The following is a 127768-nucleotide window of genomic DNA, read 5'->3' as shown; positions in this document are numbered from 1 at the left end:
CAATTCCTCTTACTTCCCTTACTCCCTTCTATTCTTCCATTGTGAAACAGCACAAGGGGAAATTTACACTAACTAACTAACCTACCAGTTATTGGGATGCTGCAGGAAGCTGGACAACCGGAGGTAAGGGAGAAATGCAAACTCCACACAGACAGCACCGGAGCTTAGGATTGAATCTGGGTCTCCCTGCTTTCCTTTATTAAGAATGCCAGTCAGATTTTCATTTTCTTTTCAACATGATGTTGTCAATTGGCTGCTCCTTGCAGATCCAGTCTGATTGTTAACTTGAGATCATCTCAGTGTAAATTAAATTTTGACTGTTTCTACCAATCTGCCATAACAGATACTCCAGATAGCCAGGATAAATGTAACCCGACAAACCTTTGCGGGGTCTTATTGAAAATACTCAGCGGGCTGGGAACTCATCTGAAACATTATCTCTGTTTCCGTCCCCACACATACAGCACAACCAGCAGAGAATTTTGAATGCTCTCTAACTTTTTTTCAGCTATCCAGCATCTGCACTATTTTGCTTTTGAACTCTTACTCAGTATTGTTTAAGGGGTGGCAGGCATTCTTCAGCAAAGGCATTCAGTTACCGTTTGTGAGGTGGGCATCTAGGGAATTAACTTTAGCAGGAACTTGCACCTCAGATACTATCAGATTTTAACTCAATCTAGTCCATTCTGATGTTTACAAGTCGGCTCTTTCTCTCATGGGTTGGAACATTCAAGTGGTATCAGGTAGTAATTGAATACTTCAGCACAGCTTTGAACTTTGTAACTAAAGGAATCATGGGCTATTTTGGACTGGTACAGAAGAGTTGAATCAGCCATGAATGAAGAAGCGGGCGCAAGAGGCCAGTTAGACAATGATGCAATGGTCTGACTGTTCAGATGAGGGGTCTCAGCTCGAAATGTTGACTGTTTATTTCCCTCCATAGATGCTGCCTGACCTGTTGAGTTCAAAGTAAGTTTATCATCAAAGTACATATATGACACCACAGACAACCCTGAGATTTGTTTTCTTGTGGGCATACTCAATAAATCCAATAACTATAATAGAATCAATGAAAGACCACACCAACGGGGTGGGCAACCAGTGTGCAAAATACAGTAAACTTGTGCAAATACAAAAATAAAGAAGGAAAAAGGGAAAGAACATGAAATGAAGAGTCTTTGAAGGTGAGTCCATAGGTTGTGGGAGCATTTCAGTGATGGGGCAAATGAAGTTGAGTGAAGTTATCCTCTTTGGTTCAAGAGTCTGATGGTTGAGGGGAATAACTGTCCTTGAACCTGGTGGTGTGAATCCCGAGGCTCCTGCACCTTCTTCCTGATGGCAGCAGTGAGAAGAGAGCATGGCCTAGGTGGTGGGGGTCCCTGGATGCTGCTTTGTTGTGACAACGCTCCGTGTTGATGTGCTCAATGGTGGGGAGGGCTTTACCCATGATGGACTGGGCTGTATCCAATACCTTTTGTAGGATTTTCCATTCAAGGACATTGGTGTTTCCACACCAGGCTGTGATGCAGCCAGTCAATATACTCTCCACCACACATCTATAGAAATTTGTCAACCTTTTAGATGTCATGCTGAATTTTTGCATTAAGGTCCTAAGGAAGTATAGGCACTGATCTACTTTCTTCGTGATTCCACTTGCGTGCTGGGCCCAGGACAGTTCCTCTCAAATGGATAACACCAAGGAATTTAAAGTTGCTGACCCTCTCCACCTTTGATCCCCCCATGAAAACTGGGTCATTGACCTCTGATTTCCACCTCATGAATTCAATAATCAGCTCCTTGGTCTTGCTGACATTGAGTGAGTGACAGGTTATTGTTGTGGCACCACTCAGCCAGAATTTCAATCTCCCTTCTACATGCTCCCTTCGTCACCACCTTTGATTCGGCTGATGGTGGTGGTGTCATCAGCAAACTTGAATATGACATTGGAGCTGTACTTAGCCACACAGTCATAAGTGTAAAGCGAGTAGAACAGGGGGTTAAGCACACAGTCTTGTGGTGCACGTGCTGATGGAGATTGTGAAGGAGTTCCTCCAGCATTTTTGCGTATTGTTCTTGATCCCCAGCATTTACAGAACTTCTTGTGTTTTAGACTGATGCCTGTGAGCTGTTGCAGACGGTTTAGTGCACTTTATATAGTCCTGTGTAGGTCTGTAGTTTAGTGTAGTTTTTGTGTTGATTTACGTAGTCTGGTGTAGCCTTGTGTTGTCTCACTTAGTCTAGTGTAGTTTTGTGTTGTTTCATGTAGCACCATGGTCCTGGAAGAACGTTGTTTCATTTTTACTGTGCACTGCACCAGCAGTTTATGGTCAAAATGACAATAAAAAGCGACTTGACTTGAGAATGAGTTCAAGTAAAGCCCAAATCTTCTGTGCCTTTACTGCGGACATATATCATCAGAAGTTTATGCAAATGCTTTGCCTGTCTGCAGCTTTCTCCCAAGCTGAGATCAAACCTGGCAAATGGGATTTGCCTTCAGAAATCCTGCCTATTCTGTCTTCTTACTAAATGTTGTTCACTCAGTAGCCATCTTGCCCCTGATAGTTGTGCATTCAAGGTCCTCCCTGGAGAGCCGAACATGTTTTTCAAGCTGACACTTCAATGTAGTACTGAGGGGGTGCTGCACAGTTGTCCTTCAATGAGATGTTAAACTAGAATTCTGACACACCTCTCATGTGGGTGGATAGAATGCCTTGGCCTTAGGTAATACAGGCTTTCCTCTGCCAACATTTATTTCTCTAGCATCTCTAATTGAAAAGCAAAAAGCTGCAGATGCTGAAAATGGAAACCAAAAATGTTGGAAATACTTAGCAGATCAGGCTACATCTGGGAAAGGAAAAACAGTTTCAGGTTGATAATCTTTTCCCAAGTCTGGCGAAAGATCATTGACCTATCGCATTTACTCTACTTCTCTCTTCATTGCGACTGCATGGCCAGCTGAGTGTCTCTAGCATTCTCTGTTTTTTTTTACAAACATATTTCAATCTTCTTGGCTAGCTATCTGTGCACTTTTACGAGGGCTTTTTACATCTTTCCGAACAGTCCGCAGTCCTCCAGCTAATTAATGCTTTACAACAATTTGGTATCGTCCCTTTGCTTTTTACTGTCAAAACAGAATATCTTTTCTATTTTTGACCCATCTTTTTGTTTAAATGAAAATTAAGTTCCTTTTGTGTGTCTATGCTTTTCAAAATAATCTGATTTACTATATATTAATCTAGAAATGCCATTGTGTTGCACATTTTTAATGGACTACTCAATGGATTGGAAGCAACAATCTAATGTGATTAGCATCTCTGCAGTTCTTCATACGGTTAAAGGATACTGAGTATCAGCAGAAACATTAATAAAAGTGCAATCTCACAGCTGCAATGATTGAGATCACACACAATGTTTGAAAATCACATGGACCTTGACTGAATGTGCATCATAAGGAGTTGGGGGGGGGGTGTATGCACACTCGAGCATAAGTTAGAGGGCTCCCTTATCTGAAACATTGTTGGGGCATTTGCCAACAAGGTAACTATCCAATTTTGCAAAAGATCCAAATGTCCATGATGTATAATGTAAGACTTACTTCCTGCAATGGGGAATACATTCCAATTAGCATTTCAATCCCAGCATCCATCAAAGACACTTGGTGCTTCAATCCTCAATTTACCATTCCAAACAAGAACTGAAATGAATTCAAACCACAACTTGGAGCAGTTGCTTTCAGTGAGGACAGCCACTTTAAATGCTTCTGTCACAGGAGGACATTGCTATTTTAAGTTTGCAATTCTTGCTCAACTACATATAACTACATGGAAGGGTTAAGATTCACACCTGAAGAAATTGCTCCCAGTTGATGGAGAGAGTTACCTGTGTTGTGCTGGCATGTGTTTAAATGATCATTAGAACCTATAGCTCTATTCCTTTCTATAATCGTCTGCTCATAGAGCTTCACTTCACATTTTGCATATTAAGCGCCTACATGTTTCTGTCCCCTTAACCACTCTGGTTTGTCCTCAATAATATTGAGTCCATGCTTACTCAATGTCTGTGGTGTCTGAATATTTATCACAAAACTTGTTAGGTAATTACGCAAACAACAGGAATTTTGCAGATGCTGGAAATTCAAGCAACACACATCAAAGTTGCTGGTGAACGCAGCAGGCCAGGCAGCATCTGTAGGAAGAGGTACAGTCGACATTTCAGGCTGAGACCCTTCGTCAGGACTAACTGAAGGAAGAGTGAGTAAGGGATTTGAAAGTGGGAGGGGGAGGGGGAGATCCAAAATGATAGGAGAAGACAGGACGGGGAGGGATGGAGCCAAGAGCTGGACAGGTGATTGGCAAAAGGGGATATGAGAGGATCATGGGACAGGAGGTCCGGGGAGAAAGACAAGGGGGGGGGGACCCAGAGGATGGGCAAGGGGTAAAGTCAGAGGGACAGAGGGAGAAAAAGGAGAGTGAGAGAAAGAATGTGTGTATAAAAATAAATAACAGATGGGGTACGAGGGGGAGGTGGGGTATTAGCGGAAGTTAGAGAAGTCGATGTATGTCCAGATTGTGAAAGTTACAGTGGAACGTTACACTCCTGCCTGAACTCCTCCTCTTGAAGGGGCCCTATCTTGTTGGAGGTGCCAAACGGAAATTCTTACCTTCACCACTCTGCCCCCCCCCCCCCGCCTCAATCTGCTCATACAGGCTCTGCATGCATACTCCCTCATGATGATTAAAATAATCGGATACAGGGAATTTTGACAGGGTTTGTGAGCACAGTAGAGTTCTTGCTTTCCTTTCATCTCCACTATGAAGTATGTCATGTGCCCTTTGTCAAGCTGAGTAATGTCTGGAGAAAGCTATTTGCGCTGTTTGCATTGGTGGTGGTGGCAACTTTGTATGAAAAATAAACAGGCCTTACCTGTTGATATAATATTAAATACACTTTTATACATATATTGAATTTCTTAATTCCCATAATCAGTTGTTATTCATCTCTATATTCTCTAGAGACAATACTTTTGCTGTTTTTGAAAATAAAGAAATCTAGCTTCAAAAATAATTAATATGGAAAAAACAAGTTATTACTTTATGTGAATTAATACAGCAACGAGGCAACTTATTACATTATAGAAAGGTCATCTGCAGTATTTGTGTGTTTACTGCTCGTGAATGTAGAACAGTAATTATGTTTGCTCATGATCACTATGTGAATAATAAATTTCTGACAGCTGTTGAGTAAAAAAATGAAAAAAAAATACTATTTTATGATTTTATCTTTTAGACTAGTATGTTTATGAAAATGGCTCCACCACTACTGTTGCTTGTATGACTTGGAAATAATTCGCAATATTCTTGCCCATCTCCTCAGAGTTATTAAATGAAGTATTTATAATAATAAGGAAGATAAATTGTACAGAGCTTTGAAATACTGAACTATAAAACTGTGTTAAATTGGAAAAGAGTAACATCTATCTGATTGGTGGTGGTATCCAATAAATATCATATTCCACATATATGTTGCAACTCTCCTTCAGATTTTCCTAGGTACTTGTCTAGTACACTGCAATTGTTTACTCTGATTATTTACTGAAAAGGAAATTGAAATGCTTCAGTAATGAACACCAGTGCCTTACTTTACCAGTCTTATAGTGTTGTCGGCCTTTAGTTTCGGGTGACTACTGCTCTGTAGTACATGTGGGCAAAATAAAAAATATGGGGCACACATGTGTTGAATGATCCCTGTTGGCAAGGCCAGTACCTACCCCCCCACCCAACTGAATCCGAAGATCTGATTGATATTATATTACGTGGTTCACCACGTGCAAATGTGCAAAACAAATCAAAACTATCTTTAGGAGGTGGTGCCTCAAGAGGGTAGGATCCATTACTAAGGACATTCACCATCCAAGGCATGCCCTCTTTTCGTTACTACCATCAGGGAGGAGGTACGGGAGCCTGAAGACCCACACTCAATTACTTTTTCCCCTCTGCCACCAAATTTCTGATTGGTCCATGACCCCATGAACATGATTTTATTATTTCTTTCTTTTGCATTGTTTCTTTAATGATTCTGATTTATAGATTTTTAAAAATGTTTTTGTATTGCACTCCTGCCATCAAACAACTAATTTCACGTCATATGTCAGAGATAATAAATCATATTCTGATTCTAATTTCTGGTGTGGTTTTTTTCATCAGAATAGTAATTACATTTCCAATGTACTTCACTATTTGGAAATAGCTCTGGGATATCCTCTGGTTGTTAACAAAAGTAATTAAAAGCAAGGCTTTTCTGTTGTATCTAGATACAAAGTCCACTGTTAATACTTCCCTGGGTGCCAATCCCATTTATCCACACCCCTCCATGAAGAGAGCTGAATCTAAAATATATTAACTTTTAAATGCACAATATGTAGGAACTTTCTGAAGTCAGCCAAGAAGGAGTTAGATATTGTTCTCAGGATTAGAAGGGTCAAGGGATACCAACAGAAACAGCCTTTCCTCATCCCCCTCTATTCAGGCCTTTACTTCAGTATCTGATAGGCTTCAATGAGATCCCCACCCCCACCTCATCCTTCTGAACTCCATTGAGTACAGGCCCAGACTCATTAAATACATTAAATCCTCATACATTAAGCCTTTCATTGTTGGGATCATTCTTGTGAACTTCTTCTGGACCCTCCCTGGGTTCAGCACATCTTTCCTTACTCACGGGACCCAAACTTCTCACAATATTCCAAACCCCACTTTGAAAAGTTAAACTGGAGCTGCCAAGCATGTCAGACTTGATTCGCTGATGCAATTTCCACTTCCTGGTTACAGCAAAGTCATTATTTTCCGTGAATTACTCTTGGAGATTAGCAAAAGAACCTGAACACTGAATCTATGACTCCACCCCAATGAAAGAGGCTGTCTCCAGAAGCAGAACTTAACAGAAGTCTTCTCCTTCCCTCTCCAGTCTCTCAATCTATTCCACAACTGCCAATGGAACACCCCTTCTTCCCCCTGAAACCCTGGATGCCTTCATTCTCTGGACCTTCTGCAGGTTTGATTGGGGCTACTCCCAATGACCCTGGATCCTCTCTGCCAAAAGAATACTGATGTACACATTTTCAGGGCTAAACATGCACAATTGTGCAATGTCTGATTCCATGAGCTTGAGACCCTGAGACATGCACACAAATGAAGTTTTCAGCAAAGGACCAATAACCAGATTGGTGACTAGCAGCCTGGTCAAGTTACCTTTGCTTCTCCATATCAGACCAAGCATGGATCTGGATCTGCTAACTTTAACACATGAATGTTAATTAATTTGGTGTGGCTTCGCACTGACGCTATGGATATGATTTAATTACAAAACAAACTAACAAGATAATTCAGTCACAAACACAAGAGTTTCTGCAGATGCTGGAAACCCGGAGCAACACACACACACAAAATGCTGGAGGAACTCTGCAGGTCAGGCAGCATCTATGGAAATGAATAAATCATTGATGCCTTGGGCCGAAACTTTGACTGAAAATTCAGTCAGTCAAGCAGTATCTATAGGGGAAAAAAGACCAATTTGGTTCAAGGATCTTTGAAAGTTGAGTTCATACAACATTTTATTTTCAGATTCCAGCATCTGCAATTTCATTTGTTGCCCACAATTTTGGGACCAACTATTGGATCAATTGTTGGCATCTGTAAGTACCAGGGTGGATCTTCTAGACTCTAAAGTTCCCCCAGCTTTAAAAGGAAAAGACAGACTGGATGCCAATGGGATGAAGGGTGCAGGCGAAGGTGCACAACATGGGTGTGAGGTACTGATGAATTATTCTACAAACTACGTTGGATTCTGTTTCTTATCTATAATTTTCATTACTCTCGTTGGTGATCTGTTACAGAGCTGTAATGCCACCTGGCATTGCACCTCGTCTTGATTTTGCTTCCCTCACACCTAATCTCTCACTAGTCGGTGTCTAGCAGCAGATTCAGACACTATTCTAAGGTTATCTGCTGGCACAGCCTCCCTCGGCCGTGCCTCCTCACCTCCACTTTCTGCCTCCTGCAAGGCGTTCTGCACGAAATCTAGGAGAGCTCAGTTAATCTTTGTGTTATTAGAAGTCCAGGAAAAACAGGAAAGGCGTTCACACATTCTGGTATAGCCAGGTGCTTCCAATTAACACACTTATACCAGTCTGAGCTGGGCTGCCAACGGTGGAGATGAAAAAAACTGATTAATGTGGTCTTGAAACAAGATAATGAGATATTGGAACAGAACTAACATCATAAAGCATGTCTCCTAATCAAAGCTTAAGTGATTAGGAGGAAGAAATAGAAAAAAAAATGCTTAAGATCAGAATCTCCTGTTCATTATACTAATTAAAATGTGGCAATTATCGGCCTAGTAATATGATTGTTTATCTCAGTCCCTTGTAGTTGAAACTGTATCCTTCCTGAGTGAAATGCAGTCGTGACCTTTTCTGGGTTGTTTCATATGACTCTGAAATTTTGATCAGTCACTTGCTGGCACATATCATGATAGCTAATTGACATCTTTTCCTGTGTGGTGCTTCATTTGGAACGCTGTGGGGAATATTAGCCCAGGTTGTCTTCTGAATGATCATCACCAGGACAATTGTGTTTTCCTAGAACAGCACTAGATTGGGACTCCACTTAAATCATTCTGGTACCTATCGTCTACACTTCATGATTTGAACTTCTTCCCAAAACATTGATCTTAACCTACCATCTTCCTCAGAGTCTATCCATTCTACTGCCTGATTACTCAGTGTCCCAGTTTTCCACACTAACAAATACCATAATGGCCCAATTTTCCCAACACTCTGTCCCATGGAGGTCCAAATCTCCACTTTCCATCTCCTCTCTTTCAAGTCATTCACCCTTCAATGGCCCTCTCACTGACTTCCCTCCAGGTGCCTACTAGGTCTCCAGTCTGTGATCCTTCCTTCTGCCCACTGCCTTGGATCTAACCTGCTGCAGTTTCCTTCTCATGCTCCAAATCTGTCCACTTCAGTGCTGTTCTAAACAAAATCATAAATGACCATTATAATTGATCATGTACTTTAATTGAGTTTACTGTGCTGATATTTTAGGATAGTTTAAGTGATGCAGTGACCTAATTCAGAAATCTTTCAGCATGGCTAGAATGTTTTGATATATGGTGGTAGAATTATGGTATGAAGAATGGTTGTAGAACCAAGTCATAAAAAGATCAGAAGGCATTTCACAGCACACACCTGAACATTATCAGTTAAATGGTTGGTTGAAATGACATGCAGAGATCTGCGGGTGCACTGTAACATTTTGTTCATTGGCCTCAGTTTCAAATTGGAAGAGTGTACATGCAACAGTGCAGGAAAAGGATGCACAGTGAAAGCTAAGAAGATGAAGAAACGAGAGAAGAAAGAAAGCAATAATCACACATAGCAACGTGTAACTGGAGTTTGCCTGGATAAGCATCCCAGAGGGAAGTAGAGCTGTCTGGTGCTATGGCAACCGGCCTACGTCAAGGGAAAGGTTGATTAAGTGCTCGTAAATGGCAAGTTTTAAGACTAAGAAATATCTGATATATCTTTAAAGCAAACCATTTAAAATCTATACTGCAATCTCTGTGTACTGCAATGACTGTGTTAAATGGAACTTTCATATACAGTTAAAGGATAGTTGTATTCACAAATTACAAACTAGCTGTGGGAATGAACTGTGGGCTAACTGTTCTTTATTTATGGAATGTGGGTGCCATTCTAAAGCCAACAATTCTTGTCCAAGTCTATTTCCCTCCAAAATAAGGTACCTGCTTGAACTGCTGGGTCATGGTGAATATACTCAAAGTTCAAAGTTCAAAGTACATTTTATTATCAAAGTATGTATAAATTATGCATACCTTGAGATTCTTCTGCTCACAGGCAGCCACAAAACAAGAAACCCGAAATAGCCCTATTTTGAAAAAAGAGCCACACCTAATGCGTGTAGAGAGAGAGAAAAAAACAAATCAAGTCAAATCGTGCAAACAGTAAAGCAAGCATCTGCTTTCAGGATGAATTGAGTCCATAAACCTGAAGCCGGTACTCGACCTTTCCAAATCGACGCAGTGCTTAGATGGATCAAACCTCGCTCCCGGTTTAGGTAGACGGGCTCTGAAACAGCTCTACTTCGGCTTTTCCCCACTCTGCTCGTTCCAACTACATCTTCAATTCTGAGTCTGACTTGATCTTCTGGAACATGCCTTGATCTCGCTCTGGTTCTGTCTTGTACCTGAACACCTCGAGCCTTGGATCAGCCTTGCCTTCGCTCACCTCTTTATTGTTTGCGGTGATCATTCACCACAATTTTCCACGTAAAAAGTGTTATCAATAGAGCACTTAGTCAAACTTTTGGCTTTGAGGTCCACCAGTAAGCTGTCACCCATGTTCAGTAGTGCCAGCTTAAACTGTTGGGTAAGGAGTCCAATATTTAAATCCAATGGCAATAAAGAAAAAAAATGACATTTTTCTGAACCGAGACAGTATGTAAATTCTAAGAAAATTTGAAGATGGAGGTGTTCCAATACCTCTGTGTCTTTAGACTTCCAGTTAGTAAAAGTGTATTTGGAAGATGTTATTCAGGATGCTGTAACAAGTGACTATTGTGCATTGTGTAGGTAGGAAACCCTGGAGATATAGTATGCTGGTGGTGGACAGGGTATTGCTTAGCTTGGAGAACTGAGTGTGAATCTAACATAGTGCTTCATTCTAAGTGATGTCAAGTTTATCCAATACTGTTGAAGATGAACTATAGTCGATGGCCACTTTACTGGGTACACATGCTCATTAATGCAAATATCTAATCAGCTAATCATTGCATAACTCAATGCATAAAAGCATGCAGACATGGTCAAGAGGTTCCGTTGTTGTTCAGACCAAATTTTGGAATGGAGGAGAAATACGATCCAAGTGACTTTGACCGTGGAATGATTGTTGGTGCCAAACGGGGTAGTTTGAGTATCTCAGAAACTGCTGATCTCCTGGGATTTTCACACACAGCAGTCTCTAGAGTTTACAGAGAATGTTGTAATAAACAAAAAAACATCCAGCGAGCGGCAGTTCTGTGGGTGAAAATGCCTTGTTAATGAGAGAGGTGGAAGGAGAATGGCCAGACTGGTTCAAGCTGACAGGAAGGTGACAGTAACTCAAATAACCACACGTTACAACAGTGATGTGCAGAAGAGCATCTCTGAATGCACAAAACATCCAACATTGAAGTGGATGGGCTACAGCAGCAGAGGACCATGAACATAGACTCAGTGGCCACTTTATTAGGTAGAGGAGGCACTGAATAAGGCGGCCACTGAGTGTATGTCAAACAAGAGAAGACCGTTCCACTGGACTTGTGAATCTGGTAGAAGTGAGTCCTAACCAGATCCTGATCTTCTCTTGTAGGCATAGTATGTTTAAACCAGGGGTTACCAACCTGGGGTCCACAGCCCCTTGCTTAATGGTAGGGGTCCATGGTTGGGAACTCCTGATTTAAATGGCTAGTTGGTTAAGTATCTTCTCAATGATGGTGGTTAGAATGTGTTTTAATAGATACATAAGGACATTCCTGTTAAGGAAAGATAGTAGAGCAAGGACCATTTGGTAGTGTAGCAGCTAGTAGTAGAAACAGGACATGGTCTGAATGGGGGGGGACGGTCTTTGATGATGGATTTGCATTACTTGCAGAGCATGATTGGGCCTTCCTTGTATATCAGTACTGTGCAAAAGTCTTAGGCACATATATATAGCTATATATATAAGACTTCTGCAGTAATTTTATGTACTGCACTGTACTGCTGCCACACAAAAAAAAAACAAATTTCATGACATATGTGAGTGATGGTAAACCTGATTCTGATAGGGGTCTCTATTGTGGACTGAGAGTAGAAAGGGGGCAGGGAGAGCGGAATCACAGCTGGTAAAAGAGGAAGGGAGAGGGGAAGGATTGGGCAGCACAAGAAGTGTTTGGAATCAAATCACCTTGCCTGATGTCTCAGGGCTGAATGTGTCTGCATCCATGGCCACCACCCACCCCCCCCCCCCACCCGATCCCTGGCACTCCTTCTCTGCCACCTGTCCCACACCCCTCTCATGGCACTCCACCCTCGCCATTCCCAACATTCTTTGCTCCCAAACAAGAGAAAATCTGCAGATGCTGTAAATCCAAGCAACACACACAATACGCTAGAGGAACTCAGCAGGCCAGGCAGCATCAATGGAGAAAAGTACAGTCAACGTTTCGGGCCGAGACCCTTCATCAGGACTTCATATATTTTCTTGCATACTGTTCATACAAACCAAATCATTACACAGTACATTGAGGTAGAATAAGGTAAATCAAAAACGATTATTTTACCTTATTCTAGCTTAGTGCAGTTTACTTTGCACAACATGTTTGTGTTATTAAACAGTTCAGTACTAGTGCACTCTAGTTCATTTCTACTGTAAATACATCAATTCCATTGTAAACCATCATATCTTTCATCTCCATAGAATCCATTCATCAGCATGGAAGTAGAATCTTCGACATGATTTATATCATTTTTATTTCTCAGTTGTCACGCTATATAGGCCATCACTCACTACCAATTAACCATGTAACATCTGTAGAAAGAGAGTAAATGTTTCAGATCGAAGATCCTTTGTCACTATTGAGAAAGGGAGAAAATAAGTAGTTTTAAGTGGTGGAAAGGATGGGACCCATTATTCACCTCAGGACCCAGAGAACGGGACTCGTCCTTTATTTGTGTGTGTGTGTGTGTGTGTGTGTGTGTGTGTGTGTGTGTGTGTGTGTTGATGCATCTACATTTGTCATTGTAACTTTGTAGAAGTATTTGTCTATGGGCTTCCTGCCTCTGTTGTGATTAAAAATGCCATTTGCCATTTGCCATCTTCCTTTGTAGCTCTCTGCAGAACTCAGTGAAGTAAAAGAAAACTAAAGCAAGATCAGGTTATGAAGCAGCTGCAGGGACATATGAATGAGTTAGGGAGGAGGCAATCATGTCTCCAGGGGCACGAGATTTGACAGCGCAATTGCATCTCCTTTTAAACAGGCAATGTAGTCCCAAACTCCAGGTTGCTTTAATGATTTTGGCATCAGTTTGCTTTATTTTTACTGTTATCATCACCCATATGGTACCTCCCAGTGCAGATGGCATCAGACAGCGCAAAGCAAACAAACTCGACGCCTGTGAGATAATCCAGCACATGAATTTTCATGTCTGCTGAGAATTGCCCTCAAACTACTGAGTTTATTGGTCCTGCAGAGGGACGGCTGCATAATGTGAGCAAAACCGGTGATAGGCCAGGATTTCCATTTGAGAAGCAGCAACCACCGCACAGAAGCAAATTAAATCATTCAGACGAAGCACAGTGGTTAGGATCAGGTTGTTTAGAATTCAAAAGGATGTTTGATCCAGCAGATTAACATATGAATCTGATTGTCTTTTGGAATAATAAATGAACTGTTGGCTTCTTTAAATTGGCCTTTTGTGCAAACGGGCCAATACACTCCCGCTGCTCTTCTCTGCACGCTCCCAATGCATATAATGGCTAACATCAGCTCCATTAGTGATGTGCTTTCCACCCATAGATTTCCAGCACTTGAATTTCAGCTCTGAACATAAACGGAGAGGGAAGTTGTATTTACTGCAAATGTGATTGCCTAACTAATTTATTTTTACCATCGCATTTAAAGTTCAAGCCTATTAACTTTTAAATCATCAGGCAAAAGCAAGGAAATTAGTGAACGGTTATAAATAGATTGCAAGCTATTAGTCGGGAATAGGACAGTTACATTTTATAGAGCTGTTACGAAAATAGGTGGAAAGTGCCTGCTTCAGGCAAAATCAAGAAATTGCACCCAAGAAGCATCCAGAATCGCTGCCGCCTTGGATCCAATTCCACTTTCTGCTGAGAAACAGATTTGCATAATAATTAACATAAGTAAATAGAAATTGGGTTTATTAGCACAAGTCTTTATGCATAAATCACACACTAAAGCTGTCTGTGTATATTAAGTTGTGCTAGCAATCATTTCTGAGTCAATTAGAGTCCACTGAGCCATTAGGCTAGGCACCTCTGGTCTGTGTGTAGTGTTAGAAGCGTGTCTAATGGCTTCATTGGTGCATTTATTCCTGCCCTTTCCCATACACACCTACAGGAATTATAAAATGTAACCTAACAACTTGCATTCATAAGACACAACAAACCATGGAGTAAGTGTGCAATGGATCAGCAAGGAGATGTGATATAAAGGATTCCCAGAGTGTGTCACAGCTTCCTTTCCACATTATTTGCTGCACAGATTCGAGCTGTGACTCTGCCAGCCTGACGGGCACATGCTTCGCAGGTGGTACCAGCCATGCTTGGCACAGCACTCAGTGTACACAATCATGTGGCGGGGGAGAGGCTCGGCCAGACACACTGAAGTCACGTATAGCACCTTCCCGTTGGTTTTCCTCGCCTCCTTCTTGGCACCTCTTTTGTGCTTGTCACGGGAAGAGGTTCTTTCTGGCTCTGATCTCCTGTCATTGCAGCGTTATGGCAGCTGTAACCCCAGTTTATAGCTGCTCTTCAGAACCAAGCAGGTAAACATTTTGTCCATTAAATTTGGTCAAAAAAAACACTCCTATGATTTTATATCCTGTTTTATTGTCAATGTAGAATGAACTCCAGATTCTAGGCTAATAGCACACACACGTTCTGATTTAACCAGATCGGAGAGAGTGGAGAAACTAATTACATAGAGACATAGAAAATAGGTGCAGGATTAGGCCATTCGGCCCTTTGAGCCTGCACCGCCATTCAGTATGATCATGGCTGATCATCCAACTCAGAACCCTGTACCAGCCTTCCCTCCATACCCCCTGATTCCTTTAGCCACAAGGGCCACATCTAACTCCCTTTTAAGTATAGCCAATGAACTGGCCTCAACTGTTTCCTGTGGCAGAGAATTCCACAGATTCACCACTCTCTGTGTGAAGAAGTTTTTCCTCATCTCGGTCCTAAAAGGCTTCCCCTTTATCCTCAAACTGTGACCCCTTGTTCTGGACTTCCCCAACATCGGGAACAATCTTCCTGCATCTAGCCTGTCCAATCCCTTTAGGATTTTATACGTTTCAATAAGATCCCCCCTCAATCTTCTAAATTCCAGAGAGTATAAGCCTAGTCGATCCAGTCTTTCATCATATGAAAGTCCTGCCATCTCAGGAATCAATCTGGTGAACCTTCTTTGTACTTCCTCTATGGCAAGAATGTCTTTCCTCAGATTAGGGGACCAAAATTGCACACAATACTCCATGTGTGGTCTCACAAGGCCTTGTACAACTGCAGTAGTACCTCCCTGCTCCCATTTGTGGGAAGGAATATATGTATGTATGTTGGACCTTTGAACTTAATGTTATGGGAGCTCATCTACATGTAGATGTGTGCATAAGTCACACATTGTTAACCTGGGGATGACCTGTAATGAGAAAATAATGTGATCTAATTATTTTTGCCTTGTTTTAAAACGTTTTCCGTAGAGGATGTTTCCTATAGTGGGTGAGTCTAGGACCAGAGGACATGACCTCAGAGTAGAAGGATGTCCATTTTGAACAGAGATGAGAAGGAATTTCTTTAGCCAGAGGGTGGTGAATCTGTGGAATTCATTGCCACAGACTGCTGTGGAGGCCAAGTCAATGGGTATATTTGAAGTGGAGGTTGATAGGTTCTTGATTAATCAGGGCATCAAAGGTTACAGGGAGAAGGCAGGAGAAGGGGGTTGAGCGGGATAATAAATCAGCCATGATGGAATGGTGGAGCAGACTTGATGGGCCAAATGGCCTAATTCTGCTTCTATATCTTATGGTCTTATTTTAAACCAGTCTACTTGTGTCCATGCAAAGAGGAAATCAGTGTTTCAATGAATTTTTCTGAACTGACACAATCTCACAATTTCAGTCTTTACATATTCAGATTCAGATTTCTTTATCACATGTACACCTAAACATACAGTGAAATATGTTGTTTTTGTAAACAACCAAATCACTCAAGGATGTGCTGGGGGGGGGCAGCCCACAAATGTCACCATGCGTTCTGACGCCAACAGCATGCCCACAATGTTCAGCAAAGCAACACAAGTGACAACAACAATAACAACAAAAACAAAACAAGCCCCTTTCCCATCCCTATGGTTAGTTTGGCTGTAGGCTTAAACAGTATAAAAAAATTCACAAAACATAGATAGTTTTAGCCATGTCTTGCATTTAAATTCCTCAATCTTGTGCACTTGTTCGGCCGACTGACCTGTATTCACTAGCGTAAGGACTATAGCAGTGAGACTCTGCCTTTTACTGGTCCTCCCTGCAGTGCAATATTAGTCTTACAGGCGCTGTGCCTGTTTTATTACAGCACCCTCTGCAGCAGAAGTGCAAAGTTGCTATTTTCTATCAATATCAGTTCCTCTGGCCAAGTGGCATTAAACTAAGAGCCCTGAGAATTTCTAACGGTAAGAAAATACTAACATTACTTAAACTGGCATTGGAGTCAATAGTAATAATTAGAGATTATTTTCCAAAGTTCAAAGTCAATATATTATCGAAGTACATATTGTATATGCCACCAGAAATGACCCTGAGATTTGTTTTCTTCCATTTCATAGTAAATACAAGAATCAATGAAAGACAGGACAGATAAATAACTAACATGCAAAAGAAAGCAAATATGCAAATTCAAAAAAGTTAAAATATTAAACTATCTCCTGTTACTTGTTTACAAGCTATATATAAGATGGATAACCCAAGCAAGAAAGTTAAGAGAAAAGATAAGGAAATATTAAAGAAACATAAGGTCCATACAAAATACAATCGACTAAACCAAAGTATTGTAGAATTTATAGATACACTAAAACAAAAGCTTGATGCATCCAAAGCCAGACTAAATAGAGATAGAAAATGCACCAGACAAAAAAAAGCAGAATTATCTGTTCTGAAACAATGAAAAAGGTTTATACAGGACATTGAAACTAAATTCGACACACCAAAATGTCACCAAACCCAGCACAGAATTCCCAACAAACACAGAGATAATGAACTTTTGGTCCAATATCTGGTCAAATAGGGTGACGCACAATCAAGAAGCAAGCTGGATTAGGGAGGGAAAAGAACACACACACACGATTGAAAAAATGCATTACCTGAATTTACAATGGATATGCTGAAAGAAGTTGTAAAAAATACCCATAACTGGAAAAGTACTGGCACTGATAATATTCATAATTATTGGGGTAAGAATTAACTTGCCTTCATCTGTACCTATTAATGCATATCAACAATTTCCATAAAGATCCTGAAAAAGTGCCTGAATTTTTGACAGAAGGTAAAACATATCTGTTGCCGAAAGGGGAAATCACAAAAGATCCATCAAAATGCTATCCTATTGCTTGTTTACAAATTATATATAAAATTGTAACTCACGTATCTCGCAACTAATCACCACTCACTTCGATAGCACAGACATCCCACCTCTCCCGGAAGATCCGGGAGTCTCCCTCATATTGATAGTGGCTCCCTGATGCCCGGAAATTATATACAATATCCCGGAATTGATTTTTTTGAGAAAGAGAGGGGGAGGGAGAGGGAGAGCGAGCATCCTGATTGGTCTCCCTTCGTGCTAAGAGTGGTCCCCAACCACCGGGCCGCGAGGAAACAATATGATTTGGTGATATGAAACGATATGAGTTAGCTGCACTTTTCCTCATTCCCTGTCACGCCCACTTTTGAACTTGAACGCACGCGAGGTCACTATGCGCGCGTTGTCCATGTCAGCGCGGGAAGGAGATCAACTCCTCGAGCTTGCAAATGACGTCGGGCTGAAAAGTATGTTTGACATCTCTGCTGGCATTCTGGATCAAAGTCAAGGCTGAATATCCTGAGATAGCCATGGAAGCACCGAAAACGTGGCTTCCATTTTCAACATATCTCTGCGAAGCGGGATTTTCTGCAATGAATGTAACGAAAACTAAATTGCGGAATAGACTGGACATAAGGAACCCCCTTCGAGTATCGCTGTCTCCCGTCACCCCTCGATGGGACCATCTTGTTGCAGGAAAACAAGCCCAGGGCTCCCACTGATTCAGCGATATTGGTGTGTTGCAATGATTTTATATGTTCATACGGGGAAAATATGTGCTGTGTGTTTAATATCCAAATGTTACTTAAAATGTTATGATGCTATTGACTTATAATTGAATTATCACTATATTCATGCGAGGAAAATATGCACTGTGTGTTTAATATTAAATTCGTTAGATAAACCCTTTTAGAAACAAAATTGAGTGTATTAACCACTTACAAGTGACTTATAGTTGACTTATCACCTATATTCCAGTCGTGATTAATAACCCCGTCCCCCGTTGGGTTGGCCGGTCCGCAAGAATATTGTTAATATTAAACCAGCCCGCAGTGCAAAAAAGGTTGGGACCTCTGCTAAGTAGACCTATGAGTTTTCTCTGTGGGTGGGCTTTACAGTCGACCTCAAAAATAATGGCAGTGTTGCTCGCTGCACTGTTTGCAACAGTGACTTTTCTATTGCTCATGGTGGGTTAAGACTGTAAAAGACATGTTGAGGTGAGTTTAACAGGTGTCATTTGTTCATTAGCATAGCTAACGTTATTTAAACTAGCTGGCTAGCTGCTAAGGAGCTACACTTTTGATGTCCTATGTGATGAGGCCAATCTCCCTGGAGACTTGCTTAAAGTTGTAATAGAATAAACATGATAATATAATATAATATAAGTACATATTTTAATGTCACATTTTCTGCATATAACCAACTTGGTTTACAGATTAGACAAAATCACGAAACAAGGTGCAAGGGGTTTCTACTTTTATGTTACTGCGTAGTCTAATTAAAATGGCTTCTTCGTTATGTAATAATTGAAATGGCTTCATTTAATCGTATCTGGTGTATTGTCTGTTATTTGGGCGGGGTGGGGTACATCACACAGCATCCACACAAACTTTTATCCAGTTTGGCGGGGCCGAGGGTGGCTTCCCTAGACGACAGTGAGCTGAGCAACCCTGAGGCTGGCTGGGGGGGCTACAAAGGTATTACACACACCATACACGCTTGGAGGTCAACCGTGGGGGGGGGGGTGCTACCTCCTTGAAATGAGTTTTTGCAGGGTGGGATGTCTGATAACCACAATATATTTTCAGAAGAGCAGAAGAAACAACCACCGGTATCAAAATAAACCGAGGCATTTTCCACGGTAATTCTCTAAGCCCACTGTGATTTTGTCTAGCTTTAAACCTGCTCTCAAATGTACTGAATTGGACAAAAATAAGGTCTCAAAATCAGAGAAAACCAAATTAATTGTACCTTGACGCACCTTCTATACATGGACAATTTGAAATTATATGTTCCTTCACTGGTAAAGCTAAATTAATTAATTCAAATAATAGAACTATTTTCTAAAGATATAAACATGAATTTTGGATTAGATAAGTGCAGAACATTAAGCATAAAGAAAGGTGCAATAGAGCAGCAGGATACAATGCGATCAATAGACAAATATGAAACATATAAATATCTGGAATATCAACAAGCAAAGAAAATAGATCAGAGTGCGATAAAGGGAAAATGTTCAACATCATTTTCTTCAAGGCTTAAGAAAACCTTCCAAACAGGGCTCGATAGTAAACATATAACAGAGACACCAAACACCTTCACTGTACCTATATTAACATATTCTTTTGGCATAATATCTTGGTCTGAAACCAATCTGGGAAATTTACAAAGAAATTTGAAATTTTCAATTTCAATTTCAATTGAAGATAGGAATTGAATTGACAAATTTTAGGAAACACTAGTACACTTGAATGCACATAAATTAACACTAGCTAGGACAGAAGGAGGTAAAGGAATAACAGACATAAAAATTTACTCAACATTCAGTTAAAAAATTTTCATTGATATCTCTTCATCAACAAAAACACGATTCAGCACTACATGTGAGCATTTGCAATTCTGATAGGAAGTACACACTTAGTGAACTTAAATGAAAGCATGACCCAGAAAAAAAAAGACATTTATCACTACAGAAGAGAAGGTTAACCAGTGGAAGAGCATGATCCTCCATGGAAGATATCCCCGCAATCTGAGCAGACTAGATGTCAACAAGGAAGCTCAAAGTTGGAGACCTCTTCCCAGAAACATAAGGGGTTACTTGAGGCAATACAGGACCAGTTTTTTAACACAAAAATTTCAAAAATACATCATAAGATACCAACAAATTCAAGACAATAAATGTAGAAAATGTTAAGAGAAACCAGAAGTAATTCAACACATCACAGGATCCTGCAGCAGTTTAACTCAATCTGATCACTTACACAGGCATAATCAAGTGGCAAAAATCATTCACCAAAATCTTGCTTTAAGATGCAAACTCATAAAATACACTATACTTCACTATAAATACAAGCCTGATCAAGTTTTAGAATCAGAGTCCTACAAATTATATTATGATCAATCCATTATTACAGATAGAGCAATCCATAATGACTGTCTGGATATAATATTACAGGATAAACAAGCAAGAACAACTTACTTAATAGATGTAGCCACTCCAAACACACATAACATACAGAAATCAATAAGTGAAAATCAGCAGGAATATATTGAATTAAAAGAGGAAATTGAAAGACTAAGGAACATGATCAGGGCACATATTGTCCCAATAGTGATATCTACAACTGGTAACATCCCAAAGTCACTACATGATAGCATTGAACAATTAGGTCTACACAGCCAAGATGCCACTGTGGCAAACTCTGTAAGAATCTCAGGGGACTCAGGATCCACCAAGCGAAATCCAAGTGTCGGACTGTTGAGAGGCAGGAGGAACGCACAGCAGTGGCTGGTGAGACGGTGGAGGACCACAGTCAGGAACAACCCCATAGTACTGAGTTTCTTCAACCCAGGAACACAGGAGGGGATCAACTTATGGGTCGAGGGAAACCCCTGTGAGACTTGCAGAGGAGAGGAAGGAGAGGATAAACTGGCCCCCCAATGAACTGTGGTGAGTGGGAGAAATTCGATGAGGACATGGACAGGCTTCTTGAGATGATACTCATAGGAGAAGAAGCTTGAGAATATGTGCAGATTGGTGTACCCCATCAGAGAAGACCGATTTGGTGTGGTGGAGAAGATAAAGGAGAAGAGAGTTTACCAGCCTAGCAGACGAGAGGGAGATAACCAGCATAAGACGGGAAATTAGAGCACTCTCCAACAGGTACAGAAGAAGCATTGTAGAAGAGAGAGAAGGACTGAGGCAGTTGGGACGAGACCTGAGAAGGAGGCTTAAAGAACTTCGGAATGCGGAAAGGATAAGGAATAACAAGCGCGAGAAGAATAGGAAAAGGGCTGCTTTCATCAGGAACCCTTATTGTTTTTCTGCAAGTGTGTTAGGAGGGGAAAGATCAGGCAAACTGGGCAAACCAAGACAGGAAGTGAAGGCATACCTGCAGGAAACACACTCAGATGAAAGATGAGACCTGCCACTGGGGGAGAACAGCAGGACTGAGCCAGTGGAACAGCCGCAGAAACCTCTAGGTGAGAAAGAGTCAACACTGAAGGAAGTAAGAGAAGCCGCCAAGAAGGCGAGGGCAGGTTCAGCACCCGAGCCCAATGGGGTCACATATAAAGTCTACAAGAGGTGCTGAAAGCTTCTCAAGAGGATGTGGAGGCTGATGAGAGCCATCTGGAGGAAGGGCCAGATACCACCTTGCTGGCAAGTGGCTGAAGGATGCTTTGTGCCAAAAGAGGAAAACTCAACTGAGATCAAGCAGTTCAGAACCATTTCCCTCCTCAACGTCAAAGGAAAAATATTCTTCGCTGTTCTAGCAAGAAGGATGACATCATACATGGTAGAAAACCAATACATAGATACGGCAGTGCAAAAGGGAGGGATTCCTGGATTCCCGGGATGTTCGGAACACACAAGTGTTATATCCCAGCTGTTAAAGGAGGCCAAGGCAACCAAAGGGAACCTGACGGTTGTGTGGTTGGATTTAGCCAATGCCTATGGTACAGTGCCGCACAAGCTCATCGAGACAGTACTGAAACACTACTACCATATCCCGGAGAAGGTCACCAAGATCCTGGCAAGCTGTTTCGAGGGGATTCACCTAAGGTTCAGTGTGCAGGACTACGTAACATCATGGCAGCGAGTAGAGAAGGGTATTGTGACTGGCTGCACTATATCTTCTTCGTCATGGCCATGAATCTACTTATAGAGGCTGGGAAAAGAGACAAGCTCTAATATCAGATAGCTGCCAAACAGAGGATTTATGGATGACCTTACAATTAAAACCACAACACATATCCAGGCCAGATGGGTAGTCCAGGCAATGGACAAGACAGCCACATGGGCGTGAATGAAATTTAAACCTGCCAAGTCAAGGTGCTTGGTGAAGAAAGGCCAACTTACCCAGAAGTTCACCTTGAAGATCCAGGATGAAGAAATCCCGTCTATCCTAGGAAACCCCATCAAGTGCCTAGGGAAATGGTATGATGACAGCCTGAAGGATGTCAACAACAGCAGATGCCTGGAGCAACAAACAACAGAAAGGCTGGTAAAGATCAACAAATGGGGTTTACCAGGAAAGTTTAAGGCATGGATCTTCCAACATGGGCTCCTACCCAGACTAATGTGGCCAATGATGCTGTATACCATCGCCCTGTCAATGATCGAGGGCATGGAGAGGAGGATAAACCGGTATCTGAGAAGGTGGTTTGGAGTACCGCAGTGCTTCTCTTCAACAGGGCTATACAGCAAGTCAGCCAAGCTCCGGCTGCCCCACTCCTCAGTTGTAGAGGAATTTAAGGCAGGGAAAGCATGCCCCATTGTGACCCTCAAAGACTCCAAGGATGACAAGGTCAGTGAAGCAGGAGTCAAGGTACAGACAGGGAGCAAATGGAAGGCGGCAGAGGCGGTAGAGGAAGCAGAGTCCCGATTTCGCCACAGAAACGTTGTCGGAATAGTGTGTAAGGGCAGACAAGGCCTAGGGTGTGAGTCAACAATCAGGTGGAGGGAGGCCAACCCTAAGGACAGACAGCACTTGGTCCAGCGGGAGATAAGGAAGAAAGAGGAGGAGGCTAGGTATGTGTGAGCAGTGGAGATGGCGAGTCAAGGGACCTGGACAAAGTGGGAAACAGAACAGAGAGTGTTGACATGGGATGACATATGGAAATACACATCTTTCCAACTCCAGTTCTTACTGAGGGCTGTGTACGATGTATTACCAACTCCAACAAACCTGTGGAACTGGGGAATAACAGAAGACCCAACGTACCATCTGTACCAGAAACCAGCCAAACCTAGAGCATATCCTTTCTTCATGCCAGGTTGCCCTTTCCCAGGGACGGTACGGATGGAGACACGACCAGGTTTTGAGAGCACTCGCCGACACTTTGGAGACAGAGAGGAAAAAGGGCCACAGAAAGGACAGCCCAGCCAACCAAACTTCATCAGGACCAGGGAACATGCTGCAGCAACAAACAGGTGTAGAGACAGTATCCTGAGCATGGGAGATGAAGGTGGATCTTGGAAAGAAGCTGGTGTTCCCACCAATAGTAGAGACCATACTTCAACCAGACGTTCTACTATTGTCAGTGGGTGCAAAGAAGCTCATGGTGATAGAGCTGACAGTACCATGGGAGACCCGATGCCAAGAGGCTCACGAGGGGAAGCTTGCGAGGTACGAAGACCTGGTGGCGGGCTGCAGACAGCAAGGCCGGCAGACGTAGAACTTCCCTGTCGAAGTGGGGCAAGAGGATTTCCCACCATGTCATGCTGGAAGATGATGGCAGCTTTAGGGATACACGGGAGAACCAGGAAGAGAATCGTTAACAGCATGGCCCAAGCAGTAGAGAGAGTGTCCAGTTGGCTTTGGCTGCAAAGGGACGACAGTAGCTGGATGTCTGACCGTCGGGGGTAGAAGACTGATCACCTTCTGCTGTCCCACCATCCCGAGGATGTTCCAGATTAGGGGATGAAACGTCTGAAGACAGATGAACTCGGCTGATGACTTGACGGTCCAGCAGCAGAAACATTAGATTACATTAGATTATGAGGACACTCAGTCCTCGTTTGTTGTCATTTAGAAATGCATGCATTAAAAAATGATACAATGTTCCTCCAGAAAGATATCACAGAAACACAGGACAAGCCAAGACTAAAAACTGACAAAACTACATAATTATAACATATAGTTACAACAGTGCAAAGCAATACCGTAATTTGATAAAGAGCAGACCATGGGCACGGTAAAAAAAAAGTCTCAAATCCCGATAGCCCCATCATCTCACGCAGATGGAAGCACTGCAAACTTGCCGATGCATTGGAAGCACCTGACTGCAGCCAACTCTGAGTCCGTCCGAAAAATTCGAGCCTCCGACACCGAGCACCGAGTGCCATCTCTGCTGAGCGCTTCGACCCCGCCCCGGCTGCCGAACAACAAGCAAAGCCGAGGACTCGGGGCCTTCCCCTCCGGAGATTCTGGATCACACAGTAGCAGCGGCAGCGAAACAGGCATTTCAGAAGTTTCACCAGATGTTCCTCCGTGCTCTCACGTCTGTCTCCATCAGATCAGGATTGTGCACGGCACCCTACTTGACAGGTAACAGATATCATTCACCGGAGTGGCCACTGCAAGCTGCGTCGCGTCGCCATCTTCTCCTCTCTCCCACGTCACAGCTGTTTAAGGTAATAAAGCCATTCCAAACACACATAACATACAGAAATCAATAAGGGAAAAACAGCAGGAATATACTGAATTAAAAGAGGAAATTGAAAGACTAAGGAACATGATCAGGGCACATATTGTCCCAATAGTGGTATCTACAACTGGTAAAGTCACTACACGATAGCATTGAACAATTAGGCCTACATAGCAATATCTATCTGAGTCTCCAGAAAGCCACAATACTAAATACCACTAGAACAGTCCGAAAGTTCCTAGCAATTGAGAAGTTGTCTCTGCCCGTACCTCAGCTTTTCCCAGCTTGAGCTGAAAGAATAAATATTGAGAACATGAGATGAAGAGTCCTTGAAAGCGAGTCTGTAGGTAGTGGGAACAGTTCAGTGACGGGGTGATTTAAGTTGAGTGAAGTTATCCCCCCTGATGGCTGAGGAGTAATAACAATTTCTGAACCTGGTGATGCGGGTCCTGAGGCTCTAGTACCTCCTTCTTGATGGCAGCAGTGAGAAGAGAGCATGGCCTGGATGGTCAGGGTCCTTGATGATGGATGCTGTTCTCCTGTGATGGTGCTCCATGTAAGTGTGCTTAATGGTGGGGAGCACTTTACCTGTGATGGGCTGGTCCATATCTAGAACTTTTTGCAGGCTTTTCTGTTCAAGGGCTTTGGCATTTCCATACCAGGCCATGATACTCTCCACCACACATCTCTAGAAGTTTGTCAAAGTTTTAGATGACATGCCAAATCTTTGAAAACTTCTAGGGAAGCTGAGGCGTTGTCGTACTTCCTTTAAATGAAGAAAGCATCTTTAAGTCACCTTTCATGACATATCAAAACACCTTAGAGACAATGGAGTAATTTGGAAAAGTAGTCACTAGTATAAATGCAAGAAAGACAACAGCCAATCCACACACAGCAAGATCCCACAAAAAATGATCAGGCTCACTGTTAATATTGAGGGATAACATTGAGTAGTTTATTGGGGATATGTCCCCTGCCCTTCTTTGAAATAATGTGGAGGATCTTTTATTTTCATTTTGAAAGGGTAATGAGGCTTCAGTTTAACATGAGCACATACAGGAGCAGGAATACCCATTTTGTCTCTTGAGCCTGCTCTCTTGTTTAATAAGGTGATGGTAATTGGACCATCTTATGTCATAATTACATAAGATATAGGAGCAGAATTAGACCATTTGGCCCATTGAGTCTGATCCACCACTCCATCATGGTTGATTTAGTATTCCTCTCAACTCCATTATCCTGCCTTCTACCCGTGACCTTTGATGCCCTGACTAATCAATAACCTATCAACCTCCACTTTAAATATACCAAATGACTTGGCCTCCACAGTTGGCTGTGGCAATGAATTCCACAGTTCACCGCCCTCTGGCTAAAGAAATTCCTTGACATCTCTATTCTAAAGGGACATCCTTGTATTCTGAGGCTGTGCCATCTAGTCCTAGACTTCCCCCACTATAGGAAGCATCTTCTCCATATCCACTCTACCTAGGCCTTTCAATATTTGATATTTAGATCGATGACCTCAGTTTTATCCTTTTGAATAAAGCCCTGACCCTTGATTCACCTGCAGTATCTTTAATAGCATGGTACTTTTCTTCAGTACTGCACTGCAGGGTTAGGCAAGATTCTTGGGTTTATAAGAGTCATGGAGCTGTTCAGCACAGCAACAGATCCTTTGGTCCAGCGTGTTCATGAGGACAGTTTTGCCCATTAACAGTAATCTGCATTGCCCACATTAAGTCTGCATCCTCCTATGCTTTGCTTGTTTACCTGCCAGTCTAAATGTCTAACTGGACTCCAGAGTTTCACAATTCACCAACTAAAAAAGCTACTGGTTCTGCTGTAAATCCACTGCAGTTCTTGTTCTTTGGCAGTCCCCTATGTTTTATTATTATTACATCTTTCTTTTTGTAATTGCACATTCTGTTGCCTTTTGCACTCTGGTGTGGTCTTTCATTGATCCTGTTGTGGTTACTATTCCGTTATGGATTTTTTGAGTATGCCTGCAAGAAAATGAATCTCAGAGTCGTATATGGTGACATATATGTACTTTGATAATAAATTTACTCTGAACTTTGCACCTCAGAACCGAGAGTGACGTTTCCAGGCTCTGAGGAGTGGAAAATGCCCACGCGTGAATTCTTTGAACACAAAGTTCAAAGTTCGAAGTAAAATTTATTATCAGAGTACATACATGTCACCACATACAACCCTAAGGTTCCTTTTCCCGTGGGCATACTCAGCAAATCTATAGAACACTAACTGTAAACAGGATCAATGGACAAAAACTGCGCAAATGCATTTATAATAAATAGCAATAAACAACGAGCATGAAATAACAAGATAAAGAGTCCTTAAATGAGTGTAGTTATTCCCTTTTGTTCAAGAACCTGATGGTTGAAAGGTAGTAACTGTCCTTGAAGCTGGTGGTGTCAATCCTGAGGCACCTCTATCTCTCACAAGGTGGCTGTTGCACACCAATCACTTGTTGACAGAGCCAAATCTTGGTCCAAAGACAAGGGGGCCCAAGTCACATGGAGGCCGAACTTTGGTTCACACATGTTCACGCATTTTTAATATACAATGATCACTCTGACCAAACACACACAAGTACGTAGTACAAGCAATCTAACCTACACACTTTTCCTTGAAACCTTCCCTTGCCTTTTCCTTTTTTCGCAGTCTCCCCCACCTCTGACTCTCATTCCCAAACTACCTACCTCAGTTTCCCTCTCCCTTTTAAGCTGAGCTTATTATCATGTGTCCCAACCTTCTTCACTCATGTCCTTCCCTCCTAGACCTTACCCTTATTCCATTGTTCACTGCGGTCCCACTTTCATATCATATTTATTGGCAGCCTTAGCTATGTTTCACCCATTTCAACTGAAATGGGCCCCGCCCTCCCAGCGGCCCCCGACTGACATGCAAAAATTTAATACACAGCTCCGAGACGCCACAATATTCTCCTGCTATTGCCAACCGAACCACCAGTGGGCGCTCGCTGACTGACATCTGAGAAAATACATTAAAATATTTACTTCACTTGTAAGCATTGCTCCTAGCAAAGAAGGCTACTTTTCAATGAGACGAAAATGAAATGCTCCTAACCTAGTGGTGCTGAAAAGCGGAAAATGTTAGACAACAAAACAAAACGTCTAAATAGTCTCCCAAAAGTTACATCTTTCTTTGGTCCAGCATCTGTAAAAGGCCCACCGACTGCAGTTGCTGCTGCACCATCGTCACAGCGTGGGGCTGCAGTGCCAAGTGACAGTGCGAGCGGTACAGGAGATGTCGATAATCAGAGCAATGAAAATGAGAAGAACAATTCTACTCAAACAGATGGTGATAATGATGACCAAACTTTGTTTGATGAACAAGCACCACAGCACGATGACAGTCCTACAACTGAGACAGGTAAGGGAGATGCCACCACCAGCATACCAGACAGAGAGAAAGCCCCACTAACACTCACAGAGACCGATCCGGCACGTTGGCCAACGCATATTACCAGTGACCAACGGATCGACATTGTTAGGAGAGGTCCCGTTCAGTTAGAGGACATTAACTTTCCACAGAGCCAATCACGCCGTCATTTTACCAAGGACAGATTTCTTATGAAGATGAAAAATGGAGAAACCATTCGTAGGTCATGTTTAGTGTACTCAGAATCATCTGATTCAATCTTCTGTTTCTGCTGTACCCTATTTGGCAAGCAAAATCACAGTCTCGCTTGCGGAGGTTTCAGAGTGTGGGAGCGACTCACTCTCATACTCCAAGATCATGAGAAGTCAAATGCGCACCGTGCCAACATGGATAGCTGGCGCGAGCTGGAAACACGCTTAAGAACACACAGTGCCATTGACAGCATGTACCAAGGAATGCAAATGCTGAAAAAAACACTGGAATGATGTCATGAAGAGGTTCATTGCCATAGTCTGTCACCTTGCAGAACGAAACCTTGCTTTCTGTGGCCATAATTCCACCCTAAATGACCCAAGTAATGGGAACTTTCTAGGTCTGGTGGAGCTGCTTGCCGAGCTCAACCCAGCGATGAGCGAACATGTCAGACGAGCAGAGAAAAAAGAGATTGCTGACCACTACATGGGGAAAACCATACAAAATGAGTTAATCACACTTATTGGAGACAAGACACTGTAAGCGATAACAGAGAGAGTAAAACAATCACGTTACTACTTGGTGATAATGGACTGCACCATTGACGCAGCAAACATAGAGCAGCTCTCTGTGACACTGTGCATTGTCACATGCCAAGCAAATGTTGGAGCTACTGTTAGCGAGCATTTTGTCGGTTTCCTACCAGTGCTTGACACAACAGGTGCATGCCTAACCGATGTTTTCTTAATGCATATGGAGAAGTTAGGATTAGATATCTCAAAATGCAGGGGGCAATATGCGGGGTGCAGAAGAGGGTGCTAGATATTAATAAAAAAGCACTGTTCATGCCATGCGCCAGCCACAGCCTAAACCTAGTCATTGTCAATGCTGCAAAATCAACAGTGGAGTCTGTGAGCTTCTTTGGAGTGCTGCAACATCTATACACACTATTCAGCTTATCGACACAGAGATGGGAGCTTTTCAAGGAGAACGTGCCACAGATGACCCTCAAGGCCATATCCAACACGCGATGGGAGTGACGCATGGAAAGTGTGAAAGTCCTGCGCTACCAGCTTCCCAATGTTGGCAATGCGCTCCTGTCACTGATTGAACATATCACACAGAAAGGTGACAGCGAAATCACATCTGCAGCTAGAAGCCTAGAACAGGAGATCACGTCATGGAAATTCCTGCTGACTGTTATCATCTGGTACAACGTTTTACATGAGATGAATCGTGTCAGCAAGCTGCTCCAGAGCCCACAAGTGGGAATCGATGTGCTACAGCGCAAGGTGGAATATGTTCTGAAATTTCTCAAGGAATACAGAGAGAACGGCCTTTCATCCGCCCAAACAGATGCCAGAGACATAGCTGAAGAGATAGGGATGTCAATGGTCTTTCCTACTGCACGAATCAGAAAACCAAAACGCCAGTTCCAGTACGAGCCCCAAAGTGCAGATCCTTCCTTGACAGTGGTACCCAAGGAATGGTACAAGAGAGTTTTCCTTCCACTAGTGGACTCTGCCATCACAGGCATTAGTGAGCGCTTCAAGCTGATGGAGTCATTCTACAGTCTGTTTGGCTTCATTTATGGAAGAGAGGAAATGAAAAAAGCCATCCAAAGTCGCACACTGAAAAACAGCTGCGTAAACATGGAGAGGACACTTGGTGATGCGGATGCTGAGGACCTTTTTGCGCGAGGTGTCGGCTGCTGTCAGTGCCGTGCCTGCAAAAGAAAGCACTCGCCTGCAGATTCTGAGCTACATTTACAGCAACAATCTGGTTGAACTGTATCCTAACTTCACCATTGCTCTAAGACTCATGCTGACAGTGCCTGTGACTGTAACGAGTGGAGAGAGAAGTTTTTCGAGGCTAAAGCTCATCAAAACGCATCTGAGGACAACCATGCTCCAGAAGCGTCTGTCAGCTCTTGCTCAGATATCACTTGAGCATGAAATAACAAGATCGCTGGACAAAGATGAGCTCATTAAAGCACAGGAGGGTGGTGAGGTTCTAGTGGTAAGTCTTTTAACACATTTTTAGCAGAAATAAAGTTTATAATTAAAATAATAAAATAAACCACGTATTTCACTCAAAATGTGTATAGGCGATTAGGCGGCGTTTCCACAAATAGTAATTTTTCTCTCCCGCTTGTGTCCCCTCTCTCTCTCACTCTCCTCCTGTTCACTCTCCAGGCCTTACGTGAGCTGTCCCTGGTGCTGAAAGAGCGCGAGACGCAGTTTGTTGTAAACTTCCGGTAGTTGACTTTCAGACACTGTTCATTGAATAAATAAAGTGTGAATTTTCATTAAATATGACATTGCTTTTGTTATTAATTTAAGTAGAGGGAAATTGTTTAATCTGTTCTTATTGCAGCTGATACCTAACACATAGTGCCATTCAATGCAGACTAGCTGCTGAAAAGGGCGAGGCTTCTCACTCCAAAGCAAAAAATGTCATTGTTTCAGTTTTTAATTAAGAGGATTGTTTGGATTATGTTGAGCTGTCTGTCCATTATGCTGAAAGTGCATATAATGCATCAATGTTTAAATCTGAAATTATACCATTATTGATGCAAACCAACTTGAATATTTGCTTTTTTTCTTTCTTTTTTTTTGGGAAGCAGGGGTAGGGCCCCACATTAACTCTTGAAATGGGCCCCCAGATGCTTAAGGCCGCCTATGATCATATTAATACATTTTTAGGTCAGTCTTTTCCCGAAGCTTCAAAACATTACAAACAACCCTGGCTTATTACAGTAGACTACAAGATGTCCCGTTGCAGAGTAATCAAGCCTATCATATTTCATTGTAACCTTGGTTCAGGTCACTTGGTTTCCAGTCAAAAGGAATTGCCAGGATTCCGCAAATGTCAGCATCTGATATTTCCACTTTTTAAGCTCTCTATATGGTCCAAGTGAGATGGAGATCGCCTTGTGCACTAACAGTGACATTTTCATAAAGATATGGATAGATAACACACAGAAAGAAAGCTCATTGAGTCTACCCCATTTTTTACTCTAATACTCCGCAGCCATTTCACTCATGACACACAAGGAGCATCTACAATAACTAAGTAACCTTCCAGCCCTACATTTTTGACTGGTGGGAGTAAACCGGATCACCCAAAGGAAACACATATGGTCACAGGGAGAATATTCAAATTTTAAATTGTAGTGCATGCATTTGACATGGGGCTTATGCTAACTAGATGGATCTCAATTGGACAATTGCAATATGAGATGAACAGAAAATGGCCAATTCCCATTAAGCAAATCATGTAATTTGTTACTATGGATTGCTTATCCTAACATCACAGGAGCTACTTAGTCCCTGTCACCTACCACCTTATAAATAGCGGTGTGCCATCTAGAAACAAAGATGTTGTATTTACAGCTCCTTATTCTGGACATCTCAACAGTTGGAAACAGTTTGTTTCTATTTAAAATAAATAGGGAAAAGACTTGAAACACTCAGTAGGTTAGGCATTATCCATAGAAAGAGAAACAGGATTAACATTTCCAGCTATACCAATTGTTTTGATCTTCAGTTATTGCTTCTAATTAACCTGTCATAAACATTCAATATTTTAAACAATTCTAAAGGATCACACCATGTTTGCACTTTTCAAAAACAATAAATCTTCCAAATCTTTCCCATGTTATTTCTTCTGTTACACCAGAGGGTACATTGGAAAATCTGTAACATTTCACCCACAAGGGGTAATTTCAACCTGGCTCCATGTGGAGATAATGCAAGTCACAGAGAGAATGGTAATTCCTCTATCAATTAATGGATGGTGGCTGCAGTGCTGTGCCTGAAATTGACGTTCTGCATATCACTTGCATGTTGCTATCCAGAGATTTTCTTATCAGCTTGTGTGCTATCTTTAATGTCCTGTGAACAAATTATGATGAACAGTGGTATCATATTCCTATCTCTGATATAAGGACAAGCTTGAAGGCAGATCTGCTTGGTTAAAACAGTTACTACTTCACAGTTTAGAAATAATTTAAGTACTGTTATTCAGACCATAAGACATAGGAGCTGAATGAGGCCATTCAGCCCATCAAACATGCTCTGTTATTCAATCATGGTTGATTTTTTTATGTCTCTCAACCCCATTCTCCTGCCTTACCCCAGTAACCTTTGGCACCCTTACAGATATAAGATTAATAATAAGATCATTAAGATTATGACTGTATTTAGTTATGCTGATCAAACTATGGGGACAACTTTAGGATGAAAAAATAACCCCCATGATTGCAGATTTACTCCAATGTCATTATAATGTGGCTTTAGCACTGAAACATTAAATGGATTTTCTGACATAGAATCTAAAAGAATAAAGAATAATGTGAAAAATTGAAAGCTAAATGATAACATAACAGTTGTTTAATGTAGCACACAAAATTCTGGAGGAACTCAGCAGGTCAGGAAACGAATAAAGAGTTGATGTTTCAGGCCAGGACCCTTCATCAGGACTCAGCCCGAAACGTCGACTCTTCATTTCTTTTCTGATCTGCTGAGTACCTTCAGCATTTTGTGTGGGTTACTCTGGATTGCCAGCATCTGCAGAATCTCTTGTGTTTATCCATTGTTTAATGCTGATTACTATGTGGGCCATTAATTACTCCAAAACATGAAAACTGACAAAGAAGGACAATGAAGGATTTGTGTGTCCATAGAATCATCTTGTTTATTCTTGCCGATATAAACTTACTCACACTCCATTCAGGCAAAGCCGAGATAAAGAAAACACGGGGAAAGTATGGTCCACAAGAAGGGTGGGTAGAAAGCATACGGAATATAGGAACAAACACTGGACAGTTAAGAGGCAATTAAGCAGATTCTAAGTGACTTCAGCCATTTATATATTAATCATACCTAGCTTCTACTTTTATCTTCATATAGCTGTTGCTGGCAAGTCCATCTCTATTTGCCTTTGATGTTAAGTGGTTGCTCCATGGTATACCGACTGTCTTGGCCATAGAAATTCAATAGCAGCAAGGGGTAGTTTGCCTCTAAACTGACTTTACATAAAGGCAAAGCGTTTCTCGTACAGTCTGTCCCATTTCAATGTAAGTGAAGGATACCAAGTGAGATTGTGTAAAGTGGTGGGGTGTGGGTCAGGGATAAGAAGTGGAGAGAGGCTCAATTGTCAGTGAGCAATAGTGATGGGGGTCTGTGTTCGATAGTGGGAGATGTGTGTGTGTTGGGTGAGAGGTTAGATGGGGATGGTTCATCGGTGCATGAGTGTTGGATCATTGATAAGAGGTACAGAAGATCAACATCTCATATCTGGGGCTGGGAGTCTACTACCAAAACATTGGAGCCACTAAGTACTTTGAAGGGAAGCTACCCGAGTTGGGCTCCCAGTGCTGGGCTAGGGTCTATTCGAGGAAGTCTTCCTTAAGTCACCTAGAAACGTGCCTGAACATGTCAGAAGCCTGATCCTGCAGGTATTACCTTGGATGGTATGAGTCATTCCAGCAAGAATAAAAATCCCCAAAGCGATAATGATGTGTGATCCCATTCTAGTGATTTAGTTATTCATTTTGAGATACAGCACGGTAACAAGCCCTTCCGGCCCAATGAGTCCACACTGCCCAATTACACCCATGTGACCAATTAACCTACTAGCCCATCAGTCTTTGGACTGTGGGAGGAAACCGGAGCACCTGGAGGAAATCCACACGGTCACAGGGAGGACGCACAGACAGCGGCGGAATTGGATCCAGGTGGCTGCCATTGCAATAGTGTTATGCTAGCCTCTACAATACTCTGTCACCTTGCAGTGTATTGACTCAGGCAAATGTAAACATGTTCAGTGTTCTTCAGACTTTTGACACGGAGCAACAAGCCGTGGGAAATGTAGAGCATTCACAATTTCTTGTGGTGGGTATGGACTCACAACAGGCCAGACTGATTAACGATGGTAGAATTCCATTCCTGAGGACCATTCCATAGCTCAAAGTCCTCTTCTTGTGTAAAGCCATAAAGCCATCAAGATGGCAGAGCCTGTATTTGCTAAGAGGTCCTTATAGGTCTGCATTGTTCTAGCGTCTTTCAACATTTCAGTATATCTCAATGTACCTTACAGCTAATGAAGTACTTAGTGATAAATGGTTGATGTTTGGGCAAACATAACAACCACATTGTATAGGACAAGTTCCAACAGGTTACAATGTTTTTATGAGCCAATAGTTTGAGCCAATAATTCATTAATTTGACTGTGGGATGAACATTAACGAGAAGACCAGGATAACTAACCTCTATTTTGGGACAGCACCATGGAATCACATGCACTCAATAACAAAGTCAATGGTTTAATCTCTCTTTCAGAACATTAGTACAAACAACCTAGGTCATTATGATAACCTGGATTTTTATCCTAAAGTCTCTTAGATACTTAATCTAGTCAATTAAGACAAGACTGTAGCCAACTGAGTCATAGCTGAAATCAGGGCAACTGAAGTGTCCCTCCAGCCCAAACTTAAGACCATCTAAGGCTAGTAGAAACAAGAAATGTCGTCATAATACAAACACCTAAAAACTTGAGAATATACAATGTCTGGCATAAAAACTCAATTCATTTTAAACAGTCTCAGCAAGGGCTAATTTTGCTCTCATTTTGACATCAATCATATCTATCAGTTTCAAAAAATTCAGCAGTGAAAACAGATGTAAAGTAACCGCTCAACAATAACACCAGATGTTGGGACTCTGTGCAAGTATTGCCTGCAGAGTCACTCCAAGACCTTTCTGTGGTCTTTGATTTTCTCCTGATTCCTGACAAAACAACAAAAAGAGCAAAATAATAATTTTTGTAAACTCTTTGCCAAATACTCTTTGGACTGACCTGACAGCAGAATTTGTTAGTCAGCCAACATCTATACCCCTATTAGTTTGAATATATAAAAAAAATTCTTGAATCTTATAGAATATATTCAGTGATTTATTTTAGAATATCCCCCTTAGAATGCATTAATTTAATCTTTTCAATTTCATCCTTTTAATCTGAAGGATCTGCTTGGATCTATTGACAATATGTGTGATTTTAAAAGCCACATACACAAAATGTTGGAGGAACTCAACAGGTCAGGCAGCCTCTATGGAAATTAACTCATAGTCGATGTTTTGGGCTGAGACCCTTCATTGGGATTGGAAAGGAAGGAAGAAGAAGCCAGAATAAGAAGGTGGGGGGAGGGAAAGGAGCACAAACTGGAAGGTGATAGGTGAAGCCATGGTTAAAATAAGGTGATCAGGGTCAGGGAATTGAGCATTGTGGAGGAGATCAAGAGGTGTTGCGGATGTAGATGGGAAGGGACTGAACAAAGGGGGATAAAATGGAATCAAGGTATGCAGACAGAAGTTTAGTGTGGCAGGAACAGGCAGAAACAGTGGGCCTATCTGGACAGTCAGGTTTGTGGATCTTGGGTAGGAGATAGAAACAAGCAGTGCAGAGTAAGGGAACCTACTCTGTAAGGGAGCTTGGTGGCTGTGGATGGGAGAGTTGATAAGGTCCCAGTTGCCAACCATTTTAATTCCAATCCTCATTCCCGTTGTAACATGCCAGTCCATGGCCTCCTCTGCTGCCACGATGAGGCTATTCTCAGATTGGAGGAGCAACACCTCATATTCCATCTGGGTAGCCTCCAACCTGAAGGCATGAACTTCGATTTCTCCAATTTCAGATCATTTTATCTCCTCTCATTTCCTCTTCTTCATTTCCCCATTCTAGCCCCTACTTAACTCTTCTCTTGACCTCATCTGCTTATCAACTCCCACTGGTGCCCCTCCTCCTTCCCTTTCTCTTATGGTCCACTCTCTACTCCCATCAGACTCATTCTTCTTCAGTCATTTACCTTTTCCCCCAATCACCTCCCAGCTTATTACTTTATCACCCCCTCTCCCACCCACCTGGCTTTACCTAACACCTTCTAGCTTGTACTCCTTTCCCTTCCCCCACCTTCTTATTCTGGATTCTTCACCCTTTCTTTCCATTCCTGACGTAGGGTCTCGGCCCAAAAATGTGGACTATTTCTTCATTTCCATAGATGCTTCCTAACCTATTGAGTTCTTTCAGCATTTTGTGTGTATTGCACTGGATTTCCAGTATTTACAGAATCTCTTGTGTTTATGGCCTTAAGAGCCCTTATTGTATCTCCTGCACCAAAATTATTGATAGCTGTTCGTCATGTTCTTTCCAATATCACCTTTGGGATATCTATTGACCAATATCTGCTGACAAATATTCATTGGAATTTGTAAGTTAAATGAGATGAACTATGCATTTTAGAAAATGGCACATATTAGAGAGTCATAGAAAAGTACAGCACAGAAACAGGCTCTTTGGCCCATCTAGTCCATGCCAAACCATTTAAACTATCTAGTCCCATCAACCTGCACCAGGACCCTAGCCCTCCATATCCCTACTATCCATGTACCCATCCAAACTTCTCTTAAATGTTGAAATCAAGCTCACATGCACCACTTGTGCAGACAGCTCATTCCACACTCTCACAACGCTCTGAGTGAAGAATTATCCCCTCATGTTCCCCTTAAACTTTTCATCTTTCACCCTTGCACCCATGACCTCTGGTTGTAGTCCCACCCAACCTCAGAGAAAAAAACTCACTTGTATTATCCCTCATAATTTTGGATACCTCCATTAGATTTCTCCTCAATTTTCTACGTTCCAAAGAATAAAGTCCTAACCTATTCAATATTTCATTATAACTCAGGTGCTCCAGACCTGGTAACATCCTTGTAAATTTTCTCTGAATTCTTTCAACCTTGCTTACATGTTTCCTGTAGGTAGGTGACCAAAAATGCACACAATACTCCAAATTAGCTCTCACCAATGTCTTACACAAACTATTATAGCCAACTTCCTGTAACTTTATAGAAAAATTCTCATTTTCTTTTGTTTGACCAATAACTAATTAGATCAACCTACAAATAAGTAAATGTAGAGTGTGAATAAGATTAACAAACTGAAACCATTTTTATATTTGCCATTGTTATAAACATTCTATCCAATTATCTCTTGCTAATTGACTGCTTTGTTGAGGGTCCGGTTTTTAATTGAGACCATGTAACACATCAAATTACACAAATGGCTTTCTCTTCATGCACTATACACACAAACTCACTTCTCACTTTTGAAATTAGGCCAAGTACCCAGGATAACATGAAACTATAATTGAGTGCAGAAATTGTTTCATTCTATCTATTGCTGCACTGGAAGAACTTTCCATTGTATCTAAAAACAGAAAGAAATTGTACTTCATAAAATTCCAGGAATTCTTCCGTCACATTTTGAATGAAAAGGAATTTCACTAATCACAGGAAGTGTATTATAATGACAATATAACTTTTTGGTTGAAGGACAGGGTACTGTGTTTTACCTCCTGGAATCCATTCCACATTCTCACAGAAGTTAAAGCCAAGAAATGAAAAGGAATTTTTGGACTAAAATGTTATGTGCTCAAAACAAATAATTTAACATTGGCTCTTCCTCAAACATTTAAATTATGTTTACAGCGACAAGCCACTTCCGGAAAGCTATACAGATGACTTACTTACCGCCCATTACGCCACTGGCGTCTAGGGCAGCGATGAAAGTCCTCCATCTCTGGCAGTGTTCAGGGCTTCCTTCATCATGTCAGCAGCCTCCCCTCGGTTTTCACTACTGTCAGTCACTCAAGTCGTGAATGCAGACTCAGAAATACTGGCACACTCAGATGTAGAAGGATTCATAGAACATAGAACACAGAACATAGAAATCTACAGCACATTACAGGCCCTTCGGCCCACAATGTTGTGCTGACCATGTAACCTACTCTAGAGACTGCCTAGAATTTCCCTACCTCGTAGCCCTCTATTTTTCTAAGCTCCATGTACCTGTCTAAGAGGCTCTTAAAAGACCCTATTGTATCCACCTCCACCAGCGCTGCTGGCAGTGCATTCCACGCACCCACTACTCTGTGTGAAAAACTTACCTCTGACATCCCCTCAGTACCTATTTCCAAGCACCTTAAAACTATGTCCCCTCATGTTAGCCATTTCAGCCCTGGGAAAAAGCCTCTGGCTATCCACACAATCAATGCTTCTCATCATCTTATACACACCTCTATCAGGTCACTTCTCATCTTCCGTCGCACCAAGGAGAAAAGGCCGAGTTCACTCGACCTATTCATATAAGGTATGCTCTCCAATTCAGGCAACATCCTTGTAAATCTCCTCTGCACTCTCTCTATAGTATCCACATCCTTCCTGTAGTGAGGTGACCAGAACTGAACACAGATTCTTCATTGCTATTTCCGTAACAATTTTGCTTTACCAGTCAGAGTTGTTAGCCCTGAGCTGAACCCCTGAACCTGGAGGACCGGTGGACCACTCTTAGTCTGGCCTCTACCCTTTGACCTGTTTAGCATGGGTGGCCCTACCCAGAGCCAAAGCACAAGGCCTTGATTCCAGCCAACATAAGATGTAACGTAAAGATTTTTACTCCTCATGTATATGAAGGATGTAAATAATAAAGTCAATTAAATTAATTTCTCTGGGTCATTGAGGCTCATAAACCTCCAAACTCAATGACAAGGTTGTGGTCCTCTTGGAGGTACACAGATGACCTTATTGCTAAATTGAAACACATTGTACCAATTTTATGAAGCGAGTAGTGGAATGTCTACCACAGTATTCCTGAACTAAGTCATTCTCCAAGGGAATTGTACCTCATGATGCAATATTTATGAGAGTCAGGTTTCTGGAACAGGACATGAGTGCAAATATATTAGTAAAGCACTGAGGGAGTGCGGGAGAATTTAAAGTGCTACTGTTCAATTGAGACCCTTATATTTAACTAAAGGAATACATAATTTTTTTTAAAGTAAAGGAAGTTCTATGCCCCATCCAAAACAAATTTTGCAAGAGGACATGAGCACATAGACCTAGGCGGGTTAGTAAAATTAGAGATGGCACAAACAATGGTGGAGTTGTTGATAGCCAAGAAGGTTGTCAAGGATTCAGCAGGATATTAGTCACTTGGATATTTGGGTGGAGAAATGACAGATGGAGTTAAATCTGGACAAGTGGGAGGTGATGCATTTTGAGAGGTCAAATGCAAGAGGAAGGTATATAGTAAATCGAGGGACCCTTGGGACCATTGATGTACAGTACAGAGGGACCTTGGGGTGTAAATTCATAGTTCCATGAAAGTGACAATGCGGGAAAACTTCACTCACCTCAACACTGACCTGATCGTTGAACACAACCTATGGACTCACTTTCAAGAACTCGACAACTTGTGCTCTCAGTATTATCTATTTATCTGTTTGTTTGTTTATTCATGTTATTTGTTGGTTGCTTGCCAGTGTTTGTTTGTGTGTAGTTGTTCATTGATTCCATTGTATTTCTTTGTTCCACTGTGAATGCCTGTAAGAAAATGAATCTCAGGGTAGCGCATAGTGACATGCATGTATTTGATAAGAAGTTTACTTGAACCTTAGTGTGGCAAAAAAGGCACATAATGTGGTTGCCTTCATTGGTCAGGATGCTCAGAATAAAAGTTGGGAAGTCACATTGAAGCTGTACAAAACTTTGGAGTATTGTGAAAAGTTCTGATTGCCATACTAGAGCAAGGGTGTGGAGGCTTTGGAGGGGTGCAGATAAAGTTCACCAGGATGTTAACTGGATTGGAGTGTATTAGCTATAAGGAGAGTTTAAACAAAGAAACATAGAAACATAGAAAACCTACAGCACAATAAAGGCCCTTTGGCCCACAAAGCTGCGTCAAACATGTCCTTACCTTAGAAATTATCTAGGGTTACCCATAGCCCTCTATTTTTCTGAGTTCCACCTACCTGTCCAGGAGTCTCTTAAAAAACCCTATCGTATCTGCCTCCACCACTGTCGCCGGCAGCCCATTCCATGCACTCACCACTCTCTGCGTAAAAAACTTAGCCCTGACATCTCCTCTGTACCTACTTCTAAGCACCTTAAAACTGTGCGTTCTCGTACTAGCCATTTCAGCACTGGGAAAAAGCTTCTGACTATCCACACGATCAATGCCTCTCATCATCTTATACACCTCTATCAGGTCACCTCTCATCCTCCGTCACTCCAAGGAAAAATGGCTGAGTTCACTCAACCTATTCTCATAAGGCATGCTCCCCAATCCAGGCAACATCCTTGTAAATCTCCTCTGCACCCTTTCTATGGTTTCCACGTCCTTCCTGTAGTGAGGTGACCAGAACTGAGCACAGTACTCCAAGTGGGGTCTGACCAGGGTCCTATATAGCTGCAACATTACCTCTGGGCTCTTAAACTCAATCCCACAATTGATGAAGGCCAATGCACCATATGCCTTCTTCACCACAGAGTCAACCTGCGTAGCAGCTTTGAGTGTCCTATGGACTTGGACCCCAAGATCCCTCTGATCCTCCACACTGCCAAGAGTCTTGCCATTAATACTATATTCTGCCATCATATTTGACCTATCAAAAGGAACTACCTCACACTTATCTGAGTTGAACTCCATCTGCCACTTCTCAGCCCCGTTTTGCATCCTATCAATGTCCTGCTGTAACCTCGGGTTGAACTCCATCTGCCACTTACTTCTCAGCCCCGTTTTGCATCCTATCAATGTCCCGCTGTAACCTCTGACAGCCCTCCACACTATCCACAACACCTCCAACCTTTGTGTCATCAGCAAATTTACTAACCCATCCCTCCACTCCCTCATCCAGGTCATTTATAAAAATCACAAAGAGTATGGGTCCCAGAACAGATCCCTGAGGCACACCACTGGTCACCGACCTCCATGCAGAATATGACCTGTCTACAACCACTTTTTGCCTTCTGTGGGCAAGCCAGTTCTGGATCCACAAAGTAATGTTCCCTTGGATCCCATGCCTCCTTACTTTCTCAATAAGCCTTGCATGGGGTACCTTATCAAATGCTTTGTTATAATCCATATACACTACATCTACGGCTCTACCTTCATCAATGTGTTTAGCCACATCCTCAAAAAATTCAATCAGGTTCGTAAGGCACGACCTGCCTTTGACAAAGCCATGCTGACTATTCCTAATCATATTATGCCTCTCCAAATGTTCATAAATCCTGCCTCTCAGGATCTTCTCCATCAACTTACCAACCACTGAAGTAAGACTCACTGGTCTATAATTTCCTGGGCTATCCCTACTCCCTTTCTTGAATAAGGGAACAACATCCACAACTCTCCAATCCTCTGGAACCTCTCCCGTCCTCATTGATGATGCAAAGATCATTGCCAGAGGCTCAGCAATTTCCTCCCTTGCTTCCCACAGTAGCCTGGGTTACATCTCGTCCGGTCCCAGTGACTTATCCAACTTGATGCTTTCCAAAAGCTCCAGCACATCCTCTTCCTTAATAACTACATGCTCAAGCTTTTCTCTGTAAGTCATCCCTACAATCACCAAGATCCTTTTCCGTAGTGAATACTGAAACAAAGTATTCATTAAGTACCTCTGCTACCTCCTCCGCTTCCATACACACTTTTCCACTGTCACACTTGATTGGTCCTATTCTCTCATGTCTTATCCTCTTGTTCTTCACATACTTGTAGAACGCCTTGGGGTATTCCTTAATCCTGTCTGCCAAGGCCTTCTCATGGCCCCTTCTGGCTCTCCTAATTTCATTCTTAAACTCCATCCTGCTAGCCTTACAATCTTCTAAATCTCTATCATTACCTCAGAAAGGATGTGCAGAGCCTTTACGTTTACAAAACAGAATTTCTTTGAATTTGGTGAGAGACCGCACAAATTGCTGTCAAGACAACTACGCAAATTGGAAAGTGATCATAAAATTAAATCAGACTCGGGCGCTCCGTTGATGTCACACAAAGACATTAATCAAAGATTCCATCAGTATTATGAAAAATTATATGCACCTCAATCTGATGTACCGACGGGGAGCGTGCCTACATTTCTGGACACCTGTAGGCTACCTTCACTCGATCTGACGGAGCGTCGGGCTTTGGAAGCAGAGATTACAAATGACAAAATAGTAAGAACAATAAGATCCCTGAAAAATGGCAAGAGTCCAGGTTTGGATGGAATAGGTAATAAGTTTTATAAGAAGTTTAGTGACTTATTAACACCTTATATGGTAAGGATGCATAGAAAGTTGTTTGAAACTGGCAGGTTACGCCAAACCCTGAACGAGGCCATTATCACGCTTATTCCGAAGAAGGATAAAGACCCAGAATTATATGCACCTCAATCTGATAAGACCCAGGATCTTATAGGCTGATTTCACTGCTAAATTCGGGTCATAAAATTTTGGCTAAAATGCTGGCAAGGAGACTCAGTCAGCAGATAAATAAATTGGTACACTCAGATCAAACAGGGTTTATCCCTAAATGGAATTCTTTCCAGAACATCAGGCACCTTCTTAATATAATGCATTCCCCAAGACATCCTAAGGAAGACCTTATAATATTAAGTTTAGATGCTGAGAAAGCATTCGACCAAGTGGAATGGCAATATTTCTATGAGGTTTTGAAAAAATTTGGAATGGGAGACAAATTTATAACTTGGATTAAGCTAACACAGTAACCCTAGTGCTAAAATACTAACTAATCAGACCCTCTCAGAACCATTCAGTTTGCACAGGGGCACAAGACAGGGCTGTGCATTAAGTCCATTATTGTTTACGTTGGCCCTGGAACCACTGGCCCTGAAATTTATGGGTACAATACAGAATATACTATCAACAAAATTTCCCTTTATGTGGACGATGTTTTGTTGTTTGTAACAAAACCATATATTACTATTCCAGTTTCGCTGGAAATAGTCAATTTATTTGGCATTTTCTCGGGGTATAAAATTAATTGGGGGAAAAGTGAATTTTTCCCGGTCTGAGTAGAAGAACAGTAGAGGCTTAAGCAATTTCCATTCAAAATAACCCTTGAGAAGTTTAATTACTTTGGAATTGTAATAACCAAAAAGTATAGTTCTCTATTTGAAGCAAATTTTATCCCTCTAATTGAAAAGGTTAAAAAGAAAATAGAATTTTGGAAGACACTCCCAATTTCTTTAGTGGGTAGAGTAAATGCAGTCAAGATGATCTTTCTTCCCCAACTGCTCTATCTATTTCAGAACCTGCCCCTCTATCTTACCAAAACCTTTTTTAAAGGATTAGATTTGATAATTCTACCTTTTAAATGGAATTGTAAACCCCATTGAATTACGAAAGAGCATCTCTGCAAGAATATGACTAGTGGAGGGGCTGGCACTACCCAGCTTTATTTTTCATTACCGGGCTGCTAACGTTAGCCATATAGCATACTGGATAGATGATACAGTTGCACTTCCCGGATGGTTGGAGATGGAGCCTGAGGATTGCCTACCATATTCCATAGGGGCAATCATTATGTCCCCTATTCGGTTAAATAAAGCCTGTTATAGAGGCAATCCCATTATCCGTAGCACCATACAGATATGGAGACAAATGGGGAAGCATTTGAAACTCAGAACATTATCTTTTCTTGTACCTATATCAGCGAAACCTTCTTTTATCCCCTCATGTACAGATGGGGCCTTTGATGCATGGCGATAATTAGGGATACGCAGCGTTGGAGACTTATACATACAAGGAATTTTTGCATCACTTCGGCAGCTCCAGTACAAATTCGGATTGCAAAAGAGTCATTTTTTCAGGTATCTCCAGCTAAGACACTATATAAGATCACATCTTTCTGGTTTTAGAGGGCAGGAGCTGATAAATTAGATAATCATTTAAGATCATGTTTAAGGACAGAACATATCATCGCCTATCTGTATGATGCCATACAAAACAAGCGTCATACAACAATGGATAATATTAAAAAAGAGTGGGAAGAGGTGTTGGGTACAGAGATAGAGGAGATTATATGGAATGAGGCTTTGGAGTATGTTAATGCCAGGCATTGTTTAATACAGTTTAAAATCCTACATAGACTACATTACTCAAAAGTGAGGATTCATAAAATATTCCCAGAGGTGTCCCCAATGTGTGAGAAATGCAAGTCCTCAGAGGCAAATTTGTTACATAGTTATGCTTTTTGCCCCAGGATACAAGAGTATTGGAGGCAAATATTTGAGGTCCTATCGAAGGTAAAGGTTCAGATAATACCAGACCCCATTTTAATCATTTTTGGAACTTCTGCGAGGTCAAATAAATTCCAGGCTACCCAGCAACAACTCCTGACCTATAGCATACTTAATGGAAAGAAACTCATACTGATATTCTGGAAAAGGGAGGAAACTCCATCACTCAAACAATGGCTGGCTGCATTAATGGATACTCTGCATCTAGAGAGGATGATACATTATCAAGGACAGTCTCAAGGAATTTGAAAAAATCTGGCAACCATTACTGTTGTATTTAGAAGAGACGGACAGCTGAACTAAGTGTGGGGGGGGTAGGACCTAAACAGCACATACGGGAGGGGCGAGGGGAGGGGAGGGCTGGGAAGGGGAAAGGAGACGGGGTGGTAGGGTTTCCTTTGTTTTTTGCTTTTTTACTATACATACATTCATTTGACTTTCATTGTGTTGTTATAAGAAAGAAAAGAAAAAGAAGCATTATACTTTCGGACATTGTAGGTTATGGTTAAACTGATGTTGCTTCACAATAAAAACATCTGAAAACAAAAAAAAAAGAAGTGAGTGTCATGCAACCAGTGTTAATCTAAAGCAAGTGTAAAAAAAAAGATTGATCAAATAAGTTTTATTCCTGTCAAAAAAAACCTTCCTGAACGCACCTAACAAACTCCACCCCATCTAAACCTCTCACTCGAGGGAAATGCCAATCAATATTTGGGAAATTAAAATCTCCCACCACAACAACCCTGTTATTCTTACACCTTTCCAGAATCTGTCTCCCTATCTGCACCCCGATGTCCCTGTTACTATTGGGTGGTCTATAAGAAACGCCCAGTAGAGTTATTGACCCTTCCTATTCCTAACTTCCACCCACAGAGACTCCGTAGACAACCCCTCCATGACTTCCTCCTTTTCTGCAGCCGTGACACTATCCCTGATCAACAGTGCCACGCCCCCACCTCTTTTGCCTCCCTCCTTGTCCTTTCTGAAACATCTAGAGCCTGGCACTCTAAGTAACCATTCCTGCCCATGAGCCATCCAAGTCTCTGTAATGGCCACCACGTCATAGCTCCAAGTGCTGATCCACGCTCTAAGCTCATCCACTTTATTCATAATACTCCTCACATTAAAATAGACACATCTCAAACCATCGGTCTGAGTGTGTCCCTTCTCTATCACCTGCCTATCCTCCCTCACGCACCGTCTCCAAGCTTTCTCTATTTGTGAGCCAACCGCCCCTTCCTACGTCTCTTCAGTTCAGTTCCGACTCCCCCAGCAATTCTAGTTTAAACTCTCCCCAATAGCCTTTGCAAACCTCCCCACCAGGATATTGTTCCCCCTCAGATTCAAGTGCAACTCGTCCTTTTTGTACAGGTCACACCTGCCCCAGAAGAGGTCCCAATGATCCAGAATTCTGAATCCCTGCCCCCTGCTCCAATCCCTCAGCCATGCATTTATCCTCCACCCCATTCTATTCCTATACTCACTGTCACGTGGCACAGGCGGTAATCCCGAGATTACTACCTTTGAGGTCAGTTTGGTAGCAGTATACATTCTACCTCAGGCTAATGTCAGTCAGGCTTTAGATGATCCGAGCAATGGGATCAACATGCACAAAAGAGCGCACCCTAACGCCTTCACCATTGCTTTGGGGGATTTTAACCAGGCCAGTCTGAAAAACTCACTAAGCAATTACCATCAACAGATCACTTGCAATACCAGAAGAAACAACACACTGGACCATTGCTACACCACCATCAAGAATGCCTACCGTGCTATTCCACACCCTCACTTCTGGAAGTCTGATCACCGAACTGTACTTCTACTCCCTGAGTATAGGCAGAGACTGAAGACTGCAGCACCAGTAAGTGAGGACCAAGAAGGTATGGACAAGGGAAGCACAGGAGTGCCCACAGGACTGCTTTGAATCGGTGGACTAGACTGTACTCAGGGACTCATCTTTGAATCCGGATGAGTATGCTGCAGTTGTTACCGAATTCATTAGAACCTGTGTGGATGAGTGTGTGCAAACAAAGACTTACTGTACATTCCCAAACCAAAAGCCGTGGATGAACCAGGAGGTACGTCATCTGCTGAAGGCTAGGTCTGTGGCATTCAAGTTTGGTAACCCAGACCTGTACCAGAAAACCAGGTATGATTTGCAGAGGGCTATTTCAAGGGCGAAACAATTTCTAATGAGGTTGGAGGAGACATCAGATGTTCGGCGACTCTGGCAGGGTCCGCAAGACATTACTTCCTACAAAGTGAAACCCAATAGTATGTACGGCAGCGATGCTTCATTACCAGATGAACTCAATGCCTTCTACACCTGCTTTGAAAGGGAGAACATAACTACAGCTGTGAAGATCCCTGCTGCACCTGATGACCCTGTGATCTCTGTCCCAGAGGTCGATGTTAGACTGTCTTTAAAGAGAGTGAACCCTCGCAAGGCGGAAGGTCCCGATGGAGTACCTGGTAAGGCTCTGAAAACCTGTGCCAACCAACTAGTGGAACACTTTCAAGGACATTTTCAACGTCTCACTGCTACAGGCAGAAGTTCCCACTTGCTTCAAAAAGGCAACAATTGTAACCGTGCCTAAGAAGAATAATGTGGGCTGCCTTAATGACTATCGCCTGGTAGCACTCACATCAACAGTAACGAAATGCTTTGAGAGGTTGGTTATGGCTAGACTGAACTCCTGCCTCAGCAAGGACCTGGACCCATTGCAATTTGCCTATCGTCACAATAGGTCAACGGCAGACGCAATCTCCATGGCTCTTCACATGGCTTTAGACCACCTGGACAACACAAACACCGATGTCAGGATGCTGTTCATCGACTATAGCTCAGCATTTAATACCATTATTCCCACAATCCTGATTGAGAAGTTGCAGAACCTGGGCCTCTGTACCTCCCTCTGCAACTGGATCCTCGAATTCCTAACCAGAAGACCACAGTCTGTGCGGATTGGTGATAACGTCTCCTCCTCGTTAATGATTAGCACTGGTGCACCTCAGACGTGTGTGCTTAGCCCACTGTTCTACTCTCTGTATACACATGACTGTGTGGCTGGGCATAGCTCGAATACCATCTACAAATTTGCTGATGATACAACCATTGTTGGTAGAATCTCAGGTGGTGACGAGAGGGTGTACAGGAGTGAGATATGCCAACTAGTGGAATGGTGCCACAGCAACAACCTGGCACTCAACGTCAGTAAGATGAAAGAGCTGATTGTGGACTTCAGGAAGGGTAAGATGAAGGAACACATACCAATCCTCATAGAGGGATCAGAAGTGGAGAGAGTGAGCAGCTTCAAGTTCCTGGGTGTCAAGATCTCTGAGGATCTAACCTGGTCCCAACATATCGATGTAGTTATAAAGAAGGCAAGACAGCGGCTATACTTTATTAGGAGTTTGAAGAGATTTGGCATGTCAACAAATACACTCAAAAACATCTATAGTTGTACTGTGGAGAGCATTCTGACAGGCTGCATCGCTGTCTGGTATGGAGGGGCTACTGCAAAGGACCGAAAGAAGCTGCAGAAGGTTGTAAATCTAGTCAGCTCCATCTTGTGTACTAGCCTACAAAGTACCCAGGACATCTTTAGGGAGCAGTGTCTCAGAAAGGCAGCGTCCATCATTAAAGACCTTCAGCACCCAGGGCATGCCCTTTTCTCACTGTTACCATCAGGTAGGAGATACAGAAGCCTGAAGGCACACACTCAGTGATTCAGGAACAGCTTCTTCCCCTCTGCCATCTGATTCCTAAATGGACATTGAAGCTTTGGACAAGACCACACTTTTTAAAAAATATACAGTATTTCTGTTTTTGCACATTTTTAAATAATCCATTCAATATACATAATTGATTTACTTGTTTATTTATTATGTTTTATTTTATTTAAAATTATTATTTTCTCTCTCTGCTAGATTATATATTGCATTGAACTGCTGCTGCTAAGTTAACAAATTTCATGTCACATGCCAGTGATAATAAACCTGATTCTGATTCTGATTCTCAGTTTCCTTTCTAACTCCCTGTAGTCTGTCTTCGGGACCTCTTCCCTTTTCCTACCTATGTTGTGGTTCCAATATGTACCACGACCTCTGGCCGTTCTCCTTCCCACTTCAAGATATCGTGGATGCGATCAGAAACATCCCGGACCCTGGCACCTGGGAGGCAAACTACCATCCATTTCTTTCTTGTGTCCACAGAATCGCCTGTCTGACCCCCTTACTATCGAGTCCCCTATCACTACTGCCCTCCTCTTCCTTTCCCTACCCTTCTGAGCCACAGGGCCAGACTCCGTGCCAGAGGCGCGACCACTGTTGCTTCCCCCAGGTAGGTCGTCCCCCCAACAGTACTCAAGCAGGAATACTTATTGTTAAGGGGGACAACCACTGGGGTACTCTCTAGTACTTGCTTCTTACCCTTCCCTCTCCTGACTGTTACCCACTTCTCTGTCTCCTGTGGTCCCGGGGTGACTACCTGTCTATAGCTCCTCTCTATCACCTCCTCACTCTCCCTGACCAGACGAAGGTCATCGAGCTGCATTTCCAGTTCCCTAACCTGGTCAAAAGGTTGGATTATTTTCTCTGGAGTGTCAGGCTGAGGGGACAGCTGATAGTAGTATATAAAGTTATGAGAGGCATAGCTAAGGTAGATAGTCAGAGTCTTTTTCCCAGAGTTGAAAATGTCAAAAATACTAAAGAGCATAGGTGAAGCTTAAAGGAGATACGTAAGGCAACATTTTGTGTCACAGAGGTGTCAGGGGAGGTGGTGGATGTTGATATGATAGTAACATTTAAGAGGCAGTCAGAGAAGCACACAAATAAGCAGAAAATGGAGGTATATTAACCATGAACAGGCAGAGTGGATTAGTTTGGATTGGTATCATAGTCGGTACAGGTACTGCAGACTGAAGGACCTGTTCCTGTGCTCAACCTTTCCGTATTCTGTGTTATATGTCTTCTCACAGAAAGCTGGCATTGAACATGGACCCCAGACCATGGCAACTGATCTGCAATTGGCTGCCTAGAGGCCCTGATCAGGCAGGTCAGTGATGTTGGTGGTTGCTTGAGAGTGCTACAGCTGCACCCAAATTCTTGTCTTCAGAATCTTACCACAGGGCAGGCAACAAAGTGATCAGGGGCTCGGGCAGGGAATTCAGCTGCTCCCAATCTGGAGATCTGAAATGCAGCACTAGAAATCTGAAATAAAAATAGAGAATGCTGGAAACATTCAGCATATCAAGTGGCATCTAGGAAGTCAGAAAATCAGAGTGTAGTGCCTCTGTTTGCTGACTGGGTGGAAGAAGCCCAAGAAGTTAACTTATTACCTAATTGCTCATTTCAATGACCATTTTCAGAAAATTGCCCTAAATTGACTGTGTTTCAAAGTTATGTAATTGGCTGCAAAGTACTTTGAGGATTCCTTAGGGTACAATAAAAATAGAACGCCTCCCTTTCTAGCTTTTCACTCAGCAAGTGATTAACAAATAAAACATTCTGTGTTGAATTGCTCTGCCACCAGCTTTTGAAGTGTCTTTAAAGAACATAGAATTAAGTAGTAAATTGCATTCTGTCTGCTATATATTCTAACTGAAATAACATCACCTAACTCCTAATATTCCAAGCAAACAAATGTACTTCTCAAATGTAGGGGTCAAGATGAAAGGTATTCAAACTGACATGTTAACTCTGCTTCATATCTTCGAAACTGCTGCCTGACCTGCTGGATATTTTCAATGTTTAGGTTCTGGTTATTGCAGACTAACCAGTTAATCAGATCTGAATTCCTGTCAATCTGAAATATATTGTTACTAGACTCTATAGAAGTAACAAATGTTCTCATTTTATTTTTTTTCCCTTCTAGATTAAGCTGACTGATTTAATTTACAACTTCGCATTTGTAATTATCTTCATTGCAGGAACATCTCTTATAGGCTTTCATATTTTTTGGCATGTCTAATTACAGTTGTCAGTTTCATTTCTTGTTGTCAGCAATGTGTTTTTTTTCTGTCATTGTGTACTGTATATCTGAATCATTCCTGGTATAACAGAAAAGAGAAGAAGCTATTCTCTCATTCTTTTTAACAGTTACTGATTAACCATGCCTACATGACAGAAGTCCTGTTTTCTGTTTTCTACCTCTGACACCTCTGTACCAGGATGTGTTGGTTGTTAACACAAACAACACACTTCATTGTGTGTTTCGATATACATATGACAAATAAATTTGAATCCTAAATTTTGAATTTTAAATCTTGAATCTTAAATCTTATTGTACAATCCTCTTGAACTCTTAATTACTTACGTTCCCCTTTATGTCATTGCATTCATCTTTCTCTTCATTTCTCTTTTTAATTCTATTTCCCATTTCCATTCCAACAGGCTGGTCCATGGCCTTGTCTACTGTTATGGTTCTCAGGTTGGAAGAGTTGGTTCCACATAGTAGGCTTATTCAGAAAGTCAGAAGGCATGGGATCCAGGGAAGTTTGGCCAGGTGGATTCAGAACTGGCTTGCCTGCAGAAGGCAGAGGGTCATGGTGGAGGGAGTACATTCAGATTGGAGGATTGTGACTAGTGGTGTCCCACAAGGATCTGTTCTGGGACCTCTACTTTTCGTGATTTTTATTAACGACCTGGATGTGGGGATAGAAGGGTGGGCTGGCAAGTTTGCAGACGACACAAAGGTTGGTGGTGTTGTAGATAGTGTAGAGGATTGTCAAAGATTGCAGAGAGACATTGATAGGATGCAGAAGTGGGCTGAGAAGGGGCAGATGGAGTTCAACCCAGAGAAGTGTGAGGTGGTACACTTTGGAAGGACAAACTCCAAGGCAGAGTACAAAGTAAATGGCAGGATACTTGGTAGTGTGGGTGAACAGAGGGATCTGGGGGTACATGTCCACAGATCCCTGAAAGTTGCCTCACAGGTAGATAGGGTAGCTAAGAAAGATTATGGGTTGTTAGCTTTCATAAGTCGAGGGATAGAGTTTAAGAGTCGCGATGTAATGATGCAGCTCTATAAAACTCTGGTTAGGCCACACTTGGAGTACTGTGTCCAGTTCTGGTCGCCTCACTATAGGAAGGATGTGGAAGCATTGGAAAGGGTACAGAGGAGATTTACCAGGATGCTGCCTGGTTTAGAGAGTATGCATTATGATCAGAGATTAAGGGAGCTAGGGCTTTATTCTTTGGAGAGAAGGAGGATGAGAGGAGACATGATAGAGCTATACAAGATATTAAAAGGAATAGATAGAGTGGATAGCCAGTGCCTCTTCCCCAGGGCACCACTGCTCAATACAAGAGGACATGGCTTTAAGGTAAGGGGTGGGAAGTTCAAGGGGGATATTAGAGGAAGGTTTTTTACTCAGAGAGTGGTTGGTGCGTGGAATGCACTGCTTGAGTCAGTGGTGGAGGCAGATACACTAGTGAAGTTTAAGAGACTACTAGACAGGTATATGGAGGAATTTAAGGTGGGGGGTTATATGGGAGGCAGGGTTTGAGGGTTGGCACAACATGTGGGCCGAAGGGCCTGTACTGCGTTGTACTATTCTATGTTCTATGTTCTATGTAACATCTCATATTCCGTCTGGGTAACCTCCAACCTGATGGCATGAATATCGATTTCTTGAACTTCCGGTAATTTTGCCTCCCTCTTCCTTCTCCCCTTTTTCATTCCACATTCTGTCTCCTCTCTGCCTGTAAAGGGTTTGCATGTTCTCCCTGTGACTGTGTGGGTTTCCTCCAGGAGCTCCAGTCTCCTGCCGCAGTGCAGAGACACGACGGTTGGTAGGTTAATTGGTCATTGTAAATTGTCCCGTGGTTAAATCGGGGGATTGCGGGGTGGCATGGCATGGAGGGCTGGAAGGGCCTGTTCCACACTGTACGTCCTCAATAAAATAAATAAAGTAGCCATTCCCTTCTCCCCGCCTTCTTATTCTGAGTTCTTCCCCTTTTCTTTCCATTCCTGATGAAGGGTCTCAGTGTGAAACATCAGCTGTTTATTCCCCTCCATAGACACTGCTTGATCTGCTGAGTTCCTCCAGCATTTTGTGTGTGTTTCTCTGGATTTCTAGCATCTGCAGAATCTCTTGTGTTTTAACTTGCTCTTCAGTTGTGTTATTCCAAGATCTCCACACTGATCCTCTTTTGGATCCCTGCTTAGTCTGGTCCTCATGGAGTCCCAATCATGTTGTTCTGCTGGAAGTTGGGTTGACCATATGATCTATCACAACTGTAATCATGAAGACCAACTATTCCAACACTGTACCATCACTTGCCTCCTCCTCAAACACTGCTGATGAACACCTTATTCTGGTCTCCATCATCTGGAGACACATTTAGTCCAACGTCTCATTTGGCAGCCTGTCACCCTCCTTGCCTTCATCTCAGCACCTTCCTTACCTTTAGCCACAGGTCCTACAGTAGTTTTGTCCCTCTCTGACTTCTTCAAGGTTATACCTCTTTCCACCATACACCCCACCCCATTGCTTCTCATCTAGAACAATGTCATCGCTGATGAGTCCTGATGAAAAGTCTCAGCCTGAAATGTCAACTGTTCATTCCTCTCCATAGATGCTGCCTGACCATCTGAGTTTGCTCCATCATTTTGTGTGTGTTACTGTCATTGCTCATTGTCTTGCTGGCTGTGGATTTAAAAAAAATTATGGTGGGTAAATGGCCTGAAAGGACTAATCAGCCCAACCAAACAATGTACTGTAAGTTGTTGCTCTCTCCCCTTGGCTCCTGTACATCTCTAATGGAGATCAAAAGAGCCATTGCTGTCTGCCAAAAGAACGCAGCGGGTAGAGAGAGCACCACTGGTGGAAGGAAAGGAACTGTTGACGTTTCAGCTCAAAACCCTACATCAGAACTGAGAGTGGAGAGGTGAGATGGCCAGCATGGAGAGGGAAAGGGGAGAGGCAAGAAAGAGCTCTGAAGTGATTGGTGGACTGAGGAGGGTGTGAGATGAAAGACAGGTAGGGGAGGTAAGTGGGGAGACAGTGCGAGGTGAATGATAGATTGAGGCAGACAGAGAAACAACAGATGGAGTAAGTGGGTGGGGGGAGGGAAGTGTGAAGGTGAGAGACAGCTGCCTGAGGGAGATCAGCAGGAACACTCCCGATGGACTCTCATAACTAAACGAGGTGGGAATGGGAACCATTGGGGAGAAAGGAGATGTGAACTATAGTTGGAACTATATTGGGGAGGGGAAGATGTGTAAAGTGGGTGGATGGAAAAGGGGGAAGGGAACAAAGATAATTGAAGAGGAGGGCTGGGGAGGTGGGAAGGGGGACAACCATGGAAGGATGGAAGAATCAGAAGGATAAATGGTGGGAAGGGGGGATGTGCAGAGGAGGAAAATGGGAAAAAAGAGAGGGGGAGGGGTGTCTCCTAAAATTCAATTCTCATGCCATTTGGTTGAGATTACACAGTGGAATATACTGTAATTGTTGTTCCTCCAGATTGTATTTGCAGTAGAAAAGACCAAGGGTGGACAGGTCACTGTGGGAATGGACAAGGGAATTGGACAGGTCACTATGGGAGCTGGAAGGGGAATTGGACAGGTCACTGTGGGAATGGAGAAGGGGAATTGGACAGGTCACTGTGGGAATGGAGAAGGGGAATTGGACAAGTCACTGTGGGAATGGAGAAGGGGAATTGGACAGGTCACTGTGGGACCGGGAAAGGGAATTGGACAGGTCACTATGGGAGCTGGAAGGGGAATTGGACAGGTCACTATGGGAATGGGAAAGGGAATTGGACAGGTCACTGTGGGAATGGGAAAGGGATTTAGATAGGTCACTGTGGGAATTGGCGAGAGCTCTGTAACACACACAAAATGCTGGCTGAGCAAGGTCGGGCAGCATCGATGGAGGGAAATGAACAGCAGCCTTTCGGCCAGAGCTGATGTAGGAGTCTTGGCCAAAGCGTCGACTGCTCATTTCCCTCCATAATTGCCGCAGAGCAGATCCTCCGGCATTTTATGTGTGTTGCTCAAGAGTTCCAGCATTTACAGAATTTCTTGTCTCTCTGCATTGATCTGCAATTGGGAGCTCGGGATGGCCATTGCGGAGGTGTTCTGTGAATATTCTGTCCGAGTATGCGACTGGTCTCGATCAAAAGAGATTCAAGTAAGAAATATAATTACCCAAAAAGGAAATGTAAGATGCGCATTGACTGCTCTCAGACTGTCTTAAGAGTCCTGATGTCGGTCTCTGCTTGAAACATTTGATAATTTCTTTTCCCCTACACATGCTGTTCGAGTTCCTCTGGCAGTTGTTATTTTCGCTCCGGATTCCAGGATCTGCAGACAGAAGTGTTCGTATAACTACCCAAAGTTTCTTCTTCCTCTGCGAAACACCGAGGTACAATTCTCCATATGCAGATGGCATAAAATGTAAATAAATAATGGAGATTTTTTATTAAGCTGAAATTGATACTCTATTTTCCCTTTACTCAAAAGCATGCGCCAGCTCCAGTTTAACAGAACGGTGATCACATATGTTACGTCGTTCTATTCTCACTGTGACTGAAAATGATGAATTATTGCTCTCGCTTTAATTTTCACTTTCTATCTATGTTCTCATTCTCCGGACCAGAGCTTGCCCAGCGGTACACTGAAGCGTGAAGAAAAGATGTAAGTGCGCCTTTCACCACTTTGGGGCACTGCATGCTGGTGCTGAAACACTTTCAGTTCATGAAGGGTCTGGTTCCTTTCCAGTACCCTATATGCGAATAGCTTGTACAACTACCTAATAATGCCATCGTTTTATACTGTATAGTTTACATGTGAATTTATCTTTACATTAAAGTTCCAAAAATATGACATAAAATTATTCTATTCAATCATATAAATTCCAGACCAGGTTTTCTGTCACATTCTGCCCTGTTTCTGATTTTTTTCATCAAAATTACTACTTCGCAATCTGCTGTTTACAGTTTTCCGAGTAAAGTTGAAGACTTGGTTCACTGTCTTGATCTATTTATTCTAATTTAATTATGTTGCAATTTAAGGCCACGCCCAGATGCCGCTCTTTATTTGCATATCACTGGGACCCTGGCACTGATTGGTGATTCGCAACTGAATGAGGCGCTCCCGGCTCATAGGAAAGCAAGTCAGTCAGGTTGAAGCAGGGAGATAAAGGAGACCAAGGCAAAGGGAGCTCCTTACTACCGCAGTCTGGACTCGGCTGGCTAGCTATTTGTTAATGAAAGGAGGCTCCGGCCACCAGGGCCAGAATTAAGCCATGGAAAGTCAGATCGCTCGTTGCAAAATTGTTGTGGTTGGTGATGCACAGTGTGGAAAAACTACTTTATTGCACGTTTTTGCCAAGGATTGTTATCCAGAGGTTGGTGTTTTTAATATAGTTCTTTACGCAGTAGTAAACTGAGGTTTGAACGCACAGTCTGGTTCATTGAGTAATCAGTTCACATTATGTTAGAAGGGGAGCTCACGAACTAAACGCGTCCCAAACCGGTATACAGATGCTGCAATATTGCGTTCACAATGTAAGATCCCCTTCTATTTTTAATTGGCTAATGATATCAATACTAAATAACTTTGAAGAAAAATACGGAACTGTGAGGGATATATAAAGTATGGAAGTTCAGACTGAAGACTATCCTAGCGTGCATTTTGAAAATAATGATCTTCCAATTGTCCAGAACGCTCCATAGCAAGTTTTTATTACACACTAGTGTTCTGGAATTGAGTTCTGTGTTCTTGTTAAAAGGATTTGTTACAGATGGCTGTTAAATATTAAACTGATTTTCTAAAGTTACTTTATATATTCTTAATTTTAATGCATGTGTTCCGACTATCATTCCAGAATTATGTCCCCACTGTGTTTGAGAACTATACAGCCAGTTTTGAAATTGACAAGCAAAGGATCGAACTAAATATGTGGGACACTTCAGGTCAGTGAGTAGTTTTGTTTATAGCTAACCATATTTTAATAAGAACCAGTGCCTCTCCAGCCTAGTGTCTTTCGTGGCTGTGACTCGGTTCCTGGGTGACTTGTGTTGGTCGAACTAAGCTGAGCGCAGAGATCTGCGTGCCACTGCGCAAATTCAGCGCAACTCCCAGACCTTTCCAAAGGTAGATGTTGCAAACCGGTACCCTCTTCGCTTGTTCAAACTGACCGAGAATCGTGTATCTCAAGACTTTTCTTAAATTATATTAAGCAGAGTTAAACAGTGTGATACAGTCACCGATAGGGCGTGCAACTGACTCCCTCGTGGAGTACATTTGAACGCTTCTATTAATTTGATTGTGGTTTAGATTGGCATTAAAAAGTCGATGCAGATCTGCAGTAAATATTTATCAGATAATCATTGTCACTCAGGGGGAATGTTACTTAATTCAATAAAATAACCCCCGGGAATTTTGGATAGTGGAGACTTATAACGTTTCTCAAGGATCCTGCGGGTTGCTTCGGTCCGGTCGGACCGACCCGGGTTGTGTTTAGTGGTGTATAGCCAATGGGCTGCTGTTTGGTCCGTTTCACCAGACTCTGGGCTTTGTCGGAATGGAATTTAGGACAAAGCGGGCCACAAAATTATTTTTTAAACACCCATTTAGCTATTGACACGCAGTTGAGGGAGCGGGATTGCTAATGAAGGAGAAAAAGACTGAAATCTATTGTAAGGGTTCGCAGAGGAGCCGGGCAGCAAACGTTGATCGTGTGGTACGATTCTGTGTTCCCCACGCGTTCCCTCCCCAAACAGTAGACGTTTCCCTAGACACAAGCGACTAAAGATGCTGGAATCTGGAGATACCCCGTGCTCCTTTCGCGAAAACTTTAAGGGAAAGATACATTTTCAAAATTAAAAAAAAACCTATTAAACCTCATGCGCACCAGAGATATTTTTGGTGTTCTGTACAATGGTGCACCCACCGGTGGGCTTCCCAGGCGTCAACAGTGCAGTTCCACGATTGGCCACAGAGAGGCGGTCGAGTAACTGCGAGGAGCCCTTGGTCATGCATTGTCCACTACTAGCACTGGATGGGAGCGTGGGCATGGCAGGGATTTGGGAACGAGCTCTTAGTACTTCTCTTGCAAAAATATTAATTTGCAACTCTTGAGGCATTATAAAAGGAAGTCGTCTGGATTAGTGGGCTACATCCATTATTGCCCCTCCTAAATTTACCATGAGTTAAAGCATTGATGGGAGTTGTGAGTATATCTGACTGACCAGCATTGTCTTTCAACAGTGAAACCTTTTTACTGTAAAACTCTGCCTGTTATTACATCAGCTAGATTGCACAATAATAATTTATAACACAAAGGTGGCACATAGAAGAAGGAAGTCCCAAGCTCATTTAAAAAAATAACGTCAAGTCGCCTAAGGCAGTATAAGATGGGTTACACAGCAGCAGGTTCTAAGGAGTGTTTTAATGCAGACTGAGAGGTTTAGGGAGGGAACTCCCTGAACTACATAAAGGCCTTAATAGCTGGAAGCATGACTGACAATTGGTGTGGAGGGGCGAAAGCTGGGAGTTGACAGGACGCTGAAGTTCAGTGATCTCAGTGTTTTTGAACTGGAGGAAGTTGCTAGAAGGGCCAAGTGTAGGTATTTTTTTAGAAAAAGAGGATTTGAAAAGCTGTGGTGTTGCCAGTCTGGGAGCCAGTGCATGCCAGCAAATGAAAGAATATTATGCTGTATGGATGAAGTGCAGAGATTTTGGGGACCTTGAGCATATGGAGGCTGGCCAGAGGAGAATTGCAGCTGTCAGAATGAGCAGGAGAGATGAGCTGAGACAGGAGTCTCCTTTAGCCCATAATCTGGTGTCTTTTGGTAATACCCATCATTTAAGCCACAAAGTATGTGATTTAATTCATTTGCGTTCTCATAAAGACCATTGGCGGTCGAGCTTGCCCTGTTATCCAACAGCTACTTCAAGGCCCATTCTCAATATTTTTAAATAGTAACTCTATATCCCTCTAGTAAGGGTGTCAAAGGTTACGGGGGAAAGGCAGGACAATGGAGTTGAGGGATAATAAATCAGCCATGATGTAATGGCAGAGAAGACTGGATGGGCCGAATTGCCTAATTATGCTCCGATGTCTTGTGGTCTCCAGAGAGTGAGCTTGATTTGATTATTGGCAGCACTGAAGATGCTTATTTGAATGTTCAGATAGGTCTTGGCTAAAATAAGTTTCTGGCAATCTGAGCAACTGGCTAAATAGTCACAGACTACCTTTAATATTGCAGGTTCTGTATATTCTTGGTTTGATTGCAAATGATATAAACGTTCCTATTCAGTGGATTCTGGTTAATTGGGACACATCGGGACCAATACATTTTGGTCCAATTAAGTGGCTGCCCCAATTAGTTTTATGGAAATAGTTTGAAAAGGTATTAAAAAAAGACAAACTACCATTTCACTGAGTAACAAATTATACATTTGAATGAAATACAGAACAAATTAGAACACTACCATATCTAATGACGACAGGAAACATGTGAGGGAGAGTTTTTAAAGTTACACTTTCTCGGCCTCAGAAGTCTGGGTCCAGTGGTACGAGTAGACGCCACAACTGGGGTCTTCCCTGGTTGCAGTGGATGACGATGACATCTTCTGTACCTGGTCTTGCCCTTCGCTCTCCACAGAGCATTGCAGAACTGCCTTCCTGGACACTGGATCTCACTGTAGATCTCATCCACCCAGTCTGCTGGAGCTAACTTCACGTGCTAAGATAAGCATGTTGCTAGATCAATGGAGTATGAGACCCGCTAGCAACCCTCACCTGTTCAGCCCGCCAGTCGAAGTGGTGTACCGGGGTGTGGTCACTGTCACATGTAAACAGCTATGTGGTGTAGTGTCTAATGGCCACACAAGTGCGTGCAACTCACGCAGAACAGATTCTAATTAGCAAGTTCTGTCCCAATTAAGTGGTGTAGTGTCCCAAATAAACAAAGTGAATCCCAGCAATTTTCTTGATTTTGTTTTTGCTCTTTAAGAGTTGTCCCAAGTAAGTGGCTGCCCTGATTAGTCGATGGCCCAATTAACTGGAATCCACTATATATTGCAATAACCTTCCCATCCAGTCAGACGTCTTGCCCTCTGTTGCTCTCAACTCAATGACCTGCAGGCCAGAACTTGTCAATGACTGTATTCCACAATGATATAGAAAATGGGAGCAGACTCTTTTGTGCTGATAATGTACAGCTGAGGATTCCCAGTATAGAGTAAGATGGAAAAGGTAGAGAGAGAGAAGGCGGAAGGCCTTTGTTCCCAAAGGGGAAACAGTATCCTCTTTGAGAATTCTACAGGTTGGTGTCTTCTGAAGACAACGTATTGATTTGCTTAATGTTTTCAATGTTGAGGATCCTTTTCCTGTGCCCAGTTGTCCTTCATCTTAGATGCTCAATAAATTATTTAAGAGTATTTTTAATTGAGGGACGTGAATTTTGGGTCAGTGGCAAAATCATTGGTGTGTCTTCATTCCGAAAACTCATTCTTCATTAATTACATTTGTGATTTTAAAGTTAATGATTATTTTTAGGCAGTGTCATCTAGTAAATGAGTTTTCCCCTCTAGTGGCTGCTGCTCAGAGCATCTCCCCTGAAAAGAGATCTGCAATCTGTTTGTGGAACAGGAATTGGGACCCGTGGAGGTCTTTTCCAGCATAGCTGCTCCCTGCTGTCCCTTTCAATCCCCTTTCGTATGAGTATTGTCTGAAGCCACAATGAGCCTTTCCAAAGATGAATTCCTGCATCAATAGCCTAAAGAGGACTTGAAACCACAGCTTTCGCCCTTGAAGATCATCTTTCATGCTTAAAGTGCCCGATGTGTGTCACATTGAAAGCAAAGGCTGCACTTTTCCGTGATTTTCTTCTCTGTCACTGGGGATTTATTTTGCAGGAAATATGAACTGCAAGGATTTACATTGATTTCCCTGGATTCAATGACCATAAAATCTGTTAGTCTGTAAGAGGGGAAATACTGTGTTACTCAGGCGTGTTTAATAGGGTGAATTAGACCAGTTGTAATTGATTTATAAAACGAGGTCCTAATTAAATTTAATAGATTTATAAAGGAGCTCAATAGCCTTTTTCTTTACCCCATAGGAGTTTTCAGTTAAGCCAAATATTACTTGGTGTTTTACCTGTTCCTGCAACTGTGCATGTTTGGTTGCACTTGCAAGGGATGGATTACTCTTTTGTAAAGCTTTATTTTCTAAAATGTTTACTCATTGTTTAAATCAAGATTTTCTTCTAAAAAGAAAAATAATCGCAATCAAATGATTATAACTACTCATTTGAAACTGGAAAATTATTTTGTAGAGTTTATATTTGATTAACTTGATGTGGAGTTCATTTTGGCAATACTGAAAATACACATTTGGTGAATAGGCAATTGAAAGGAGCAGAACTGGTCAGTTATAACTGTGTGCCTGTGGTCAATAAGTTGCACTGTCTTCTCATTACCGACGAAAGAACCATCAATTTTTTGCTATTAATATTGCAATTTCTTGTCTTGGATTTCAACAAAACCCTTTTGGAATATGTCAATAGCTTCAAATTAAGTATAATGAACTTTGTAGAAATAAAGTATTAATTGCTTCATTGCCTACCATTCCAAATTATTTAAATATATTTGTTTTATTCTGTGTACTATAGTTAATTACTTTTGTGTAATATAACCATACATTTTGTAAAAGTTACACCTAATTAAACCTACCTTCTATTTTTGTTCATATAATGTTTTACAAGCCCAAATGAATTGAGTGTGCTGCTATAATTTAGAAGTTCCATAAGGGAATTTGTAACACATGTGAGTGCACTGCATCATTTTCAGTGAAATGGGAAAATAATTGAATGTGTTTTCATCTGTCTGTAAACAAGGAGATTATTTTGGGTCAAGCCCTTGCCTCACGCAGGATTCTATAGTGTGGGAACCTGTGGTTTCTGATAACAAATTTCTTCACCCTCTCTGCGGCTTGAGGAATGTTGATGAGATTTGTTACATGAATAGACTATGGCTTAATTCTGACCTCTTGTTAGTTCCCAGAGTTATAGGCACCCAGTGTTGATAGAAGATTGATTGAAAGAGCATGCTAATAGACTTCCATTTTAGCTGCATTCCTCCCAACTTGTATTTTTAAGATTAAAGGTAATAATTCCAAAGAAGTTGCAGTATGATTTCATTCATCCAAAATTGTACTATAACTTTGGAATTATTACTTTTAATCTTGAAAGAGTTTGGTAGGTACACGATGCAACAATCACTTGGATATTGCACTAGCTGTGTCAGTTTTACCAGCTCCTGCTTCTCATCATTGATACAATGCAGTTTTTTTCCAATGATCTTACAATTCAAAATGCACTGAACTTAAAATACCTTGCTGTAGTTTTTATTTAATATAATTATGGAATGTTGCCTAGATTTGTTAGCGTTGATGTGAATGAAATTCAGTTTACAACAGACTTGGAATTCTGATTTTAAAGAGGTCATCTTGTGAGACCCTGATGCGTTACGGGCACCAAGGGTGACCTCTCTCATTAACAAGGTGTTTTTGCCCACAGAACTGCTGCTCACTGGATTTTTGTTTTGTTTTTCACACCATTCTTTGTAAACTCTAGAGACCGTTGTGCATGAAAATCCCAGGAGATCAGCCATTTCTGAGATACTCAAACCACCCCATCTGGCACCAACAATCATTCCTCAAAGATCACATTTCTTTTCCATCTGATGTTTGGTCCGAACAACATCTGAACCTCTTCACCATGTCTGCATGCTTTTATGCATTGAGTTGCTGCCATATGATTGGCTGATTAATACTTGCACAGGTGTACCTAAAAGTGGCCATTGAGTGTTTTAGTCCCTTACTAGAGGTTACTCCACTCTCTAAAGTCTGAATCTCATCGGAAACAGAATGGTATTAAGAATTGAGAAGCTGAAACTACAACCTAATGATAATATCCCTAGCTTCACATCGACTCCTCCCAGTGACTGAAAGATTTTCTTCAGAGAAGTTGTCTTATTTTTTTGCTTAATAAGCTTTGGGGAAAGTGTTGTTGTTTAGCATCCACGCTTACAAAATTGTTTTGGAATTCACACACTGCAGTTCGCAAGATTGGATGTGGTGTTACTCATGTTGTAGTGTTGGAGGAGCCTGAGGAAGAATGGACCCAGGTTATCATCCAGGCCTTGGGATCATCATGCTGACCCAGCTGCGGCTGTAAGATAGGTACTCAGCTTGTGTCAAAGGAAAGTAACGCCCTGCACACAGTGTATTCAGAACAAGGTCCACTTTCCTCTATGCTAGAACAACAATGTCCCAGGAAGCATAACATCTAGCAACAGAGGAGATGGATACAAGTTCAGTGCAGCATGGATTAGAGGGAGGATTGAGGAAATGTTTTTCACCTGAAGGGCATATGATCTCGAGCTTTTGCAAAACCTGTTACGCATTTAAAAGGTATCGAGATGAACACTTGAAGGGCAATATCTTGATGATTGATGATTCACTTTAGAAGTACTTCAATTCTTCTGATACTCCTCTTCCATCCCATGTAATATAGAATTGCTATGGCAAAGTAGGGGGCCATTTACCCACTGATTCTATGCTGTTTCCATTTACAGCAAAATCATCAATCTAGTTCCCCGATGCTATTCTGATGATCTTTGAATTTTTTTCACTATTATGTCCCTTTCCAATTCCCTTTTGGAAACACAGATTGATTCAGTCCCTATCATCATTGCAGGCAGTGAATTTCATATCTACATTCTGTGTTTTTTTTTTATTTATTCATTTTCTCTTACAGTACCTTTTTGCTAAAAAAAAATTAAACTGTGCCCTCTGGTTCATGAGCCAATCGGTAAAGGACGCAGCTTCCCATTACTTATTTTATCTAAACTAGTCTTAATCTTTCAAACATTTATCAAATTCTCTGTCAACTTTCTTTACTCTGAGGAGAAAGATCACAGCTTTTCCAAGAAACTGAAATCCCTCATCCCTGGACCCATTCTGTACTTCTCAAAGTTCAAGGTAAATTTATTATCAAAACACACAAATCACTATGTACAACCCTGAGAATCATTTTTTTTCTGGGCATACTTAATAAATGAATAATAACCATAATAGAACTAATGAAGGACCTCACCAACTTGGGCGTTCAACCAGTGTACTAAAGACAACAAACTGCAAATACAGAAAGAAAGTAATAATAAATAAATAAACAAGTATTGAGAACATGAGATAAAGAGTCCTTGAAAGTGAGTCCATAGGTTGTGGGAACATTTCACTGATGGGGCAAGTGCAGTTGAGTAAAGTTATCTCCTTTGGTTCAAGAACTAGGTAGCTGAGGGGTAATAACTGTCCATGAACTTGGTGTGAGTCCTGAGGCTCCTGTACCTTATTCCTGATCACAGCAGTGAGAAGAGAGCATGGCATGGATGGTGGGGTTCCTGATGATGGAACTCTTGCTAGAACCTTTACATCCTTCCTAAAATTAGGTGCCCAGAAATGAATGCAAAGCTCCAACTGTAGCTTAGCCAATAGTTTATTCTGGTTCAACATATTGTCCCTACTATTGTCCTCTAAGCTTGTAGTTATGAATCCCAGAATCTACTTTTTGGGGTAGTCAAAAGCTGGAATTGGGAACTGTCCTGAAAACAAGATATTGTGTGTGAGTCCCTTCATTTTAGACAAATGTATAGTTCAGTTCTTTCCACTTATCATGGGATGCTAACTTGTTATTCTTTTTTCTCAGAATACAAGCTAATGCTGATAGTTATGCAGCAACATAAAATCTGTTCCATTAACAATATCCTTTAACACCTTTTTAAGCTATTCTCTCTAAAGATTGCTGATGAGCCGAACCGTGTTTCTACTATGAATTACACTTAGGAGGCTGAGGGAGGCAGGTGAATGGGGGTATGGAGAGGAAGGTCAATTGGGTAGCATTCACATGCTTGAGTAAGCAAGACAAGATAGGCAGCCCCTACACGCTAGACGACAGAAGCAGCACTTTGACCTGATGTTAATGTGTTCGAATGCACCATTGATACATTTGTTGAATTGAATTTCTCCATTATCTCTAGTAGACAGGCAGTTATTCAATTTGTATTGTGGAGCTCCTCCACAGCCCAATCCAACAAAGGCATGGTTTAGCTCAATTTTTTCCATGAGGTATCAATCCAACTCCCACATCCATAAGACCATAAGACATAGAAACATAGAAAATAGGCGCAGGATTAGGCCATTTGGCCCTTCGAGCCTGCACCGCCATTCAGTATGATCATGGCTGATCATTCAACTCAGAACCCTGTACCAGCCTTCCCTCCATACCCCCTGATCCTTTTAGCCACAAGGGCCATATCTAACTCCCTCTTAAATATAGACAATGAACTGGCCTCAACTGTTTCTTGTGGCAGAGAATTCCACAGATTCACCACTCTCTGTGTGAAGAAGTTTTTCCTCATCTCGGTCCTAAAAGGCTTCCCCCTTATCCTTAAACTGTGACCCCTCGTTCTGGACTTCCCCAACATCGGGAACAATCTTCCTGTATCTAGCCTGTCCAATCCCTTTAGAATTTTATACATTTCAATAAGATCGCCCCTCAATCTTCTAAATTCCAATGAGTATAAGCCTAGTCGATCCAGTCTTTCTTCATATGAAAGTCCTGCCATCCCAGGAATCAATCTGGTGAACCTTCTTTGTACTCCCTCTATGGCAAGAATGTCTTTCCTCAGATTAGGGGACCAAAACTGCACACAATACTCCAGGTGTGGTCTCACCAAGGCGCAAAATTAGGCCTCTCGGCCCATCGAGTCTGTTCTGCCATTCATCGTGGCTGATTTATTATCCTTCTCAATCTCACTCTCCTGCCTTCTCCCCGTAACCATTGATGCCCTTGCGAATTAAGTTTTCACTTTAGATATTCTCAATGACTTGGCCTCCACAACCATCTGTGGCAATGAACTTCACAGGTTCATCACCTGGTTAAAGAAATTCATCTGTAATTTCAGTGCAGTTTCTTCTGAGCTGTCCGAACATAAAATGAGATCCATGTGGGACCACTGATGATTGCATCATCGTTACTACCTTTTTTCATTCATTTGATAGAACTTGTCACTTAAAGACTGCCAGGGCTGCAGAGCTGAGTGCTTGCAGAGCACTTTTATCCAGGATTTTGTACACAAGCTGCTCGTGTGTCTTGTCAGCTTGAGAGCCTACAAAGGTCACAAGGTCCTGAACCCTCCTCGTGGCTTGCGTCATTCTGATGCTAGATAACAGGCTGAGTTTTTGCGTTCTTGATTAGTAATCCCGATGAATTGATCAAGGACTGGGAATGATTAATAAAGAGGAGCCAAACCCAAGAACAGTGGCTCAATTATTAGTGCTCTGAAGCAGCACAAAGCACTGTAGCCCACACACAATCAATGCTTCACTTACTGGGGAAAAATTGAATTGTGCCTTAATAAATCATAACCCTCTGGCAGAACCAAATGACACTAATGTCATTTTAACAGTAATGACCCTCTCCAAACTCTGACCCACACAGGAAATGTCACTAGGACAATATAACCCCATTGTTCTCACTATTTTCACGTACAGTTTAAATGTCCTCTTGGCTTTCTTTATAGGTTGCAAATTCTATAGCTTAAGAGTTGAGGCTGTGAGCTAAAAAAATAAGGAAATTCCTGTGGTTGACTATGTCTATACAATATTTGTAGATATGTGTTCAACATGAAGTTCCTCTGTATGATTGTAACCCTCGTGGTGGCCGGTAACAAACTACGCTAATTAGGTGTCTTTGACGAACCACCATGTGACTCAGCAGTGCATGGGCAATGGTGAGGCAGCCATTTCCTATAGACAACACATGTCTAGTATCGGTATGATTCAGGTTCAACACAAACAGGAAAGTTGGAAAGTTCTGTTAAGGAGACAAAAATGATGGTGAATGCTATATAAATGCTGCCCCATGCAAAAGTTATCGTTTGCCAGGAAATAGTGGAAATTACACTGGCATAAACTTTTACAAATATTTCCACTTTAACAAAGTTAACAAAAAAAGGGCCCATTACAGTTAAGCCAGTCTATAATGTGCACATAAACGTTGGAGCTCATTGCCAGATAGTCGGGTGCTTCACTTTAATTACTTGCGGTGCTGAACCCATGTTCTGCGTGAAAGGCACCAGACACGATTCAAACTTTCCTTGAAGTCTGTCACGACCTAACTGGCTAACTCAGGAGTATTGGCACTTCCTCAGTGGAACCATTTGTCTGCACAAGGAATTTCTTACAATGGTGTCTGTCCTTTGGGCGGGGTTCTGTGAGCACCTTCCTTTGTGCTCCTCTCCGCACATCACTCCTCCCCCAACTCTGGCAAAAGAGACGCCCAAAAACCCATGTTCCCCTAGAAATTGGATGCTACCAATCTTGCTCAAATGTTCCATGGCATTCCATTGGACAGGATGTTATCAAAATAAACCTGAGTGGCTGATAGAACATTCCTAATCAAATGACTCATTATCTTGACGAGAAAGCGAAATATTGGACTGTAAAATTTTATTAACAGAGCACACTGCATTTTGCAAAGAAACTGTGGAAAATAAAATACCCAACAGCATAATTGTAATAATACAATAAAACATGTTCTTAACCAGGAAATTGCATGATATTTTATTGAGATATGTGTGGGCATGTGGCCAAGTGGTTAAAGCATTGGACTAGCGACCTGAAGGTCGTGAGTTCGAGCCCCAGCCGAGGCAACATATGTTGTGTCCTTGAGCAAGGCACTTAATCACACATTGCTCTGCGACAACACTGGTGCCAAGCTGTATGGGTCCGAATGCCCTTCCCTTGGACAACATTGGTGTCATGGAGAGGGGAGACTTGCAGCATGGGCAACTGTCGATCTTCCACACAACCTTGCCCAGGCCTGTGCCCTGGAGAGTGAAGACTTTCCAGGCGCAGATCCATGGTCTCGCAAGACTAACGGATGCCTTTGTTTATTGAGATATTTAGTAAGAGACATTTGGCTGTGAACACCTTTGCGTGTGAGTCAGTGGGTAGCTCTTTCTCAGCCGGTTGTGGGTTCAAATCCTTTTACAGTTCGGCTTGGGAACCTGGACGGATGCTCCTGTGCTGTACTGAGAGTTCTGCACTCTCAGGTTTGCTGCTGACATTAAACAGGATCTGTCTGCTCTCCTGGGTGGATATAAAGTATATGGAGACGTGCATGGGGTATATTTTTGATGTCCCGGGCAATATTTATCCCTCAATTGATATGATAAAAGTGTCATCTGGTCAGTATTGCCTCGGTGTTTCTGAGAGCTTGCTGTACACCAAGTGATGTGTTCGCTATGTAACAAGGGTTACTATATTTTGAAAGTACTTCATGGGCGCTTAAGGCTTGTTGGGATAACTAGAGACCATGAAACGTGCAGCATCTCTGACACTGAAGTACTCTCTTAGTACTGCACTGAAACATTGGTCTAGCATTCTAAACGGGACTTGAGAAGTATTTGAATCCACTACCTTTGGAAAAAAAGAAAATTCTTTACATATATATATTACAGGCCTCTCTACTAATGTAGCTATCAATTATTTCCAGCCTGATGTACAAAGGCATAAAATACTTCCTAGAGAATAATGTTGCTGGATATGCCAAGCCAAGGAAACTTTCACAACAATTACAGGATTTTTTAAAATCCCAGAATACATGAGCAAATCTGTATTGATGTGGAGGTCATAAAATTGTGAGGGTAATACTACCATTTACTGTCCAAAATAATATGATCCTGTGTATTAGTTGTTGTGAGGTGTTACATAAAGTCTTACTTGCAATGTGATTAAAGTTTATATCCAATTTTCCTATTCTTTGGTGAGGGTAGCAACTTATTATTATGCTCGAATTCTGGAGCCAGGTAATTGTGTTGGTGTGCCTGTATGATTGATCATTTATCCTGTAACAGATGAGTGGGGTGGGGCAGCCTTTGGTGTGTTGCATTGTGTGGCTTTCATGCCACAGTGACAGGTGAGATTGGCTTTTGCTTGCCATTTCTATTCATATCTGGCTCCCCACATGTGGCATGGGGGGGGCGTGGTAAAAAAGGAAATTGTGTATGGTGTAAATCTGTAATAAAAATAGAAAATACTCTGAATTCATGGTATGAAAGTGAATATGAGGCAGTGGGTTAACACTCGGAATGGAATCTGCCTTGTCGCTTGCTGTCTGGCCTGTTGTACATTTATAGCACATTCTGTGTTGATTTAATCTACACCTGCTGAATTCTCAATTTTTTTCAGTCTCTCATTGTCCCTTTCCACATTTCATTATTTTGTTGAACTGGCCGCCTGTACAAAAGATGTTATAATGTTGAAGTGTACCAGTTTATTCATTCAAAGTAAGCTTGCTGCAGATACAGTGTACAATCACATTAACACTAACTGCAAGTAATTCAAATGGATTGCATGCTTTTGGTCTGTGGTATTTGAAATAGCCTTCATTCATGGGAGCAGCAGACTGTTTGTTTACTAAAATAAAAATGTAAGATGTAAATATAATGAGAGAATTCTCTCTCCCTTATCGATGCAGCTAAGTGTTTCTCCAGCCTGTATCTGGATCAGCTGAAGTAATGAATGCACGAAGAAAAGCGTTTTGCATCTGTCACTGTCACTGTGTAATGTGGTGTCTGGGAACTGGGGTGTGAGTCGCAGGTGGTTAGAAGATACAGCTGCAGAGTGTATGCACAGCTTGGTCCATTCAATGTGCCAGTCCTGGTCCTTCCACGGCAAATTAATCCAAAGGGATTCTACTACTAACCAGGTTGCATTAATGTATGTTGTTCACTTAAATTTCCTCTCCCTCCTCTCACTGTAAACCCACCAGTAAACTTACTGCAAAATTAATCATTGTCAGTGTGTGTGATGGAGGGAGACTGAAGCTGATTGGGAGAAAATTATTACCTCATAGTACCTAACTTTTTTTTATCTGAATGGTTTTGCCGTTTATCTATAATCCCATTCAATGTGGTTTAAGGCCACAAATAGCTTTGAGTTTGCCAAGCAAAATCACAGTATTTGTAACAAGAGGAAGGCACTCTCTAAAAATAGACTGTGTCCCTCAAAGATGTTTGCTTTGATTTTTCTAGTAAGTCATCACTGAAGTGAGGAAATTATTTTTGGAGTGCTTTGTGTTTGCCTTTCTGTTCCTTCCCACTTTGTCTTCATTAACTGTACAAATAACCATAATACCTATGGCGATGAGAGGATTTGTGAAGTACAATAAGAACCTCAGGTTATACAGCACCTTTAACATGGCAAGATATCCCAAGGTGCTTCATTAAACAAGAATTGAAGTGGAAACTCACGATTCATGGAAGATGTTCCAAACACAATGAAGCAAGTAGGTTTAAGGTTCATCCTGGAGGAGGAGGGGGAGTTAGAATGGGTCGTAGGTTAACTCAAGTAATTAGAATTGAAGAAGTCAAAATTCAAAGTAAGTTTACTATCAAAGTATGTATATGTTACCTTGATTCATTTTGTTGCAGGCATTTACAGGAAATACAATAGAATTTATGAAAAAACTACACATAAACAAAACCTGAGCCCAGATATCTCTAAGGGACATTGGATGGGAGTAGACAATGGTATAATGTTAGCTGCAATCCTCCTCTTTCTGGCCTTGCCCCATTAAAGTTACTCGTGAGTGAATTCTGTCTTTAATTAATTTGGCAACAGAGATCTTCTGTAAGTAGGCTGTCTGTCTGTTTACGCTGTCAGATCCTAATTAACATTAACTGAAAACATGCAGCATGAGCCCTCATTTAAGTTGTGTAGAGTTTGTCACTGTGGAGTGATAATACTAATTTGTGAGTAGGCATTGAAAAGCAATCAGCGGTGTGGATACTTGCTTCAGACGGAATTTGAATGAATCTGTTGTATTTTGTTTAAAAATAATGGGGAAAATCTTGCTTGCTGTTCCAGCTGCTGCCATCCGGGAAACGGTATCGCAGCATAAAAGCCAGGACCAACAGGCTCTGGGACAACTTCTTCCACCAGGCCATCAGACTGATTAATTCATGCTGATACAATTGTATTTCTATGTTATATTGACCATCCTATTATACATACTATTTATTACAAATTATTATAAATTTCACATTGCACATTTAGATAGAGACATGATGTAAAGATTTTTACTCCTCATGTATGTGAAGGATGTAAGTAATTCAATTCAATTGATGGATCTTTGCCTTAGATCCTTCAGCAATACTTGGGATTTTTGGGCATGCACGGTTTGTGGAAGACTGAGACTTGCCTGAGTAACAGATGGCATTGCATCTATCACTGTGAACCACTGCTAGACTCTAAATGGAGTCTAGCAGAGGAGATTAATCTTGTTGGGATTCCCCAGCTTGATGTTGCAAAATCACCTCTCCAATTCTATACCAGGTGCAGATTGAGACACGTAGGTAGATATACGATTTCTGAAAAATATTATTTCAGTTATTTAAAAATTTTTAAAATTTTTTTTAATTTAACTCAATTTTAATTATTAAATGTGTTAGCAGTCGGCCGCCTGAGATCTCACCATCAGTCTCCAGGGTATGGAAAGCCACCAAAGCTGGCTCTCCATCTGGAGTTGGTGATTTCAGGATTAGGAACACAAGGATTGCGGGCTGTGATTTCGGCATCGAGCTGGCTCCTGGATAAACCAGTGCATTATGTACTGATGCTGCAAAACGAAAGCTGACTTTGAGCAAAAATACTGGCAAATATTATTTTGAATAATCACTGCACTACTGTTCTCAGTGATAGGTTGCATAGGAATTTGGTAGATTCATGGTAGAACAGATTGTTGGTTACAATTGAGTTTCTGAGAAGGTTAAGGGGTAAAGTTAAAATAACAAGATTAGACTAAATAAACCAACTTTTCACTATCATATTTTCTGGAAAAGTATCTTTTGTATTGTTGAGTACATGACAAGCTGTCAACACATCTGAATGTTTATGGGTATAGGAGAACTTGTCAGTTTATAGAAAAGTGTATAAAAATCAGAGAGCTACACTGATGCTAAAATTGCTATCTCCAAAGAGTAATATAGGCAAAAGGAAAAACACAATTTCTTTGGAGACAGCAACTTAATTTCCTTGTGACAATGGAGGCCTTGAGTTTTTTAGCTTCAGTTTCTTTTCCTAATCTATCACTGTCAGCTATTTTTACTTGATTAAAAAATGCTGCATTGGATCTTTAGAATGCTCGAGTATTCTAGAATACCATGAGAATAAAGTAGGCAGGACTGTAAATAGCACTCTATATATAGTTGGACTGGGAAAAGTGAAAAGCTCAGTCTGGTATTTTACTGAAGTCATCCAGTCAGGATTTAATAATGCTGCTGACATGCTCTTTCTTTCTTTGGACTGAATTGAGAATATGCATCTATTGGCTACATCGAATGCATTGTAAGAAGACTTTACCCCTAAAACCTTTCTCCCACCTATTTTAGATTATTTGTCTGTTAAGAACATTATCACTTCATGAAGCTAGAGGACTGGGAAAAGAATATTGTGTTTCCTCATGTTGAAAGCATTCTGTTCACTAGATGATTCATTCCCTAGTTCCCAAGCTCAGAGACATTAAAAATCAATAAAATTTATAATGAAGCGCAACCATTTGTGTTTTTTTTCAGCAGATCTCATTTGTTATGTTTTAATTATGTATAAATGTGAAGTTGATGGTAATATATTCAGTGACTTAATGACATGTCGCTGTGGAGTCTCTGTTCCTCTAAATCAGAAAAGCTCAGAACGCTGGCCTGAGTCTGCAGCTTTAGTCAAGCTGAACCTCCTGATGGTTTCAGTAAGGTATACTGCATTTTTCGATATGTCTAATTTCACACTTACAATTGTATGAAGAACATCAAATGCGAAGAAACTACATGCCTGAGACGATTCTTGGGATAAAGCCATTTCCAAAGTGGTCCCTTTGTATATGCTTACTGATGTACTAATCGTCCCTCACATTCCTGCATAGGTGTGTTGGGTAGGGCTAGAAGTAGCCCCATCAAAAAGAAATTGCTGGATTATTTCTTAACTAATTAAATATTATAGCTTCTGTACTGCGATGTGTTTTCCATGCGAAATGCAGAAGAGCGCAGAGGGCGTGAAGGAAGATTAAGTGACTGGTCTCTGCTAAATGACATGGTCTTTGCATGCACTAACATAGTAAAGTCCATAGAGCAGAGCAGAATTTCACTGTTGCCCATTTGGAGGGAAGCTATCAGCACAAAATAGGGTATGGAAAAGTTTGGAGAGTTAGCAGTGTGGAGGAACAGAGGTGTCTTGGGGTCCATGTCCATAGCTCCCTCAAGGTTGCCACACAGGTTGATAAGGTTGCTAAGGTGTATGGGTGTGTTTGCCTTTATTGGTCAGGGAATTGCGTTCAAGAGCTGTGAGGTAATGATGTAGCTCTATAAAACCCTGGCTAGGTCACACTTAGAATTTTGTGTTCTGTTCTGGTTGCCTCAGGGGGAGGTTGTGGAAGACTGGAGAGCGTGCAGAGGAGATTTACCCGGATGCTGCCCTGATTAGAGAGCATGTCTTATGAAGATGGTTGAGCAAGCTGGGCTTTTCTCTTTGGAACGAAGGAGTATGAGGGGTGACTTGATATGAGGCAGAGATATAGTGGATAGCCAGAGACTTTTTCCCAGGGCGAAAATGACTAATGCGAGAAGGCATAATTTTAAGGTGATTGGAGGAAGGTATAGGAGGGATGTCAGAGTTAAGTTTTTTACAGAGTGGTGAGTGCTTGGAATGCTCTGCTGGGGGTGATGGTAGACATTATGGATATTTAAGAAATGCTTAGACACATGGACAATTGAAAAATGGAGGGCTATGGTGGAGGGAAAGGTTAGCTTGATCTTGGAGTAGGTTTGAAGTTCAGCATAACATCTTGGGCTGAAGGGCCTGTACTGCACTGTAGTGCTGTATGTCCTGTGAAAAGGATTTCAGTGTTAAAGAATATTATTATTTTGAGAAACCAGAATCAACACCAATTAACATAGCCTGCCACATATGAAAGTTCTCACTTACTAAACCGTCCAGTGATAAAGGTATTTTCAGCATCGGCAATATTTGCTTTAGCATATTATTATACTTAATCATTTATGTTCTGTGGATACAACACAAATGGAATTAACAACTGGGACACAATATCAGAGAATCTAGACTGATGGAACTAAGAGCAATTGAAGCCAATTCTGACAATTTCAGATACTTGGCCAAATCTCAAATATCCCAGTTAATGTTCTGCATTAATGTTCAGGTGTGACTTGCTTCACGATCAAAAGATAATTATGGAACAAGGAAGTCAAGTGACTTGCCCAACTGGAAGGACTCTTAAATATGCCTAATTCAGCACCCAATTATTTTCTGAGTGATTTCAAGATTTTCAGTTCCACCCTTTCCCTGTCATTAGATCTGTGCCTGAAGGTAGCAGATCCAAGCTGATCTTGCACTAGCCCGAAGCAAAATGTTCCAGGTGCATCTCATCCTTTCTCTTCAAAATCCATGTGCCTTTGTGAGATTACCTTTATGACATTTCCCTTCCATTATGGTAAGCCTTTTCAGCCTATTATCCACTTGTTTCTGCAAACAGATCTGCCCAAAATAAAAAGTACATTTTTCTGATGCTTTTCGTATCCTTTTCAAACACCCCAGTGGAATATTTCAAAACTATAGACACTGCAGTAATGTAGGGAATATGGCATCCACATGGTGCTTGGCAAGATTTTGCAACCAGCATAAAATTACTAGAGGACTGAGACCATTCAGCCCATGAAAGCCATGCCAGCTCCTTGGCAAGCAACCTGTTCATTTTCTGCTCTCTGCCTGCAGCCTTTCTAGTTTATTTTCTCACATATGTGATAATGATCTGTTATGTGATGCTCATTCACGGACTAAATTTAGAAGGAATTCTCCCTATATTCTATTTGTTAGTTCATTACAATTTTCTTTGCTCTGTGTAGGAAGCAGACGAGTGGGGAAACAAAAACCTTGACAGTTTGCACATGGATCAACTGGAACAGAAGTTGCATCTGTACGAATTGTTCCTAGAATATTTAAATTGCTGGACTGAGCGTAGAGTTTAATGAACATATTAACATGCAACAACAACATCACATTGCGTAGTGGAGTGAAGCTCGGGTCCTTTGGTTTGTCAACATCATAATGCAAATCTGCTCCAGCTATTAGGTTAACGTAGATAATATCCAAAGAGCCTGATCACTTTGACCTTCCTAGTGACTAATTTACTCTATGATTGGTTGCCTCTTGCTCTTCTTAATTGCTGGGACAAGCTTGTAAATCCGTTGCTGTATAGCATGTCAATGAGTGCTGCTTGTGGGCCAACTTCATAGAAAGTCGATATCTTCTAAGACTGGGCCTGAGATGGTTATTGTTTACAAGTAAGAAAGAATAGAATATTTCTGTTTTAAAATATTTAATTAATACTTTGAAGTAAACAGATTCAGAAATAAGTATACATTCTAAAATGCTTAAGTAAAATCTCGCCATTTGTTGCAGAGTTTGTTAAATATTGTGTAACATAATTCCAATTTATCAAACACTTAACAGTTGTATTATGCTGTTGCTGGTTTGAACAACTGTCACTATTAATCTCTCCTCCTGCATCGTCTTCACCCCACCTCAACATTTTACCCGCGGCTCACACCTGTCAGTTTTGTTTTTATTATTTGTGGGATGTAGGTATTGCTGGTGCAGCCAACTTTGGTGGCCCATCCCAAGTTTCCCTTAAATAATTTGTGGTAAACCATTTATTTGAATTGTTGATTGTGGATGGTGGAAAACAATACATTTTCAAATTAGAATATTGTATGAATTAGTGAAGAATCTAGAATGGTGGTGTCCCTGTGCCTCAGCTGCCACTGTTTCTTGGTGATAAAGTATTTAGGTATAAAATAATATCTCTTGTGCAGTCTGGAGGTGCAAAGGAAATGTCCCAAATACTCAGCTTTAGAGGGATTGGTGAATGCAGCTTTTGATTCTGTACCTCTCTTGAATTAAAATATTCAGCACCAAATCAGAATACTAGTGAGTAAGTACAGGATTTTTGTAAGTCAATGAATGGCTGGCTTAATTTCCTTTTAGAAAAAGATGCATATCCTACCTCATTGCAATAAATCAAACTGAGATTTTCTTCCTTCTGTTACCTTGTCAAATACTGGTATAGTATTTTTGTACAAGTGCCATTTGGCAATTGTTTCAGTTAACTAATGTTTTAAGAGTTGTTCCCAGAAAGGATTATAGTCTGGTTTTCTGTATGCTGCCGTGGTGATTAGTTAAATATTAATTTATGAAGGTGCTTATGGCTGTACTTGAGATAGAAAAGGAACAGATTTTTCAGAGTTCACTAAAATACTATTTTTTAATTTAAATTTTCTACACAAGTATGCAGGCAGAATATAAATATTCACACTTGTGAATTTTTTAACAATGTTACAGAAAATGAATGTTCTGCAGCTGTTGGAAATATGCTTTAAGATAAACAGGAGAGAATCTCAGTTCTTTTGTCTGTCTTGAGTGGTTCCAAATTGAATGGAATTAGTTTAATAACTTGTTCTGTTGCGACAGCTGTCCCATTAAGTTGGCTTGGATCCTCTTGTCATTGGATTTAGACCTCATTCTGTCAAGATTGTGATAGCTAGTGAGTGCAACAGTCCCATGTTAATAGTATTCACATCTTCTGCACAGTGGACAAAATTTTTTCTTACCTGAGGGACTGCCAAAGAAGGAGAAAAGGACTGAAAGCTAAATTCCATTTACATTTTTAAAAATTCCAAAATCATTTGGCTAAATTACTTGGAAGTTCTTTGATATTCAAAGTAAGTTGTGTTTTTGTCTGTCAGTAACATTGACTGTAAGTCAAAGTAGAGTTGGAGAAAGTGTGGTTCTTAATTCTGTAGGCCCAAGAATATTCACTTCGGGTGCATTTGAGTCTCACCAGTTTTGAGAAGTACTGGGGTAGGGGCGCACTGGCACTGAGGCTTGCAAATCCAGTCCCGATGAAGGTTCTTGGTCTGAAATGTCAGCTGTTTATTCATCTCCATAGATGCTGCCTGACCTGCTGAGTTTCTCCACTATTTTGTGTGTGTTGCTCTGGATTTCCAGCATCTGCAGAATCTCTTGTGTTTGTAAGTCAATACTGTGTAGCTTGGCAATAACTACTGGTTGTGGGCCAAGTGCGCAGAAAGTCAGTATCTCCTGAGGCTGGGCCTGAAGTGTTTTTCCTTTACTGTGTCATCAAAAACTGTGCAAAAATACAAGATGAGCCCAGGATCCGGGAGTAAAGATGCCTGGCATTTGTTCATTAGATCTTTCATTTGTGGCTTAGGGTCAAGAATTGTCATGTCCATTCCAGATGAAAAAATGATTTTCATATGTGCAGTGCTGCAAACAAAAGCAGCCTTACTAAGACCTCTGAATTTCTTGGCTGTTTCTGCAAAAACCATCAGAAATAAATTTTGCCATGAACAAACAACATTGAGCATTGTTTTAATATACACTGTCTAATACGTGTCTGTTTGCTTTAAAAAAGAATTCTTGATGTAGTTAATAATGGAACCTGATGCAGTTTTACTAATATAGCAGATAAGTGGCTTGACACATGTGGAATATTATGTTCAGTTCTGGTCGACTCTTTATCGGAAGGATGTGGAAGCTTTAGGGAGGATGCAGAGGAGATTTACCAGGATGCTGTCTGGATTAGAGAGTATATTTTGTGGAGGTTGAGTGAGCTATGGCTTTTCTTTTTGGAGCAAAGGAGGATGAGAGATGACTTGGTAGATCTGTCCAAGATGATAAGAGGCATAGATAGAGTGGACAGCCAATACCTTTTTTTCCTGGTGTAAAATTGAGAGGACATAATTTTAAGATGATTGGAGGAAATTATGGGAGCGGGGGGAGGAATGTCAGAGGTAGGTTTTTTACCCAGAGAGTAGTAAGTGCATGGAACTCACTGCCAGGAGTGGTGCTAGAGGCAGATACATTAAGAAAGACTTAAGAGATTCTTCGATAGGCCCATGTATGAAAGGAAAAATAAAGGACTATGTGGGAGGGAAGGGTTAGATTGATCTTGGTGCAGGTTAAAAGGTTGGTACAACATTGTGGGCCAAGGAGTTTGTACTGTGCTGTAGTGTTATGTGTTCTATAAAATGTCAGCTTCACAGCCTCTGAATAACAAACTTAAATGATAAAAATATTTCTGAAGCAAAATCTTTAAAACCAGTTGCTAGTCACAATGGTATTTTGTATTCAGTTTTTAAAAATATAATTTAAAATTTTTTTTTGCCCAGCATAACAAAACTTTCAATTTCCAGATACACTTACATTTACATTTCTTCCCCTCACAGATATCAGGCATCAGAACACTTCCATCAAAATATAGACATCACCACAACATTCTGTACAAAAGCCCTTATTAGTATAGCAGGCAGGTTTACATCTATATACTGCAGAAAAGGTTTCCATGTTTTATGAAAACTATTTGTTTTTGAGTGTACCATACACGTCAAAAAGTCCAAAGGAATGTATTCCATGATTAATTTATGCCAACCAAAATGTCCAGAGGCCTTATTGGATATCCAACAAAGTAAAATGTTCTTCCTCACACAAGAAGTCAGGATGTTAAAAAGTTTTTTCTGATGTGCATTAATAATACGACTGCTGGGTAAGCCTAAGAGAAAAGACACTGCGTCCAGTTCAAACTCTATCTTCGGAATCTTTTCCATTTCACCCAAAATATCACTCCAGTATGCCTGAAGTTTGGGACAAGTCCAAAAACAGTGGGTGAACTTTCCAGTATTTACTTTACATTTAGAACACATGAGAGAAACCCCCGTCTTAAATTTCGAGAGATGATCTGGAGTCAGATGGGCTCTATGCAGAACTTTGAGTTGCAATGCTTTAGTTCTATTACAAACTGAAATTTTCTTGGCATTATCACAGATGTCTTCCCATGTTTCAGCTGTAATTTCTACTCCCAGCTCTCCCTCCCAGATCCTTCCCAGCTGCTCAGCCCCTCCACAAGAATATTCCCTCAGGATGCTGTAAAAAGTACTGATGGAGACTTCACCCTTAGAACAAAACACCCTCTTTTCTATGTCAGAACTATAGAAATCAGTTAACAACGATGTTTTTTTTCTGTATATAATCTCTTATCTGAAAGAAACGAAAAGATCCTTGTTGGGTATGTTAAATTTCTGTACGATTTGACTAAAAGACGTCATCGTTCCTTCATCAAACAAATCTCCTAGGTGGAAAATACCCTTAGAAATCCAAAGTTTAAATCCAGAATCCATTATGCCAGGCTGAAAATCTGGACTGCTGGTTGTTGGAGTGAAGGGTGATATTTTCGCTGCATTGCCCTCAATTTGTCGCACCACCCTCCAAGCCCTGACTGTATTAATTGTTATTGGATTGTGACAATATTCCTTAACTAGTTTCATCTTATTGAGGAAAAGCAAATTAATAAGAGGGCATTGTGCTTGTGAAGCTTTAATGTCTAGCCAAATTGAGGAGGGGTCCCTGCAAACCCAGTCAACCACATAAGACAAAAAGGAACTTAATTGGTATTTTTTTGATGTCTGGAGAAATATTCAGTTTTATTAATGTTAAATTTTAAGAAAGCCTTAAAGTACTCGCCCTGCAGTTGTAAAACATGAGCATTCCATGTCGGCAAATGGGCATAATTGACACAAGGATAGTTTATATGCTCTGGAGTCAAAAGGATTTGGTGGGTTTCCAGTGTGATGCATAGAAGTAGTGGCATCTATTGTATAAGTGATGTAGTCCATAAAATGTATGAACTTTGCATAAAAATGTAAGATGTAGGAAATGCAGTTAGTGTCTGCAATTTTGTGTGCAGGTCTGGATTCCATACCCAAGCAAGGATATCCCTGCGATAGAGGGACTGCAGCAAATATTCTGCATTTGATTCATTGTATGGAGTACAGTATTTGTCAGATAAGGCGAGGTTAAGCATTCCAGGTCTTTATTGTCTTGAGTTTAGAAGAATGAAAAATGCTCTCATCGAAACATACAAAATTCATACAGGACTTGACATAGTAGATGTGGAATTGATATTCCCCTTGGCTGGTGTATTCAGAAGCAGGAGCTAGGCTCAAAATGAGTAGTAGGGCATGTAGGTCTGAGATGAAAACAAATTTTTTCACTCAAATGGGGTAAATCTCTGGAATTCTCTACCACCAAGTGATTCAGTTCTGGACAATATTCAGGAAAGAGATTGATAGATTATTAGATATCCAGGGATAGTGAAGTTAGTGTAGGAAAGTGACAGTGAGGTTAAAAAGAAACTCAATCATAATCTTGTTGGATGCCAAAGCTGGCATGAGGGGGTAAGTGGCCAACTCCTGCTTCTATTTCTGATCTTTTCATTTGGCCATTGCAGTAAGATTATTACTGATCTCATCTGCCCGCAGCCCCACTTCTATGCTCTTCCTCACAACCCTATAGTCCAAAACTCTGTTTCTCCCTCGATAATGTTCAGTGACAATGCTTCTACATTGCTTTAGGGTAGAGAAATCCAACAATTTATAGCCATTTCAGAAAATAAATTTCTCTTCATCTCAGTCTTAGTGAGTGATTCGTGACCTGAGACTTGCCCTCCACATTTTACCACCAAAAGTAACATTCTCTTATAATATTTCAAGTTATGACAAACTATCGAAATGGATATTGTATTATTAAGCAGAATGTACAGTAAGTGTTGATAACTATTGCCCACTGTTACATAGGTTTAGCACAGTTTTAGAAAAGGTGGTGGAATTAATTCAACCTCATGAAACCTTGAAGTCAATTCAAAAGCCTCTCCAAAATCCCTGTGGCATGAAAATTGCATTGAGGTGATTCATTGTAATTGCAGGTGTATATATGTGCCAGCTCACACCCTTTTCTAACCTTGCATTTGAGCCATTTTGTTTTTATTCTTAATCAGATAGTAGTTCCATTGTGATAAACTGAAAGCATAGACTTTTTTCCTTCGGTTCTTCCATTACTGAAGTTGTATCTCCAAAGATCCTTATAGCCATACATGGGGAAGAAAAATACTCAGTATTTTTTAAAAAAAATGATGGTAATATTTTGAAATCCTTTGGTTTGGAGAACTTGGTTATCGCATGTCTGATCAACAAAATGCTCAAGCCTATAAACTGAAGTGTGTTAAGATGGTGTCCAGTGCCACTCTTATGGTGTGCCATTGAATCATTTAACTAATGTGCATAGCATTAAAGACATTTGTGCTCCAGAGCTCTGGTCTCATCTATTAAGAAGTGTTTTGTCTGAGAGTTTCTACTTTTGGGAATATATGATATAGCAGAAGATGTTAACTTCTGGAGTGAGGCTTATGAAAAAAGGGAAAGGAGTTAAGTTTGGGGACATGATTTAGAATAAATCCAACAGTTGGTTCTGGTTTAGTTTGGGAAATAATGGGGATGGGGGAGGAATGGAATTTGCCAGGCTAAGGTACCTAAGGGGTTGTAAAAAATCAGGAAGGGTTTTGGTAAATGGAGAAAATCTTTCCATCAGCAGGGTGGTTGGTATGCAATGGACAAAATGGTCAGAAGAATCCAAAGGGAGATGAGATTTTTTTTCTTTGCAATTACTGATATGGACTGTGATATGTGAGAGAGTTATAAACACCAAGCTTCAAAAGGGCATCTGATAAGTGTGTAGAAAGGGGAAAAAATGCAGGACTTTCACTGCTGCCTCAGGACTCACACCACCAGGTAAGGTACAGAAACAGTTATGACCCATCAACCATCAGGCTCTTGAACAAAAAGGGATAACATCACTCAACTTCACTTGCCCCACCATAGAAATGTTCCCACAACCGATGGACTCACTTTCAAAGACTCTTCATCTCATGTTCTTGTTATGTATTGCTATTTATTTATATATGCATTTGCAGTTTGTTGTCTTTTGCAATTTAGTTGAGTGCCCAAGCTGGGTGGTCTTTCATTGATCCTGTCATAGTTACTATTCTATAGATTTGAGTATGCCCATAAAAAAATGAATCTAGGGGTTGTATATGGTGACATATGTACTGATATAACATCACTCACTGTATGAGTGCTTTCTGGACTGCAGATCAAATAGAGCCCAATTTCATCTAGGCAAGGCAGACTAAATGGGGGAATGCAATTCGGAATCAGATTTAATATCACCAGCATATATCGTGACATTTGTGTTAACTTTATGCCAGCAGTACAATGAAATATATGATAAATAAATAGAGGGAAAAACTGAGTTATGTTAAGTATATATGTGTCTATTAAATAGTTAAAATAAGTAGTGCAAAATAACAAAAATACACTTAAAAAAAAAAAGTAGTGAGGTAGTGTTCATGGGTTCAATGTCCATTTAGAAATCAGATGGCAGAGGGGAAGAAGCTGTTCCTGAATCGCTGAGTATGTGCCTTCAGGCTTCTGTACCTCCTTCCTGATGGTAACAATGATACGGGGGCATGTCCTGGGTGATGGGGGTCCTTAATAATGGACGCCACCTTCATAAGGCACCACGCCTTGAAGATATCTTTGATACTATGGAGGCTGGTACCCATACAAGTTTCTACAACTTATTTCGATCTTGTGCAGTAGCCACCTGCCCCCTATACCAGACAGTGATACAGCCAGTCAGAATGCTTTCCGTGGTGCATTTGTAGAAGTTTTTGAGTGTTTTAGTTGACAAACCAAATCTCCTTAAACTCCTAATGAAATATAGCTGGTGTCTTGCCTTCATTATCACTGCATCGATATGTTGCATCCAGGTTAGGTTGTCAGAGATACTAATACCCAGGAACTTAAAATTGCTCTCTCTCTCCATTCCGATCCCTCTGATGATTGTTTTGTGTTCCTTCATCTTACCCTTCCTGAAGTCCACAATCAGCTCTTTGGTCTTGCTGACATTGAGTGCCAGGTTGTTGCTGTGGCACCACTCCACTAGTTGGCATATCTCACTCCTGTACATCCTCTCGTCACCACCTGAGATTCTGCCAACAATGGTTGTATCATCAGCAAATGTATAGATGGTATTTGAGCTGTGCCTAGCCACACAGTCATGTGTATACAGAGAGTAGAGTAGTGGGCTAAGCACACACCCCTGAGGCACACCAGTGTTGTTTGTCAGCGAAGAGAAGATATTATTACCAATCAGCACAGATTGTGGTCTTCCAGTTAGGAAGTCAAGGATCCAGTTGCAGAGGGAGGTACAGAGGCCCAGGTTTTGGAGCTTTTTGATCAAGACTGTAGACTGATGAATGATCATATTATTGCCCCCACTCGCACCCGATGACCTCTAGTTCTCAGAAAACCCTCACCCTGACAATATTCAGCTGCACTAAGGATAATTCCAGCACACAGATGGTGTATCATTGATTTACTTGAAAGCTTGGATGACCCTTGCCTGTTTACTGTTTACTTGGAAAGCTGAGAAGTTCCCATTTCCAAAATTCTTCTTGTAAGGATATATCTCAAAATCTTTCCCACCACACTCTTGATAAAAAAACATGACATCAAAAAGCATCACATCATCTGACACCAGAACTGCACCCATGTCCCCTAGCTCTGAGTGAAATTGGGCCTTCACTTTATCTAAGGCCCCTCATAATTTAGTGCACTTTGAATAAATCTGTCCTCTGATTCTCCAACAACTCCAGCCTTGTCAATCTCACTTCAGAGCAACATCTATGCTCTTTCTCCCTCTCTCTCTATTCTCCTTTCACGTTCTTCCTGTAATGTGCTGACCAGAACTGCACATAGGAATTTAGTATAACTTTCCTGCTTCTACCTACGCCTCAACCAATTATATAGCCTTTATCCTGTGTGCCTTCTTAACCACCTTTCTGTGGGCACCAAGTCCCTCCACACTGCTGTATCGAACCTCTTCCCTTTCTTCACATTGCTGATTTTGAAAGCTTGTTTTTGGGCACACACGGACTCTTTCTTTTGTGCTTCCTGCTGTGCATAAGCTTCAGTTCTGTGTGCATTTCTAAGGAACTGTATGCTGGGCCAGAACATGATTTTTTTTTCCCTCTCTCAGGAGCTGAGTGCTGCTTTCAATTGTCAGATCTAAACCTCCACATGCCAATCTAAAGTAATAAGATCTGTGTTGATGTTGGCAGCTGGAAAGATAGAGATGATTGTGAAAGAAATCCTGAGTTTAAACTCAGCCTGGGACTCTGATTCAAATGGAGTATTTATATTGACATTGAAGTGGACAATGTTGGCTGTATTGTTGGGGCATATTGGGATGATTGCCAGGTGCTTTAATCCATCTGTCTGTAATCCAAGATTGAACAATGGCTTTTTTCCCCTAACATTCAGACGATACAAACACATTAGGTGTTATTCATGTGCATATAATTCTTTAAGAAAACGGCTTTTGTGGTGCATAAGCAGTGATAGCAGTTGGGGAGGATGAAATGGCTAGCTTCATCAGTTTATGTATGTTTTCTGATCTTAAAATATCCCACTTTGTCACTTACTATTTTTGCACTGATACATATTTAAGCATATTTACGTGAGTATATTTTTTTACTGAGTTTGGAAACAAATAGAACTCTTAGACTAAGAGAACAAAAAGGACTTGTAGATCAGTGCACGACTGAGCTCTGTAAGGTAGCAAGTTAAATTATTGGACTAGCAGAAAGGTAATTGATTCTGAAGATGAGTTTGCAGCGTGGGACTACAAATTCAAGCAATTGATTAAATTGAGAATTAAAAGACTATCAATAATTGTAGCCACAAATCTATTTGATTGTCCTTGAAAGCTTACCTGCTTTACTGATGTCCACCAGGGACGAAAATCTAAAGCTCTTAGCAACACATGCACAGTGCTGGGGGAGCTCAGCAGGTCAGGCAGCATCAATGGAAATTAATAAACAATCGATGTTTCAGGCCGAGACCCATCTTGAGGACTGGAAAGGAAGGGGGAGAATCCAGAATCAGAAGGTGGAGGGAGGGGAAGGAGTACAAGATAGAAGGGGATTGGCAAAGCCAGGTAGGTGGGGGAGGGGTTGATTAAGTAAGAAGCAAGGAGGTAATAGGTGGAAAAGGTAAAGGGCTGAAGAAGGAATCAGATAGGAGAGTGGACCATGGGAGAAAGGGAAGGAGGAGGGGCACCGGGGAGATGATAGACCGGCGAGGAGGAGAGGTAAGAGGTAAGGTGGAGGTGGGGGTGGAGGGAGCCGGAGGGGAATAATTTGAAAAATGCTTGTAGGTTTGTCTTTTGACTTTTTTTCCTCAAACTTAAATTAATCTGGATTCAGAAACAATGAAGGAATATTAATATATTTCCAAGTTAAGATGATGAGAATTTGGAGGGAATGCATAGATGGTGACATTCCATGTGCTTTATCCTGTGAATTTTGAAGTAGTGAAGAGGTGCAATTGAAGAAGACTTGACAAGTGTAATTTGTAGATGGTATGCAGTGGGGAGAGTGATTATTTAAGAGGAATTGGGTGCCAATCAAGTGAACTGCTTTATCCTGAGCTTTGAGAGCAGTCAGGATCCTTTCACATTATATTTTCTTTTCACATTATGCACCATGCATTGTGATCAAATTTCTCTTTACTGAAAATTGCTTCTCTTCAAAGGCAAATTTCCAGTTACAGAAGAGACACAATTATGGTAATCACAACAATCTTAATAGGTTATTGATAATACTATGTTTATTGTGCCATAGTCAAAACCACTTGTAATTCTTTTTATTGTATTTCTGAGTCCACCAACCATTTGTAAGATGCTAGATATGACCAGCAATGGTGAAAGAGTTGAAACATCTCTACCACTGCCACAAGGTAGTATTTCTCCACGTCAGTAACATAGACTTAACATCACAAAAATTCAACCCAACAAGAGTTTGCTATTCACAACACCACCTGCGGTTATAGTGACTGAATACAACTTGAATCATGTCGAGATATATCCTTGGCGTTTTGTCAGTTTTTAATCTTTTAATAGCAGGATGCTGGTGGTAATCATGTGAATTACCAAGGTATTATAAATATCTGAGGGTAGCGTCTCACATAAGAAGTTTCTTCATTCAGTTTCTCATGCGCATTGCTGAGTTTGGACAGCAGTTGGTTTGTGAGGCCTTCTCTCAAGGCCGCTAAGGCTATGACCCTACTCCGCCATCATATTTTCCCCCAGCATTGCCCAAATACAAGATGTACATGTGTGACAATACAGTGGCTGAGATGCTGGAAAATGGCACTGGTAATGCACTACCAGAATACAAGGCCAGAACAGTCAGTGCTTTCAGAAAAGTGTGAGAAACAGTGAGTGGATTGCCTTTTTTCTGACCTTCTGGTAAACTCTGTGGGGACAGTGGACTATGTTTTGCATTCTCAATGCATAAGTTCACTGTAAACCCAAGTCTGCTTAAAATCTCTGATGCATGGTGGGATCCTTGTCCAGAATATACTAATCATCTTCTATTTTAAACCAGATTTTTCAGACTTGCAGAGAGTACCCTTGTTATGAGCACTGGTCGGAATATTCTAACTGTTCCAAGCTCCTTAAAACTCACAATGCCAATATATGTAACCATCATTCTTCAACCTACCACTGTCACTGAATGGTGACTAAAGTGACCATTTGACACATGACTGTAATGCATTTAATATATTGAAAAGTCAAATAATGTCTGTCTGTCCCAAAACCTTTCATGGGGTTAGGAAGGAGAAATGCTAGGAAAATATGAAGAGAGAGATTAGAGGAAATGTAAATTTGCATTCTGAGATTAAAATGAGGCACAGAGAATTAGACTAAAGATTCTGGAGTAGACAGCAGAGTAACCCTTCTGTTAAAAATGGTGTAACGTTTGAGGTGGCAATTTTAGCCAACATGCTCTCTTCTAATGAGGGTATCATCTGTAACCTGTTGTCTTGATGTCAGGATAGCATGAATGCTGGCAGCTGTTCATTAGAAGAACATTGAAAGGAAGAGAAAAAGAGACATGTATTTGCGTTATGAAGATTAGTTTTAATGAGATTTGATTGCCAACTGCTTTGACAATCACATTCCACACATGAAAGTCTAAAACTTTTTTGAAAAACCATGATTAAACTGGCACCTGCCTTCTGTGGTAAACTTTAGTCCATCTATCACAGAGAAGTTTGCTTACAATCACACAAGGAAATACCACATTGCCGTGTACCACGGTATGAAAAGGCATGCATATCACTTCCTTCTCATGCATATTTCATAGAAATGATCATTAGTATCTGCAGACTGGTATCCGTATCCAGTTTGGAGAGTGACCCAAGACTGGAGATGGAGAACTATATTTTTCAGCAAATTGAGCATTGTTTTATTTTTGTTTAAATATGCCACCAATCCCAAATGGTTGTTTGTTCACACCTGGAAACCAATCAAAAAAAGTATGGTTGATTTACTGTGTGAATTCCTTAAAACTTACCTACTACCTTGTTAAACTTCCAACTTTTACAACACAATCAAAGAACATAGAGTACAGCACTGTAGTGGGCCTTTTGACACCGATTTAAACTGTACATCTACCTGCACATGGTGTGTGTTCCTCCCTTCCCCACTTGTTACTATGCCTGTCTAAATGCCTCTGAAATGTTGCTAACATATCTACTTTTTCTACATCCCCTGGCTTTGTATTCCAGGCACCTACCACTCAACGTTAGAAAAAAAATCATGCCTCTTAAATCGTCTCTCACCTTTATCTCAGGTGGAAATGTCTGATACCAGAGGGAAAAAACTTTAAAGGACCTGACTATCTTCCCTGTCTGTCCCTCATAATTTTATATACTTAAGTAAGCTTCTTGTTGATACACCCAGTTTGTTTTTATAAACTCCTCATTGTAGTAATTGCTAAAAGGTATCTCATTGCTCATTTAAGATTTTCTTTTACCAGCTCAGTTGATTTTAGCATTAAAAGAATATTCAAAGGTATTACCAGTCTTGCTGTTTATAATGGTTTTCTTTTATTGGTCTTCATCTCTATTTTCTGCCTGTGGCATTCTTCATTAAGACTGTACTTTATCCTCATGTTCAGGTGGTATATGTAACAGTCTCACACGCCCGACACATTCCAGTCCCATTAGGCACTGATAATGAGAGCCAAATTAAATCATATTTTTGGACAGTTGCCAAATTTAAAGATTATGTGGAGGTATCGTGCACTTATTATATATTTCTTTGCCCACTCAATCACATACTGTAGATGTGTACACCTACATATACGTAGTTCTGTGACTAATTCTGGTTTTTCACCGTTCGGTGATATTGTAACTAGACTCAGATTTCTACTTGCCTTCTACTTGTTTGCAAGCCAGTCAGACAGGCTTGTCAGTCAGTGCAGTTTGTAGCTATGCCAAATGACAGATATAACTTGGTCTTTTCTGCCAAGTCATGTAATTATCAGATTTGTTTGGAATGAGGGCTTTTTCCCTCATCATTCACTGTGTGTGTTGGGGGGGGGAGGTGGCTTTAACAGTAATGATCCAGCAGCCATTTATTTTAATCAGCTGTGAAATCATCAAAAATAGGAGGCAAATTTCACTGTTTGCACTTACTGTATTTCACAAATCCTTTTCAAAATTTCTTTCTTTCAAAAAATGCCTTTTTGATGGTGCATAAAATTATACCTCTTAGCTGTGACTGCCTTATGTGAAGGAAACTGACAAACTGAGACAAGCTGTTTGTTTTAATGAGTGATTTAAAGAAAACATTTTAACATGAGCTGAATTTTGCAATTAATATAATAGTGAGTCACTTGGTTGGTTATGAGTTTGTTGGTCTTAGTGAGGGGAGACAGAAAAAGACTCTCGATTGGCATTAAATGTATACAGCTTCCCCTTTATGATGCAGTGGGTCTAACAGTGTCTTTAATTCTTGCTGGATAGTGCCTGAAGTGCTTATCATTCTCAGCTGTAACTGGCACATGGGAAGAAATTGCCTTCAATGAACTCATTTTCAATCAGTCTATGATGACTGGCCCATATATTTAGTGATGAGTGTCCAGAAAGCATGGAATTGTTAAAAAGAATTATCATTCAGGAAAGGAGAAGTATTGTACTTAGGGTTTCAGTACATTTACAGCAGAGAATAATTTTTCCCAGTTGGTCCATGTTCTTGCCACATAAACCTTCTTCTCTACCTTTTTCAAACCTGGCAGTTTATCTTTCCATTCCTTTCTCCCTCATGGCGTTGTGTAGCTTTCTCTGAAATGCAGCTATGTGCTAAAAAAATCTTCTAAGTATACTGATTTTTTTAAAAAAAATATCAACAGCAGGATTAAGCTTTTGATCTTGCTCTTTAACGGGCATTTAACCTACAATTCTAATCCAGGGTTGATTGAAAGTTCCCTGCTCTTCAAGGAACAATGACCTTTCCAGTGCAGGGTAGTTCCCATAGTATCCAAATAAACAAAGAAACAAATGCAGAAATAAATACTACCTACAGGGGGCAGGGGGCAGATCTTCAGAGTCTATCACGTAGGATCAGCTCTAATCCTCAAGTGTATGGTTTGGATACGTTTCCAATCTCACCAACACGTCCCTGCAGTTCTGGATGACAAAATTCAGCAGTGCTGCAAAGGCTCTGTGGGGAAGGGCCTGTCTACTACTGGACATTAAGTTGTTGAGTCTGGTGGGGAAGCACCTCAAACAATTGAAGGGTGGTGTATCACGCGAGGGAGCCACATGAGTGGTAATGGTGTTGGCACCACCTAACGTGTTGACCAAATGACACGAAGGATGTAAAGAACTTGACTGCTTATTCTTTTGTATTTATTTATTTGTTTTAAAATGTATTTCGAGACACATCACAGAAACAGACCCTTCAGGTCCAATGAGACCGTGCCATCCATTTACTCCTGTGTGACCAACTAACCTACTAACCTGCAAATTTTTGGGATGTGGGAGAAAACTGGAGCACTTGGAGGAAGTTCACGTGGTCACAGGGATTTTTTTATTATGAGGTAAATTTGTTTTTGAAATTAAATATATAACATCTGCTGCAATCTCAAGCAGCCACATTTTGTTTGATAAAGGAGCAGGGGTGTCTCCAACTTGGAGGTTTTCAGAAGCAGCTGGCGATGAGGGGCCTGAGCAGAGGGAGAGGAGCCTATTGCTTGATGTTTGTTCCTCCCAACCGCCCTTTTCTAGGGAATTACACACGCACTGCTGCAGGAGCTGAATGGGCCGAGCAGCATATGTGGAGGGGAAAGTAATTATTGACGCTTGGAGTCAAGACCCCACATTTATTTTCGCACCAGATCATAGCATCCGCAGTCTCTCGTGTCTCCCTGAGGGAGCAATGGTAGTCGATCCAAGAGGCAACACAAATGACCCAGTTTCCCAGGCCCCGATCCCCCAATGGTTTTAAAAGCAGGACAGGCAAGGGCAAGAGGTCAAACTTCCTGCCGGGGGTTGGAGAAGAAAATTCTCTGCATGTTTGGTTGGGGCAGTAGACACTGCCTCCGCACACCAGTTCAATGACTCAAACTAACTTTGGGGTCGGACAACGAAGAATCCAGTCCCAGGCAGTTAAATTCCCATGGGATGCGCTACTGCCGTCTGGGTGTGGGAACCAGTCCGCCTTTGTTCAATTCACTCCAATCACTAAAACTGCCGCAGCTACCAAGCTACAATTTGCATTTACAATACGAGTTTATTGTATGGAAGTCCCACGCCAGTCCTAAGACAAGCTGTAGCAAAATCTTAAAATTAGGAAAGATCATCAAAAAATGTTACAAGGGGTAGTTTTTAAAGGCAATTTAAAGCAGATTTTAAAGAGTGTGTTGAGGAAGGAGGGAGTGGTTGAGTCCAGAAGCGGAGGCGGGGAAATCTGGAGGTTAGCAATAGAATGATTTTCGGGAAAATCATAATGTTAAATGATTGTGAAATTCTGAAATTCATCGCGTCCGGAAGCGGAGATGCTTCTTGGTTGGAGCATGCCAGGCGATAATGGGATATAAACACAACGGTGAAAGTTTTCAAACTAGATGTCAGACTATAAACGAGGAATTAAAGTACCTTATTTCTTAAATGAATCGCCTTATTGACAAAATTTTCGTCAGTAATCCAAAACAGTAATAATTGACAGTGTCTAGCATTACTGCGCTGTTTTGGTTCAGTGGTGTTCCAGCACTGTGAGGTATACAGTATTGTGTCATTGTTGCTGCCGGCCTCCGATACTCCGCATAGATGCAGCCAGTCTGACAGGAGTTCCGGGCTTCAGCCGAATGCTTGTGGGTTTATATTCCATGCTGCCGGGTCTCTCGCGCTATTCACGTTCACCTTCCCACAAAGGAACAATTTTATACACTATTATCCGGTAGAAAGAATGTTGCTATGGCACGCCGCGAAAGAAATCTAACAACTCAAAGCGGTCCAACTCTTCTCTTAACAATAATGACGGGTCACGTGCGCTTAATTGAATTACTGGAAGTTGGAAAACTAATGAATTTGCAGAGACTTTAAATATTCAGTTACTGGGGTTATTCGCCCGCCTTTGTTACTCTCCTCCTTTCCCTCTCTTACTCACTCAACTCTCTCCATTTCCAGTTGTCAATTCTACTTTAACATTGGCAAGGAATAGCTGGGAAAAGACATGTATTGGTTTGCGTCCTTGGACACGACTGGGTTGTTAGCCTTTTGTTCAATGCTGGGGCGGCTGGGGCAGTTCTCAATGAATAGTTTAGTTATAACTGGTATAGCAGATTAAAATGATCCCACTCAATCACTGGTTTGTGAAGGACTATTTGAATCTGCATTGCGACACTGGCACAGCTCCACTTTCTTTACAAAGTGTTGCATGTTCCTAAATAAAACTACTGCAATACTTCCAGAAATTTCTCATGCGTAAGGGAGAAACAATTCTTCTTACTCAGAGGGAAATAAAAAACTGTTTCGTTATTGTAAAGCTAAATTTCAATGAGACAAGTCTCTAAATATGAACGCTTGGTTCCTTATGAGGGCCAAATGGTTTTACAAGAGTCTATCTACTTGGTATAAGCCTGTTTCATTACTGATGACAATAATTTTCCAAAAGTGTGTTTTATGTCATAAAAACAATTGAAAATACTTATTCTGAGATTTAAACATTTGAAGATTCAACAGGTCAAATCATTGTATGCAAATATCAAACAAAGGCAGACTAAAGAGACTGAAGGTGCTTGCATTTGACAAGGTTCCACACGGTAGGCTTATTCAGAAAGTTAGAAGGGATCCAGGGAAGTTTGGCCAGGTGGATTCAGAATTGGCTTGCCTGCAGAAGGCAGAGGGTGGTGGTGGAGGGAGTACATTCAGATTGGAGGATTGTAACTAGTGGTGTCCCACAAGGATCTGTTCTGGGACCTCTACTTTTCCTGATTTTTATTAACGACCTGGATGTGGGGGTAGAAGGGTGGATTGGCAAGTTTGCAGATGACACAAAAGTTGGTGGTGTTGTAGATAGTGTAGAGGATTGTCGAGGATTGCAGAGAGACATTGATAGGATGCAGAAGTGGGCTGAGAAGTGGCAGATGGAGTTCAACCCGGAGAAGTGTGAGGTGGTACACTTTGGAAGGACAAACTCCAAGGCAGAGTACAAAGTAAATAACAGGATACTTGGTAGTGTGGAGGAGCAGAGGGATCTCGGGGTACATGTTCACAGATCCCTGAAAGTTGCCTCACAGGTGGATAGGGTAGTTAAGAAAGCTTATGGGGAGTTAGCTTTCATAAGTCGAGGGATAGAGTTTAAGAGTTGTGATGTAATGATGCAGCTCTATAAAACTCTGGTTAGGCCACACTTGGAGTACTGTGTCCAGTTCTGGTCACCTCACTATAGGAGGAATGTGGAAGCATTGGAAAGGGTACAGAGGAGATTTACCAGGATGCTGCCTGGTTTAGAGAGTATGCATTATGATCAGAGATTAAGGGAGCTGGGGCTTTACTCTTTGGAGAGAAGGAGGATGAGAGGAGTCATGATAGAGGTGTACAAGATAATAAGAGGAATAGATAGAGTGGATAGCCAGCGTCTCTTCCCCAGGGCACCACTGCTCAATACAAGAGGACATAGCTTCAAGGTAAGGGGTGGGAAGTTCAAGGGAAATATTAGAGGAAGGTTTTTTACTCAGAGAGTGGTTGGTGCGTGGAATGCACTGCCTGAGTCAGTGGTGGAGGCAGATACACTAGTGAAGTTTAAGAGACTACTAGACAGGTATATGGAGGAATTTAAGGTGGGGGGTTATATGGGAGGCAGGGTTTGAGGGTTGGCACAACATTGTGGGCCGAAGGGCCTGTACTGTGCTGTACTATTCTCTGTTCTATGTTCTTTCAAGGAATGCTTGATTTGTTCTCTGAAGTCCGTAGGCAAGGATTGTAAAACCTTCGTGTTTGGACATCGTATTTCCAGTGGGAAGGGTGAACCCAGGTTAACAATTTGGTCCACAAAATGTTGACACTGCTATCTCCATTCCCTTTTCCTGTTTCCGTTGACATGATGTGGTTCTAGACCACCAAGATATTTGCTGTAGCACTGGTCAATCTACGATGTACTTGGATAATAGTTTCCCAGAAATTAGTGTTGATGTTGCAAATCTTAATGTTTGCCTTGAGGGCAACCCGAATGATAGGCTGATTCTGACCCTGATGTAGGGTCTTGACCACAGATGCTGCCTCACATGCTGAGTTCATCTAGTGTTATGCTTCTTGTTCCAGATTTGCACACCCAAAGTCTTTGATCTTCATAATATGCTGGTTGTTGTATGATGTTTGAAGCTGCAGTGTATGGTGTTGTATTGCACTAGGGTTCCTGTTTCTGCCTCTTACAGGTTCCCCTTAAAGAAGTACTTGGCTCCAGAAATATTAACATGCATGTAGGAAAACTGATGATCTGTCACAGGACAATTCATATCCATCACCTTAACAAATCCACTGGCAATTCCACCTGCCTGATTTACTCTCCCTCGTATCTCAGCCTGACCCCCCCCCCCCCCGCCCCAGATTCTATCATGGCCCCGCTTGCTTTTTTTTTCACTGTTTTATACAAGCACAGCACACAGAGGGCAGGACTCCCCTCCTGATGCTGTATGCTCCGGCAATACTGAGCATTACAAATGGCAGATCCAAGCAAAGCACTCACTGGGGTGCCAAGTGGTGCTTCATCTGGACTATTTTTATTTTAAAGTACAGCATGGTTGAAAGGATAGAGTGGACGTGGAGAAGACTGGTGGGCACAGAACATCCTTTCAGGACAGATGCCAATCTTACCATTGCCTTACCTTATTTATCCATTATTTTTTACCCAGGAAATTGTAGCAATTAAGGTAAATACCATCAATGCAAGTTCAAGTACAAAGAGGTTATCGGAGGCATAGAAATCGATATCTGACCCCATAAGACCCTAATAACATGAGTTATGGGTGAATGTGTACAAACATTAACAGCCATAACATTAAAGAACACACATAGTCTTCTATCAAATATATCCCAAGGTCTGAATGGAGTGGTTCCGTAAGGTTGCCATAGCTGGGGAAGGTAGTGGCTCCCAATGGTGTGTGTCTCAGACAGCCTCTGACAACCTCTGGAGCTGCTGGCAATTTCACGTGTGGCTTAGCTACTAAGCCTGGTGGAACCATTTCTACTAACAAGAGAAGGGACAAAGGCGGGTTACTGGCTCCTTAAAACCAGTTGCTTCAGGCAGATGGGGCTCGTCTAAGAGAAGAAAAACCCTGATCTCAGACCTCTGGTACCTTGTGGCTGTACCCACTCATGGGCAAGCTCCGGGAGTAAACCCTGAGGAAAAATCCGGAGCAGAAGTGCGTAAGGCGCTTGTTGAGTTCAATGCTGACTGGCAACTCCTCCAATGCTGCTGGTGCCAAACTGTATCGGTCTCTGCCGTTCCTTTGGATTCATCAGCTGTGTGGAGAGGGGGAGCCTGCTGCATGGGCCACAGTTTGCCCTCCATATCATACTGCTTTTGGCTTGCATACTGGCGTGCATATAATGTAAACAGCTAGGGCGCAATATCCATAGTCGACCCAGACCGAAGGAGAGCCTTAGCTTGGATAGAATGGACGTGGGAGGGATGTTTCCAATAGTGGGAGAGTCTATGATCAGAGGGCGCAGCCTCAGAATAGAAAGATGTCCATTTAGAACAGAGATGAAGGAGGAATTTCTTTACCAGAGGGTGGTGAATCTGTGGAATTTACAAGTCATCGGATATATTTAAAGTGGAGCTTAATAGGTCCTTAATTAGGAGGGCATCAAAGGGCATGGGGAGAAGGCAGGAAAATGGGGTTGATAGGGGTAAAAAATGAGGTATGATTGGATGGCAGAGCAGACTCGAAAGGCCAAATAGACTAATTCTGCACCTATAGGTCTTCCGGCCCAATGAGCCCACACTGCCCAATTACACCCATGTAACCAATTAACCTACTAACCCCTACATCTGGAATGTGGGAGGAAACTGGACATGCGGAGGAAACCCATGCAGTCATGAGCAGAACGTACAAGCTCCTTACAGACAACGGCAGAAGTGAACCCAGTTGCTGGCACTGTAATAGCATTACACTAATCACTGTGCTACTGTGCACCCCAACTCAAATCTAGTCTCGACCCGAAACGTTGACTGATCATTTCTCTCCATAGTTGCTGCCTGAGCTGAGTTCTTCCAGCTCCTTTGTGTGTGAATTATTTTGTGGTATATCTTTTTCCAGTGTCAAGGCATACAATTCAAAGTCCCAGGTCCAAACCAACCATGCTACTTCAAAGGTATCTGAGTATGTTTCATTGGTTTTATATTCCAAACCCCTTGAGATAAAGGGCGACATTCCATTAGTCTTTTTGATTACTTTATGTACCAGTGCACTAGCTCTTAGTGATTTGTGTCCATGGATACACAAATCCCTTAATCCTCTAAATATCCCTGTTTTCAACAATTCTAATATACGTTCCCTTTTCCAAAGTCCATAACCTCACATTTTTTTCATATTGGACTCTGTTTACCATAGGTTTGCCCGTGTTCAATGTCTAATCAAACACATCTAAATGTGTGGAAATTTAATATTAATGGAATTAATTTTCTGTGCAATTGAAGTTCTTAAATCTTACCTCACATATATTTTGTATTATAGGCTGTTTGCCATGATATTTGTTTATCTTTTCCCACGTACAAAGTCAGCCTCTGGTGAAAGATAAGGGAAAAAATTATCCTTATTTGTAAATATACAATATGGTAATGGCTGCACATTGTACTGAGTTTTGAAAGTTCTTTTCAGTTGAAATCAATAGGATTGTATTCTATGCAAAAAAAAAAATTGGTTTCTTGGGCAGGGGCAGGGGAGCTGGGTGGCCTTGGTCATAGGACTAGGCCTCAAGCTGCAAGAGGGAGGTGTCGGAGTCAGGTGCTCCACCGGAGTACTGGAGGTGGTGTGGCGCAGCATCCGTGCTGGAGTCAGTGCTGCCCCCTGTGTTCACTCGGCAGAAGACAAGCTGTATTGAGTTCGACTGCAGGCTGCTGTAACATTCATGGACTCAGGGACTTGGATTACATATTAAGCAGATGTCTTGGCTCAGACTTAGTTGTATGTTTACTTTTATCAGGATGGTTTGGGGACAGCATGGGGAATTGGGGGTCAGGTTAGGGTTAAGGACAGGGGTGAGGGAGAATTTTACTGCTATCTCGTATGTGCCTTGTTTTGTTTAGGACTGTTGGTGCTGCGTGTTGCACCTTGGTCCCGGAGTAACTCCGTTTCGTTTGGCTATATTCATGGGTATCCATGTATGGTTGAATGACAAGTAAACTTGAACTTGAATGTGTTACCATATTGTGTATTTGACAGTATTGGTTTTTAACTTACCAATCCTATATGTAGTTGTAAGCCATCAATAAAAAATTCTTGTCTTCACCCATTTATGGATCAAAGTAAGTACAATTGGAACCATTCAACAAACCAGAGAAACAGAAAGTACACAAAACATCAGCAATATATCTGCCAACCCTCAAGTGTTTTGCTGGAGTGTGCAGCATTTCTTCCATCTGTTAGCTTTCCAGTTTTAACACTTAATTTTATTTCTTGGACAATAATAGATGCCACAAGGAAAGGTCTACCTGATGTTGACTGACTTTTTCTGTAGCCAGGGTAAAGACTATAAATTCATTGTACAATGAGTGAGAAATTTCCCTCAAGTGCTGACAACTGGAGAATAAAGACTATTAACATTCCAATCATCCCTTCCCAGGACCTCCAGCGTTGCCATGCAGGATGGTTGACGTTGCGGAGAGAGCAAATAAAGGTGAACTTCAAGCAGCTCCCCCATAAGCCAGTGTTTGTATGTGAACCTTTCAGGAAACACAAGTTGACTTGCTGAGGTACTGCAGGTAATCAGTAGCTTGCCGATGTGTAACTGATAACCTGGTCTGTTCCTTTGAGACCACCTCTCAGGTACTCACTGTGAAGAATTGTGCAAATAGATTATGAGGTCAGCCAGAGTTTAATTTCTGGTCGGCAGAGCAAGATACAAAGAAAACAGTTAGAGAGAAATTCAGGGGGAAATAGTCACCTAAAAGTTGTGTGGCAGGTAGAACTCTCTCTTCACATTTACAAAGTTACCTGGATGAGTATTTTATGTTGCCATTGATCCAGAGGATTGTGGGGTTCTGTCCCAGTGCAGCCACTAGTGCACATTAGATAAACTGAGAGTAGCATATACAGAAAGAGTTCTGCCCTATCATTGATGTTTTGGATTTGCTTTGGATCACACTTAACTGAATCCTTGATTCAGATAGATTTAGAAGTAACAAGGTGCCATTTTGAAATGTGTCCCTAGTATGCTAACCAATATTCATCTCCAAGTCAACCCCACCAAAGAGAGATTAATATGGTAATATTGCTGTTTATGCATGCATTTTGCTGGTTGTGAACTACTTTCAGCTTTGCTGAGGTTATGAGGAGTGCTACTGAAATGCCAGTCATTGTTTCTTTATTTCTTTCTGGCCAGTGACTATGAATGAGTGTTATTCAGTGATGATTTCTTCTGTAAAAAGATTAAGAATAAAGTAAAAGCCCTGAGGCAGATCCTGCAATATGGCTAGTATTAGCATCTTTCTTGATTAGCATATTCTGAATATTTTAACTCGTAATGTATTAAAATCTCAAATTTTATATTTACAGCATTGTGTATTTATTTATTCACTAATATGACTCTACAGGACCACATTATTTTGGTGTTTGCTTCATTTTCTTAATCCTGTCCTTTAACAGTGACTTTCACAGTTCTAGTTCAAAATGGAATTTCATACAGGGTTAGCACTGACAGCCATCATTTTTGCCATTTTTTTTGTACTTGGTAGCTGTTGCAATTGTTTACTAAAGTTCTGTTAACAGCTCTCATTTTTTTAGTAATAAATGTGTACATAACACCTTAAGGCTTTGCATTCTTCTGTAAATACTGAAGTTGCTCATTAAAGAAATCTTAAATGCTGGACAACATTACTGTATGTAGTGGAGATTTCTAATATATTTTTTAAAGTGCATTAAATGCAAGCATTCATTCTGAATTATTTTAACTTTAGCTCTTGCTGCATGCTTACTGCTACGGAACTGAGTATTTAAGGGGTTATTTGAAATTAGTTCGAAGTTGAAGTTTTTTAAGTTTGCCAACAGTCAATGGAAATATATTCACCTGCAAAATTATTTTACCTGCCACTGTCTTGGTTTCGGAATTAATTGTCCCATGCATACATGTATCTTCAAGCAAAATTTCCTTTAGCTGCCATTTTATTTATATCTCAGAATGCATGAGTTTTTAAGTTTTATGGCATGGTTGCAAGATCTCATTCCAGTAAAACCACTACAAATAGCTAATGCAGTATATGTAGGGTTTATCTGACTTGGGTATCCTGCATGAAGTTCTAAAATTTATTTTAAAACAAAGACAACTTTGATCTTTGATGCAGTCATAAATTATTCTGATGTTATCTTTGTCTTGCAAAGCAAATGATTGACTTTTTAGAGGAACTGTTCCTCTGAAATGTAGATTTGAACTATAACATTTGTGTATCCAGTATGCATAGTTTAGCAGCTGCTGTGAAATTAATCATTTTCCTATTCCCCTCACCCCCTGTACCTGAAATTCTGGCCGGTTGCCCAGTGCCCTGCCATGTACAATACAGATTTTAGCTGTAGTGAAATTAAGTAAGTGAATGATATATGATGTCACTCTGATTGTACTGGCCTGCTCTGTGTTGTGGCATTGCACTTACTTCTGTACCTGTCTCACATTTAGGATTTTGTTAGACCCTTCATCTTTAGCATGATCAGTTTCAGATACTACTATTAGGTATTGCAATGGGTTTGCTTGACTTAGGACGGCATAGCCCTAGTTTCTAGTGGTTTCATCTACGACTTGAGAAATAGACTTTGGTCTCCATCCTGATGACACTGTAGAAAACACACTCAGTGGCCACTTTATTAGGTACATTTGTACATCTCGTTAATGCCAATATCTAATCAGCCAATCATGTTGCAGTAATTCAATGCATAAAAGCATGCAGACGTGGTCAAGAAGTTTGGTTGCTCAGACCAAACATCAGAATGGAGAAGAAATGTGATCTAAATGACTTTGACAGTTGAATAATTGTTGGTGCCAGATGGGGTGGTTTGAGTATTTCAGAAACTGCTGATCTCCTGGGATTTTCACGCACAACAGTCTCTAGAGTTTAAAGACTTGCTTAAGACTTTGGTAGTAATGCTTAAGACTTAAGTAGTAAAGGCAAAAATCATTCCCCAGGAGTCAAAGTGCGTTTTAAAAAAAATCAATTATGCCTTAACTGCACTGTGCAAGTTGTTTGATTCTATCAGATTTACCAGATATTCTGGAGGAAGACCATCTATATACTAAGGCCCAAAAGCAGTTCGGTTGTAAAGTCGTCAACCTGAAACATTGACTCTGTTTCCATCTCCATAGGTCTAGCTTGTTCTGCCAACTGTTACTAGTATTTTCAGCTCTTATTAAGTGTTCTCTAGCCCTCCTGCAATGGAGCTGTTCAAGTAATTTCCCTAAATTCAGCGATTCACCATCCATTAGATTTTCAGGTTGTGTGACGACATCTAAAATCTCCTTAGTCTTTGCAACCTAGCTGGACAGACAACTCAGACAATTATATCTTAAGTTACCTAAAGATAGACAACACATGTCAAAATGGATTTATTTCTCTCCAGTGCTGTCTATTTAGTTGCCCAACCCTCATCTTCTATTGAATGAATCTCATAAAATACGATGTATATTTGTACCAGAATCACTCGTATGTCAGTTTACTCAGCATAGTTGCTGTCAGAGTTAAATCCATAATAGATTTGTTTTGAGAAGATTTCCAATATCCAGTAATTCTGTGTAAATAGCAAGTTATCTGAAACTGGCCTTTTTTTTTTGCTGCAGTCTTCCCTGGAGATTGTCAAAAATGACCTTGATGAAGAATAATGCAGCCTTGTTTTTCACTTCCAAAGTAAATGCTTCACTTAATGGTTTCAAATAAAGTTTTCTTCATTGTCTAGGGTAGTATATTGGCGGAGGGTGGGAGGAGAGAATATCCTTTCTAATTTCATGAATTTGCTAGAAAACTAGATGTTTTTGGTTATCTGTAACTTGAAATTGCAAAATTATTTTAATTCACTGGTATTAATAGCAGAGATAGAATGTAATTCTTAGTTCACCAAGGCGTTGTGTTAGCTCTGATAACATTGTCTTCATCTTTTCAATATCAGCTTCAGCTTCTTTGCATCGGTTTGGAGTTAGCTTTGCATCAGTGGTAGCATTCTAAGCAGTTTGATAGGCTGTTAACCTTACAGTACATTCATCTCCCCTTCCTTAGTCTATTTGTATCTAATTCCACTGAATGCCAATTTATGAATTATATGAACTAGAGGATACCAAGGAATAATGAGGGCTCTGACCACAAAACTAGACTCTAAAGATGAATGGAAAATGCTGACATCTAAATGGCTTTTCTTCTAGGTTTTACTAAAGAGCCATAGGTGGAGTCATGGAAACAGGTTCTGCAGCACACCAAATCTGTGCCAACCATCAGCCACACATTTACATTAACCCTACCCTATCCAATTTCATTGTTTCCCACATTCCTATAAACTCTCCAAGGTTCTACCGCTCACTGACAATTTAACATATACATTGGCTTAATACACCTATACCAACATCCCTTTCTTTAAAGGAATGAAGGTCTTTTTCACCTTCAGAACAATGAAATAATTCAAACTAGATCAATATTTTGTGGCAGGTCTTTGCTCTCTTTAATCAATAATATTATGTTCCACAGTGATTGCTTCAGTTTATCCAAAATAAGAGAAAACTAGCCTCTGTCAGAGCAATCATAGAGTAGCCAATTACCAATAGATCTGATGTGGCATTGCTGACTTGGAGTTAATTTTGGTTGCATTTTTTAAATTAAAATCCAGTTAAAACTTTGGAGGCCATTGCCTATGTATTTCAGGTAGGCAAGTTATTTTTTTAAAAAAAGTATTATAGGCGAATTTTTCTGAATGGTTTTATTTTTCCTCTTGTGAGGGTGGTGAATCTCTGGAATTCTGTACCCTGGGGGACTATGAAGACTAGATCAATGGGGCTTTATTCAAAGAGGAACCAAATAAAGCTTTGAAAGATCAGGCGATAAGAGAGCCATGGGGAAGAAGAATTGAGGCCTGGGGCAGCTCAACCATGAATGGCTGGAGACACATGAAGGGCTTGAATGGCCTACATCTGCTCCGACTTCTTAATGTTCTTCTATTCTCCCCTGGAGGGACAGACCAGATGCCTCAGGGTCAGAAAAAAAGTCTCTCATGAATGCCTGGCTTTAGTTTGCAATTTTTGTACAAGTTCAAGCATGCTCATTGAGATGTGCTGTTTTACACAGTAAAGTTTGGAGTGTGATGGCTGGCATGAAAATCTTTGGACACTTGGATTGATCATGCGTTTGTAGTTTGCCAACCTTCAGTAATCATTTATAACTGCCAAAATCTAAAAGTGAAATGGTAGTGAAATAAAATTGGCTCTTGAAAAAAAGAAATTGGGAAGCTTTGTTAACAAGCAGCTGGCCGGCTAAAATGTAAATAGATAATTAGTTACTGCATCTTGTCTAAACTTTACGTGCATCAGTGTGAATTACACAAAGCACTGTACGAGGAAGGTCTAGATGCAGTATTGCAAAGACCACCTCAAAGTTTGGTTGCAGCTGAGGCCTCTCTGGCGCACCTTGATGTACATTCTTACATTTGAATGGAAAACAAGAGATTGCAGATGCTGGAATCTGGAGCACTAAGCATCCAGTTGCAGCTGGCTTCTCCCATCACCACTGATCGTACTCGACCAGTGCTTGGTTTGTGGTGGGACGGGCAAGGGGGCTGACGGGGAGCAAATTCACTGTGGCCTTATAGTATTCTTGCTGAAATATTGCGCTGGGAATACTCCAGATGTGAAGGTTAGTGGGAGTTGGGATTGAAGGCCAGGTGATCAGCACAGTTTAGGAGGGAAACTGGTTTGGGACATTACAGATTTCAGAGTTGTGGGCATCAGACTGGTTGGAGAGAGTGTGTGAGGATGGGGTGCACAGTTGGATTTAATGCAGGCAGTGGTCAAAGATGTGACTAAGCATTCCACTTGCCTGGCAGCCATCCCCATCCAGTTTAGTGCTGCCAAGACCACTGGTATCCTGGGAACTCCCAGTGATGACACTTTGCAGAGTAATGTGTCCCAGGTTTCCCTGTAGTGCTCCAAAAGGAGCATTCCACACAGAAATTGTGTCATCCCATGCACTCCTGATGGAGAAATCTTGTTGCTGCTGGATGGGCAACTCACTGGCATGCGGCTGGTCGAGTTTTTCGAGTGTACAAAACAGCCTAGACACGGTCAATGTTGTGCTTCACTGATGGACAAACATTTGTTTTCCCTATTAGATGCCAAGTCAACAAAGGACTCCCTTAATGTTTACCAAATGCCTGCTAATGTGGTTGGTAAACTCAGAAAGTGTCATCTTTAATCTCTTTTGGCTGGAGATTGCAGTTGACAGATTTTAACTTCCCTTGGCATGTATGTGGTGATGGGCACTGTTCATATGAATTTGATTCTGTTTTCCTAAGCTCCAAGATATTACTGTTTACAGAAACAATAATTAAAATGTCTTGGCTGTGGTCACCATGTTTAATTTTGCTTCTTCTGAAGTTCATTATGTAGAGTCATGTTTTCCCACACAAAATATTCAATTTGAATGAAAGCTCAACTGTAAAGAAAAGATTGACGTGTCTTTCCAGGTCCTTCCTGCTTCTGACATGCCAGAAAATGAAGAAGGCTGGATATGAGCAGTAACATCTTGTGGCGTAAAAGGCATTCTCCAAGATCGTATCTTGGATTTTTGGATCACTGTCCAGCTTTGCGCAGGGTCTGATCTATTCCACTCCCTGGTTGTCTCTCCTGCGCCACATACCTTCAACAATCTGAGCCACCCTCTCCCTTCCATAATCTCTTCCCAAAATTGTACTTAATTTGCTTGGTTTGCTTCACAGTGGATTTCATGTGCTTCTGAATCCACAGTGATGAATCCTATGAGCAGAATATTAACATGCCCTCATTAGCATACCTTAATTAACTGGAGCTGTTGTGTTGAATGGATGGAAACTAATAGTCATTGTGCAATAGAGTAGGAATAGTGGTCCTTCAGTCCAACGAGTCCTTCCTGATAAGGGTGCCCACCCATCTAGTCCCAATTTCCTGTGTTCAGCCCATATCCCTCTACACCCCAACCCTGCATGTACGTATTCAAGTGCTTCTTCAATGATACCATTGTACTTGTCTCAGCTACTTCTGGCAGCTTGCTCCATATACTCACTAGCCACTGTGTGGAAAAGGTGTCCCTCAGCTCCTCCTTAAATCTTCCTCCTCTCATCCTAAACCTATGCACCCTAGTTTTGGACTCCCCTGTCCTGGGGAGAAGACTGCTACCATCCACCTTATCGATGTCCCTCATGATTTAATAAACCGTTCTAAGGAGGCCCCTCATTCTCTTACAGCCCATTGAATAAAGAACTAACCTAGCTGACCCCTCGCTACAACTGAAGCCCTCGAGTCCTGGCAATATCCTCGTGACTCTTTCCAGTTTAACTAATCTTTCCTATAATAGGGTGACCGTAACTGTACCCAAGTGTGGCCTCACCAACGACTTGTACAACTGCAACATAAATGATTTGATAAAGTGGATTTTATTTTATTTTCATTTTTCAAACATTCCTCATTATGAACAATTTGCAACCATTAACCAGCCTTTTCAAGAGTAATCTGATGTGCCATTCACTTGCTATTTTACAGGTGGACTCACCCAGGCATAAAGCTTTCTGACAAATGATAGGCTCAGCAATTTTCTGTTTTGCTGATGTCAACATCCTGCTGTGGAAAATTTCTGTTTAGTGCATTTTTTTTATTATGAAGCTATATATTGCTTAGTCTTGGCAGGGCCTGCATAAAATAACTCTCCTTCCACATCCCATTTTGACATCTTTGCTCTTTTTCTTCTGTCCCCTCCAGGATCAGCATATTATGACAATGTTCGCCCGCTGGCCTATCCTGACTCGGATGCAGTGCTAATCTGTTTTGACATCAGTCGTCCAGAGACTCTAGACAGTGTTTTAAAGAAGGTTGGTGTCTGCCTCTGGTTATTAGAAGGAAGAAGACCAGTTGAGTTGCACTTGCATTTTAAAGGAAGTTAAAGGAAAAGTATCAGCACGGCAGGAAGGCAGAAATCTCCTTCCGTATGTGTTCTAGCAACATTGATTTGCACAACTGGGTGAAACTTCTGGCTGTGCTCATTTTAATCTGGATTTTACTCTGAGGAAGATATGCCCCAACAACGTTGAATTAATGAACCCAGATACCTAATCAAACAATATAACCAATTATTGTTATTGAACATCTCTTTGAAGTAATTTCAAGCATTGAAAATACAAGGCTTAGAGGAAGAGTCATTGCAGATTGATACTGGAATTATTTCTTTAATATTAGCACAGAAGCATAAACATGATGGAGCAAATGATCAGTGAAAAGTCAGATACACAAAACTGTATTTTTCCTTCCAGGTCCTCTGTCAAGACATGCTAAAGAATGGATGTAGTCAAATATTGTTATTTCCATAAGTCTTCTGTTAAAAATTAGAGCTTTTTCTTTTAAGCAACATTTTAAAACATAAGTGTCTTCTTTCCTGAGAGAATGGTTGGACAGTGTATATGTTTGAACCTGCAAGAGCAAATTTTACAATATAATTTTGGAATCCATGAAGAATAAAGTTCAAAGGAAATGCAAAGTAACCTTGAATTTAATTCTCAAAGCCCAAACAGATTTTGAGGCCCAAACTTTAAGCTTTAATTAAAAGTTGTGTTGGCCTGAGAGAGTGCAGCACGTTCAAAACTGCTGTCATCTAGATGAGATGATAAAACAAGACTTTATGAATATTAATGTTTGAATGTAATTCACAAGAGAGGACAGATAAAAATTGATAACCGGTGAAAAGGAGTGAGAAATGACACTTCAGAACGCAAATTTCAAGCTATAATATCTCAGTGACAAGTTTTTATAGGGTCATGTTATGAACTTTTTGTAATACCCACTGATTCGAGTCTAGTTTCCTTGGCATTCAAATGTGTCAGTCACAGCTTTAATAAGGGTAAAAACTCTAAGGCTAGAAACCAGAAAAAGCTGCAATTTGGCAGAAGGTCAGATCTTAAATGTTAATTTATCTTCTTACAGCTGTGCACTGATCTGTGTGTTTCTGGTTCTTTTTTGTTTTTGTCACAGTTGTAGTTGCTAATAGACCTATACACATCTACCTATACCTAATAAAGTGGCCACTGAGTGTATGTTCATGGTCTTCTGCTGCTGTAGCCCATCCACTTCAAGGTTTGCTGTGTTGTGCATTCAGAGATGCTCTTCTGCACACCACAGTTGTGAAGTGTGGTTATGAGATTGTCTTCCTGTCAACTTGAACCAGTCTGGCCATTCTCCTTTGAGCTCCCCCATTAACAAGGTATTTTCACCCATAGAACTGTCACTCACTGGGTTTTTTTTGCACCATTCTCTGTAAGCTCTAGACACTGTTGTTGAGTTGCTGCCACACGATTGGCTGATTAGATATTTGTATTACCATAGAACCATAGAAAACCTATAGCACAATACAGGCCCTTTGGCCCACAAAGCTGTGCCAAACATGTCCTTACTTTAGAACTACATAGGCTTACCCATAGCCCTCTATTTTTCTAAGCTCCATGTACCTATCCAGGAGTCTCTTAGTATCGTATTTGTCTCCACTACCGTTGCCGGCAGCCCATTCCATGCTCTCACCACTCTAAAACTGTGCCGTCTTGTGTTAGCCATGATGTACAGGTGTACCTAATAAAGTGCCAATTAAATATTATTTTACGCTCTTCTTCAGCAATCAACTGCTGAACTTGTGAGTGCTCCCCACAGGGAGGGAACAGTATTTGAAAGTTTCATGTTATTTTATCCCTACAGAAGAGCAGGATAGTCTAGCAGAAAGTCATCTGAACTCTAAAGGAATAAATGTGTGATGTGGGAAGTGGCAGTAGATTTTAAAGGGTGAGAAATTCAAGAGTCGCAAGCATCAAATATGCAGCTGAGTAGCATTAACGCATAGAATAACCTCTCTGCAGTTTGATGTTATTGTTTTCAATAGAACCAGTTTTTAAGAAGCGGGGCTCAGATTGAGAATGGTATTATATTATGCATGCACTGTGTGCAGCTAAGGACAATTTTCATCTTATTTTCTTTAAACAGTGACTAGATAGCTTGTCATTTTGCAATAGAATGATTTCATCATTAAATTGTTGCTGTTTTTATATTTCAGAACATCTTGCTTGTACACCAGGAAATACCTTGCCTTAAGTCGTAAATCATGGAATCCAAATCAACCAAAATTCTGTTTATCAGTAATGCAAGCAAGAGAATCTCTGGCCTATTGATCTAGTTAATCTCGCTGACTAAATCTGTAGAAAATCCTTCTTGCCCAATCATTCCTGCTATACGGCATTTTACACAAAAAAGCATCAGACAAAGAGGGTTCAGATCAGTTGTTCATGTTTAAAACATGAGTGAATATAACTCCCTTGTGACAGGTATTTTAGGATTAATAGTTCTGAGTTGTGGTGGACTCTCTGACACAACTAACATCTGAGAATGCTATTTTGTTTTTTCTTACAAGATCGCCTTATTATCTCATGTCTAGCATGTCTCTCTGCTTTTTATGAGCTCCACTTTTCCCTCAAGATTATTCTGGTCTTTTAATAGCATAGTAAATTCATACCATGTTCCCGTTTGATGCTCTTACAACCTGCATAAATCTGAGATAAAATTGCAATAAATGACACAACACTGACAGCATTTGTGAAGATTTTAAAATAAAATTGATATTGAGATCTGTTTAAATAACATCATTTTTTAAAAACCAGCTTATCTAATTGGAGTTGTTAGGACACTATGATAATAACATTTTCGAATCGTTCAAGGAAAAAAACCCACAGAAGTCAGATTAATTTAGATAGCTGGAAAGGAAGTCCTGCTAATTTGAGTTTAACTATGTTGTACGGTCGGGACTGAACAGAGAGAAAAGGAATGGAAGTTTATCCCAGAAATTTACAAGCATTGGAAAGCAAAATCTTTAGGGAAAAATATTGATCCAAGTTGGCCAGAAATGAATGTGAAATGAGCCTATCTTAAGGTGAAAGTAGGCTCCTCACGTGGTTATTCTTCTAAGTAATCTGTTGTAAATTGTACGTTCCTCTACCCAGTTTATTTATGTCCAAATTGGCATATAAGCAGATGGCCATACTTTGAAAAAATATGCTGATGATATTATACCACAATCCCTGTAGCTGTTGCTTGTCACTAATGACGAGTCATATCATTGAGACATTTGGAAGTCATGTACTCATTGCTGGGGCTGTGTGAGGTGGGGGAAAGAAGGGGATAGTGTGTGCCTGAGTGAGTGTACATGTGCAGAATCAAATCTGTCGGCTCTCCAGCAAGTAAACCAAACCGCCTCCCTCAGCTCCCCTTTGAAAATGGTGCCAGTGTTTAGTCAGAATTTCCATTGAAAATGCCAGCTGCACTGATGATCACGATGGCCTTAATCTGAAAGGGCGCTTGCTCCTATTGAAACGGATGAGAGAAGAAGTCTTGGCAGTTTTTGTGTGAACCACTGATGTTAGCACCAGCATACTGCAAATGAATTTCTTTCTGCAGTAATTCTGACTACTGGTAAATCTTTATTAAAAAATTTCAGCAGAGTACTAATTCATTAAGTTTGATAAACTAGTAAAAATGTAAAATTGCTTTAAAGGTAATTATTATGTTTGCTTTTTTTTTACTACATTTGCTTCAGAACAGCACAACACAGCCTTTAAGGAGAATGTATTTTGGTAGGTGGCAGGGTACAGCTCACACATCAACTCTGATCTCAGACCTGAGCTAGCTAGACCTCCTGAAATAAAACTCCAATAATCCACTATCTGACCATTCAAAATTCCCAACTGGCTCAGCAGATATTGCTTCCCATGCTTGTTTCTGCTCGCCAGATCCCCGGTTCACTAATAAAAAAGAAAACTTCTTAGCAGGCCAGGCTGTACCTGTGGGAAGGGAAACTGAGCTAATATTCTAAGTAGAAGGCGCTTTTCCCCTTTCCATAGTGAAGCCCCTAGTTCTCATACTTCCTTTAAATTTACCTAGTTCATTGGAAAATCTATTGTAATACCATGCAAGACCTAGAAACGAGTGAACTGTAGGTGTGTTGGGGTAATAATAGAAACTACTTCCAACAGTGCAGAAAATTACATTTTGAAAACATTTCATGCAAATCGCATGCAGAAAATTGCAAATAACATTTAATCTAAATAAATTCAAAGTTCAAAGTAAATTTATTATCAAAGTATGTATATGTCACCATATACAACCCTGAGATTCATGTTGTTGCAAGCATTTACAGTAGAATAAAGAAATATAATAATCAATGAAAAACAACACACAAAGACTGACAAACGACCAATGTGCAGAGGAAGGCAAAGTGTGCAAATACAAAAATAAACAAATAATATCAGTAATAAATAATGCTGAGAACATGTGTTGTGCAGTCACAGTCATAGAAATGATCAGCACAGAAACAGGATCTTCGGCCCATCTAGTCCATGCTGAACCATTTAAACTGCCTACTCCCATCGACCTGCACCGGGACCGTTGCCCTCCATATCATGGCTATCCATGCACCTCTCCAAACTTCTCTTAAACACTGAAATCGAGCTCGCAAGCACCACTTGTGTTGGCAGTTCATTCCACACTCTCACAACCCTCTGAGTTAAGAAGTTTCCCCTCCTGTTCCTTTTAAACTTTTCACTTTTCACCTTTAACCTATGACCTCTGGTTGCAGTCACACACAACCTCATTGGAAAAAGCCTGCTCGCATTTACCCTATCTATACCCCTCATAATTTTGTATACCTCTGTCAAATCCCCTCTCAATCTCAAATGAGAGAAAACCTACAGATGCTGGAAATCTCTTATCATTTTTCTTCAGTCCTGATAAAGGGTCTCAGCCCAAACGTTGTATGCTTACTCTTTTCCATTGATGCTGCCTGGCCTTCTGAGTTCCTCCAGCATTTTGTGGTATAAAGTCCTAATCTATTCAATCTTTCCTTATAACTCAGGTCCTTCAGAGTTGGCAACATCCTTTTAAAACCAGCTTGTCCTCAAAATTGGCCTTTCTCCAATTTAGAATCTCAACCTGCAGACCAGACCTATCATTTTGCATATTTTCTTTGAAACTAATGGCATTGTGTATGGGGGGGGGGGTACCCTACCTACAGCTTTTTTGCCTTCTCTGTGAAACCTTGAAGAGCTAAAGCCTCAAAATCTCCACTCTAACTCTGACCACTCCAATGATGGCCGCTCTGCCCTGCCTTATTTTAATTTGCTTTTGCCCATAAATCCTGAACACTGATTGGCTGCTCCTCAAAGCTAGAAACTGCCACAAGTTACTGCCTGTACTATTCAATCAGCAATCCTGAGTGGGCTATATTTTCTCAGGCTTCCAATCTCTGATTTGCCACTGCTCAAAGCTCCAAACTGACGTAAGATGCACTTTTTCAACTCAAATCGGTAAACCTGAGTGGGCTGTATTTTCTCAGGCTTCCAATCTCTGATTTGCCGCTGCTTAAAGCTCCAAACTGACGCAAGTTGCATTTCGACTCAATCGGTAAACCTGTGTGAGCTACGTCTTCTCAGGCTTCCAGTCTCTGATTTGCTGCTGCTTAAGGCTCCAAACTGATGCAAAATGCTGCTGTTTTGGTGAACCTTAGTGATCTATGTTTTCTCAGGCTTCCGATATCCGATGGGGTGCTGCTCAAAGCTCCAAACTGTCACAAAATGCTGCCTTTTCTGCTCAGTCCTTGAACCTGAGTGAGCCATGTCTTCTCAGGCTTCTGATCACTGATTTTCCACTGCTCAAAGCTAGAAACTGCCGCAGTCACTGCCTGTTCTACTCAATCAGCAAACCTGAGTGAGCTACATCTTCTCAGGTGTCCAATCTACAATTTGCCATTGCTCAAGGCTCTGAACTGATGCTAGGTGTTTCTTTTCTACTCAATCCATGAACCTGAGTGGGCTATGTCTTCTCAGGCTTCTGATAGCCGATCAGCCGCTGCTCAAAGCTAGAAAATACTGCAAGTCACTGCCTGTTCGACTCAATCAGCAAACCTGAGTGGGCTACATTTTCTCAGGCTTTCAATCTCTGATTTGCCGCTGCTCAAAGCATCAAACCCTTGCAAGGCGCACCTTTTCTACTCAGTTGGTGAACCTGAGTGAGCTACATCTCCTTTGGATTCCACTCTCTGATTTGCTGCTGCTCAAAGCTTCAAACTGTCGCAAAACGCTGCCTTTTTCTACTCAATTGGTGGACCTGAGTGGGCTACATCTCCTTTGAATTCCACTCGCTGATTTGCCGCTGCTCAAAGCTCCAAACTGCCGCAAAACACTGCCTTTGTTACTCAATCGGTAAACCAAGTGAGCTTTGTATTCTCAGGCTTCTGCTCTCTGTTTTTCCACTGCTCAAAAATCCAAACTGACCCCAGATGCACCTTTTCTACTCAATCAGTGAACCTGAGTGAGATGCGTATCCTTTGGATTCCAATTTGCTGCTGCTCAAAGCTCCAGCCTGTCGTAAAACGCTGCATTTTCTGCTCAATCGGCAAACCTGAGTGAGCTACATCTTAGGCTTCTGCTCTCCAATTTGCCGCTGCTCAAAGCTCCAAACTGACGCTAGATGCGCCTTTTCTACTCAATCGGTGAACCTGAGTGAGCCACATCTTCTCGGGTTTCCAATCGCTGATTGGCCACTGCTCAGAGCTCCAAACTGTCACAAAACGCTCCTTCTCTGCTCAATCGGTGAACCTGAATGAGCTACGTCTCCTCGAGATTCCAGCCTCCGATTTGCCGCTGCTCAATGCTCCAAACTGCTGCGATGCGCTGCATTTTCTACTTGATCCGCAAACCTGAGTGAGCTACGTCTTCTCAGGTTTCCAATGTCCAACTGGGTGCTGCTCAAAGTAAGGCCTTGAAAGTAGGTTGTGGAACCTTTTTAGTGTTGAGGTAAGTGCAGTTTTCCACGTTGGTTCAGAAGGCTGATGGTTGAAAGGTAATAACTGGTAGTGTAGAACTTAAGGCTCATCTGCTGATAGAGCATGGTCAGGATGGTGATGGTCCTTGATAATGGATGTTGCTTTCCCATGGCAGTGTTCTTTGTAGACGTGTTCAATGGTGGAGAGGGCTTTTCCTGTGATGCACTGGGCTACAGTGTGACTAAGACAGATTTGAAGGGAGTAAAGAGGAGCAAACCATGAAGAACCTGCCTCCTGGCCATCACTTAAAGAGAAGATGGCTTTCTGTATGAACTTGGGATGTACTGAATGCATTGCATTGTCACTGGTGTAATGCAAGTTCTTTACCATATGGGTTTGTGCAAATTGCTGTTTCACTTCCACTGTTTTAAAACTAGGAAACGTTGGTCTTGTATTGATCCAGACCTACTGGTTAATAGTGGAGTATTTAAATCCATCCTTTGCCCTTCACCTTTTGGTATCTCCATTAATTCACCACAAGGTTCTGTTTCTTGCCACAAAATCCCATTACTTTGATGTATATATAGTGAGGAGTATGAATATTGTGATGCTCGGGTCATTGCAGTTATGTGGGACATGCCAAATGGGGTCTGTTATCACTTGTGTGATTTCAAAGTGGTTGTGTGTGCCTTTTTAAGAAAAAAAGGGAACCAATATTGTGAACTTGAATTTCCCAGGTTGGGAAGGGCATTGCTGTACCTTGACTGAGTTACAACATTTTTGCTTTAGTTTTGCTGGAAATGGAATTGGGTGCCTCCTCCCACCGTGTGTAGATGTTGTTTGGAGATGCAGGTTGTCTTGACTGGTGGGAATGATTCCTGGTGAAGTTGCCATTAGTTTACTTGAGTATTACCAAATATCAGTTGCTTCTATAGTCATTCCTTTGGTCAACAGATCCTCTAGACTTTCAGCAACACGCCACTTAAGATTCCTGAACTATACCATCACTATGTCAAAACACATGACATCGATCTGGAAAGTTCTCCTCAAGTGTGCTTCCAATAGTGAAGCCAATCCCCAGGAAATTCCTGTCCCGTATTTTTATATTTCAGTCCAAGAATGATAACTGTGCCTACAAGTGTGCTAAACCTGTTCAATAAGACCATAAGATCATAAGACAAAGGAGCAGAAGTCGGCCATTCGGCCCATCGAGTCTGCTGTGCCATTTTATCATGAGCTGATCCATTCTCCCATTTAGTCCCACTCCCCCGCCTTCTCACCATAACCTTTAAATGTTGGTGGCTAATGCAAGGGTAAATGTTGGTTGGCTAATGCAAGGGTATTGTTCATGCACTGAGAAGGGACTAACTTTCACCTAAAGTACCTCGTGTCACCCTCCTTGACTATTGGCCCTTTCCCACTTCTGCCTCATTCTTCATTGTCTTCTGAACCCCTTACCTGCCTTCAGATTAGATTATTCCAATGACATCCTGCTGAGTCTCCAGTTTTCCTTTATAAACATTGTCATTAAAAGCCTTACCCTCTCATAATTTACATCATGCCCTGTCCAACAATCACCGCTTTACTTTCTTTAGAGCAGGAGGACTTGATGTTAAAATTCTAACTTCTCATTATTTTTAAATTCTTCAGTAGGTTTACTCTCCTGATGCATGAAACGTTAACTGTTTATTCATCTCCAAAGATGCTGCCTGACCTGCTGTGTTCCTTTAGCATTTGTGTGTGTTGCTCTGGATTTCCAACATTTGCAGAATCTCTTGTGTTTGCTTTATTCTCTGGTCTTTGTAACCTCCTTCAAATCCCCAACCCTCTAAGATTCCTACACTTCCAACTGCAGTATTTTGAGCATTCCCGATATTAGTTGTTTCATAATCAGCGATCATGCTTTCAGTTCCCATGTTCTGTAATTCCTACCTTTAGCCTCTTGTCCTACTATCTTGTTCTGTTCCTTATACCACCCCTTAAAACCTCAACCTCTGACTAAGCTTTTGGTTGCCTGTCATAATTGCTCAAATCTGGGTCACCATCAAACTTTTGTTTGCTGATACCCTTGTGAAGAACTTTATGATGCTTCCCTGTAAAAGACACTTGTAAATGCAAGTTGTTGTGAGTCTCGACGACTTGCACTAACAGGAAGACTGCTGACATGAAGAAATGATGTCAGGGTAGGAAAGAAATGATCAAGTTACATTAGCTGCAGGTAAGTTCAGTGCTCCTTATATAAAAAGGGCAAGCACATTGGAAAACTATTTAATAATTTTACTATATTCCAATAAGCACAGGGCATCTCTCAGAGCAGGCTTGCTCAGAAAGGGCTTGATTTATGAGCATTGTAAAGTTAGCACACAGGATACTCTAGAATACTCCTGCCTACAAAACTTTGCCCATGGTTGAAGTACCAGATAGAGACCTTTCAGTGACATGGTTGACAAGTCCTCAACCTCACGGTGAAGCAATGAGAACAAGGTCTTGCTGAAGCACATCTTCCAGCCTTCATTACAGATATCTAAAATCATATGTACTGCCCAGCTTTGTAAAATGAACACTTTCTGCAGGTCTTTGAGTTGTTTTGTTTTTCTTTTCCCTTGTGAAGTTAAACAAACCCCTTTACTTCACTTTCACTTACAGGACATTCACTGGCTTCAGCCCTTTGGGGTGGTCGTTCCCCAGAAATCCACAAGAATCCTTGACACCTGCCTTAATTTGTGCCAAAACTTAGCACTGGAAACATAATAAAGTCGTTCATTCCAAATCCAGCCGTACCTCTTGTATACAAGGCCCCATAAGGCTCAGCTAAAGCAATATGCAAACATGGGTTTGAACTGGTGCTTGGGCAACTGTGAGTGAAGCTTAGTATCCACCAGCAGTTTATTTTAGTGCATAGCCAATAAGTTGCTTTTCCCATGGCTGAGGTGGTTTGTTGGATCTCCTGAGAAGTGGTAAGATTAGAATCTAATCTCAGCATTAGATTTGATGTCAAGGCAAAAGGGAGACAGATGAAAAATGAGCAGCAGGCCGATGTGGAGTGGAGGATGGTGGGCATTGATTTCCCCTACTTGCTGTTGGTAATCATGAATCACCTATCCCTCAGTGTTAATCTCTGTTAACAGCTGGCGGTGCTTTCTGGATTTAGCCTGAGCTCTGTTTTTCTGTAATGAGGCGGCTGCTCAGCTTCCCCGTGTGATAAACGTAGACAATACTTGGATCTGTTCTCCACATCCTTTTTCTCTGATCCCTAAATCACTTGCGTTCAACCTTCTGGTTGAAAGTAAATGAGCCTTGTCTCATCTGACATCAGTCAGCATCAAAACTGAAGTGTAGACTAGACATTAACATTTGACCTGGTTTTTCAGTGCAGTTATGAACAGCCCTCTTAACCATTCTGGCTGGATTCTCTAAAATTTCAAATGTGCTGCAGGCTGTTTCTCAAGCTCATTTTGACACACACAATCTCCTGTTCCAACTCGGTTGTTACTCGACTCCCATCACTTTGGAGTTCCTTATTTTTTTGCACTATTTGAAACTCCAGGAGTGTGTCAGCTAAAGATTGCTTCCTGATTTATCACGCCTTTTGTCTTTTGATCCCTTTAAGTTGTCTTTTTACCCAGGTTCCTCAGTGCTAAACCAATGGCCAGCCACTAGAAGGCTCGAAGTGAATGTCTAGGTAGAGGCTCGTTCAACAAATGAGAGAGGTTTTAAATCTCATTCAAGACCAAGGTAACAGTAGTGCAGTAGTTAGGACTGCGGCCTCAGACCTCCAGATTCAGTCCTCAGTTCTGGCACCGTCGTTATGGAGTTTACATTTCTGTGACTATATGCATTTCCTTTAGGTGCTCCTCTTTCCTTCTCCATTCTGAAGACATGCTAATGGTTTAAATGGTCACTGTAAGTTGCCCCTGGTGTAACTGTGTAATAGGAGAATTGGGAAGGGGTATATTATAGAAAATAAGTTTCAGGGAAATAACCTATGGGACTGATGGAGAGCTAGCATAGATTTCATGGGCGGAATGGCCCCTTCTTTGTTGTAAGAAAGTATGAGCAATAATCTGCAAGTTAGCTTCAGTACCCTATATTACTCAGAATTCCTCTTGTCCTCCAACCTCCCCTACCAGCCTTGCTGGTAATGCATGGATGCCTGGCTGTCTGCTGCCCTCGGTGGTCAAGTAAACTAATGATGTAATTTTGTATCTAAATAATGGCTTCATGTGGAAAACAAGAAGATGACCAGTCCCAAGAAACCTGTAGCCAACTTTAGCGCAAGAAATTTACCTGTGCAAAGTGGTCAAGATACTTAATGTACATGAAATTTCACAGTTAAAACCTTGAAAGGGAATGACTGGGAGAGTGCTGAGATACAAGGACCGGGGTCGTAGTCCCGAGATGAACAGAAAACTTTTTTAGGACTGAGATGAAAAGAGAGTTCTTTATGCAAAGGATTTTTGCTCTTTGCAATTTGCTACTTCAGAGTACACCTCAGAGCAATCCTCTCCACAAATTATATGGCTGACATCAATGGATTTCCAGACAATATCAGAGAATGCATAGAACTCTGGCCTGTCACAAGCCTTCACTGGAGGTCTGAAGCTTTAACATCATTTTCTTAAAACCAGCAGATAACATAACACAGTGTTGATGGAATAAATCAAATTATGTGTTTTAATCATGTAGGATGGTAACCACTGTATGAAAGCTGTAAATTAATGATCTTGGTAACAGCTTGACTGCAGTTGTAGAAACAAGTAATCTGTCGCACTGTGTTGGTATAAATTGCACTTTTTGAACACAAAAGGCAGAACTTTCTGACTCTGATGTTTGAATGTGGAAGCCGTTTTAATCAAAACGGCTTTGGTGGTTTAGGAATGGGTGGCCTTGTTGTCCCAGACGCAAAGGAAACCACTGGCTCCAGATGATATATTTTATAAGCTTATTTAGTGTTGTGTCACAAATCCATTCCACAAAGGTAGTCCGCACCCAGCCAGCCTTTGCATACCATCGAAAAGGCCAGGGATTCAATAATGGGAGGCAAGGATCGCATATAGTGGGGTTGATTTATCACTCTGCGTCTGACCTCTTCTCCATACCCCTCATTTCCCTTTACTCCCAAATAGCTTGCATTTCAAACAGATTCCCAGAGATTAATACTTTATTGTTGGATCGGCTTGAGCATAATTTGCTAATATGAGTATAGAAATAGAAAAGGCTAATCTCATTTTATGTAATGATTGAGAAGGATTTAAGTTCTAAAATGGATACTGAGAGACTCTACCCCACAGCTGGAAAGGATTAAAAGTTATAATCTCAGGATAAGGGGTCAGATATTTAGGACTGAGATGCAAAGAATTGAGTAAGTACAGGAGGTTTTAAGACTTTGGTATAAAAACAGAAAAGCTGCGGATATGCAGCGGGGCAGTGTTAGATCCTGATGCTTTTGCGACCCAAAGATTCTTCAGAAGTCAAGAATGAAGCAGGCCTCAGTGAATGCCTGACATGTGAACTCAAGGTTCCCAGTTCCATCCTGAATGCTCCTCCTTGCCATCTGTTCTTTCCATTTAAGTCACCATAGCAAAGCGATTGGCAAGAGTTAATAAGTGTTTGGTGACATTGGTTTCAACCTTTTATTTCATCTTTCTTCTCCCACTCTACTTCATATTTCTTGCCAACTCAGCTGGGAACAGTAATGGACTGTAGTAGAAGTATTTGACGGACATGCTGCACGTTGAATGAAACTCAGTAAGTACGAGCCTGTTGCTGATGGGTCGACTTAATGTTTGGCGATTTCCATTGAGCCTCAGTTTTAATTACCAGGGGGATATTTAGGTTCTCACTATTTCATTTATGGTTTTTGAACGCAAGACAGCAGCTCTGTTCTTGTCAACTGGAAGTGGTTGGAACTGTGCAAACGGAACTTGTAGTCAGTGCAAGGTGGGTGCCCTTAATCTTCTGTTCACCTGCGTACGGGAAAATGGATTGAGATAGTGTCCGATAAGCATCAGGTTCAACAATGGTTCGGTGAAGTGACAGCCTCTGGGAATGTGTCTGAAGCCCAAGGTTTTTGGGAGTAAAAGAAAACGATGAGGTGTGTGTGGAAGAGGTCGGACACCCAGTGAAAATAAATCAGCCCTGCTCTGCGCGATCCTTGACCCATCATTGGCAGATTCCTGACTCAAATGCCCCTCTCTATGGGGGTCACAGTAGGTCTAATCCTTATCTAACTTCCTAAACTGTCAACACGTATGATAACCAACTGCAGGAATTCTGAGGGCTTGGATCATTCGCAGGTCACTGAGTCCTTCGGAACCACACTATGCAATCTGCATTTAGTGGTATGAGAAAGGAGAGCTGCAGAACATGGTCAGGACATGTTCATGTCTAGTGAGCGAGTGGACTTACTTTCATCCTTTGGGAATGCAAAACCAAAGCAAATTATGTTAAATAACGTTATCTTGTAACTGATAAAGCAACAAAGATGTCCCTTATTAACTTCATCAGAGTGAGGATGGAATTCTTTTCATAATAGAAGGAATGCTCTCCTGCTTTGCATTAATTCTACTTTCTGAACACATGCTTTGTAGGAAATATAATTATAGCACTATTAGATTATAAAGGCACAAAGCTCTTTCGTTTAAAAGGGGATCAACTGGGAACACACATGTAGATGATCAAAAGAGCTGATGTGGCTCACCTACACTGATTCCCTGCCATCCCGTCAACATAGAACATGACAGCATAATACAGGGCCTTTGGCCCATGATTATTTCACCTACTCTAAGATTAATCTAACTTCAACCTCCTACGTAAGCAAACTTTTTTTTTATCATCCATGTCCCCATGTAAGAGTTTTTTAAGTTCCCTTAATGTATCTGCCTCTACCACCACCCCAGACAAGAGGTTCCACACGCCCACCACTCTGTGTAAAGAACTTAATTCTAATATTCCCCCCCCCCAAACTTGCTTCCAATTGCCTTAAAATTATGCCCCCTTATATAAGGTATTTCTGCCCTGGGGAGATGGTCTCTGGCTATCTATTCAATCTGTGTGTTTTTTCATCTGTACACCTCTATCAAGTTCAAAGTAAATTTATTATTAAAGTACATATATGTCACCGTATACAACCCTGAGATTCATTTTCCTGTGGGCAAAATCAACAAATCTAAAGAATCATAACTGTCGTGCAAATATAAATAAATAGCCTCTCCTCCTTCACTCTAAAGTGAAAAGCCCCAGCTCACTCAACCTATCCTCGTAAGACATGCCCTCTGATAGAGGAAGTATCCTGGTAAATCTCCTCTGTACCCTCTAAAGCTTCCACGTTCTTTCTATAATGAGGTGACCAGACCCAAACACAATACTGAAGTGTGGTCTAACTGTTGTTGTTCTGCTCTTCTGGGTAAAGAGCACATATTAGAAAGTAATGGGGCTGTCATTTTAAATACAAAAATTGGATCTCAATCATGTTCACAAGTTCAGTGCAACAATCAGTAAAAATTGAATGGGAAGCAAATTTTCCTTCTTTCCTGACCTACCAACTCCTGTGGCTTCTGCATTCCAAGTTTCTCTCCCTTGTATGTAGCCTGCACCAACCCTCCACTTTCCACTTTGCTGTGTGCCAGAGACCTCACCTTCGATGCCTCACCAATCTGCAAATCTCAATCCAGCTAAGGCAACGTTGCCCTCAAACAAATAGTGAGCGGGCAAAAAATTAAAATCCCTGCCTTGTATTCTGTTTGATGTTTGCCTTTGCCCTCTTCTACAGAGAGTCTGTTTTATCATTGTGTGGTATGATATGAAGCAACATGCATTCATAGTTGAAGAGCAATACAACATGGGCACAGGCCTTTCAGTTCAACAAGTCCATGCTCTCCATAGTGCCCTAGTCTCAATGTGTTGCGTTTGGCCCATATTCCCCCAAGCCCTACCTCTCCATGTACCTGTGCAAGGCTTCTTAAATGATATAATTGTACCTGCCTCTACCACTTGCTCTGGCAGCTCATTCCATTTACTCACCAGCCTCTGTGAGGAAAGAGTTGCCCTCCAAGCCCCTTTTAAATCTTTCTCTTCTCAACCTTGCCCTGGGGAAAAAAGGACTGTTATCATCCACCATATTGATGTCTCTCATAATTTTAAATACTTCTATAAGGTTGCCCCTCATTCTCCTACATCCCAAGGAATAATGACCTAGCCTGTTGCCTGCTTCTTGTAACACAGGTTCTCTAGTCTTGCAAAATATTTGTAAATCTTTTCTGCACTCTTCTCAGTTTAACCACATCTATTCTATAATAGGGTGACCAAAACTATACACAGTACTCCAAATGCAGTCTCGCTAATGCAAGATAATGTCCCAACTCTAATATTCAAGTGCTCTGACTGATGAAAGCCAGCATGTTAAATACCGTTTTTTTTTTACCATCATGTCTATCTGCAATGCTGCTTTCAACAAACTATGCACTTTTTGGACCCTCTATTTTATTACACTCCCTTTATAGTATAAATCCTTCTCTGGTTTGACTTTCTAAAATGCATCATCTCTGACTTGTGTGTATTGAAATCCATTTGCCACTCCTTGGTTCACTTCCCGAACTGATCAAGATCTCCCTGTAATCTATGATACCTCCTCCACCCCTCAACCACCCCTCCTAATTTTGTGTCACCTGCACATTTACTGACCAAGCCTTGTACCTTTTCATCCAGATCATTTATATAAATAATGAATAACAATGTCCTAACACAATCCCTGCAGCACACCACTAGTCACCAAACTCCATTCTAAGAAACAAACTTCAGCTACCACCCCCTGTTTCCTACCTCTATTCCAATTTTGTATCCACCTAACGAGCTCTTTGGGGTTCCACAGGACCTAACCTTCCAGACCAGCCTACCATATGGGACTTTCAGTTGAGTTTACTGTCTTGAATAAAATACCTTTAGCTGTAATCTTTCAGGACTTTATTGCTCTATAATTTTAAGTAAATAATCACTTTAGAAGGAATTTCATTTCCTTTAAGGAACAATCAATCTGCTGGAGGAGCTCAGAGGTTCGAGCTACAATGTTGACAGTTCCTTCCTTCCTGCAAATGCTGCTTGAACCTCTGAGTCCTCCAGCAGATTGTTTGTTGCTATATATTTCAACATCTGCAGTCTCTTGTGTCTTTATTTCTCAAATTTAATGGGTTAATTGGCCTGATGTCTGTAATCCATTCAAGTCTGACCAGAAGTATACAAATAAATTTTGAGAAAGTTGAAAACAGTTCATGCTAACTGAACCAGACAATGAGATACCTTCATCTAGTCTTGAGACTGCATGTAAACACAAGCAACAGATAGGTAGTTGCTGATTTAAATTATAGAATTTATTTTTCCAATTAGTAATTATGCCTCATGGTCTAAATCAGGAGGATTGGGACATTGAGACTTGACCTTGGATATGTGGCTTCTTCCCAGGACATTCTCTCAAAACAATCATTTTTAAAAAAGATTAAAAATCATTAAATCATCATTGGACCATTGTAACTGTTTTTGCAGTTTGTGAACAATTTGGAGATTTGTTATTTCATTGCCCGCTCAAATAATCTCTTCATATTTTGTTTTTTTTCTTTCAGTGGCAAGGTGAGACACAAGAGTTTTGTCCCAGTGCCAAAGTGTTGGTGGTTGGGTGTAAGATCGACATGAGGACAGATCTAAACGTCCTGAGGGAACTCTCAAAGCAGAGGCTTATTCCAGTTACACATGAACAGGTATGTACGTATTATGATACAAAGGTGGCTATTTGGCCCATTGATTCCATGCTGGCTCTCAACGGAACAATCTGATCTATCCCGTTCTCCCCTCATTTCCCTTGCACGTGCCCATCTCCCTTTAAATTTTTTTGTTGCTTGCATCATAGGGAGAATGTGGGAAGTCCACACAGATAGCATTGATCCCTTTTGTCTGGAGCTGAGAGGTGGCAGCATAAAACTGCTGTTCCACACTAGATTAATTCTGTTTATGCACTTGAAGTGACTGAAATTTGACGAGTATATATGACCTTAAAAGTCAGTTTTATATAGAAAATATTATGCATAAAATAAGATAACTGAAAGAGATGCCAGAGACCATGGGGGGCAGTGGGAGTGAGGGGGGGTCAAAGTTTGAATCCTTTTGGAAATGGGGACCTGTTACAGAGGGATGGATGACTTGAGCAAGTAAGAAGCAATACTGACTACTGAAGGTCCCCTTTAACACTACTTGATATTCTAAACCATGTAATTCAACTGCTGAGGGAGAAAAACATGAACCACTTGAAAGTTGTGAAGAACCTGGAGCTAATTGGTAGATGTTAATGCTCGTAATTCTTTGCAACAAACTCATGGTTGCCTGGCCACTGAAGTCACATTTTTGATGTCCTGAAGCAGAGATGGTTCAGGAAGCTTGAAGTGCTGCACTTATTTTTTTATTAATCTGAGAAACCACAATGACTTCACAATCCATGCAGGGCAAGCTCTATGTGATCGTCTCGCACACCGATGAACAAAAACCTTTGACTCTCTTCAGCACCCACATCTCTTCCCTTGCAGAAAACAGATATGTAGATTGAAGCACTCAATTGCTCTGAAGTGCATTACCTGGGCTTTGGTTGAACAAAATAGGTATGGGATTTAACATCTGAAACATCAAATGAGTTAAAGGTTGTGTTTACAGTAATGCCTGTTAAAATTATAAGTAATCATTGACTCCTAAAGGCCAGAAAGGATGACCTGACCCCACTTGTGAAAGAGCTGGTTAGTAAGTCCCACTTCCCTTCCCCACGTGGATCCTGGATTTGGGGTTATTTAGTATGCTCTGTATGTATGTAAGAGAAAAGTGTTATTTTTGACATCAGCACTATCAATACATTAAGATTAACTGTTCTGATTTGATAACTGCAAATTTATTGAGTGTTGAGCAGCACCTAGTTGATGGGGGGAGGGAAGAAAGTGTATCAGCCATATTAATTTCTGTCAGGTTTAAAGTCTCAAACAATATGTAATGGTTTTGCTATTCAGAATTCATTAATTACCTCTTTTATCATGCTGCTTCGTGTCTCTTTAGTTCCCTGTAAAGCTTCATAAAACAACAAAACTTAAAGAACTGGTTCTATCATGTTATCCAATTAACAAAGCATGTGACTGTATTACATTCTGGTTACTTAACTCAAACAGCTGCAACTGTACCTGATAGACCACAGGTGGCTGTTTGCCTTTAATTATACTAATGTTGTTATACTGGGTACCAAGACTCTTTGCACAAAGGCTGGGCCTTATTTATATAACAGACTGTTTTTCAAAATCCAAAGCTTAGATTAAAGTCTGTTTTGGCTTTGTGGATCAGTAAGAAACTAAATAGCTGCTTCCTTAACCATCATGGGGTTGATTGAAAGGATTCAAAGAATAATTTGGTATAACATATCTGGGATACTTAGAACTTCAGTGTGAACAGCTAAGCTATTTAAACATTAATTATTTTCTTCATTTGTCATGAGAGTATCCTTTTAGAAATGCATGCGGCCTTTAAGAAACTACGCAATCAAATGCATGATGTGATGTTTCGAGGTCTTCCATGAAGTGTTCAACTTCACAAAGATCTCTTCCTTCCCTGATTGCTACCCCCCCAACCCCGTGACTCCCAAGCATGGAATTGCACTCGTACATGAAAGTCAAATGGTTCCTTGTTGCTTAAGTTTACAAGGAGGTGTCTTGAAGCAGAAGAAGGAACAAGAGTAAGAGGCAGATCAGAGGGTTAAAAACTCAGTTTGACTTTATCTGAATTTTCACAGTAATATATTTTGCACAAACGAGCTTCTGTTCCCTTCAAAAAAAAAACCCACAAAGGTCATCTCGTTCCAAAATCAGCACTTAAAACACAGTGAAGCTAAGCCTTACTTTGGCTATTTTGACATGCTTTTGAATTAATGCTGCTTGGATGCCGTTTCATGCTGTGCTCAAATTACTTGTATTGGACAACATAATGGATGAAGGTTAATTAAATGTGAAGCACACATTTCATGCTTTCTTCATGCCGTGCCGGTTAACATTATGACTTTTATTCGCCTTCTTCCACCCCCCCCCCCCCCCCCCATTTCTCTAGGGCAGTACAGTGGCTCGGCAAATAGGAGCAACGGCCTATGTGGAATGTTCATCTAAAGCTTCTGAGAATAGTGTCCGTGATGTATTTCATGTTACGACCCTGGCTTCTGTAAATAAGATGCAGAAAAATCTGAAACGCAGTAATTCCAAGCGGGGATTAAAGAGGGTATCGCAAATGCCTCCAAGGACAGATTTACTGGGTGACTCGGAGATCAGAAAGGACCGTGCTAAAAGCTGCTCAGTAATGTGAAGAACGGACTCAAAATTATTTGTATTTATTCTGCATTCTGTACAGTAACTGGCACAGGAGCAACAGGACTGTTGCCAAATTCAAGGTCGGTATCCAAGGCTTTTCCTGGAGCCTCGGCCTCAAAACTGGTGATTTCTGAATCCAGGGAGCTGTTGCTTATTTATGAGGCTTGCAGAGTGACTGTTGCTGTGTTGGCTTCTTGTGGAAAGGAACTAATGAAGAGGAAGATTAACCAAGTGTTTGAATGTTTGTGAAGCTGTGTTGCTAAGGGAGATGTGGGCTGTTTGTATTGAGAACTGAATTTCTTCAGGGACTGTAGGAAAGATTGATGGCAGTGATAGTTTTTGTGTTGTGAAGTAAAAATGTATGACAGTCACTTTGGATATTGCCTTTTAAAACAAACTATATAGGACTCTAACAAATGCACACCAAATATAATATACCCATTTTTCATTACCTTCAGAATCTTACCATTACATCAGTGTTTGCACTAAATTTTCATAGACTGTAATAGGGAATGTTGTACACATTTGGAATTATGGATTGAAGCTTTGCATTCCTATCATTATAAAGAAGTTAGCTTAAAAAAAAACTAAAATTCCCTCTTGTCAAATTGTGCCTTCATCACCTGGTATTATTAGAGGGTTGCTGCTGATGCTGTGGCACAACTACCCAGAGCTACAGAGAAATGACACAGTGCTGGGGGTTTCTAGTGTTCCTTGTGTGAAGCAGAAAAGCTCTCATTTAGAAAATTAAAGTACATAATTGGAATTCATCCTTGGTTGTGTGTGCTGAAAGGATACTGTCATAGCATGGGTGTATTTAAGTTACTTCTAAAATTCAATTCCATTGACTTTAAAGGAACTGAATTTTGGAGTCAGTGTCCAACATACACGGGTTACATCGCAGCTTCCAAAGTGGGTAATTTAGGACATACAACAGAGGGTGGTTTTCAACTCCATATGAAAATGTTTAATGCGTGTAAGCACTCTTTCCAAATGTGGTTGAGTGTCTCGCCAAAATTATTACTCGTTCAGCTGAGGAGTCAATTATCGCCTTTCACAGTGTCCTTTCTCAATGTATTCATGCTCTCTGCTACAGTTAAAATAGAGAGTCTCCAATACTTTGATTGGATGGATTCCTATCAGCATCCAGCATTTGTGAATGGCCTTTTTGAAGACAATTCTGGATGTGCCCAGTTCATTGTTTGTCAGAATAGTTAATGAGCAATTCCTAGTTAGATTCACAACATTTTTATAACTTGCTTTAAGGTGCTTTGGTACTTCAACAGCCAATGGAGGAAAAATCAAAGTTGACCTTGTAGGTAACCTAACCTGTGACAGTCAATTCTAGATTTGGTCCACTGGGATAAAGTTGTGTGATCATTTTATGATGTACTTGAGCTGAGTGTTGAACCACCTTGTCATTCTCCTAGGGGGCATGTAGAGTCTTTCTATAGAAAGTGTAGATGGAAATTGATTATTTGTGTGTTTCCCTTCCCATGCTTCCATATTCACTCCTTCCTTTTCCTCCTGCACTCTTAATATGTTCCTTTTTTTTCCCCATCTCATTGGCTTCTACATTCAGTGGTTCATTCTCCACTATTCCTGCCACTCCAGGATGGTAACATTTTCCTTACTTCGACTTATTGCTCATCTTTCTCGTGCCCTCTCCCCCCCCGCTCATTTTCTAGACACTTCCTGATCTGCAGAATGTTCCCAGATCTCATTTTTTAAAATTTCAGGTTTCCGGCATCTGCGGTATTGTAAGAATTCTGACAGTGGACTGAAATAGACAGCATTCTTTCAGTTTATTCTACATTGTATTAATATTTCAAAGAATTCGTTATCTTTCAATTACATGGTCTCGGTCATAATCCAGAGAAGCATTAACCAAGGAATCGTTGCAATGCAATAGCAGGCTTTGTTACAAGAATGTGGCTTTACATAAACTCATATTCATACATCTTCAATAAAATAATGATTGAGAATTTTCAGCATTTTCTGTCTTTGTAACAAATAACTGGAGTTACGAATCATTTTATCATACTAGATGGTGCTATCTTGTACTGGGAAATGGCTCCATGAGCAATGACAACCCTTGAATGCACGACCATAATACTAAGTTATGGCACATGCACCAAGGTAGTGATGGTTGGTTGATTGGCTGGATATTAGGGGCTTCACAATTGCTTCTGGTTCCACTTCCATTCAATATTAACACTGTTGTCCTTTCCAACACTGCCACAAAAGAAGAGTAGGGATGAAATACAAATGGCACCCAACCCTTCTTACATGTAAGTCTATCTTTAATTCACATGAAGAGCCCCACCCACATATTCATTGTTCTTTCCGTGCCTGAAAGTCCCCTGTAGCACAATCCTGATCGCTCATGGTACCTGACAGGTTGTCAACATATACATTCCATTATAATCACTCATCGTGAGTTTCCGAATCAATCACCTGTTAGCACTTGCATTTACAAATAGACAGGCTCTGCTTTCTCACAGAATTGTCCTACGTGTTGTAAATTGAGAAAAGCCTTTGCAATACATACATTTTGCAGGTGGAAATATTTGTGCATTATTATATATCAACCCAATTGAGTCAAGCAAAGGCCATTTTAATTGGAGCAGAATTTTGGAACTACACCTTTCCAAGGTGGATAATATCAATGGAGTTTTGCTTGGTGAAGCAAGACTCTCTTCTATGGAAGAGTCAACTGAAATTGATAACCACATTCACAGAGAATTAATTTAAGTTTCTACCATGGGTAAGGACAGGGAGCATTTAAATTCAACTATGTCAGGGACCCTAAACACTGAACACTCAGTTATAGCTCCCATGCAGTACGTTCATTAAACTTGAGCTTTTAAAACTCATTTTCATAAGTGACAAAAGTCCCTCATCTTGTCCTCAGTTGTGGCTTTCTGATATATGTTACCTTTACTTTGCTGTAAACCCATGTTCTGAGTGCTTAGGCAGTCCCTCGAGATTGAGGACGACTTGCTTTCACCCTAATTCAGGAATGATTAATGAGGCTAAATTTGGACCCAAAGATTCCACCAGCATTTTGTGTGGGAGTGTGCCCTTGATCTTGAAGAAGATGCTTTTCAAAGCATTTCCTTTTCTCTAGTGACTAAAACATACATCAATACAGTCACCCGCTTCAATCATCTTGAAAGATTTTGAGCACATTGAAAGCTTTCCCTTTAACTTGGTCTGGAGGTATTGCCAATTCAAATTAGTTCAAATGGGAATGAGATGGTTCTCAAATAGAAGCAGATCAATTTAAGAGCAACGTCCTTTCTGCTTGTGCACAGGCTCCATTTAATAATGGGCCAGCCTGAGTTGCAATCCCATTTTTTTCCACTCCACACTTGCAGAATAAATCAATCTTATCATTAATCTTTCAATGAAATTTGATCTTTTGAGAGGGTTAAATACCCCTTGTTCATTATTGTAACATTTTACCCTTTTTACTTCAGAGTCGTTTATAAAATTGGTCTAATAATTTGATTTCTTTTAGTATCATTTCATTACTTGGATACTGTACATTTCATTTTGTTCTAGTGCCAAAAGTCACTTAGTTTACAGAAGTGATTTATCTTTCTCTATTCACTCATGGAATGCAGAGATCTGTCATTGCCAGAATTTATTATCCACCCCTTATTGTCCCATGAACAGAGGAGTTAGTTAAGAGCTGTCCAAATTTGTGGGTCCAGAGACAGGTAAGGATGGCAGTTTTCTTTTACCAAATGGCATCAGTGAATCAAATGGATTTAAAAACATCTCACATTTCCTCTGGTTCCTATCATTATTATCCATTTATAATTCTAAACTTTATTTAACTATTTGAATCTGAATTGTCACCATGATGCTTGAAGTTGTGTCCCTGTTCCTGTATCAAAGTCCTGCCGTGTAATCACTATGCTCTTTTTACGGGGAACTTTGACCATTTACCATACACTACCTTTGGTGTGACATTGAAAACTCTTTGCACTGCTGCTAAACTTGATGAGGAGTAAAGCAGGTGTGAAAGCCTGGTGTGAACCACCCCACAGTTCCTCTTTTGAAGAACCTCACTCTAGATTCTAGTTGCTTTTATCTGCAACATCAGTCCAAATTTTGATTTCGTCTGTAGATGTACTACTGGTGTAAC

At 41.1% G+C, this 127768-nt stretch overlaps 1 protein-coding gene across 1 annotated transcript; it reads left to right on the top strand.

The window, feature by feature from the left end:
* Positions 1 to 55792: 55792 nt before the first annotated feature.
* On the top strand, positions 55793 to 127075 carry rnd2 (Rho family GTPase 2). The gene is made up of 5 exons (XM_072249020.1): positions 55793 to 55897; positions 56378 to 56465; positions 104158 to 104267; positions 120856 to 120990; positions 123359 to 127075. The coding sequence occupies exons 1-5, from the start codon at positions 55796 to 55798 to the stop codon at positions 123605 to 123607; spliced, it is 684 nt and encodes a 227-aa protein (XP_072105121.1). The 5' UTR covers positions 55793 to 55795; the 3' UTR covers positions 123608 to 127075.
* Positions 127076 to 127768: the final 693 nt, after the last annotated feature.

The sequence above is a fragment of the Mobula birostris genome, chromosome X (genome assembly GCF_030028105.1).
Source record: "Mobula birostris isolate sMobBir1 chromosome X, sMobBir1.hap1, whole genome shotgun sequence".
NCBI lineage: Eukaryota > Metazoa > Chordata > Chondrichthyes > Myliobatiformes > Myliobatidae > Mobula > Mobula birostris.
This window is presented reverse-complemented; position numbering and strand designations above follow the sequence as displayed.

Bases quoted from the DNA above. Each gene is read 5' to 3' on its own strand.
- rnd2 (XM_072249020.1), top strand. From the start codon at position 55,796: ATGGAAAGTCAGATCGCTCGTTGCAAAATTGTTGTGGTTGGTGATGCA. The intron at 56,466-104,157 runs GTCAGTGAGTAG...TGTCCCCTCCAG, and splicing joins AAATATGTGGGACACTTCAG to GATCAGCATATTATGACAAT. The intron at 104,268-120,855 runs GTTGGTGTCTGC...TTTTTCTTTCAG, and splicing joins TAGACAGTGTTTTAAAGAAG to TGGCAAGGTGAGACACAAGA.